This window comes from Zootoca vivipara, chromosome 16 (assembly GCF_965207765.1).
Source record: "Zootoca vivipara chromosome 16, rZooViv2.hap1.1, whole genome shotgun sequence".
Taxonomy (NCBI): Eukaryota; Metazoa; Chordata; class Lepidosauria; order Squamata; family Lacertidae; genus Zootoca; species Zootoca vivipara.
Window position 1 is genome coordinate 28,157,277 of NC_142599.1, and position 120,037 is coordinate 28,277,313.

At 47.8% G+C, this 120,037-nt stretch overlaps 5 protein-coding genes, 1 long non-coding RNA gene and 1 pseudogene across 22 annotated transcripts; 2 read left to right on the plus strand and 5 right to left on the minus strand.

Moving 5' to 3' along the window:
• Positions 1-290: 290 nt before the first annotated feature.
• On the minus strand, positions 291-6,711 carry LOC148683133 (uncharacterized). The gene is made up of 2 exons (XR_015947412.1): positions 6,614-6,711; positions 291-399 (listed from the first exon to the last, which is right to left on the minus strand). It is a non-coding gene; the product is annotated as an uncharacterized LOC148683133 (long non-coding RNA).
• Positions 6,712-7,139: 428 nt separating this feature from the next.
• Positions 7,140-20,817, plus strand: CDC42EP2 (CDC42 effector protein 2). 12 transcript variants are annotated; one of them, XM_088659801.1, is made up of 5 exons: positions 7,140-7,189; positions 7,609-7,626; positions 16,364-16,403; positions 16,923-17,028; positions 19,718-20,817. In XM_088659801.1, exons 3-5 carry the CDS (start codon positions 16,372-16,374, stop codon positions 20,453-20,455), a joined length of 876 nt encoding a protein of 291 aa, XP_088515927.1. In that variant the 5' UTR covers positions 7,140-7,189; positions 7,609-7,626; positions 16,364-16,371; the 3' UTR covers positions 20,456-20,817. The 12 variants fall into 12 exon arrangements, with proteins under 12 accessions (XP_088515927.1, XP_088515928.1, XP_034954478.1 ...); XM_088659802.1 differs by having other exon boundaries at positions 19,721-20,817; XM_035098587.3 differs by lacking the exon at positions 16,364-16,403.
• Positions 20,818-27,963: 7,146 nt separating this feature from the next.
• Positions 27,964-29,595, minus strand: LOC148683134 (endogenous retrovirus group 3 member 1 Env polyprotein-like; annotated as a pseudogene). Its single transcript, XR_015947522.1, has one exon. The product of XR_015947522.1 is annotated as an endogenous retrovirus group 3 member 1 Env polyprotein-like (transcript).
• A 1,947-nt stretch (positions 29,596-31,542) lies between these two features.
• On the minus strand, positions 31,543-37,090 carry LOC118075708 (uncharacterized). The gene is given in 1 exon segment (XM_060269920.2): positions 31,543-37,090. A coding segment is annotated over 1 exon segment (5,418 nt). The 3' UTR covers positions 31,543-31,672.
• Positions 37,091-41,347: 4,257 nt separating this feature from the next.
• On the plus strand, positions 41,348-68,758 carry DPF2 (double PHD fingers 2). 4 transcript variants are annotated; one of them, XM_035097878.3, is made up of 12 exons: positions 41,348-41,505; positions 44,930-45,090; positions 45,540-45,647; positions 47,750-47,913; positions 50,080-50,172; positions 52,085-52,163; positions 53,246-53,287; positions 58,990-59,127; positions 59,812-59,940; positions 62,068-62,180; positions 63,871-63,952; positions 65,442-68,758. In XM_035097878.3, exons 1-12 carry the CDS (start codon positions 41,474-41,476, stop codon positions 65,516-65,518), a joined length of 1,218 nt encoding a protein of 405 aa, XP_034953769.1. In that variant the 5' UTR covers positions 41,348-41,473; the 3' UTR covers positions 65,519-68,758. The 4 variants fall into 4 exon arrangements, with proteins under 4 accessions (XP_034953769.1, XP_034953770.1, XP_034953771.1 ...); XM_035097880.3 differs by lacking the exon at positions 41,348-41,505 and adding an exon at positions 43,627-43,871; XM_035097879.3 differs by lacking the exon at positions 53,246-53,287.
• A 1,378-nt stretch (positions 68,759-70,136) lies between these two features.
• Positions 70,137-93,549, minus strand: CHRM1 (cholinergic receptor muscarinic 1). The gene is made up of 2 exons (XM_035098555.3): positions 93,314-93,549; positions 70,137-73,842 (listed from the first exon to the last, which is right to left on the minus strand). The coding sequence occupies exon 2, from the start codon at positions 73,744-73,746 to the stop codon at positions 72,163-72,165; it is 1,584 nt and encodes a 527-aa protein (XP_034954446.2). The 5' UTR covers positions 73,747-73,842; positions 93,314-93,549; the 3' UTR covers positions 70,137-72,162.
• A 4,945-nt stretch (positions 93,550-98,494) lies between these two features.
• LOC118076334 (solute carrier family 22 member 6-A) lies at positions 98,495-116,068 on the minus strand. Of its 2 annotated transcripts, none has more exons than XM_060269469.2 (10): positions 115,327-116,068; positions 112,302-112,405; positions 111,558-111,712; positions 107,240-107,408; positions 106,868-106,991; positions 105,223-105,338; positions 103,361-103,575; positions 102,548-102,656; positions 100,285-100,488; positions 98,495-99,093 (listed from the first exon to the last, which is right to left on the minus strand). In XM_060269469.2, exons 1-10 carry the CDS (start codon positions 115,744-115,746, stop codon positions 98,997-98,999), a joined length of 1,713 nt encoding a protein of 570 aa, XP_060125452.1. In that variant the 5' UTR covers positions 115,747-116,068; the 3' UTR covers positions 98,495-98,996. The 2 variants fall into 2 exon arrangements, 1 of the variants encoding a protein (XP_060125452.1); XR_015947523.1 differs by having other exon boundaries at positions 98,528-99,093; positions 100,285-100,508.
• Positions 116,069-120,037: the final 3,969 nt, after the last annotated feature.

Sequence of the window (120,037 nt, forward strand, 5' to 3'; positions counted from 1 at the left end):
CTTGACATTGCACATAGAAGTGAAGATGATGTACAAAAATGTATCACATTGGGATAAACTGCTTTGCACAAATGTGTGCAATATGCAACACTGCATACAAAAAATGTGTATATCAGGAGAAATTTGAACCCAGCTGCTGATTAATTTTAAAAGAACTTAAAAAAAATATACTGTATATGTTGCAAACTGATGTGGAATTGTGGAGTATTGAATTTAAGAGTGGAAACAGAGAAACCGAAACTGACATACCTATTTGCCCATCCCGACTCAAAGAGCAGAGATTTAAAGTCCACAGTCCAAAATGCCAGTATTTTATTTGCCAGCTCATGCATCCAGGTTGCTTAAGTTTCCTCCTCAGGTGGTTTGGGTAGAGGCATCAATATAGTTTTTCTCTTTTCCCTTGGGGAAAAAAATACAGAGAAGGGGAGAAGCTCATTATCTGGATCAGTCAGAAAAATTATGCAGAGACAGAAATTTATTTAAGCAGTGGTTTCAATTCATATACAGTACACACTTACACGAGTGTAAGCCCCATTTAAGACAAGGAGACATAGTTCTGAGTAAGCATGCAAAGGTTTGCATCGCAAATTGATAATTCCTCCTTCCCCTTAGGTATTTCATTACAACTTAAATAGTATCATATTGTTTGTTGACTTTTCATGATATTCTCTGTGTTTTCGTCTGTTATTGTTAGCTGGTCTGGGCTGCCTTTTGGAAGGATAAGCTTAAGTGCAAACATTTAAATGAAATGGAATTTGATTCTGCGCTGGGTCTTTTAGTGACCACGATAGATAGTGTTCATTCTTTTGCCCCTGGGGATTAATAATCAAAGATGGACAATTCGGAACTGTAACAAAATGTTGCAGAGTGGAGTCCCCTTGTTCAGTGTTCCAGCCAGCTAGTTCCCCATGTCTCTTTACATGCTACTCCATTCCATTCCCCCTCCTCCCTTGTATTCTATACACCACCCAAAAAAATATGCTCTCACTAAGCATGCTTAGTCATCATTTGGGGTCCCCTGCACCACTTTAGGGTGGTTTTTTCTCTCCTTTAACAAAAATGTATTACAACTGTGGGATTACCCCATGCCTGCTGTTACCTTCCTCTTATGAATGGGAACTTCCATTTGGCTACATAAAAAGAGTGTTGCTGGATCATGCCAAAGGCCCATCTAGTCCAGTATCCTGTTCTCATAGTGGCCAGTTAGATGCCCCATATAGGAAGCCCACAGGCAGCCGCACTCTTCCCACTTATGATCCCCACTCTGACAGTGGAGGGAAAACATAACCATTGTGGCTAATAGCCACCGGTCGCCTAATATCCACCGTGAATTTGTGTAATCATCTTTTAAAGCCACTCAATTGATGGTCATCACTGCCTCTGGTGGGAGCAGATTCCCAAGTTCCATCATAAATAGAAGGAAAAACACAAACAAGACTAGCAAACCACACCTCCCTGTTATACAGAGCCTTCTCTTTAACCGTGGGAGCAAATTCCACAGTTGTGTGAAGAATGACTTTCTTTCGTCTGTCCTGATTCTGCAGGAGGACCCATGCTTAGAGGACTGAGTTCATGCAGTTAGTCAATAGGATATTGCCATCCTGCCTTGCTACGTCTCATCCAGTCTGTGTAGTTGCTGACCTAGACGGAGCGTGAGCTTGACCCAACAGAGTCATTTTAGATAGTTTAGGGAATTGTAATGAGGAAGGGAAATTTTGAAATGCAATTAAACATTGACCCTCCCTGCTGAAAAGGAAGAGAGCAGGAGAAACCACAGAGAGCAGGCAAGTTAGTGGAAATCCGCCTATTGCTCGTGGCTGGGCCTGTTTGTCAACATTCACATTGACTCCCTCTATTGTACTGACACACCAAGAAGAAGAGATGGCAGCGAACCAGCAGCAGGTCATTGCATTAACCACAGGTTTAAAACGTGTGGCATTTTAATTAGAACTCTCTCCCTTTCTCCTTTACTCCCTGTGAATATGTGCATTAACAGCCTCTTAATCGGTTTCAGGCGGCTGATTAAGCAGGCAAAAAGCAATTTTAATTCCACCTTCCCTCCTCCCGCCATCTGGGTAAACTGTGGGAAATATGCAAAGATTAGGGGCCCAATCCACTGAGCAGTTGCCCCATTGAAATGAATGAGGGGCTCAGGGATCTGCACTGGGATGCTGAACATGTATTTTGGTTCTGCCTAAAAATAATAACCGCCTGAATGACGGTTTGAGAAGTGGAGGAGGGTTACAGGGTATATATCCTGCCGGTTTTTAACTTTTAATCAGATTTTTAAATAAATTGTACTCTGCTCCCCTGGTTAACCAAAACCAAACCAGACATCACCGCTTTACTATATCTGCGTACAAAAGCATACAGACAATGCAAGTAAGTTGTCTGGAGGTGAAAAGTAGGTGCACAGTCCATTTAAGACTATGTACAGATAAATATATACTGTATATTATTATTATTATTGGTCCATTTTTGTTTTTCTTCCTTTAGGGTGCACAGAGATCTCATCCCTGGCTATTAGTCACGCTGGCTGGAGCTGATGAGAGCTGTAGCCCACAATATCTGGAAGAGACCATGTTGGCTACCCCTGGAAAGCGTAATGCTGGTGGTCAACAAAAGAGGTTTAAAGACTGTCTCAAGGCAAATCTTTAAAAATGTAGTACAAACACTGACAACTGGGAAACACTGGCCTGCGAGCGCTCCAGTTGGAGAACAGCCTTTACCAAAGGTGTCATGGGCTTTGAAGAAACTCGATCTCAGAACACAAGGGAGAAAGGCTAAGAGGAAGGCATGCTTGGCAAATCCACACCGTGATCAACTCCCACCTGGAAACCAATGTCCCCACTGTGGAAGGACGTGTGGATCCAGAATTGGCCTCCACACTCACTTACAGACCCATTGTTAAAATCGTGTTTATGGAAGACAATCTTACTCAGCTACGAGTAATCGCCAAAGAAGAGACCCCTGGCGTAGGCAGCATCACAGTAGATGAACCAGCGATCTGACCTGAGATGAGGTAGCTTTCTGGTGGCTTGGAGGTTCAGATGTTTAGTCTAGAAGTCTCAGAGGTCCATGTGTGGCTACTAGTCATGACAACAATGCTCTACCTCTAGTGTCAGAGGCTTCCGAATGCCAGTTGGGAATCGCAGGTGGGCAGAGTGCTGTTTCCCCACCTCTAGCTTGCAAGCTTCCCAGGGGCATCTGGCTGGCATTCGGTGAGAACAGGATGATGGACAAGATGGACCTTTGGCCTCATCCAGCAGGGCTCTTATGTTTTTAGGGTAGGGGAGGAAAAATAGGGTGGCATACGCTTTTGACAGCAAGCAACTGCGTTCCACTACATTACCAAAGTTAATAAACAGAAACCAAACTGATTCAAATGTGTTCTTTCCTGCCTGCAGGCCACCCTCAACTTTGGCATTACCCCCCCCCCCAAAAAGAGCAGCTTGCCCTATTATCTCATGCTATAGATCTAATGCCACCCCATGAAAATCCTTCCAGTGGGGAGCTGTGATGGTCCATGCTGCTTCCAATAAGTGACCCAGCAATTCTTTGTGGTTCAATTTTAAATCTAAACCTATATATAGTTTTAACAGTGCTCACTGTGAAGAGCGATGGAGCATATTCCCTGGATCACTCTCACCCCAAATGTTGGTGCACAAGAGCATTTCCACTACATATGTACCAATAAGTTGGCACCCTCTCCAAAAAGGAAGAAAATGTTCTAAGACACATAAAGAACAGTTTCCTCAGGGTGGTGTTGTATTACTTTTGCAATAGTTTTAAAGTTAGCTCCCTGACATTAGCAGATACAATTTTATGGGAATGCCTATTCCATATTTAGTTTCAATCATCCTCCTGTGTAATTAACCCATTAGCTTTCCTTTTTGTTGTTAAGGATTTGTTTTTATTGTAAGACAGACAACTGGTTTCACATTTATTAACATGGTAATTAGTTATAACGGGGGGGGGGGAATCCAATCGCCCAACAACTGGGGCATGGGAGGTTGTTCAAATGATAAATCTGACAAATTTAATCAGAGAAAAGAAAGACAACTTAATGATAAAAACATTTAAAAATGGAATATATTTATTATCTACTAGTGTAACAAAATAGGTACAAGACATTTAACCATATAGTCTATTAGGAATTTTGTATAGATAGTATAAGAAGTTTGCAAATTAATTATTAGTAATTACTCAATGTTTATTTCTTTTGTTCATAAGCACTGATTATGTATTTAAGCCAGACATCCCCAAACTTTGGCCCTCCAGATGTTTTGGACTACAATTCCCATCATCCCTGACCATTGGTCCTGTTAGCTAGGGATCATGGGAGTTGTAGGCCAAAACATCTGGAGGGCCGCAGTTTGGGGATGCCTGATTTAAGCAATATAATAGATTGTATTATTATTATATCCCTTCTTTATATATGTATGTACATATGTATATTATTAGAAGTTAATAAAAATAATTTCAAAAATGAAAGTTGAGAAGTTTGGATTTTAAAAAAATATTAAATGGTTTATAAATGCTTTTAACTAAATATGAATAAATAGAGGTTGAAAAAGCACCGCTGTTGTGTGCTATGCATGTTTACTTAGACGTGAGCCCCTTGGGGTTCAGTGGGATTTACTCCCATGTAAGTGTGTGTAGAATTGCAGGCTCAGCCTCTTAGATTCCATTATGCAGTAATTTTCCACCCTGTCCATTCTTAACTCGAAAGATTATAAGTTACCAACTCTAGATCCACAAAGCTGCAACTTCAGACACACCCAAATATTATTTACGGAGACAATCTTTCCACACCCAATATCCTGAGGGCTTTTAAAACATATCCCTTAATTGCATTTTATCTTCACAGCAGCCCTGTGAGGGTGGTCTAGCCCAGAAACGGACTTTCCCCCAAAGGCCACCCAGTGAGTTGCATAGCTATGGGGATCTGAATGCGAGTTTCCCACTTCTGAATCCAACAGTTCTACAGCATCGGGGCTTAAACTGATAACAACACAGTACTGAATCCAGGAACTCCAGATTAGTTCCCCCCCTTCTGCGAAATTTCAAGGTGCTTCTGTACCTGTGCTTCTGACAGTGGAAGGAGGATATAGCTGGGTGGCTTTATGTTGACCCAGCTGCGGGGTTTTCACTGCAAAATGTGGGGGCTTTGCTGCAAAACGCTTGCAAAACTCTGGCACAGGTTTGGAGCGGATCCCAGAGTTAGGGGTTCGTAGTTAATGGGGGCCCCAAGGCTGCCTCAAATGGGCTAGCGTGGGACTTCCTGGCCTTCATGTCAACCATGGGGCTCTCTCAGTACATCAGACAAACCTAGCTGCGCATATCATTAACCCTTTAGTGGAATGGGAATATACTCTGCTGATCGGCTCCTGTGAGTCTGTTGCCGTTCCCTGAATGTAGCTATTCCAATTCTGCAAGGACAGGGGACCCATTGACTGATGGAACCTGATGGATTCCTGAATGCTCCGGGGGATTTCCCGGCAGACATAGCTGGCACTCCTGCCGTCGCACTTGTGTCACTGTCGAATGAATGGTGAGCTGTGAGCCATTGACGCAGATCACCTTGGTGTTCCAGTAACCTGCCGTGTGATGAAACAGGGTCAGCGGCTAGAGCACAGGTTGCATAAGACTCAGGGTCCATCTACACTTCCGTTGGTCTTAGAATCATAGAATTGTGGAGTTGGAAGGGACCCTGAGGGTCATCTAGTCCAACCCCCTGCAATGCAGGAATCTTTTGCCCAATGTGGGGCTCAAACCCACAACCCTGAGATTAATACTCTCATGCTCTACCAGGTGAGCTATCCCAGTGTGATTTCAAGACATGGGTCCGAGAGGATTATTATTATTATTATTATTATTATTATTATTATTAAGATTTTCTTGGGTTAGGATTATTTTTTTGTCACACCGCTTTCCCCAGGAAAACTCGCTGTTTGCTGCAGAATCGGAACAAATGTCCATCGGGTTTTCTGCAGATTGATGTTTGTTCCAAATCTCAGCAGTAAACAATGGGTTTTCCTGGCAAAAGCAGTGGGACAAAAAAACACCAAAACCCAAACCTTCTTGGACAGACCTGTAACTTGACATCACGTGAAATCCTAGGAGAAGTGGAAGTGTGGAAGAGCCCCCAGTCTGAACCTGACTTAACATGGGTGAGGCTGCCTCATTGTATCTGCTGGGTTTTCAGAGCTCCCTTTCTGGAGAGGCAGTAGTTGTCTGGTGCAGGACATGTGTGTTACGGGAACGATTAGAAAGAGCAGTATCAGGGATGGCGTCTACCCAGAATAGTGCATTCTGATTGAACGCCGAATTTCATATTTGTGGGAGTTCATAGAATTGTAGAGCTGGAAGGGACTGCGAGGGTCATTCTAGTCCAACTCCCTACAATGCAGGAATCTTTTGCCCAACGTGGGGCTCAAACCAACAACCCAGGATGTGATTACTTGGGTGTGTGCCACGCTTTTTCAAGGGTCTTGTTTTGGTTCTTACTGCTTAACATATCACAGCCCCTGAGCATGTGCAGAGGAACTTTGACTTTGACTAGAGCTGAAGAAGGCAACTTAAAACCCCACGAAAGCAGGAAAATAAATACTTCCTCTTGAATTTCCAAGCTGCTGGTATTTCTACACACAGGAAGCTATATAGCTCAGGATTTTCCACTCTTTCTGGCTGCAGCTATCCAGGATCACAGGTCTTTCCCATCACAGGCTGCTTGATAATTTTCTATTTTGAGATTCCTGAGATTGAATTTGGGGTTTTCTGCAACCCAAAAAGCCCCTGCCGTCAGCGCTGAACTATCGTCCTTTCCTCTGAAGGAAAGTCTGGGATTGCAAGTAGTCTTCTTCGGCTCCAGTGAAAATCAAAAGTTCCTCTGCACACGCTCAGGGGCTCTTGGGTCACAACAAGCCCAGGGGGGTTCGCTTCCTTAAAAGACTGTTGCAATATGCAATTTAAAAAAAAGAGAAAAGCAGAAAAGCAACGAGGGGAGGAGTCTGAAAGAAGGGCGGGGCTTGCGCTTCAGAGCAGCCGCCTTGGATTGGCTGGTGGCCTCGGGGAGGCGGGGCTTTGTGGTGGGTGGCAATTGCAGGCTAGTGGAGCTCGCTCCTTCTTTGCTTGTCAGTTGCCGCAGGAAAAGGAGCGGCCGGCGCCGCCCAGCTGCGAGCCCGGGGTAAGTAAACGGCTTCGCATTGGGAAAGGGAAAGGAGGAAACTGCCTTCAAAAATATGGAGTGTTCGGGGGTGGAAGGGAGACCTGGTTAAAAGCTGCGTCCCTGACCCGCAAGATCTTTAGGGGTGCTCTGTATTTATTGTGAGGATCCAGATCATTATGGGCTCTTGGGTAAGGATATATCCCATTGACAACGCCCTGAAGAGATGCCGGGGTTCAGGTTTGCCCAACTTACGCTGCTGGTGTTGTAGGTAGAGGAGGATTTGCAGTGTTTGGGGAAGGCACTCTGCACATGTTCAGAGGCCCATGGGTTGCAGTTCCTGCCTGGTAAAAATCTAACCGGGGCATCTCTCTTTTCCTTCTATCCGACTGTGTTCACCCCCGACCCTTCTTCCGCGTTGATCGTTCCACATTCTACAGCACAGACCCCGTCGCAAAGTATGAACACCGTTTTTTAAAAGATATATACTCGGCGGGGTGGAAAGTTTTTTGGGGGGTGGGCGTGCTGTTTTGGGTTAGCTGCTCCTGAGTCGTTAGAGGTGCCTTCACTTCCTTGCTTCTTACCCCTTGGAGATGTAAACAGTTGGCGGGTTTGAGATCATTCTAGATTAATTAGAACGGGATGTGTGTGGGGTTTTTTTTGCGGCGGACGCGGCGCGCAATGGTTAGAGAGCCACGCGGCGGGGCGGGCGCGGGGTCTCTAAGGAGGATACAGAGCTTGGCTCCGGGATCTCCCAGCTTCCCCTCCGGGGATCCAACATTCAGCGTGTGCCATAATAACGAGAGTTTACTGGAAGGAGTGCGGAGAGCGGCTGGTGGGGTTTGCTTACTTCCTTGCCCCTCCCTGAGCAACCAGGGTGGGTGCGAAGCAGAGAACTTCACTTTGTATCCGGCAGCCTCTGCTCCTGTGTCTATAGCAGCAGCAGAAGCAACTGGATCTAAGGAGGGTCGCAGAAAACTTGCAAAAAGTTCCACCAGTGATACAATCCTGTACATATCTATCCGGAAGGAAGGCTGGTTTCAGTGTATCTGAAGAAGTGTGCATGCACACGAAAGCTCATACCTATGACAAACTTAGTTGGTCTCTAAGGTGCTACTGGAAGAATTTTTTGTTTTGTTTTGTTTTGACTACGTCAGACCAACACGGCTACCTACCTGTAACTGGTTGAGTCCAGCGGGCCTTATTTTTACGTGAGGACAACCCCAGTTTTATTCCTGACAGATTCTGGTCAGATCTCCCTGGTAATCCTGATAAGAGGATGCAAATTCAACAGCCCCCTTCCCGGTTTATTTATTCATTTCTTGCTATTTCTCTCTTAGCAGACGGGGAGGTTCTATTTAACAATCCTGACTCATAGCCTCTGATACCCCCCCCCCCACCCTGGAATTTATTGCATCTTCTCCACACCCCAGCCATTTTGGGCAGTGGTCCCTGCCATTGCAACATCTTGTGGCCGGAGTTTCTACGAAGTTAAACATGCTGTGCAAAGAAGTGTCTCATTCTCAATGCGCTGCCTGTCAAACTTTATTAGGTGACCCAAGATATATATCTCCCTCTCCCCTCTCTCTCCCTGTTGTCTCTTTCTAAGCTACGCAGCACTAAATTGAGGGTGGAGGCAGCCTGAGGGCCACATTTGGCCCTCGGTCTAATTTCATGCAGATGGCAGTGGGGAAAATTGGATGGATGGGGTGGTAAAAGGGAGAGAGGAAAGGAGACGGTGGAAAAAGAGAGAAAGGGGTATCCTTTTCATTTTTCTTGGTGCCAACTCAACCCTCATGTGCCCCTGGCAAGTTTTCTCCTTGCCCAGAATGTTGCCCTCATTAGAAATAAAAGTTTCTCTGCCTCTGTCAAAAATGCTTTAGTCCAACCTTTGTGAACTGTGTGCCCTCTAGATGTTTTGGACTAGTCCAAACCATCTGGGTGGCATCAGGCTGCCAAAAGCTGCTTTAGCTGTTCCTTGTATCCCTAGTGTGCTGACCCCATTTGATTCATTTCGTGCACCCTTACCTGCACTTAGATGCTCATCCAGCTCATGTGAACAATTTCCTCTCCTCATTTCTTCCTGTCCTTGACTGCCTTGCTTTCTTTTGTTGTTTTTTTACGATAGCGTACTGTTTTTAAATGTTTGGGACGCGGGTGGTGCTGTGGGTTAAACAGGGCTTGCCGATCAGAAGGTCGGCGGTTCGAATCCCCGCGACGGGGTGAGCTCCCGTTGCTCGGTCCCAGCTCCTGCCAACCTAGCAGTTCAAAAGCATGTCAAAGTGCAAGTGGATAAATAGGTACCGCTACAGCGGGAAAGTAAACGGCGTTTCCTTGTGCTGCTCTGGTTTGCCAGAAGCGGCTTTGTCATGCTGGCCACATGACCTGGAAGCTGTACGCTGGCTCCATCGGACAATAACACAAGATGAGCGCCGCAACCCCAGAGTCGGTCACGACTGGACCTAATGGTCAGGGGTCCCTTTACCTTTACTGTTTTGAATATTGGGTTGTGTTCAACTAAGTTCTTCCCAGAGAATCAAATGGGCCTAAGTTACTCATCCCCATTAATTTCAGTGGGCCTCCTCTGAGTAGGAATCGCATTGGATGCAGCCCATTGCCTTGTTTGCAAGTAGCCCAGGGGATATTTATTCTGGGATGGCCTTGGAAACAAATGAAGTACTGTAAGAGCATCCCAGGCTGGGCTTTGTTGGGTATGTTGGAAACCCTGGTACTTTTCATTTTAGAAAGGAACGCTTGATCATGTAATGTCAGCTGTTTCTGTTTTGTTTTGTTTTAACTGTGATAATTCTGGAATAATACAGGGGCAGAAGACAGGTTTCTTTTTTTAAAAGAAGAAAAGTGAAAAACAACAACCAATCTCTCTCTCTCTCTCTTAAATATAAATTAAAAATTGGCCAGATGGCAAGCAGACATGTCTGTTCCCATCTGTCTTGGCCCGGCTTTCCACACCTCTCTGTATTTAAGGAATGGAACCTGGCAGCTACATTTTGTGTGTGTGTGTGCGCGTGTGAAATAAAGCTTGGACCTTTTACAACAGGGGGGTGGTGGGCAGGAGGGCATCTCTGAGCTTCCAGGCCTGGCAGAGTAACTAAACTCTCAAGTTTAGAAGCTGGCGTCATTGTAGTGCCTCTCCCTCTCTCCCTCTCTCTTCCCCCCCCCAGACCCCCCCCAGAGATTCATCTTCTGGGCTATATAAAGCCCTCTGCAAATGTCCACCCTTCTTTCACCCCCTCCCCAAGTTGCCCCCAATATATAGCCCTTTCCATTGCCGCCCTGCTATTAAAGACCCCTCCGAATTGAATGGCATTGATTTCACAGAACAGGTGAGCACACGTGAAACTTGGATCAGGGTCTTAGATTGGACAATACCTTGGCGGGTTGCGGGGGGTGGGGGGTGGGGAGAGCTGCTTTGTAACTTTAGAACCCCACCCCACCCTGGCTCTGCTGGGGCTATCTTTGGATGCTCCTTGGGCTGTGGGAAGTCTGAAATGGATACAGAGGGATCGGCGGATGGGCTAACTGGGCACGGCGCATAAATGACATAGTGCCGGGGGAGGGGGGCAGAGGAAGCTGGATATATGCCTTCTCTTCTTCGTAAGGGTTTTCAGTTGCTAGGCAAGAGTACGGGAACAATTCTCGTTGGTTTTGTGAGGTGCTAGCCTGCTCTCTTCATTCAGTGTTTTACTCTGCCTGCATCCTTGCCAGGGGAAAATCCCCATGGGTTCCAATGCTTCTCTCCCTGTGCATATGTTTGTTTTTTGTACTCATAAGGGACGTGGGTGGTGCTGTGGTCTAAACCACAGAGCCTTGCCGATCAGAAGGTCAGCGGTTCGAATCCCTGCGACGGGGTGAGCTCTCGTTGCTCAGTCCCTGCTCCTGCCCACCTAGCAGTTCGAAAGCACGTCAGAGTGCAAGTAGATAAATAGGTACCGCTCCGGCGGGAAGGTAAACAGCGTTTCCGTGTGCTGCTCTGGTTTGCCAGAAGTGGCTTAGTCATGCTGGCCACATGACCTGGAAGCTGTACGCCGGCTCCCTTGGCCAGTAAAGCGAGATGAGCGCCACAACCCCAGAGTTGCCCGTGACTGGACCTAACGGTCAGGGGTCTCTTTACCTTTTACTCATATGGGAGTCCTCCTGTGCTTCGAATGGGGACAGTGGTAAAAGCAGGAAACATGGATGGTTGGCATGTTTGGCCCTGTGGGCACATTTGGACATTTGGAGGGAGTGTGCCCTGCTCCCCCCATCTCATTACCTGCTTACAGACAAACACACACACACACACACACACACACACACCCCAGTTTCCCAAGGGACCTGGATAAACATCAGGTGCGGTAAAATGAAAATGGAGCCTCTAGAATTTTTATATGGGATCTCCTGAAAAAACAAGCCCACTATCAAAGTTTTTACTGCACAGTAAAAATCACAGATCAGGTTGGTTTAAGGTGCTGGTCCTCATGGAACTTCAGGGTTGTTTTTTTCATTGGAGGAAGAAAAACAAATTGCAGGAGGACACATCCGTGTAAATGGAGGTGAGCTGTGATTTGATGGTGGTTTTTAACATTTGTGTTGTGCTTGCAAGTGTTCAGACTGCTTTGGCCACCCCCTGTTGTTCACCTCCCTAACACGTGGGTACTTGGAGATAGACTGCATCTGAGTATGGAGGTTCTCATTGATTGTTCCTGTTGGAATAGGCCACCCAATTCTCTTGGATGTCCAGTATCCTGTTTCTAACCCCTGGTTGGCCAAATGCCTCCAGGAGGTCCATCTAAGCAGAGCATGGAGACAGCAGCCCTCTGCCTTTCATGTGTCCCTTGGTCTCCGTTGGTATAAAGCCTCTGACCATGGGGGGGGGGTATTTAGCTGTTGTGACTGAGAGCAAGCAGAAAAATAGCTTGGATCTGAAAGAAACAGTCTGCAGGGAGGGAGTTGAGCACATTTTGCTGCACTTTCACAGCCTCCCCACATTGCTTTTCACAGACAGCAGCGTCCAAGTGAAGATACCTGGGTGCCAGGATCATGCCTGGGGACCCTCGGTTCTTGCCTGTTTTCACACACTAACAACACTACCTGTAAAATTCTATCCATGATATTTTATCTGCACAACCAGAGCGAATTTCAGAAATCAAAAAGTCGTATTAAAAAATATTACTTTTGAGCTGTCTGGTCCCAAAATGGCAACTAGACATTCCGTTTGGGTGACTGTAGCCTTAAACCCTACTTTAAGGAGCCATTTGGCTCCTTGCTTTTACGTATCTGAGTTTCTAACACTGATTCACAGGACCCTAAAGTTGAAGGAGGCCTCATCCAGCCCATTCCCCTGCTTGAGGCAGGAAATCCAGGCGAAGGGCATCCCATGAGAGCATGGTCAAGCCCAGGCATCCCCAGACTTTGGCCCTCCAGGTGTTTTGGACTACAATTCCCAACATCCCTGACCACTAGTCCTGTTAGCTAGGGATCATGGGAGTTGTAGGCCAAAACATCTGGAGGGCCGCAGTTTGGGGATGCCTGGTCAAGCCTCTGCTGAAAGACTTCCACTGACATAGCAGTCAGAAAGTAGATACACTGTATGGATTTCCTGGTAGATTTCTAGTAGTAGGACTAGGAAGCTACCATATTATTATTATTTATATTTGTCAGTGGCTTTTTACCTTCAAAAAAAGCCTAATAATAATTTTATTATTTATACCCAGCCCTTCTGGCTGGGTTCCCCCGGGCACTCTAGGCAGGATACGATACGATACGATACGATAATCTTTATTGTCATTGTCCCATGCAGAACAACGAAATTGAACATCTACATCAAACTTACAACAACCATCAGCATAATTAACCCCCTAAAAAAACTCTTAATACGCCTCCTGATTTACCCCCTAAAACTGAATACAGACCTTCCCTTCCTCACAGACTGCCTTTTGCTGCATTCAAAACTGAAATTGCTCTTGGATAGAAGCTATTTCTCAGGTCTTTATGACCCTATACCTCCTTCCAGAAGGCAGAAGCTGAAAGAGATCATTTCCGGGGTGCGCACTATCCTGCACAATATCTGCAGCTTTCTTATAGCACCAGGAGGCATAGATTTGATCCAAAGTGGGAAGAGTGCACCCAATTATCCTCTCCGCAGTCTTAACGACCCTGGATAGCGCTGTTTCCCCCCCAACTGTGTAACTCCCAAACCACACACACAGACCATAGGTTAAGACACTTTTCTACGGTACAGTGGTAAAATGCCCTCAGCAGGTCCTTTGAGAGATTGTTTTTCTGGACGATTCTCAGAAAGTATAGCCTCTGCTGTGCTCTCTTCATCAGATCTTTGCTATTTGCTCCCCATGTTACATCATCTCTCAACTCCATATAAAAACATAGTAAAGTGTCAAACATTAAAAACTTCCCGATACAGGGCTGCCTTTAGATGTCTTCTAAAAGCTGTGTAGTTCTTTATCTCCTTGACATCCGAAGACGTCTTGTAAATGTCTTCCTTGCAAGATACAACAAATGAAAAGACTAAAAGCAGAATTTTTTAAAATATTGTATAATACATATTGTATAATACATAGTAATATGTTATGTTTATGAGTGCATTGTGCAACATTTCATTGATGCAATGACAGTGGGCTTATACGGGTCACATCATTCCACTGTTGTCTGCAAGGGCACACTTTGAGCTATAGTGCAACAAGAAGGGGCTCATCTACACTGCCTCTCGTCCTGCTGCTTTCATCTTGGGGGAAAGTGCTCTTTGGCGCTCAATCAGAGCAAACAGCAATTCGAGTTTGCTCAGATTTAGCACTGAAGGTTTTCCCTAAGGAGTAGGGCAAGGGGGAAACCACTCAGAGCTATGACTAGAAAGGGGTGGGTCAAGCATGAAATGGCTTGGACTTTTGCCTCCTAGTCATGGACCCAGCGGACGTGCAGACCAGCCCCAAAGCGGGACAATGGGCCCCCTCCCCTCTGGTACATTTGCGGTATGAAAAGTTACAGAATTTCAGCAGAAAGTTGAGGGACATTCACCGATTAGAAAGCTGCTCTGCAACTTCGGCGGGCGCAAATTGTCCTGAAAGTGGAATCGCAGGTAACTTCCATCATGAGCACAGTAAAAAGGAGAGCCCCGCCCCCAAAGTTCAACCAAAATCTACTTTGTAACTACAGCCCATTTTAAATTTAGTCCTGCTGCACCCTGCGGAAGAAGTCTTTGCCTCCGTTTTGCATGGAAGCCTGTCAGGTCTTTGGAGAATGTCAGGCCATCATTTCTCTGGGCCAGGGTGGTGTAGTGGTTAGAGTGGTGGACTTGTAATCTGGTGAACCGGGTTCGATTCCCCGCTCCTCCACATGCTGGGTGACCTTGGGCTAGTCACACTTCTCTGAAGTCTCTCAGCTCACAGAGTGTTTGTTGTGGGGGAGGAAGGGAAAGGAGATGGTTAGCCGCTTTGAGACTCCTTAGGGTAGTGATAAAGCGGGATATCAAATCCAAACTCCTCCTCCTCCTCTTCTTCTTCTTCCCTGTAGCAAGTGTCTGCCCATCTCATTCTTGTTCTCCTTCTGTGCAGCTGCTCTCATACCCCAAGGCGCATCTTCAAATTGCTCAAAAAGTGCTTTCATGAAAAGTGCTGCTGTTGCCACCTGCTCTCGCTTCCTTTGTGCTGCGTTTATTCAGCACCATTAATTGGCACACAGCTCACTGCAGCATAAGCAGCAAAGGCGGGGTCCATGCCCTGAGCTGCTTACAATTCATAGGAGCTAACTCCTAGGGGTTGAGGTCCCTTCGCCCTCCCAATGTTGAAGAGCATTGCCATTAAAACGGTGTCTGTGCACTGCGTCATGTGATCGATTATGTAGTGTGCAGTTTACCCCCCCCCATAATTTATTCAATTTGGCACCCCGTTCCAATATTATTATTTTTTGTAATAAATTTTTATTAGTTTTCAATTACAGTCCAGTAATAGCCTCATTATAACAATACCAATTTATAATACAATTATTAATACCAATCATTCAATTAGTGAATTATATAATTTAGTTAGAATGGGCCCCCCCCCACGTGCTAGATTTGATTATTGTCTTTATTTCTGCGTTCCGAAATCTTATCAGTTTTAATTACATTCTGGTCATAATAATAATCCCTTATTCAACCACTGCAATATTAATAACTTCTGTTTGTGTTGGCACATTAAATGATTTATAAAACTTCAAGTGAGGAACTCAAACTATATCCTTGTTCTTCTTGTGGGTGGCAATTATCCTGTCCGTGGTGTTTCTTCCTGTCCTTGCAAGATGTTATATCTTTCTCCTGATTGTTGCCATTATCTGTCATGCCTTGGCCGGAGCTGATATCCCATGGGCAATTTTAGATTGGCTGATGTCGCAATCTAAAATTTATTGATGGGGAGAGAACCAAAGGAGGGAAGGATGGGGGGAAAGGCAAAAGTTTACAAGGGATGAAAGTACGTTTCCTTATGGGTGAAAATGTGGAACGTTCATCCTGATCTGTTTGCACGGAAGTTAATGGCGTGCGGCCTGTTTGCTGAGCATTCGTTCAAATTTGTGGGAAGGTTAGATGATGTTTCATCAAGCAAGCGTTAGTCCCGCACTTTCTGATGTATTTTCTCTGCAAAAAGTTGGATTTCTGTGGCGTGGGGGATGGACAGTGTGTTTGCTGTGCAAGAGCTCCAAATCGACTTGTGCAACCTGAATTTGGCGGTATATAATTGAACGCCATCTGGAAGCAGCACCCTCGTGAGTGCAATGCCCAAGTGCAAAATGTATCTTTTCCCTGCTAGTTCTCTGTTACTATATAAGTCCCAGTTTCCCCCATTCCCTGTGTTCTGGCTCTTACTTGTTCTTTGAAGTAAAGAGATGTTGTACCAAATCCTCGCCTCCTGCTTCTTATTTGCACTGAGCTGAAATCACTGAAGACCCACTACACAACAGCTTGGAATGGGAAGCCACGACTGCACCACCGTGTTAATCACAGTTCAATGTCCCAGTCTTGTGCATATCTAATCAGAAGTTAGTCTTTGGTCAGAGAGAACTGCAACTTGATAGGGATTCAGTTTCACAGAGAATCTTTGGAAGCAGTGCCAGTTAAGCTGATTGCAAACCAGTGTGGCCTGGGGGTTAGAGTGTATCTGAATAGGATTTGGAAAACCCAGGTTCAAATTGTACTGTCTCTTTCAGCCTCACCTATGGTTGTTGCAAGGATAAGAGGCAGATACCGGTAAGTTAGCCAGTATGCTGCCCTGATGCCTTTCGAGACGAGAGTGGGATATAGGTGTACTCTGTGCTTGGGATGAACTAGTTTGGTCTAATGAAGTTTGCTACATTTGTTAAAAAAAAAATCTCTGAACTACATCTGAAAGATCCCACAATTGCCAGGTGAAGTAAACATGAATTAAGTTCTTTTTTTTGGAGTAGAACTTGGGACAATTTCTAGTTCAAGTTCATTCTCCTAATGTGTTTTTCAGGTTGTAGTCTCTTTGAGCCTTTAAGCTGAAACGTCATAATTGTTGGCAAAAAATAAATAAAACAAGTGAAACGATTCACATTTCCACTACATGGATGTTTCCTTAGTCTTCAGTCCGTTTTACACTTTAGCTCAGCAACTTTTAGCATTATGAATGCTAGGGAGAAAATTGCCGAGAATGATTGGGATGAATTTGAGTTGAACTGTAAACCTGAAATGGTCCGTTTTCTAAAGGGACAAACATGAACATGTTCCTTGTCTCATGGTCTACAGACAGAGTTCCCATCTGCCGTGGACAACATGGGCAAAGATCAAGGAAGTTGGAAGCCCAACAGCATTGGGAAAGCCACAGGTTCCTTATCTCTGGTTTAAAGAATTGGTGAGTGGTTTGTGGTTGCTCTTGAGAGGAGCCAGAGTTGCTCCTTTGAGAAATGCGACTTACCTGGACTTACACAGCCACCTAGTGGAATCTTGGAAGAACCAAGAACATGGGGTCGGTTGCTCAGCTAGGGGATGCTTTAGAAATGTCTTGCAAATTCCCCGTACACTTTTGTGGGTTTGCAGAATTTAAATGGGAGGGGGAGAGATAAATTGGTAGCCTCGTTAGTCCCTGGATATTTTTGGCTTTTTAAAGGTGGATGTTCACATCCTCTGCCTGACCTGGGCCCCATCTGTACTATACATTTAAAGATTAATCATGGCTCTCCCCCCCAAAAAGCCCCCCCCCAAAACCAGTCATGACTTTCCCCTCAAAGAATCCTGGGAGTTGCAGTTTGTTAAGGGACCCGAGAGCTGTTAGGAGTCCCCCTTCATTTCCCTCACAGAGCTACAATTCCCAGAGTGGTTTAACAATCAATCCCTCTTCACAGGGGACTCTGCGCATTGTAGCTCTGCGAGGGGAGTCTCCTACCAACTCTCGGCATCTTCAACAAACTACAGTTCCCAGGGTTCTCTGGCAGAAGCCATGGCTGTTTAAAGTGGTATCATACAGCTTTAAATCTATGATGCGGATGAAGCCCTAGGTGTGTAGAAAATCACCTGATACCAAGCCCTGTGCTTGCCTTTCCCAACCTGGTGCCCCTCCGATGCTGTTGGTCTACATCTCCCATCATCCCGGTGGGCACCTGGTTGGAGAAGCCTGGCCCACGCCAACTGCCATCCGCTCTCCTGGATTTCAGTCAGGACTACCTGGAGATACCAGGAATTGAACCCGATACCTTCTGCCTGCAAAGCAGGTGCTCTAACCAATGAACTCTGACCCGTCTAACCTCTTTGGAGGAAGTCTGGAGGAAAACCTCAAATCTCCTGCCACTGCTGCTGCTTCAAACTGTGCTGCTTTTTTCTGGGGTGGTGCCCTCGGCAGTGGTGCTTTTGAGCCCAGAGGCATGGCTGTTTGTGTGTGGCATTTGGCGGGGCAAGAGAACAAGTGGCGATTGTCCAAAGCAGTGCATTGGAGCTGTGGGCCCGGCTTCTTTCAGCCGCTGGTGTATTGTTCTCTTAACTTGCAAAGAGAGAGAGAGAGAAAGCTGCCTGGATTGCTTTTCTGCGGTTGTTGCAAATGAGGCCCGTTTCCCCTTTTAAATCCTTCGCTTCCTGACTCGGCCGTTAAACAGTTGCTCGTGATAACCTGCTCTGTCAGCAGTGCGCCGAGCCAATGCTCTTGAGGCTTTGGCGTGCACCAGCGCCCTGCCAGGCACTCAGACAAAAGGCCGCTTTGTCCATCAGCCCACCCCTGACAGAGCAGCCACCTGTTTCGAGTCGGCCGCAGAACGCTCTCGCTTGTTCAAACCCGGCCAGGCCACATGGACTGGGTGTCGTTGCTTTTTTTTTAATGCCTCGGGGAGCAGAGCCCCTGCCAAATGGCGCTGGGATCAACTGTTTATTTATTTCAAAAACATGTATGCCGCTTAATTGCCGCCTCTGCCTCCGAGCGGTGCTCGAAAAGCTGAACAAACACAGTGAAGAGAAAATCCGTTTTAAAATGAGCAACGGAAGTATTGCTCTGAATACCAGTTACTGGGAATTCAGAACTGGGAGAGCACTGTTGGCCCTCAGGTCCTGTGTAGTGGGGCTCCCAATGTGGGCAGCTGGCTGGCCACTGTGAGAACGGGATGATGGATCCCCTTCCACAAACATCTAAAAGGGGTATAATGTGTTAATCAGGCAAAGGCCTGGTTGAAGAGGAATGTTTTCGCCTGGTGCCTAATGGTGTATGATGTTGTTGTTGTTGTTGGCGGCCTTTGGTCTGATCCAGAAGCCAGGCTTTTCATGGGAACATTGCTGCTCCTTTTCCTCGCTCTATGCCTGGGGAGGGGGTCAGATGAATAGGAAGTGTCTGCTGCCTGGTCACTCCAGCCCATCCTGAGGGCATTCTGGGATGGAGAAGGAGATGACTTTGATGGGGCCAAGGCAGCAAGAAATGCTTACAATCCCAAACAACACAGGTTTCAGATTATGAGGTGAGCAAAGAGAGCTCTTAGTTCAGGGACGAGGAACCTCAGGCTTAGAGAATGGATGTGGCCCTCCAAGCCCTCCTTATCTGGCCCTCGGGACTCTCCCCCAGCCACACTCCTCACCAGCTGTGTTTTTGCTTGGCCTGAATGTAGTCTGATAATGCTTGCCTGGATGGGGAGGGGTTGAGTATAAAATATATGTGGGGAACCTTCAGCCCCACAGAAACTACTAAAGTACAACTCCCATCATCCTTGGCCATTGGCCATTCTTGCAATGGCTGATGGGAATATTAGCTCAGCAACATCTGGAGGGCCAAAGATTCCCAACACCTGGTGTAGAAATTAGCCTGCTGCACAAAGGTAAAATGTGTGCTCATTGCCCCGCCCACTTTTGCTTCTGGCCCCACCTACCACCGAAATAGGGTTCTCAGAAGGGAATGCGGTCCTCTGGGTGAATAGGATTCCCCATCAGGGATTGAACCTGGGACATGCAAAGCAGATGCTCTACCCTTGAGCTGTAGTCCTTCCCTCTATGGTTGGGCTTAAATTCCAATTGGACGATTGTTAAAACTGAATTCTTAACTTAATTTCAACCACTCTTTTCTTCTTCCTTAGCAGCAGTCGACAAAGATGTCTACCACCAAAGTGCCCATCTACCTGAAAAGAGGAAGCAGAAGGGGCAAGAAGGAGAAACTGCGAGACATCCTCTCTTCAGACATGATCAGCCCACCACTAGGGGACTTCCGGCACACGATTCATATTGGCAGCGGTGGGGAGAACGACATGTTTGGTGACATCTCTTTTCTCCAAGGGAAGTTCCACCTCCTGCCCAGGACAGAGGGCAACGTGAGTCCAGGCGGCACTAGCCAGTACATGGTGCCCTTCGAGTTCTCGAGGACCGCTACCATCTCGGGTTACGAGCCGCCGCCTTCAGACATCCCCTCCCCTCTCCTCAAAAATGCCATCTCCCTGCCGGTCATTGGTGGCTTGCAGGCGCTGACCCTGCCTTCTGCTCAAGCCCCGCCCAAACCACCACGCCTGCACCTCGACGACAAAGTCCAAGCTGCTCCCCAGACGAATGACCCTGTGCTGAGTCCTCCCTGCGCTGTGTCTGCTAGGACTTCGGAACCCCTTGGCACCGCCAATGGCAAGTGCCCGGCCTCTGTGAATGGGTTCTCAGGGGAAGAAAATAAAGACAAGGCTTTCATGTCCCATGCAGGCTCCCTGCTCTCCCTTCACGTGGACTTGGGGCCGTCGATTTTGGATGATGTTCTGCAGGTGATGGAGAAGCACCAAACGGCAGATGTGGGTGCTCCGTTGCAGGATTCCGGCAGACAGGAAATCCTGACGTAATGAGAAAGGCCGCCGGCGGAGGGGGACCTGAGACTTTGAAAGTGCAGCCTTTTTGTACATAAGAGAGTGTTTTGCTGTTAAATTGGGTGACTGGGGGTGCGTGTGCAGGCGTGGATGTACGCACACACCTGTGTGAGATCCTTTGGTGCAGCTTCACTAGTAATATAATTCCTCCCAGCTTTCAAAGAGTATGTTGCAGAATGCAAGCTTTCCTCCTTACAACGCAGCCCTCCGTTTCGACAAAAGCTGAGATGGGTCCCTGTCTTGTGTGCTCTTGGCAGGCTCTACACACACAAACACACCCTGCTGCTGAAACCTGTATTGGAAGCAAAGCAATAAATTAATAAGCATCTGTTAAGTTACCCTCGTGAACCAATGTTATGGGTGTGGATTCCAAAAAGCTGATGGTTAATTGATGGGTTGGGGAAGAGAACCTCAACAGCAAAGAGGTGTGTGTTGTTGTACATTCTTTGTAGTGGGAGTGGTGGGTGCGATGTTGCGCTGCTCATTGATGGGAAGGGCGGCACAGCGCTCTGAGCAGTCGTCAGAGATTGTCCCATGCTGGAGGGAGGAGGAAGCTGTGTTTCGAGCGTTGGAATGTAAACAGGAGTCAGGATATCTCATTTAAGTTCTTAAGCTGGTAATATGGGGATGTTAATGAATAGTTAAGGGAGACATTCCTGTGCTGGAATTTCATGGGAAAAGATTCTGAGTCATACAGGTTGGCTGTGGCTGGTGCAATTTAGGGACCTGCCTTATAACACATCACACTATTTCTCTACCTAGATCAGAATCATCTGCTCTGATGGATGGCAGGGTCCTAAGCAGAGAAGGTGCCTTTCCCATCACTTGCTACCTGATCCTTTTAACTAGAAATGCCAAGATCTGAACCTTAGTCCATAGTTAATACCATTTCCATTTCCCCTGTGTGTGTTTCTCCTTCTCTGATGGAAGAAAGATTGGTTATTTTACCGGGCAACACTCCTCGGTGGTGACCCAGCAGCCAACACATAGAGAGGACTGTGGTTTAGCTATGGAACACCTATTTTGCATTCAGAAGATCCCAGGTCCAACACCTGGCATCTCCAGGTAGGCATGGGAAGGACCTGTGCTTGAAACTGCCGGGAGCCACTGCCCGTCCCTGAGCTAGTTAAACCCATGTTTTGATTCAGGAGAAGGCAGCTCCCTATGTCCCTATTGGAATCCACCCTTTATTCAGAATCATGAGGACTGGAATCTTACTTTCTTTTTAGCAGAAGGGCTGCAGTTCAGTGGCAGAGCACATGCTCTGCAAGCAAAAGATCCTTGGTTCAATCAATCCCTGGCATCTCCAGGTAGGACAGGAGAGAGAGACCATCGCCTGAACTTCAAGAAAGTTACTGCTTGTAAGTGTGGATAACAGTGAGTGAGATGGACCAATGGTATAAGGCAGCTTCCTGGATTCCTGTTACAGTAGATGGTTATACTGTTCAGAAGAGAGGGTTGCCTACTGGTTGCGGCTCTCCTCTTTTGGCCGTTCCTGTGCTTGGTTTTTCCTGCACCATCCTGGCTGCTTCTGTAGTCGGCTGTCCAGCAAAGCAGACAAAGCCCCATTTCAGCATCTTCAGCGGAAGAATAAATAGAGGCTTGTTAAGCTAACAAACCATGACCTGGCATTGTCCCCAGGCAACTGGCTGTTTGGCAGCCGTTTCTTATCCGGACCATCTGTCGCTGCAAAGGCCGCTTCGCAAGGGGACCCTGTCAGGATGCTAGGATGCTGTCAGTCCCACGGCACACGACAAAAGGTGGGGATGACTCTCGAATAGGGTCAGGCTCCGCCAAGAAAGCCATTTTCAGCGTCCCAAGCGACTTTTGGGCAGAGACTGTTGTTGCAGCTTCTTTGGAGCATCTTTGGCCTCAAGCCAAGCCTAAAAATCTCTCCTTGGTAGCATGGCTTCCTCGAGGACTGCTCTCCAGATGCGTGCTGGGTTTGTTCCAGGAATTGGATACTCCATTCTGTGGTGTTTCACTGCGGGTTGCCCAAAATTCACTAGAAAGCTGTGTTGGATTTAAACAAATTCAAAAGGGGCCCTGAATTCGAATATTGTGAATCTTTATTTTTATGTCCCCCAAAGCTATTTATGATACAGCACCAGCAACTTATGTCAGGGAGGGGTGGGGAGCCTTGGGCCCAGTGGCCAAATGTGGCCCTCAGAGTTCTCTGCCTGGCCCTCAGGGCCTTCCCAGGACTGGTGGTGCTTTGCACATTTCCTCTGTTTTTGCTTGACTGAAGTGTGTCTTCGAACACTGATGATGCTTCCCTCTTGCTTAGCCAGAGAACGTGGTGTAGAAACTGCAAAGTAACATTTCGATTAGTTGCTCTGGCCACTTTTGCTTCTGGCCCTGCACACCTCAAGCACGTGGCCCTTGGAAGGCTTCCCAGAAGGGGATGTGACCCTCAGGCTGAAATAAGGTTCCCCATCTGTGCGCTGCGTATGAACTGTTAAAAACAGGCATCCCCAAACTGCGGCCCTCCATATGTTTTGGCCTACAACTCCCATGATCCCTAGGTAACAGGACCAGTGGTTGGGGAAGATGGGAATTGTAGTCCAAAACATCTGGAGGGCTGAGGTTTGGGGATGCCTGGTTAAAAAGAAGGAAGCAGATGGGTGGTGGTGGGGTGGGGTGGGGGAGACAAACAGCATGAAGGGAGGAGGGAATCCTAGAACTGTAGAGCTGGAAGGGACCACAAATGTCATCCAGTCCAACCCCCTGCAATGCAGGAATCTTTCACCCAATGTGGAGCTTGAACCCATGACCCTGAGATTACCCATGACAACTGAGCAATCCACAGGGGAGAGGCAAGGCTGATGGGTAAAGCTAATACATACATGTGTGCTTAGTGGCTGCTTTCCAATGAATATTGGAGGATTCGGGACAGACAAAAGATGGTACTTCTTTATGCAGTGCATACCGGTAGTTAAACTATGGAACGCACTCCCACAGGAGACAGTGGTGGCAACCATCGCGAGTAACTTGGGAGGACTGGACCAATTCATCATGAGGTCAATGGCTTCTAGCCACAATGGCTGTGTTCCACCTCCACTGTTAGAGGCAGTGTGCTTCTGAATATCTAGTTGTCGGGAACTGGGCAAAAGATTCTAGCATAGCAGGGGGTTGGACTAGATGACCCCCGTGGTCCCTTCCAACTCTACAATTCTATGATTCTATGAATCACAAGTAGGGAGAGTGCTACTGCACTCAGGTCCTGCTGGGCAGCTTCCCACAAGTATCTGGCTGGCCACTGTGAGAGCAGGATGCTGGACTAGATGGGCCTTTGGCCCAATCCAAAAGGCTGTTCTTATGCTTTAGGGTGTGCTATGGGAGATCCAGGTTTGTTTGTTTCCCCCCAGTTTTACAGTGGGAGGGAGAAACCCTTTGGAAGCACAATTCTGGGGTTTGGGGAGCTTCAATTTCCCATTGCAAATGGCTCTCTTGAAGTATCTCTTTGCAGCTTTAGTGAAAAAGCATAGGTACCCATATGTGGGAGGAAATCGCCACAGGGATGAGAGTTAACGCCTCCTCTGCTCTGCCAGCACTGCAGTCCTGATCAGATTCGGGCTCCCCTGCAACTGATATTAAACTTATTTAAAAACAGCATGAAAGCCCATCGTGGATTATTTGACTCTCTCAACTCTCTCTCTCTCTCTCTCTCTCTCTCTCTCTCTCTCTCTCTCTCTCTCTCGCGTGTGTGTGTGTTTTGAGGGGGTGGGGTTCACAGAAAAATTGGGTTTTGAAGAAGTGAAGCAATGTGCGTGCCTTGGTGGTGATGGAAACATTGCAAACATGGCTTGTTTGCCAAATACAACCCAAGTGTAGTGTTTTGTTTTCTACCCTGAAAGCAGAGCGTTCTCTTTGACTTCTAACTGGGAGAGACTGGAGACAGAAGCTCTTTGCAGCTTTGATTCTATTCATTATATCCACACCCCCTCTCTCCAGCTCCCAGAGTGAAGCCCCCACCTTTTCTTTTTTTTAATCTTTTTGCAAAATTACTGCCTCTCACGCTTTCCGATTCCCTTTTTGCAAGCTTTTTGTTTGTTTTCCCCCAAACGGCCTGCAAGCCGATTGTTCGCGAGAACAAATGGGAGGCAAATTTCTGGAACCAGAAAGACTGCCTTGTGTGCAAAAGCCAGCCTGTTATAACCAGGCAGCATCTGTTGCTTTCTCCCTCTCTCCCTTTCCGTAACCCTTCTATGGTCTCCGTGGCCATGGAGATGGCAAAGCAGTCATGACGGACCAGTGCCTTCGTTGCCATGGGTTTTGCCTTCACCAAAGTCAAGCGCACAAATGGATTTGAACCCGAGGTGAACCCCAGATCTTCCATTCTCCTCGCCTCCTCCAGTTTCTCAGTATATCCTCTGAATGCAATAAATTGAGGGTTTTTGCAGTAGCGGGAGAGTAGGTACAGACGGGACTCTTTAGCACCGATGAAGAATATGGCAGAGAAATTTGATTCATCAAACTGCTTTTGATGGTTGATCTACCTAATTTTCACAGTTCTGAATTTTGCAATGTGATTCTCCAGCCCCAGTAACGTGTGCACAAATGCATATGCTAAAGTGTGCACATAAATGCATATCTCAGTGAAAATGACATAAGAACGTATTGTGCGTGGGGAAATTTGCAAAAAAATGTGTTTATTGCTCAAAATTGCAAACAAAAATTAATGTAAGCAGAAATCTGCGCAACAGTGCTGATGAAATTTCATGAGGACTTTGGGGAGGGGGGGAATCACAATTGGATGTGGAGAACTAAAGTTAAGTTTGGAAAAATGAGAAACTGATAGGTTTGCCCATCCCTAAAGGTGAATTAAGTTTATTGAAAGGCCGCTTTTGTCTCCAATATCCTGGAGAGCAACTAGGGCAGCCAAACACTGGATTGCAATGGACCAATTGCTCAACCTAGTCTAAAAACAACTGCTTGTGTTCATCTTCTACCACTTCCCTAGTAGATCAGTGGATCACTGTGGCAGAACACCTAGCTGTCAGCCAGATGCTTGTTAAGCATCCTGAGTTAAGCAAGAATCAGGTGGTGGGGAAAATCCATCTCTGCCTAAGGGCCCCTGCCAGTCAGAGAAGGCAGTACAGTAGGTGGGAATGTGGTCCTCCAGATAATCTCTACCCAGACCTCAGGACTCTCCAAGCCACACACTCCTCACCAGCTCTGCTCTGTGATTTAACCTCCCTGGGATAGAAACATAGGGTTGGAAGGGACCCTGAGGATCATCTAATTCCAACCCCCTGCAATGCAGGAATATGCAGCTGTCTCATATGGGGTTCAAACCTAGAACACTGGCATTAACAGTACCACACTCTAACCAGCTGAGCTATCCAGGCTGACATGTCCTTGAAGTGTGCTGATATCTCTTGCTTTCCTGCATGGGTTGGGGCATGTCAGGCCACACCCACCACTGGTACATGAGCTGAAAAACATCTTCCCACCTCACACAATACAGGGCTAGGTGGACAAATCATTTGCCCTAATCTAAGGCAGAGGCAAATGGGGGTGAAGCAACAAATGTATATTTTACCTTTCGTACGGTAGGCTAGCTTTTACATGCCCCTCGCTATCTTCCATACAGACAGGGGTGCCAACTTGGGGGAAAAAATTGGGTGGCAGGTAAGCCCCGCCCCACACAATCAATCATTTGATGATGTCACACACACTATTTGAATGGCAATGTCCATTATTTTTGCCCCCCCCAGCCCCCTGAAATATTTTGGGGGTGCAAAGGGACCTCATCCCCCTAGGAGTTGTCTCCTATGCATACAGGCAAGCTTGGGGGACCACATCCAGCTCCCAAGTCTGAGCTTCCCTACCCTTGCTCTTCAACACTGCGCCCAAGGGTGCCCCAGAGTTCTTTGCAATATGTTCCCTTCCCCAGACACACACATATATGTGTATATGGTCCCATCCGGGAAAGGGAAAGTCCTTGTGGAAAGGGTTCTGCTCCAAGATGGAAAGACTTGGGTTGAAGTCGTGCTCTTGAGCCTTTCAGTACTGGAGGAATATCCTTTGGAAGAAGTTCAGTTTGCAAGTGACTCCTCTTTCCCTTGTGTCTTCTCACCCTCTTCCTTCCTCTTTCCCCACTGCCCAGGAGCAGGAGTGACTCATTGGCAGAATTGTGGACCAGACCCTTGTCCCAGGTTCAGATGTTCTCCCAGCAGCTTGCTAGGACTTCCTTTGTTTGGTTCTGACTCCTTGGCAACCCTCGTGGCCCTGTCTAGAGCCCCTCCCTTCCAGCCCTTACTCCTCTCTCTCTCTCTCTTTCTGCATTCCCTTGCAAAATCAGCAGTGCCTGCCTGCCTGCAATGTCTTTTAACTTTCTCATATATTTCTGTAAATCAAGAAAATCTTTTTTTAAAAAAAGCAATAAAAAAAATGCAAAAGCATGATTTCCAACCCCCCAAGCTGTTGCGAAAGAAGGAACTGTGCACACGCAATGGGGGTGGTGGCGAGAGACGTTGCTTCATGGGGTGGAGCAAGGGTCAGCAGCAACGGGTGAGTTTTGGGGGGTGACAGAAAGTTGGAAGGGAGGTCATCCAGTCCAGGGCTGTGGAAACTTTTTCAGCCCATGGGGACATGCCAGTGGTGGGCAAGGCCAAAGGGGTTGGAACAACTACCGGTAATACATTTTCTCCTGGGTCAGAATAGGTAGCAATCAGGGATGATGGGATTCGGAGTCTGACCAGACCTGGAGGGACAGAAATTATGTTCCCCTTTCCTATTCTAGGCCAGTATCCTGAGATGTCACTCCTTTTGTAAGGTGCTGTTAAGCAAGTTCCAGGACTTCAGAGATTGACCAGAAATGAAAGCCAGGCAGCGATATTCTTTTAACAAGAAAGTTTATATAGATTCAAGTTGTTTTGTACAAAGCAAGTTGGATGCATTTAGAAATGGAAAAAATGCATGCTGTGACCAAAAATTGATCCATCTTTTATACTCTTAGCACAAGCAAGGCCCAACCCCTCTTCCAACCCAGTAACCTCCCCCCAACCAATGGCTAGCAAGTTCTTATACTTCCTGATGCATATTCATTAAAGCTCAACCAATGAAAATTGGTGGTTGCCTTGTTTGGTTCCAAGCTGCCCTATCCACTAGATGGTGCTGCAGGCTTATTATTGAGAGAAACTTCCTGACACTTAACTAATTCCGATAACCACGGCCCCCTTCTTAGAAATGTACGCAAGAGAGTTAGTGGTCTTGACAGCTCATAACAGTGTGTCGCACCTGGAGTCCTGTGGTGGGCACATCCTGGAGAAGCGAGAACTAACTAGTTTTGTGGGGAGCTGAACATCCTGCTCTTTGCTTGCTTATCGTGGTTCATCTAAGTTTTGAGGCAAATGTCAGGGGATCATTTCTCATAAATAGCTTAAAGCTTGCAAAATACCCTAACCGCAGTAGCTTGCTGCCGTTTGCAAAATTCTATTTTTGATACTGCTGTTGCAAGCCGGAGAAAGAGAAATAGATTTTAGCTTTTAGCTTGCTTTTATAAAATGGCTTTTCTGGCTATATAAAATGGCTCTTGCCTGGTCTTTACAGTGTTCCAAGATAGGTCACTGGCTTTCACTCCTTCATTCCCCCCTTTTCATCACGAAATGCTAACCATTTATGGTTCTGCATCTTCGCTTGATGAACCTCTAGGTACCAGATCATAGAGAGCCAGGACACGAGTACGTGTAGCTGCATTAACTGAGCGGCTTACCATTCGGCGTACAATCTGAATAAGGCAAGGCACAATGCATGATAAGGCTAAGACAATAATAAAGAAAACCAATACAACGAGCAGAATCTCTTTTAACCATGACCACCCTGGGAGCCAGGAAGTAAGCCAACTCCATACACTGGGGAGCCCTTCACCATCTAGGCTAACTTTGTGGTACAGATCAGCCTGTTTTTTTATGTTTTGAACATCACCCTGCACCCGGGTGCTCTGGTTGTACACATTTGCTAACTTCCTAATCCTTCCAATATCGGTGACCACCCGCTGGTCCTGATTGATGTACACACAACAGGAAGAGTTAAGGAGGGCACATACCCCTCCCTGGCTGGCCAGTAGGTAGTCTAAAGCCATCCTGTTCTGCAGAGAGGTTGTGGCCATCTGTCTGACCTCTAGCTGAAGGGCCAGTAAGGCATCAGCCGTAGAGTTGGCCATCAAGGCCATCTGTTCTACCTCCCCCTGAAGGGTGGTTAAAGCATCAGCAGTGGAATTGGCGAAGAGTTCCAGCGATGCTGAGACATTGACCAGTGCTCGTTCTAGTTCAGCAACCCCAAGCCAGGGTAGGAAGGCTCTAACGCCTGAGTGGAATTTGGTTTTCCTGACCACCAGGGGGTTACCTGTATAGGGGTTCCTTGCTCTACGAAAGCGAGTGCGTTCTCTTCCTGGGAGGGTGTCGTGGATTGTGAGCCCCGGGGCCAGGGTACCCAAGGTGCAGGTTCCATACCAATTAGCAGGCAATGTCTTGTAAGCAGTGTGGTCACACAGCCAAAACCAGCCCTCTCTCTTCCCCGGAACCGACCAGGCAAACGTCCATGGGTTTGTTACCCATGGGTTAGTCGACCCTGTCACTGGGTCTATGGGGGGGGTCTGGTGTAGTTGTGTAGACTGGTGCACCCCGAGTAGTTGCCCACAAATTTCCCTTCCGGGAGAGGATCTTGGGCATATGCATAGGTCCGTCTGGTCCATTCCGAGACGTACGAGAGGGGTGGAATCTCCCTATGGATGCAGGGGCCTCCCTCTTCGACCCTGTCAATACGCCAGATGTGGTGTTGGGGGACCACGTATCTGGTGTATCTGGTGCCCAGACGTTGGCGAGTGGCCATCAAATCATAAAACTGACTCTTGTTCATAAAAAGGGGAACTCCTATTAGTGGAATTCCCTGTCCTAGGTGCATAGGCACATGCACACATACCCAGCATTCTGACCGGTTCAGGGCTTTTGCTACAGCAGAGGTCAGATTCAGGAAGGTGTTCTCCCTCCACCCTGTGGCAGTCTGGGAGGTGAGAACAATCAGGAGGCAGGGTATGATCGGATTCCTCATCCTGATCAGAGGGATGTCTGATGCCCCAGAACAAATGGCTGTATCAGCAACACAGAAATAGCACAAACGAGGTAATACCACAACCCAGAGGGATGGGGGTCCACCAGGGCAAGGGCATGTGGGACTCTAACCTCCGGTCCTACTGGGGCGTGAACAGCGTCGACAAACGAATTGTTCCCACTTAATAAAGGGAAAAGTGACCATCCGTGGACACCACTGTTCGGCTCCCTCACTAAGTTGGGACTGATACACCGCAAAGCCTCGGTAGCTGTAGAGGTGGCAGTAAATTCTATACAGTTCAAATGCTGGACCTACTCTCCGGATGAGGATGAAGGGGCTATGAGCCCATCCCTGAGCCTCAGTGGCTCTGTAAACCAGCCACAAAGGAAGGCAGGGGTGTTGGAATAGGACGTAGCTATGGTGGCCACACCTTAAGCTTCCTGCGCAGAGGAAGACGCCCCTTCGGATCACTGGTCGGACAAACCACTTATAGCACTGCAGCTCCGACCAGTCCTCTTGGTAGGGGTCTGAGGGTGAAGGGCGCCTCTGCATAGGAGGAGGTCCCTGCCTCTAATTGCCTAGATACCACCGCCGGAGTCCAGCCTGGGCCTGAAGGTATGCAAGGTCCAGGATCTCCGCTATTTCGGGGCCGTCGGCATACCAGGGTCTGTACCAGGGTCTGGATTCTTCCGGAGCTAGGAGCCCTGTCTGTCTTCCTGCCGGACCCACTGGGTGGCGGTCACCTATGTGGCCCCTGACTAGGGCGTATGGGGGTTGAAACCCTGGGGTGGCCACTCTTATGCAGCCACAAGAATACCCTGCCACATCCAAGGGTATTAGGTGTGGAGTCACCAGGCCTACAAGCGCAGGTGTTGTTTTGGAATTCTGGGAGGTGCGAGCCACTACAACAGTCACAGGTGGAGCTGCCGGATTTACTGGCACCTGTTCAGCAATTTCAATGTGCACCTGATTCAAGCTCCCTCCCATGCAGCACCTGGACCAAGATTAGGGCCTGGTCTATTAAGTGGGGTTGGTACACAGCTCTACCCCCCGATGGACACCAGCCACAAAGGAAGGCAGGGGTGTTGGAATAGGACGTAGCTATGGTGGCCACACCTTAAGCTTCCTGCGCAGAGGAAGACGCCCCTTCGGATCACTGGTCGGACAAACCACTTATAGCACTGCAGCTCCGACCAGTCCTCTTGGTAGGGGTCTGAGGGTGAAGGGCGCCTCTGCATAGGAGGAGGTCCCTGCCTCTAATTGCCTAGATACCACCGCCGGAGTCCAGCCTGGGCCTGAAGGTATGCAAGGTCCAGGATCTCCGCTATTTCGGGGCCGTCGGCATACCAGGGTCTGTACCAGGGTCTGGATTCTTCCGGAGCTAGGAGCCCTGTCTGTCTTCCTGCCGGACCCACTGGGTGGCGGTCACCTATGTGGCCCCTGACTAGGGCGTATGGGGGTTGAAACCCTGGGGTGGCCACTCTTATGCAGCCACAAGAATACCCTGCCACATCCAAGGGTATTAGGTGTGGAGTCACCAGGCCTACAAGCGCAGGTGTTGTTTTGGAATTCTGGGAGGTGCGAGCCACTACAACAGTCACAGGTGGAGCTGCCGGATTTACTGGCACCTGTTCAGCAATTTCAATGTGCACCTGATTCAAGCTCCCTCCCATGCAGCACCTGGACCAAGATTAGGGCCTGGTCTATTAAGTGGGGTTGGTACACAGCTCTACCCCCCGATGGACAGTTGGTTACCCCCCCACAACAGCAAGAGCGGTCCAGAACTCGATAGATTTCGACCGTCTCTGCAACTTCCCGCAGGAGCAACACCCACGCACGCTGGGCAGTGTTGTGGTAGAGGAGCCACAGTGGGGACGTGGGGTGTTTTACTACCTTAGCTGCGTTAGATCCCTGTTCCCAATAGCCAATGAGCACGCCGTCCCTCACCACCGGCAAGACAAACCAGTCGTAGCAGAGGTCAGCAGGCCAGTGAGGTTGGTATGGCCCGGTGGGGGCAGACCAATAGGACATAGAACAAATCAATACAGAATAGAGGAAAAGTAGAAAGAGGAAAAGTCCTTGTGCTGATCAGCCGCAGGATCTCGGTGCCCGTGGCCCAACGCTCTCCCGGTAGCGTCAGACACAGGGGTTCTTGGAGAGAGTCAGTTTCAGAGGGTCAGCCGGGTTGCCTTTGCAAGTCCAAACACCCTCTGACTTCTTCAGACGCGTGTGATGCACCCAGGGAATCACCTCGGCCACTTTCACCGCAGTTGGAGTGGAGAGAAGGACGGTATATGGGCCTCGCCACTTGGGGATGAGGGGATCGTGCTTCCACTCCTTCACCCAAACGCTGTCGCCCGGCTGGAACTGGTGGACCGGCTCAGCGAGACTGCACGGTGTACGCTCGAGGGAGTACCTGGAAAGAGAAGCAAAAACACGGGACAGGGATTGCACTTGTTCCTGGGTGATGTGATCTCCCACCCGGCCCAAACTTGCGGGGATGTCACGGACGAAAGGGGGTGGTCGGCCATACAAGAGTTCAAAGGGTGAGAGCTTTAGTCTCTTGGTTGGAGCACACCGGATGCGGAACAAGGCAATAGGTAAGACATCTGGCCAGGCTAGGCCTGTCTCCTGGGTCAGCTTAGCCAAATGGTTCTTCAGGGTGCGATTCATTCTCTCAGTTTTTCCCGAACTTTGAGGTCTGTAGGCTGTGTGTAGCTTCCAGTCTATCTGCAGCGCCTTGCACACTTCTTGCACCACCTTATCAATGAAGGCTGGGCCGTTGTCACTGCCAATACTCCGGGGGAGGCCAAATCTGGGAATGAGTTCATGTAGCAGTTTCTTGGTCACCTCCCGGGCTTTCTCAGTCCTGGTGGGATAAGCTTCTGCCCAGCCAGTCAGCGTGCAGACGAACACAAGCAAGTATTTGATTCCCCTTGCCTGGGGTAATTCAGTAAAGTCCACAATCAAGCTTTCCATAGGTGTGTAGCCCACGTGTTGCACGCCTGGTGGAGGTAGAAGGCCTTGCCTGGGGTTGTTTTTGGCACACAGGATGCACCTCTGGGAGATAGCAGCAGTCAGTTGGGATAAATTGGGGATGTAGAGTATTCTCCCAAGGTGTTCCCTAGCTGCCGGACCTCCGAAATGGGTGGACTCATGATGATTTTTCACAATGATGCTGGCAAGTTGGTGGGGCACAAAAACACGGTTGTCTGGTAGAAGGAACCATCCCTTCTGGACTCTGGCTCCTTCCTGGCGTGCCCACTGCTCTTCATCTGGGGTGTAATGTGGTTCCACATCGTCTGGAGTGAGGTCTGGTATGAGGGCTGCGGTGACCGCTGGTAGAGGTTTCAGAGCTGCTGCACGGGCGGCGGCGTCTGCCTTTCGGTTGCCTCTGGTGACCATGTCCCGTCCTCTCCCATGGCCTTTGCAATGCATCACAGCAATCTCCTCGGGGCCCCATACGGCTTCCAGTAGCGTCTCAACTTCAGGCCCATATTTCAGGGGTTGCCCGTGGGCCCCAATCAGGCCTCGTTCTTTCCACAGGGCTCCATGCGCATGCAGGGTCAAGAAGGCGTATTTGGAATCTGTGTAGATGTTAGCCTTGCATCCAGCTGCCAATTGCAGGGCCCTGGTCAGTCCAATCAGCTCGGCTTTCTGGGCAGAGGTACCAGGGGACAATGGTTCAGCTTCCACTACTTCCTCATTAGTTACCACCGCATATCCTGCCTTTCGGATGCCGTCTAGGATGAAGCTGCTGCCATCCGTGTAATACACTACATCGGGATTCTTCATTGGCTCATCCTTCAAATCTGGTCTGCTGGAGTAAACCTCATCCATCACTTGGAGGCAATCATGGTGCTCCGTGTCCTCGGTGTCAGGCAATGGCAGTAGAGTGGCCGGGTTAAGGGTGTTGACAACCCTTAAATGTATCCTGGGATTTTCACACAAAAGTCCTTGGTACTTGGCCATGCGAGGGTTGGTCAGCCAATAGTTCCCTTTATATTCCATGAGGGTGAGAACTGCATGGGGAACATTCACATACATCTCCTGGCCGAAGGTGAACTTATCGGCTTCTGCCACCAGGGTTGCTGTTGCAGCAACAGCTCGCAGACAGGGTGGCCAGCCTTTGGCCGTGGGATCCAGTTGTTTGGAGAGGTAGGCGACAGGGCGATTCCAACTTCCTAACTTCTGTGTTAATACTCCGGCAGCGACGCCGCTTTGTTCATGCACATAAAGTTGGAATGCTTTCCCGGGATTGGGCAGACCCAGGGCTGGGGCCACCATCAGACATTGCTTAAGAGTTTCAAAAGCTGCTTGCTGGGCTGGTCCCCACTCGAAAGGGTCCCTTTCCCCGCCTCTGGTACTCTCGTTCAGGGGTTTTGCTAAGACACTGAAGCCTGGGATCCAGATTCTGCAAAAACCTGCCGCTCCGAGGAATCCCCGCAGCTGTTTTCTGGTGGTAGGTTCCTTCATGCAGCAAATAGCTTCCTTTCTTTCAGGTCGCAGTGACCTCTGCTGGTGTGACACATTAAAACCTAAATATTTGACTTCTTTTTGACACAATTGAGCCTTTTTCCGGGACACTTTGTAGCCAGCTTCCCACAGCAAGTGGAGAAGTTCCTCGGTACCCTCTGCGCAGGTCTCGTAGTCTACTGCCGCCAGGATTATATCATCAACGTACTGCAAGACAACCTTTTGGCCAGGTACTGAGGGGTACTTTGCTAAGTCCTGTGCCAATGCCGTTCCAAAAAGAGTGGGCGAGTTCTTAAAGCCTTGCGGAAGTCTCGTCCACGTAAGCTGTCCCTTCGTACCGGTCAGTGGGTCCTCCCACTGGAAGGCAAAGAGTGGCTGGCTTTGGGGAGCCAACCAACAACAGAAGAAGGCGTCCTTGAGGTCCAGCACGGTGAAGAAGGTAGCTTCAGGCGGGATGAGGCTTAGTAAAGTATATGGGTTGGGCACGTTGGGGTGGAGGGTCTCTGTGGCTTGGTTGACGACCCTCAAATCCTGTGCCGGACGATAGTCATTGGTCTGGGGCTTTTTGACCGGAAGTAAAGGGGTATTCCATTCAGATTGGCAAGGTTTGAGTAGCCCATAGTGGAGCAGGCGGTCTAGATGCTTCTGTATACCTTCCACTGCTTGGCGTGGTAGGGGATATTGTTTAACAGAGACGGGGGTTGCAAAAGGCTTCAATTTGACTATGATAGGTGGTATATTGATGGCTAATCCTGGGGGATTGTCCTCAGCCCAGACACCCGGTGGCGCTTGAAGATTTTTAGGGATCTGGTCATTGGGGACGGCTTGCTGGGTTTCGGTGGTTAAGGCTGCCAGAAGTTCCCATGAGTGCTCTCTGGGCACCGTGACCGACATTATGCCGCTTGCCTGTGGGGGCAACTTCAATTCTGGTCCTTTGGGGGTGAAGGTAATTTGAGCCTGTAGTTTGGAGAGGACATCTCTACCCAATAAGGGTACGGGACACTCAGGTATGTACAAGAACTGGTGGGTCAGGTGTCGCCCCCCGATCTGACAGTCCAAGGGTTGTAGAAAAGGTTTTCTTGAGTGGTTGCCAGTTGCTCCCACTATGCTCACTGTTCTGTGGCTTTCCCGTTGGAGGGGAGTGGTGACCACTGAATATTGAGCTCCGGTGTCTATCATAAAGTCCATGAGTCGGTTCCCTAATTTAATCTGGACCATGGGTTCCGATTGGGAACCTAAAAAGGCTTGCTGAGTGCCTACAAAGGAGGAACCCGGTCCGTCCTAGTCTTGGTATTCTCCCATGGCTGCCAGGCCCACAAGGTCTGTCCTGTCCGGTCCTCTGGCGTATCTTCCTTCCACTATTCTGCCACGGCGGTCTCGTCCTCTGTCTTCTCCCCTTCTTCCTGGCTGATTCTGGGGACATTCGGCCTTCCAGTGCCCTTCCCGCTTGCACACCGCACACTGGTTTCTTCCTAAGGCTTGACCTCTTCCGCCCCCTCGGCCACGGGTTTCTGAGTTGTTGCGGCGCACCTCCCGGGTCACTGGGGTGTGAGCCATTGCCGCGGCTATCACCGCTGCCTTTTCCTTCATCCACTGCTTTTTCTCTCTCTTCTCCACATCTCCCCTCTGTTCAAACACCTTTTGGGCAATGGCCATGATTTGGGATCTAGACATGCCTTGGAACCCGGCCTGTTTCTGGATCTTTGTTCTGATGTCCTTTGCACACTGTCCTATGAAGGAGGCGTTCACCATTAACTCATGTGCAGCGTCTTCAGGGTCGAAAGGGGTCCAAATTCTATAGGCTTCCATCAGGCGCTCAAGAAAATCACCGGGACTTTCATCTGGTTTCTGTGTTACAGTCGAGACTTTAGACAAGTCTGTTGGTTTTCTAGCTGCCCTACGAACGCCATGCAGGAGAGTTTCTCGGTAGGTTGTCAGGGCAGTGCGCTGGTCTGGGACATTTGGGTCCCAATGTGGGTCGGTCAGGGGATAGCGGCCAGGCCAGTCCCGTTCGGCCACCTGTTGATCTTTTAGATGTTCACATGCCTGTGAATTAATTCGTCTCCTCTCCTCTGAAGTAAAAAGGGTGCTCAGCAGCTGCTGACAGTCTGGCCAGGTAGGTTCATGGGCTGCAAATATGGAGGACAGCAAGTCCACCATTGCCTGGGGTTTCTCAGCAAATGCAGGGGTGTGGGTCTTCCAATTCATCAAATCGGTGGTGGTGAAGGGGACGTACTGGAGGGTGAATGTCCTACGTGGAGGGTCAACTTGTGCACCGCCTTGTCCTCCCTGAACTGCAGGGGGTGCCGGTGGTGGATTGTCCCAGACTACGCGAAGGGGTGTCAGGACTGCTGCTCCTGCCTCTGCGGTGGACCTGGACCGCTTTATGTAGTCCCCCAATACCTTATTTCGCCCGTTGCGATAAGCCTCTTCAGCCTTCCGATACATGGTGGTGGAGGACCGGCACCTACTCATTTTCTCCCTCAATTCTTTAAGATTGGGGTATAATTCCTCCAGAACCTGTTCAGTAGGCTCTGTCCCTTTGCTTTCTGGGCTGGCTGAGGGCACCCCGCCTCCTGCTTCGGCTCCTGGGGCCACATATTGGGGCAGCGGTGGAGCGTTGGGGACATGGGGTGCTTGTCCCTGGTCTCCCAGTGGGGCCACCACGGCACTTGGAACATATGGGGGTGGAGCGAGGACTTCTGCCTCTGGTCCCTGGTAGATGGGCTTCTTAAGACATTTTCCTACTTGTCCTCCTCTAATTTCATTCCCGAGGGCCATGACCTTGCATTGGTCAGTCTTGCATTTCTTCAGCCAAGGGGGGTCTTCTATTATGACGTTCAGCCAACTGTCCACAAACGGTATCTGATCGGGATGACCTCCCTTGTCCTTGATGATGTTGGCCCACAAACGTCCGACCAGGTACCTATCAAAACTCCCCTCTGAGGGCCACCCGGTGCCTTGCGTTGGCCAGTCTAATTCACACAAGTTCCGTAAGCGTTCTGGTGTCATTTCTATGCCATAGTCACCGGAGAAGCCCTTATCGAAGTTGTTCAGCATGCATTGAAGGGGGGTCATTGGACCCTTTGAGCCTCCCCCTCCCATATTTAGTATGGCCCTGTGCAGCGTTCACACACTCAAGCACTCACAGACTCAGTTCGCAACTTTCCCTGCCCAGACGCGGTCGCCCGGCTGAGAACCGAGGTACTGGTTGCTACTACCCCAGGGGAATGCCCTGGGGTTGTCAAGCACACATGCACACCAAAGGTGCCTCTTTTGCTGGACGCTGCACCACACTCTAACCTCCCGGTTCCCCCCCTTTCTCTTTCTTCCTTTTTCCTAAGCGTGGGTGCTTGTCAGGGGGACAATCCTTCCCCTGTTACCACCAACACGCTGGAGATGTGATCAGGATCTCCCTTCTCCTTAATTAAAAGGAGGTCTTCCTATTCCCCCTTAGGGCTTGTTTTACTCACCCCCCAGCCGGCTGGTTTCTGTCCTGTCCTCTCAACCTCGGTTCTTCAATCCGTTGCCTCTTTGGTGCAGGGCGCAGGGGGTCCAAGTGCCGTCCGCTCTCCTCCGAAGAAAGGTTTTCGGTGTGCGCTGGAGTAGCTGGTTAGCCGGTTGGCTGCCGCCCCGCCCTGCCCATAAAGGGCAAGGGAGCTGCCTTCTGGTCTTATTAAGGACTTAAGGTCCTTTTGATCCGAGTCACCTGGGGCACCAGAAATGTAAGGTGCTGTTAAGCAAGTTCCAGGACTTCAGAGATTGACCAGAAATGAAAGCCAGGCAGCGATATTCTTTTAACAAGAAAGTTTATATAGATTCAAGTTGTTTTGTACAAAGCAAGTTGGATGCATTTAGAAATGGAAAAAATGCATGCTGTGACCAAAAATTGATCCATCTTTTATACTCTTAGCACAAGCAAGGCCCAACCCCTCTTCCAACCCAGTAACCTCCCCCCAACCAATGGCTAGCAAGTTCTTATACTTCCTGATGCATATTCATTAAAGCTCAACCAATGAAAATTGGTGGTTGCCTTGTTTGGTTCCAAGCTGCCCTATCCACTAGATGGTGCTGCAGGCTTATTATTGAGAGAAACTTCCTGACACTTAACTAATTCCGATAACCACGGCCCCCTTCTTAGAAATGTACGCAAGAGAGTTAGTGGTCTTGACAGCTCATAACAGTGTGTCGCACCTGGAGTCCTGTGGTGGGCACATCCTGGAGAAGCGAGAACTAACTAGTTTTGTGGGGAGCTGAACATCCTGCTCTTTGCTTGCTTATCGTGGTTCATCTAAGTTTTGAGGCAAATGTCAGGGGATCATTTCTCATAAATAGCTTAAAGCTTGCAAAATACCCTAACCGCAGTAGCTTGCTGCCGTTTGCAAAATTCTATTTTTGATACTGCTGTTGCAAGCCGGAGAAAGAGAAATAGATTTTAGCTTTTAGCTTGCTTTTATAAAATGGCTTTTCTGGCTATATAAAATGGCTCTTGCCTGGTCTTTACAGTGTTCCAAGATAGGTCACTGGCTTTCACTCCTTCACTTTCCCTTAAGACCTTGATGCTAAAATCACTTCAGATTAAGCTGTGAGACCTGTCAAGCCTCTGTTGGGATCACTTGGGGGGGGGGGAACGGCACGGCGGCGATGTGACTTTATCCAGTAAGCTCCAGAGCAGCATTCACCAGCCTGGCTTGCTCCTGATGTTGGACTAAAACTCCCAACAGCTGGGGTCTAGTTTCTTTTGAATCTTCTCCCTCGCATTTTGGCCTGCTAAAGTTCTGCAAGAATTATTGCTGGAAAAGGGCAGTTACAAGGAGAGTTCCACAGCTGAGATGTCCCAGCTGCATCTGTTTCATCACTGGCAACTTCCTTCGTTTCTTTGCTCATCTCTAGATGTTTGTTTTTCTACAGCTTGATCCCAGATGTGTCTGCTCAAGACGAAAGTGCCAGACCACTGTGCCTATCAAGACCCTTTACTTGCTGGCAACTGGGCTCATGTGCATTAATTGAAAATGCATATTGGAAGCGAATGGGGGAAGTTTTCTTTTTCAGTCTTGAAGGCTGCATTTCTTTCCCGGCAACTTCCTGGCAGCCACATGCTGGCAAAAGAGGGCAGAGCAATGAATGTTAACATCCACCTTTGTGCAGTAGGCTAGTCCTCTATCCAGTCAAGCAAGAAGCATTATCAGAGTCCAAGGGCTCATTCCAGCCATCAAAAACACTAAATACAGTACTGTAAGAGTGTTGAGCAGGGCCCAACTCTAGGGAGAGTTTCGAGAATCAGATATAGAGACCTGGACCTGAGAATATAGAGCTCAGATATAGAGAACCCCAGGCCTGAGGTTCCCCACCCATATAGATAAATTAATAGTAGATCTGGCAGCAATGATTGGTCCTAATAGCTGAATGGAACCTCCAGTTCAGAACCAGTCTACCTCCAAATTTGAATTGGAGACAAGGGGCTGGACTAGATGAAGGTTTCCTAGAAGGGCTTTTAAGTTATTTGCAGTGACAACGGCTTGATTATGTCTAAAGGAAGTTTATAAGAAAAACAAAGCAGAATGTCAGAGGAGGGGGAAATGTTAATTTCTCATTCTTTTCCTATGAAATATGCCAAGAAAGTGTCTAGATGCAGCTGGCCAGCAGAAAGCCCATGGCACAAAATATATCCCTACTGGAGGAATCCACTCGTACCAAAAGAATGTTGTTTTTACCCAACAGACATGTCTCAGGAAACATTAAATGCTAGATTATGCACTTTGTTTCCTTTCTGAGTGCTTAGGCCTTTCCTTTAGTTAGCAGATAAACATTATTTATTAATTTATTATTATTATTATTAGTTGCTTGTTACACAAAAGGGATTGTATCCTTTTGAAATTAAGGGGCATGACTAAATGAAATTCCTTGATTGCTGTGGATCTACTCCAAGTATGACTAACATTGAATACAACCCAAGATCTCCCAGAGACTTGCAACATATTTAACAGCAGAAGTATACGTAAAAATGCAACATAATAAAATCACATTTACACAAAAACACATACCATTCATAAAAACTGCAACCCCCCAAAATAGCAGCAAAAAGCTTCTGTTTTCATCCTAGTCATTCCAAAGCCTGAGAAAAGGGTAATCATTCCAAAATATCAAGGCAATTTACAGCTATCTAAAATACATTCATTAAAATCAATGCAGTAAAACAAGGGTAGTCAACATGGTGCCCCCCAGATATTGCTGGACAACAGCTCCCACCATCCCTGACCACCATCCATGGTTGCTGGGGTTGCTGGGAGGTGTAGTCCAAAAATATATGGAGGGCACCATGTTGGCTATCCCTGAACCTTTTTTTTTTTTTTTTGCTGTTTTGTTATGTGTTTATGATGTTGTAGGGGACTGTTTTGCAGACTGAACTATTATTAAATAAATACCTTATTAACAAGAATCCTGGTCAACATGTCTCTCTCTCTTTTAAAATATTATTAACAAGCGTTAACGCATCAACATAAAAAAATTCCTTCCAGTAGCACCTTAGAGACCAACTAATTATGTGTGTCGACACATAATTTTAACAAATTGACCCTTATGCCAAGGTGGGGTTTATTGTTTTTGTTTGTTGCTATGTTATCTATTTATGAGTTTATATATTTTAAATATATCACACTGTAATCCTCTGATGAAAGGCAGTAAAGAAATTTGAAAAATGATAATAAAAAGTAATAATAATAATAATAATAATAATAATTTCTTATTTATACCCCACTCATTTGGCTGGGTTTCCTCAGCCACTCTGGGCGGCTTACAACAAAATATAAAAATACAATAATCTATTAAACATTAAAAGCTTCCCTAAACATATATGAACGATATGAACAAAACATTAAATGTAATTGTACAGATTAATATCTGGCCCAAGACAGCCACTATCTTGCATTTTTAGTTGAATTCATAGCTGCCAAGTTTTCCCGTTTCTCGCGAGGAAGCCTATTCAGCATAAGGGAAAATCCCTTAAAAAAAGGGATAACTTGGCAGCTATGGTTGAATTGTTTATTTTAGTTCCCTCGTCAACCAGCATGGTTTTCCCGCCAATTTTTTCCAGATTCAGGCATGCGTCGTCGACTGCTGACTCTTTGACCGCGAAATTTATTTCCCCTATGAGGGAGGGTTTTTCCATTGCGCCTGCGCAATATAGATAAATAGTCACCGTTGGTGGCGTCACTGGCAAGTCTTTCTTGTCTTCTCTACGCGTGCGCCTTCGTGATATTTGACAGCAGGGCCGGCGGGAAGAGCGTGGGAGGATTAAGTTTTTTTTAAAATTACGCATGCGCCAAAGATGGTGGCAGCGGGGCGCATGCGCCATGCCGTGGAACTGAGTGAGATGCTTATGGAAGTCGCCCTGGTGAGCTCGAACGGCCGGTGGTACATGCGCACTTAAGTACCCCGCGGCCCCAGGCGGCAGAGGGGAAGATGGCGGCGGTGGTACAGAATGTGGTGAAGCTGTGAGTGCAACTCTCGTTCTCCCCCCTCCCCTCCCCTGTTTGGTTCTAATGGTACAGCCCGAATCTCCGAGAAATGCTCGTAGGAGGGTCGTAGGAGAGACCATTCTGTTATCGGGGTGGACTTGGGGGCGGAATAGGAGGCGAGGGGGCAGCTGTTGGCTCTTTTTATTGTTCAGGGCTGAAGTTTTTATAAATAAAAAAATTAACTCCCTTTCTATGGGTGGAGGCCGGATGAGGAGAGGGGAGAGTGCCTTCGTCTCAGATTTTTAAAAGTGGGTGGAAAAGAGGACACCCGGCCTTGAAATATCCCAAATTTTGGGGTGGGGGATTGGAATGAGAAAAATAAAAGGCTGCTCAAAAAATAAAAATAAAAAGAGGGAGGTGAAGTACAGCCGCCACGGGGGAGGAGAAAAGAGCAGGGAACCCCCCCCCACTTTCCATAAAGTCCCAAAGAAAATGGGGAATGATGAGAAAAATGGTCCTTTTACCGCATGCTTCCCCCCCATTACACAAACAGTAATTGTGAAAGAAAAACGGGGTGTGGGGAAAAGGGGGGGAAATACACCAGGTGGTCCCTCAAAAAAGTGTGTGTGGGGTGGAGGTGGAGTGGATTTTTAAGAGGTGTCAAGAGAGACTATCTCATACTCTTAAAAAAAGTCTTTAAAATGGAGTGGGGGGGGGAGTAGGAAAAAATCACTCTTGAAAAGTAGGATTCCAGTCCTGGGGGTAAGAATGAGTTCCTCCCCACTTTCTATCAGAATCCAGAAGAAAATTGGGGTGGGGGAGTGAAATGGATTTAAGACGAGAACATAATATATAGATCTACCACCCACTCAATTCAGATCTCCAGAAATAAAATGTGATGGGGGCACAGTTTAAACACAACACAGCCTTCTCTTCCTCTTCTTTATATGGGAGATGAAGGGTGGCAAGAGATTCTAGCTAGCAAAGAGGTAGGGTGGCTAGAGAAGCTAGGGCAGGGATGGGCAACCTGTGACCCTGCCGGACTACGACTCCCATCATCCCTGACCATGCTTGGCTGGGGCTGATGTGTCCAATAACATCTGGATGGCAAAAGGTACCTCGTCCTTGTGCTAGAGAGAAACAGATTCCCCCCTCGCAATGTCAGGGGCAAGTTCCAGGGGTTGGAATAACAAGTGAAGAGATGAAAGTTGCTTGCCCAGTACGTTAGGAGGAGAGGCTGGAGTGAAGAGCACAAAGACCCACCTCCGTGCAAGAGTTTAAAAGAAGTTTTTGGGTGGGGGAGAGAATGAATTGAATTCCTGCCCCAAAGAGGCAGGATGGAAAGAGGAAGCATGACCCATAATGGTCAGGACTGCTAATGGGAGGTGGGCAGAAGTCCAAATGGATGGGCCATTGCTCTGTTGCTCTTGAATGGAGAAAAAGTGATGGGCCTGCTTTTCACATAAGAAAAGCTAAGCTTCTGAGCTGTTGTAGAATTTTAAGATGGCATCTTTGGCTATACTTGACTGGTATTGGATATCAAGAAGTAATGGCTGTAGGGTGGACCCAGGTTCCAGGTGTGGTGCCCTCTGGATGTTGCTCTGGACTCCAGCTCTCATCAGCCCTAGCCAGCATAGCCAATGGTCAGGGGTGGTAGGAATTGTCCCCAGAGGGGCACCATGTTGGCAACCCCTGGCATACGAGATGCTGGTACCTGAAGATTCTACATGATACATTCTTGCAATTATGTTGTTGTTGGCATCCATCTATCTCGAGAGACAAAGGAGTGCGCCTCTGAGAGTAAAGTCAGACTGCTGCATTGGCAGCTCTAAAGTGACCTCTCTTGGCACTAGCCTGGACAGTGTGTATGGAGGTCCTGGGCTGCCCAGATGACAACCCTCTCCCCTCCATGGCCTCGCTGATGTGGTCCAAAGGAAAGCAGAGCAATTTGTTTGGCACCGGCTTGGCTGCAGGAGCTGCTGGAAGGAGGCATAGAAAGTGCCATCCAACAGTCTTAGGTACTCCACTCCTTAGCCTTTTCTTGCCCTGAAGATACCCCACAAGGCAGCGGAGGTTTTGGATCAGAGTTTTCCTTCTCCTAGGTGGGCTACCTTTCCAGGTTGATGAGCCCCAACTGCTCCTCACTTCCCTCTACAGCTCCTGCAGAAACCACCTTCTTGACCACTGGGCCCACTATTGGTCTTGTTGACTTAATCCGCCAGAGCCTGTCTTCGCATGAAGGGGACGTTCCCATCGGCTACCCTCACATAGTTCAGCTGGCCAGTTGAAGCTGTTTCCTGGGTTGTGGCAATTTTCTGTCCTGATTTGCATCCTCTAAATTTCACAAAGCTGCTTCAACTGATGATAGAGCGCCAAGAGGATTATAAAACATTGTAAACAAGGTGGACTTGCAATTTAATTACCTAATTTTCTCTTTCATCCCTCCACTCCCCCCAACAAACTGCTTTTCCTCCGGCAGCAAAGATATTAAATCCCCCCCGCCCAAGCAAGCTGATGCCCACCAGTTTCTATTCCCTTCCCTCAGCTACTTTATGTGGCGAGATTGAAACACTAAAATTACTGTAATTATAGGCTGCTCAATTAAGGAAACTTCATTGCTGCCACACCACAGATTTTTAAAGAACAAGAATATAATTGCAAACGATGTATTCCCCCCCCCTTTCTGCTTCGCTCTGAGAACTCTTCATCTGAGTCTTCGCTAATGGGATTATTGAATAGAATTGGGCATTTTCTTTCTTCTATGATTGTAATAGATTGAAAATGAGATGTGGTAATATAAAAAGCTAGCTCTACAGATGCCTCTTTTTTGTTCCAAGAAGGGAAGCTTAAATTCAGCTTTGTAATCAGAATTTTGATCCTGACACCTTAAAATTAAAGTATAACAAAAGTGAAGTACTTTCTGCACCCCCAGTTCAACATTGTTGCAATTATTAGCTGTGGTTACAGGTAGGTAGCCTGACGTAGTCGAAACAAATACCTGAAGAAGTATGCATGCACACAAAAGCTCATACCAATGACAAACTTAGTTGGTCTCTAAGGTGCTACTGGAAGGAATTAGCTGTGGTGTTTAGCCTGAGGATCCTCACTCTCGTGTGCACTTCAGCTTTCCAAAGAGATCCCTGTGGGAAGATCCAGCTTCCTAGATTTCTCTTTGTGTGATGCAGTCAATCAGTTGGTAGAGCACGAGACTCTTAATCTCAGGGTTGTGTTTTTACTTATGTTCCTCTCATCAGTTTAATCCTCTTTTAAATTCGCCCAGGAGTGGATCAGTTCTGGTCCTGAAAGCAAATTTATGCGCTGAGTATATGTTTAAGAGGCACCTTGCTCCTTAATTGCAAATGGCTGGTTTGTGCATCCACTTTAAGAACAAAGTGGATCTATCAAGCCTGAAGTTGGCACACCCATGTTCTAACGCATGCTTGCTTTTGCCTCCCACCAGCCTTGGCGAACAATATTATAAGGACGCGATGGAGCAGTGCCACAACTACAATGCCCGACTGTGTGCTGAGAGAAGTGTCCGATTGCCATTTCTGGACTCGCAGACTGGAGTGGCGCAGAGTAACTGCTACATCTGGATGGAGAAGCGGCACAGGGGGCCAGGTTGGATACACATATGATGTTGTGAAAACTTGAAGTTTAGGGGCACGGTGTGGTTTTCTTCTTTGGGCTGCAGTTTGTAACACTTTGGAGTCGGCAGCATATTTGCTTGTTTTTGATAAGGCACTGCACCTGTTATTTGACAGCTCACCTGAGGAGTGGGTGGGTGGGGAGAGGTAGGTCTCTTCTTTTTCCTTCATGGAAATATCTTTACTCATTTCAGGGAGCCTATCTGCATATACTGCATAGTCCTTTATTTATTGGTCCATATCAACTGTGCGGATTAGCGGCAAACTAGGATGGATTGTAAGGAATGGTTGTGCTGTGTTAATTCCTGAAGTGAGGGTTGTTGGGGAAGTGCTCAAGGCTAGAGCTTTGAAAAGGCTGCATTGCACTGATAATCTTACGCTTTTTCCTCCTTTCCTGTCCTGGTTTGCTTTTTTTATTGGAAGGTTTGGCATCTGGCCAGCTCTATTCCTACCCGGCTCGGCGCTGGCGGAAAAAACGTCGTGCTCACCCTCCTGAGGATCCAAGGCTTTCCTTCCCTTCCATTAAGCCAGGTACATATTTTCCTTTCTTTCTGAGCTGCTGCTGGGACTTCATTTGGGGTCAAATTAGTTTTTCCTAGGGATTGGGGATGGGTCTGTACCCCATAGCAAATTGATTAGGGAGAACCTCTCCTGCCAGGGTGAGTTGCACCACCGACACAACTGTGCTTTCAGGAGCATCATTATCAGCATCTCTAACTTTCCAGGTAAATTCCTGTTTTGATTTTAGTAACCATTGGAAGTCTTTGAGTCTTATATTATTCAAAGGCTACCCCTTTCCCCATTTATCCCATCACATTTCTAATGCAGGGGTGGCTAACGAGTGGCCCACCAGAACTTGTGGAACTAAACCTTTAATCAGCCCCAGTCAGCATGGCCAATGGCCACAGATGATGGAAGCTGTAGTTCAGTGGTCATCTGGAGGACCACAGGGTACCCACCGCTGTTCTATTACCACATGAGAACTTATTAAAGTCTTGATATACTGTCTTGATGAACTGTTTTGGCTTGCATTCTGTTGTTGGACTCCAACATTTCTCAGCTGCATTGAGCATAGCCTATGGTCAGGGGTGATGGGAGTTATAGTTCAGGAACACCTGAAGAGCCACAAGTTCCACATCCCAAATCAAGGCAAATATTAAAGTTCTTTTAACGGGTCAGGAATAAGAATTGCAATTACACTCCTGACATGCTGACTTTTCATGAGATTCACACTTGGTAGCACATTTACATCGGATTTTAGGTTTCTCCAGGAATGCTCACATTTTGGCAAAACACAGGAGAAGAGGAAATTTTTCCTAAGCTGGAAGGCAGAGCAATGGAGCCCCTCCAGCTTGGGAATTTCTTCCCTTCCCTTCCTTCTGCTGTGGCTGGTTCTAAGATTCCACTTCTGGAGGGCCACAGGTGATAACAGTTGTTTGTATTGGCTGTTAAGTTTTCTGCTTGGGCCAAGTATCTTGTGGCCAGGGACAGGAGGGCCTTTACATGCATGAATCAAGGTTTTTGTCTAGCCTTGCTGGCCAAGCCAGAAATTGTAGTTGCTGCTACCCCTGCCCACCCCACCAAAAGCTGGCCTGAGGTTGTTGGGGATGCGATGAGAGACTGAGCATTTGGCGGCCACTTTCCAAAAGTGCACAGAGTGCCTTTGAGCAGCAGAGCCCAATACTCCACTTCCTGCCCCATCCTTTCCAATGCATATGTACACAGTTCTGACTAGTCGGACCAATGGGATCACTTGGTCTTTGATCTTCATGAAAAAGACACACCAATCACATAGCCTGAAGCAAGCCCAATTCTATGTGAGGCATCTACATAGTGAGTTGTGTCCTCTCATTTGCCTAAGGGGTGGTGGTAGCAGCGGCATGTGACTATATTGTTCGCTATAGCATCCTCCCTTTTGATTTCTCTTTCAGTTTCAGGCCCTGCCTTCACCCAAATATGTTCTTTCATCTCTCTGCCTTATGCTTGTTCTTTTTTTTTGCTTTAAAAAACCCCTCTGTATCCACCTCCCTGACACACATAATTTTATATTTTTCTACCATGTTGCCTCTTATTCACCTTGTTGGTCAACTAAAGTTGGTCAACGAAATGTTGCAACCTTTCCTCACAGGGGAGATGTTTCAGAGGCTTTGTTCCGCAGTGGGCTCTGCTTCCTTAACTTGAGGTTCACAATCCCTCGTCCAGTGCGTTCTTTCCTTCCACCATGTATTGGAACCTCCAGTCCTTCTCTTTTGGTGATGTGGGTGGCAGTTTTAGCAATGGCCAGCAGAGGCCCTTAGTCAGCTCTTGGTTTGGAGAATTCTCTACCTGGTGTGATTGAGTGTGTCTTGCTCCTTACTGACTTCCTGGAGAAATTTAAAGTCATTCCTATTTACCCAAGTATTTGATGGCTGACAGATATTGACCATGGCAACCTTGAAATTAGTGACTGTGAGCATATGTGATTGCTTTAAAATGTTTTTAGATGTTTTAACATTGTTTTAAATGTGTTCTTTTATTTTAAATAGTATAGTTTAAACATTTGGTGTTTATCACCCTGGGCTTCTCTGGGAGGAGGGACAGGATACAAATTTAAGTACATAACACAGCCAACCCTCTGGATGTTACTTCTGTAGACACTGAGCAGACCCTAAAGAAAGAGGGTTTGATCTCTCAGGATGGCAGCAGCCTGGAGGCCCTTTTGAGGACGGACTCTCTTGAGAAGCGCAGTCTGCCTGATCCTCGTACTGACGAAGACAGCCTCGGCGAGTTTCCTGTTGCCAATAGTCGCGCGCGGAAGGTAATGGCAGGCAGAGGGTAGCATCGACTCTGTTTCGAAAGGGGGCTCCATGGTAACATATGAACGGCTCCTTGCAGCTTCTTTCTACCTCTCCTCTGCTGTCCTTGCCTTTAACTACAGAACGGATAGAAATCTTGCACCATGGAGACCTGGTTTTTGTACCCAGAAAAACAGAAGTTTGCTACATGAATAAATTGTTCATATTTTTAACAAGTGCACAAATGGTTGGTGAGGTTTGAGCACTTAAATCCAGCTTACACCAGAACAAGGAGCTGTGTGGAGCTTTAGCTCCTAGCCCATGACTTCTGGAAGTACTGCTGATCCCACCACCCCTTGCTGTTTCACCAGCTTCTCCCCACAGACATAAGGGCTCAAAACCTGCTTCAAATGCAGAAGATGGAGAGAGCTGAGAGTCTCTTTTTTTGCGTCTGTGTAGTAGCTGAGGAGTGCACAGCCGTACCCCTGCTGGTAGTGTCCTTTCAGCTTGTCAGACTGCTTCTGTCTCAAAGATCCTCATTGCCAGAAAAATCATTTCATGGACCAGTGTTTTGTTCTACTGTGGTGCTAGGCATGCTTCTCTCAGCCCAGCCCAAGGTCTCATCTGTTGTTCCCTTGCTCCAGTTTCTTCAGCTTTATTTGTTCCCAATTCCACCCTTTTACTCCAAACTATTGGTTTGGATTGCAAGAGCTTCCTTTAAAAATAAAATAAAAATGAACCAGAGTGGAATTTAGTGTGAAATGAAAGCCAGTCTTATTTTGCAAAAGCCATGCTGGCGTGGGGGTGGGGGTGGAGCGAACAGGGAGGAGGAGGTGGTGCAATGACACTTTCTGGTTTTCATCAAGTTTTTTGGCTTGCTGAGATACTGAATGTCATAATACACACTGGCTGCTTCCCAGGATCAACTCTAATAGCCTAGTAAGGCAGCTGAAGATGGAATGCTGTAGCTTGTCTTCCAGCATCCAGGAAGACAGGATGTGTGTGTGAGAGAGAGCAATAGAGAAAAAGAGAGAGAGAAAAGGGAGAAAGAGCACTTACTGATGTGGGCATGAAATGCGCTTTTTTGAGCCCAGGCGTTTTCATAGAATCAAAGAACTGTATAATTGGAAGGGATCCCCAAGGATCATCTAGTGAAGTCCAACCCCATGCAATGCAGGAATCACAGCTAAAGAATCCCTGACAGAGAGGTAGGATATAAATGTAGCGACAAATAAAATTATATATGACGTGAAGAAAGCAGATATAGAAGACTTGTTAATGCCATGACCCAGGGTCATCTGATAAAGCTGAAAGGTAGAATTGTGGAGTTGGATGGGACCCTGATGGATCATCTAGTCCAACCCCCTGCAGTGCAGGAGTATATAGCAGCTGCATACAGGGATCGGACCTGCAACCTTGGTGTTATCAGCACCATGCTCTAACCAACTGGAAGATTCAGGACAGAGAGCAGGAAGTGCTTCTTTACAGAAATCCTATGAAATCTGCCTGTGCAAGATGTGTAGGTGGCCCTAAATGGATAGTTTAGGAGATTCAACAAATTACTAAAAGATGAGTCTGTCACTAACTACTTGTCATGATGGCTGTATGTGTTGATAATGAAGGGAGAACCTGTGGCCCTACAGCTGTTGTTGGACTACAGCTCCCATAATCCTCCTTGTTCGGGGCTCATCTGAGTTGGAGTCCAGTGACATTTGAAGGACCACAGGTTTTCAGTCGCTGGTTAGGCTCAGAGGCATCATGCCTCCTTAGTATCGTGCTAGGGAACAACAGTAAGAGTCCATGCCCAGCTTCTCAGTTCCCCATAGATATCTGGTTGAAACAATGTGCTGGACTCATAGGATGTTTGCCCTCCAGATGTTGCTGAAATATAACTCGTGGGGATGAGAGTTGTAGTTCAGCAACATCTGGAGGGCCAGAGGTTCCCCACATCTGGGAATAGGCTTTTGCTCTGATCCAACAGGGCTTCTCTTATGTCCTTAAGACAGTTTTTAATGTTACCTGAAAGCTCTGCAGTGCAAATGAAACTATTAGGTGGTCACTGCCATTGGTCTAACTAGAATGCATTTGAGGGGGTGCTTCTTAGCCAGACTTTCAAGTTTTCTGTCCACCCCTCTTGTCTTTTTGAATATGTTTGTTTTCTCTACAGTAGTCTTGCTTCTCTGTTCTAGCGGATCCTGGAACCTGATGATTTCTTGGATGATCTAGATGATGAGGACTACGAAGAAGACACGCCAAAACGCCGGGGCAAAGGCAAGGCCAAGGTACAACTCACATACTGGGGCTCAGTAATGCTTGCTCAGTCTTGATTCAGTGTACGCTTTGAGCCTGCATGGAGTTGAAAGGAGCACGGGCTCTATGGCAGTGGCAGGCAAGAAAATTCTATGGATGTCCCAAAATATGGTGGGTGCTGGAAAGGAATGAACACTCCATGATTGTAAAGACTAGTGAGAACGGCATGGGGAAAACATGTGGTCTTCCAGATGTCTTTGTGCTATAGTATCCATCATCCCATCCTTTCTGTGGCTGATGGGAACTGAAGTCCAGAAACATCTGGAAGGCCACAGCTTCTCCATCCCTGTCCAAGTATTTCTCAGTCTGCCTTTCTGTAGTTTTAAAAACCTTGATGTCCCTGGGAAAAACATGCATGGACACTCTCTCCTGCCCCCATTCCCCAAGGCTAAAAGGTTGAAATTGCTAGAACACCAAAAACACAAGGTAATTGTAAGTACTAAAGGAAAGGGATGATTTATCCTTGCGGGGGAAGGGGGGATTCTGGGGCTATAATTGCTTGGCACAATATTGGCTGTCATATGAATAATAATGAAATGGAAGAAGAAATTTGAAAATAAAATCATTCAAAGCATGTGCCACTGTGGGGCAGTAGTGGACTGTCTTTTAAAATATTGCCAGATGAGCTCATCGACTGCAGCACTTCATTAGCATGACTGCCTTCCTCTGCTTGGCTTTTTGATTTACTGAAAGAACTGTCCTACCCTATTCTAGTGGTGAAAACATATTGAAAGACAATATGTTTTAAAGGTTAAGACTTCAGCCCTGAAAAGGACAATTGCAACTGTTCCCTTAAAGGATCTTGGTGATGGCTGTGTTACTTGAGAAAGAGAATACGTGTGATTTCCCCCCTCTGAAGGTCATTATACTGTATGTACATAATGATGCATCACATAAATGCATGGTGTACACCAGGCATCCCCAAACTGCGGCCCTCCAGATGTTTTGGCCTACAACTCCCATGATCCCTAGCTAATGGTCGGGGAAGATGGGAATTGTAGTCCAAAACATCTGGAGGGGCCGAAGTCTGGGGATGCCTGGTGTACACCATGGCTGCAATCTAGAGAAAACATTTAGCAGTCGTGGTGGGAACCACATATGTTTTTCTTCATGACGGATCTAACAGTTGAGCTGTTGGGAGTGGGGGAAGAGTTCAGTGTGGCATCTGTGATTATCCCCTGTCTCATAGACCTAAATAATGGTGGGGTCACTGTCTTCAGATCATACTATAATACTGTTCTTGCCCATGGATAAATCAGCTAATTTAATAGTCTTATAAAGGGCTTGAAAGTGTTTTTGAATTCCTTGGACCCACAAGAACTGTCCAGCAGTAGTACTAGTAGTAGTTGTTGTTATTATTATTAATATTAATATTATTATTATTATTCCTTGCTAGATTATATGTTCATTGGTCTTCCTGCAGCGTGGTGCCCTCCAGATATTCTGGACTATATTTTCTATCACACCCGGTCTTCCCCAATGTACAGTCTCTAGATGTAGACTACAACTCCCAACACCCATTGGGAGTTTCAGTCCAGGATATGTGGTCTGAAGGGTGATAGGTTGGGGAAGGCTGGCATAGACCACCTAGTCTGTATCATGTTTCCCAGTGTGGCCAGGCATCTCTCTCTCTCTCCTCCAACCCCAGCAACTGGCATTACTCAGATCCTTTTATGAATAACAGCTCATTTGCCATGAATTTGTTAATTGCCCTTGCCTCATCTTGTGGCACTGAATCTGCTTAACTTTCCTGCAGGCCTCCTTAACAGCTACTTGATGGGTTTCAGCTCCCACTTTATGTCACGTCAATGTTCTTTCGGTGAGGGATTGTTGGGTGAGGCATTCTTTCCCATGCTCATGACATCCTCCTCTCTGGGTTCCTAGGGCAAAGGAGTTGGGAGCGCCCGGAAAAAGCTGGATGCAGCCATTTTGGAAGACCGAGACAAACCGTATGCCTGTGACAGTGAGTAAGAAGGCGAGCCGTGCTGTGGGACGCAGCTGCCGTGAGCAGAACACCTTTGCTTTTCCTAGATAGGAGGACGGTGTGGTGGGGAGGGTGGGTGAACGGAGGATGCAGAGGTCAAAGCTTCTTTGAAAGAGGGGCTGCGTCAGCTTCCTACTTGTCCTTGGTCCCTTGCTTTTTATTCAAGCTTCTTGGAGGCTGTTATATTACTTGTCTAGTTTGGGAGCGTTGGAGGTCTGGCACTATCCGAAGTCTCCTGTGGGTATGGGCAGTTGCCTCTGATGAGATCTTAGGCTGATAAAATGATGCTTTTTATTTGCCCGGTGTGCAAATTTTCCTGTTTCACAGCGCGTTTCATTCTGGCTGGTGAAGAGTTCTGTGAAAGCGCACAAAATTACATACTTCTGCACCAGCTCAAGTTGGACCAATAGGAGATAACTTTACCAATGTTCTCATCTCCTTTGGGACAGACTTGGCAGACTAACCCAGTCTCGTCCATGCAGGGTCTTAGCCCTGCCACCATTGGTCCTCTAAACTGGAGACATTGGGGATTGAGCCAGGGCTTCATGGATGCAAAGCAGGTGCTCAGCCGCAGTGCTCCAGCCCTGCCTTCCTCTGGCAGATCCCAAGACTTGTATAGACCTTGGTATTGCTTTACCGGTCCATTGGGGGCTGTGTTTGTGTGCAGACTCCCAAGCTAGGGGACCAGCCCTGCTGCGTGTGGCTGCCTTTGCCAGTTCCATATTGCATGACTTTTCTGTTCTTTAGAGCTGCTCCCTGTGTGCCAATCTGGAAATGAACGCCCGTGCAAACCTGGTTATTAACGTAAAAGGTGGGGGGCAATTGGCCAGAATTTTCAAAATTGCAAACAATGAGTTTTTGAAATTACTTTTCTTTCTCTTCTCCTTTTACTGTCCTGTAAGAATTTTATACTCCCCCTTTTTACTTTAAAATAACACCAGTAAACATTTTTCTTTTTCTCCCTTTTAATTGTTGTATATAGCTTTACTGTGTGCATGTTATGTGTGTGACCTATAGAGTGTTTTCACCTTTTCTCTCATTATTCTCTTTCTGTATTTCAGATAGTTACAAACAAAAGCATACCTCGAAACCTCCTGACCGAGGTAGTCCATTCTCTCTGTCTTGCTATTTATTTCCTCCTGACTTTGTTCTTCTGAAATGTTAGTTTTAAAAACTCTTCTTTTTTAAAAAGCAGGTCTTTTGATGCAGGGCACAAAAAACCCCTTCCCTCATATGATAATGCAGTTCAGGTTTATATTTAGTGTGTGTCCTAATAGGGTTAGCACCCAGCTTTTTGGCCTGAGTCTCTCCAAGTTGCTGTGGGAAAGGTGATAATTTTTTGTCTGGAAATTTGTATAAATAGATATTTCCCTCAGTAGCTCATAGCAATTAAAATTCAATAAGCATTGTTATTGTAAGGTCCTGTGCATTGAGTTGGGAAGAAAGTACATCAGGATGTTTTGCAGTAGATTGGAAAAGGGTTCTTACTTCCTATTGTCTAGCAGTAACAAATGAAAAAGCTTTCCCCTCCCCTCCAGCCCCAAATTAGGTTGCTGAAAAAGATACGGGGAGCAGGTTTTTATATCAATGGACTTGTGAGCTTAGCTGTGCTACTGACCACACATTCCTGGACTCATCGTGTGCTCATAAGCGGCACCCTGTTCTTTAAATCTTGAGAGTGTGTCTGCCCAGCTACTGTGCAGGTGTTCTGATTGGTGGACCTAGTAAAACCACCACCACCACCACCAAGTATATTCCTCAAGCCTGTCTGCTCACCCCTGGCATACATGAACAAAAATAAATCTGTCTTTGCACTCAGGCTTATTTAATAGCACAATCCTATCCATGTCCACTTAGAAGCAAGACCAGTTGATTCATTACTACTTCCTCCTAGAGAAGTAGGGTTAGGATTGTGCCTAAAAGGACAAGAGACTCAAGGGGAAATGGGTAGAAGGGAGATGGATTTGCCTGACCTAGAATGAAGTAGTGAGTTGCTACCAGGAATTTAAATTCTTGTGGGACTGGGATGATGTTCCCTGCCTGATATTTTTTTACTGAAAAGGAAGTGATGCAGTTATCTAGTAGCCCTTAGGCTGGTGATGGGCCAGGATGTCCTTCATCTTTGCCTTTGTAGTCATTCCAGATGTTTGGAGGAGGAAAGCAAGTGTCTTGAAATTGCTTCTTCTCTGGTGGATCTTCTCTTTGTCCGATCCCCTTCTTGGAAAAGTGGGGGGAGACTTATACATGGCCCTGATGTCTGGCTAGTGACAAAGGCTAGAGTAGCCTTCTCTTCACTCCTGCAGTCACAGAAATTTGTCCTTTGGTTCTGACCCACTGAGGTCAGAAAGAGAGGTGTTTGTTGTTGTTTTTTAACCTCTGTATGTGACTTTGAGTGCTTGCTTCCTGTTGCTCCCAGGGCAACAGGATCTGCCACATCAGGAGTATAGCCTTAAAGGCCACAAAAATAAGCAGCTCACAAATACCCCCACATGCCCACACATGCCCATGGCTGTTATTTCTGGCCTGAAAGGGTAGGTGGGTAGAAATAAGAGCCTTTTTTGTAAACTTGGCATGCTCTGATTTTCCCTGGGTGACCAGGCTATTTACAACTTTGCACTGCAGGATGTTGTTGAGTGCTGCAGAGTTGTGTCTAATATCTAGTTTCCTTGAGAAGATGCTGGATTTTGCTTGGGGGAATGGATGTTGGCTAGTGAAACTGTTGTGTATTTTTGCTTTCTCCTGTGACTTCTGGTTTGACTCGCTTGCATGAGTCACCTGACAGTTTTGGAACTGCAGGCCACCTTTTTGCAATCTTTGCTAGCAGCACTCTGTGGTTGATCTGCAAGGGCTTTGGTGTATAGCAGGGATGAGGAACCTCTGTCCCTCAATATATGCTGGACTCCAACTCCCATCCACCCCAGCCAGCAAGGTCAGTGGCCAGGGATAATGGGAGTTGGAGCCTTGCAACACCTGGAGGCCCTGTCAGGTTCCCCTATCCCTGGCACATAGGCTGAGTTCTTCCCATCCTGGATAGCTGTTGATAGACGTGCTAGGCAGCCAAGTTGTTCCTTCCAGATCTAGGTAATGTATTAACACAGTCCCAGGGTCCAAAAGGCCTTGGAATTTTATAAGCTCTGTTAATGATAGGCTAAGCCCTGAGTCTTCAGTTTTCTCTGCCCTTTGGACTCTTGCTCCTTCTTATAGCCACCTGAACCAAGGGCCAATGCCACCTTTGGCCACAACCCCAACCAGTTATGTTTCAGTTTAATGTTTCATTCTGGTTTTTAAAGCATTTAAGCATCATGGGGGAAAGGTACCTCAAGTATTGCTGCAGGCTTCTGAGAATGATTTTATATTTATATTTTGCGTTGATTTATTGGGTTTTTTTAAAATAAATCTAGAGTAATTTTTAAAATAAATCTAGAGTAATTTTTGTGGTATTAAAGAAGCCTGTACCCAATAATCGGCTTCATACCATCATTTTTTCTCTAGTTGTATTTTGACACAGTGCAAATACACAAAAACCTGCATGATCTACTATGTCATTCTTCCTCAGCTTTGGGTCTCTAGGTGTTGTTTGACTATTACTCCTTCCACCCCTGTGATCCTTAGATTAAGGGCAGTATATAATTAATTATTATTATTATTAATAATAATACCAGGTCCTGTAACTGTTATCATAGAATTGTAGAGTGGGAAGGGACCCCAAGGGGTTTTTACCACCTTCCAAGGGAGTCTATTCTCCTCTCAAACAGCTCTTACTGCCAGGAAGTTCTTCCTAATGTTTAGTCAGAATCTCCTTGTAATTTAAATCCATTGGTTCGATGTTCCTGAACTACGCCCCCTCCCCCCATCATCCATGGTCATTGGTCATTCTTCCTGGGGCTGATGGGAAGGCTCTTACATTTGTTAGCCTTTGAATTGTTAAGCAGAGCAGCCTGATTTTACCCCTCCCTTCCCTTGGAATTAGCCAACCAGAGGAGGAAAGGGCTCCGGGCAAAGGCAGGGCAGCAGCTCAAACTGCTAACCTCAGGCACAACCCTCATGTGGCAGAGCCCTCCAAGCTTGCTGAAGAAGTTGTGGAATGGCAGGATTGTGCTATTCTGGGAATGTTTGCTCACAACTCTGAGCAGAAAAGACCCACTAGGGCAGGGGTGTCTAAACTCAAATTCATCGGGGGCCGCATCAGCAGTTTGGTCACCCTCAAAGGGCCTGTTGTATCTGTAGGACTATGTGTCCACTCTTTATTATCATAAATTATTGTCACTGCATTCAATTATTACTTTTTTTTTGTAATAATGTAAGTAATAACTAGCTCTGAAAGCAGAAACATAGTCAGAATAAAGTGGCGCTGCTGGGTGCTTTGTCTGTGCTTCAGCAGCAGCAGCAGCAGCCGTTTCCAGGCGCCGAGCCGTGGCAGGAGGAGGATTCAAAGTGCTACAGAGCACTGCTGCGTCGCAGAGGCTCGGGACTCTCCGTGCGGCGCTGCTCCGGCCGCCTTTCTACCCCCCCCCGGGCCCCAGCTGTTTGTCGGCGCTTTGTCGGCGCGGCGCTTCAGCAGCAAGGTCCCGCTGCTGGGTCCCGTTGGCTGGGGCGCTCGGCGGGCCACATGACGAGGTCTGGCGGGCCAGATTTGGCCCCCGGGCCTTGTGTTTGACACCTGTGCACTAGGGTAACCGCTGTCCCCTGGCAATCCTGCCCAGCCCTTCATTTGAATCCTATAGAGTGATCTTTCTTTTTCTTAAAGCGCTGAAACTCAGGAGCATCCGATGAAGCTGAATATTTGATTTTAAGGCCAGACAAAGGAAGTCCTTCACACAGGGCATAGTTGAACTACGGAATTTGCTCCCACCAGAGGCAGTGATGGCCACCAACTTAAGATGACTTTATAAGAGGATTAGATCAATTCATGGAAGGTCAGACTATTAGTGGCTATTAGCCACAATGAATATGTTCTCCTTCCTCTGTTGGAGGCAGTGTATGCCTCTGAATCCCATTTGCTGGGAATCGCGAGGAAAACGTGGGTGCAGTCGGGCCCTGCTTAAAGGCTTCCCATAGGGATCTGGCTGGTCCCTGTTGGCTTGAATGGGCCTTTGGCCTGTCGCCAGGTTCCTATGTTCTTACATTTATGCAAGTCTTAAGAACTAACTTATTTTAATTTTATTGTTTTTATTAACGAAAACCAAGAGTCGGTTCTGCAAAGGAAAACATCGGAATGAAGCAAATTTGCAGAGTATATTCAGCCTTGCCTCCATTTTCTGGTGCCATGAGCAAGTGGGCTGCAGGATTGAACTTGGGACTTATTTATTTTTAACTGAGATTTGTTGGCTATCTCAAGTATCCCGATCCTTAATCCCAGATACGTGGCTCTGGGCTGTTGGTGGTGAGAGAAAAGCACGCAATGGGTTGTATCCATCTAAGTTCTCCTTAGAGAAGACGCAATTGGAAATTAATGGCTCAGCTACTGTTGAGCATGACTAATATGGATACAACCCAGTATTTCATGAACATTGCACTGTGTGTGTGTGTGTGTGTGTGTGTGTGTGTGAGAGAGAGAGAGAGAGAGAGAGAGAGAGAGAGAGAGAGAGAGAGAGAGAGAGAGAGAGAGAGAGAGAGAGACTACTTTGGAACCACAGCCCAAGGAAAGAGGACGGAGGTTGTTTTTTCTCCTCCTGCAACTGCTCCACAAAGTGGGCTTTTTTTTGTAAGCTATGTTGAGCCTCCTTGGAAGCAGCATATAGCAACCACTGCCTCTGTGGAGGGAGCCTGCCAGCACAGGCTCCCTACTTAATCAGCTGTGTTTACACAGCCCTTAAGAGAGCCATTACTTTTCCCCTGCAAATTGGCTTTCCAGTCGCTGTGCAAAAGACTTGCTGGACTTAATGCGTTTTAGAAAACATTTGTCTCCCTCCCCCAAATCAGAACTTGATTAGACCTGGAGTGTTTATGGGAGATTGTGAGTTTGTGTATGTCCAGCCCCAGCGTGTCCCCCCCCCCAAAGCAGTGTTCCTTGATATATATGGCTCACTTCCTTGTTTCTGTGTCTTAGCTACTTCCAAATCTGGAGCACGCTGTTTTGGTGGTTCAGCCTAGGTTGCTGAGCTGCGGGTATTAATCCCTGCTCTCCTTTATATATCCATAATGCAATTCTGAATTAGAGCCAGATCTTCAAACAAATTGCTCTTTTCTCTTTGCCAAGGACTTGAGGGTGGAAGGTGGAGGAATGGTGGGGTGGCAATTGGGGAAGAGTGGACTTGCAGCAAGGCTGAAGAGCCGTGCAGGGCAACTAAAAGCTGGCCACTAGAAATCTGCTCTTAGCTTTTCCCTTTCTGAAACCAGACAAACAGGGTTTCAGGTTGTTCTTTCATGAGGGCCAGAAACATGTGCTGTGCATGTTAAGAGTCTTCAATTACTTGGAGTGCTAGACATACACAATTGTGTGCTATCACCTCTACTGTTTGGTTGCGGGGTGGGGTGGAGATTCTTTGAGAGCATTCTGAGTGCTGGTCGCAAAGGGTGCTACAACATGAACTTACCACTGTGTTTAGAAAACTGGTTCTGGTGCTGAGCAACAGCAAATATTTCCCCCTCCCTTGTTTTGAGATTTGTGCAGGTTGACACAGTAGCCCATTTAGGGGATGGGCGGTGTGGGCTTTTTGGAGTGGGGGGGGAGAGAGAAGGGGATAAAGATTGTCTGAGAATGGGATAATTTTGTTGCGAAAGGAAGGGGGAGGAAGACAGCCCCTCTGGGGATGGGAAGCTCAAACCTGTGTCTTGTCTGCCTTAAAATTTTCTTCCTGTTCAGTCTGTGGGAAGCGTTACAAGAACCGTCCTGGGCTGAGTTACCACTATGCGCACTCCCACCTGGCTGAGGAAGAGGGGGAAGACAAGGAAGACTCGCAGCCCCCCACGCCTGTATCACAGAGATCTGAGGAGCAGAAATGTAAGTGTCTTCTTCCTCCTTCTGGGGCTTTTCTAAACTTTAAGATCTCTTTATGTAACAGTTCTCCTCTACCTCAGCTTAAATTGGATCTCAAGATTTGCCCTGGAAAAAAGGATAGACCTAGTGCGAGTCCCACACTTAACTGTCTTGTTGTGATGTTGGGATTTCTATGAGCCAATTGAAGGGCTAAGGGAGTCAGTTTCAGCCAGAATGGTGGCATGTGCTAGCAAGTGACCAAGCCTGCTGTGCTTTGAGCAGCTGCATATGGAACCATCACAACCAGGACTGAAGGGATGGACCTACGTACTGTATGTCCGAGCCATAGGTATGAGCCAGCTGTTCTCTTTAAGTAGGCTGTGAATACAGGGTGAGCATAAAATGATCAGCAGGATGAAATCATAGAATCATAGAATTGGAAGAGACCACAAGGGCCATCCAGTCCAACCCCCTGCCAAGCAGGAAACACCGTAATGCTATAGCCTGTATCCTGTAATGGCAATGGGACAGTGCTTTTGAGAATGCACACAAGAAGCTTTTCTCTTGTGGTCACCCCTTCCCTTTCCTTTGAGAGAAGCTGGGCTGCAGTTTAAAAATAATAAACTCCCCCTAGGTCTGGGTGGAGTGAGGGGAGGCGGGCTCTGTTTTGACTGTCTTGTCATTGATTAAAACACCCTTTTCCAATAGCCAAGAAAGGTCCGGATGGCTTGGCCTTGCCCAACAATTACTGCGACTTCTGCCTTGGAGACTCCAAGATCAATAAGAAAACAGGGCAACCCGAAGAGCTGGTTTCATGTTCTGACTGTGGACGATCAGGTATATGAACTAGGGGGAGCAGTGGGGCCAGATCCTGCCAAGAACATGGGTGTCCTACGTAGGTTTTGTGGGTTTGCTTTGCATCCCACTCCTGATCCTTCCCACCTGCACCTTCCCGTGCTTGTTGGTTTTGGTCCCAAGAACAACCTTTTCAAAAAGAATCTAAACAAGAGAAATGAAGTAGGCTCAGGAGGCATGCTCTTACAGCTGCCTCCTGAAGCTGCATTTATTTTTAAAAAACAACACCAATTTTTTAAAAACAATTTCATGGTACAGAAGATACATTTAGAGAAAACAGTTGTTGCAACAGTAAACAACAAGCAACTTGTCCGGATAAAATTACAGACTTTTGTCATAGTATGTAATAAAGTTTCATTTGATTACTCTAAAAGATCACACCACATTTTCCCATGAGTGTTGGAACTGATTCCTGCTGCAATCTGAACAGTTTATGTGTTCAATGAACATTTGCCATACGTTATAAAATAAATAGGGATTGTGTTTGCCCCATGCCCCAATGCTATTGACCACATTGGTGTACCAATGGTGTGCCAATCAATGTTAAGCCTAACACCAGTTTCTGAAGCTTCAAGACTGGCATCTTTGTCAAGGAGCTTGTGCGTTTCCCATCTGTCAGTGCCCCAACAGAGGCTTTGACTGCCCCTCATTGGCTCATTTGGCCATCTTCTGCTGCTAGGGGGAGTACATCTTCCTCATGGATTAAGACAGCTACCAAGGGTTGTATCCAGCTAAGTCCTATGCAGGGTAGAGCCCTTGGAATCAATGATCATGAGTTTTGACTAAAAGTCATCATTTCAGTGGGTTTACTCTTGAGTTGCACACAGATATATAAGACTAACATAAGATTGAAGTGTTGGAATCTTGGCTTAGCCACTCCTGAATCCCCTTGTTAAAAGGGGGTTGGACACAGTCATGAAACAGGAGAGACCTGCCAGTGGCCATTAGCCTTTTTGTGTTGGACCAAACCCAGAACTACCGTATTTTTCCATGTATTGGACGAAGTTGTCCAATACACGGATAGTGGCATTTTTTTTGGGGGGGGGGTAGTCTGTTGTTTTTTGTTTTTTATATTTTTTTTTACTGATTTTCCACATTTTTTACATCTTTACAATAATAATTTTTCATCTCTATTTATTAGGCTCTTTTGACCTCTTGGACTTCCCTCCATGTCCCATAATTAATTGCATCGTTTACGTTTTCCAAATAATTATATAAATAACAAGTAATTTTACATTAAAGTATCTTCACATTCCTGTCAGTGACTTTAAAATTTTAGAGTGATCTTTTAAATAAAGTAAGAATTTATTCCAGACCTTTAAAAATACTTGATCTTCCTGGTTTCAGATCTTTCCTGTCAATTTCGCATAGTCCATCAGTTTCACCTGCCATTCCTCTTTCAATGGCACTTCTTTTTGCTTCCATTTCTGGGCTAGTAGTACTCTCGCTGCTGTTGTTGCATACAGAAATAATTGCTTATCTCCTCTCAGTATCTCTTTACCTATAATACCTAATAAAAAGCCTTCTGTTTTTTTTTTAAATGTATTCTTAAACATTTTCTTTAACTCATTGTAAATCATCTCCCAGAAGTCTTTAACTTTATCACATAACCACCACATATGGTAAAAAGTAACCTCTATTCCCTTACATTTCCAACATAAATTTGAGCTCGTTTTATACATTTTTGCAGTTTTACTCAGCGTCAAATACCAACGATACATCAGTTTCATAATACTTTCTTTCAACAAGTAGCATGCAGTAAATTTAATTTCTTCCTTCCATAATTTTTCCCAATATGACATTTGAATATTATATCTAAAGTCTCTAGCCCAGTGTATCATAATAACTGCCTTAACCTCTTCATTCTTTGTTTGCCATTCCAAAAGTAATTACAATATTCTGTTGTTTGGTCTTATGTGAACATTGTGAGATTAAAATTCAGTAGCGCTTTCCCTCTTCCTGTCAAAACGCTTGCCAACCTGGTTTTCTTTGGAGAAAAGACAAGCGGCAAATGTGATGAAGAGGTGCGATGTCTTTGTTTATTCAATTGCTGAGGTGCCCACACAACATTCCTGTCTTAATGCCTGCCCCACTGTCTCTCCCCACCAGGGCACCCTTCATGCCTTCAGTTCACACCAGTTATGATGGCGGCGGTGAAGACCTACCGCTGGCAGTGTATTGAGTGCAAGTGCTGTAACATCTGTGGCACCTCTGAGAACGATGTGAGTACCCCTTCTCTCTCCTGCCCCTGCCCTTTGCATGACTGAATCCCTTCTCCCTGTGTCCTTTCATCATGAATGTCCCTCCTTGTCGCTATCAACATCTCCCTCTCTCCTTGCCACCTTCATTGCTGTTCCTCTTCCTGGGCTGCTCTAATAACCTTTGAGGCAACCCCAAACCTCTATCCCACCCTTTGTCACGTGACCCCAGGCAGGCTGCCACAAATCCATAAAACAAGGTATTTATTTATTTATTGGATCAGGCATCGACAACCTCTGGCCCATGGAGGCCGTTTATCCGGCCCACGGGCCACCCGTGAACCATAGCTGCCAAGTTCTCCCTTTTTCTAAGGGAAATTCCCTTATGCTGAATAGGCTTCCTCGCGAGAAAAGGGGAAACTTGGCAGCTATGCCGTGAACCGAGCCACCTGCTTGGCAAGTCCCCTGCACGTGGCGGTAAACCGGCGCAGTGTGGCACGGGAACTCGCCGAGCAGCGCCGGAAATCGCGTCTACACAGCCGCAGAAGCGATTTCTGGCGCTGCGGACATTTTGGAAATGGGCATCCAGCACCGGAAATCGCTACTGCGCGGCCGTGGACACGCGCAGAAGCGATTTCTGATGCTGCGCTGCCAATTTCCAAAATGTCCGCAGCGCCAGAAATCGCTTCTGCGCATGTCTGCGGCTGCATAGAAGCGATTTTCGGTGCTGGCTGCCCATTTCCAAAATGTCCGCAGCACCACCGGAAATGGCTTCTGTGCCTGTGCGGCCTATGTCCAGCCCACGGACGATAGTCCGTGGGAATCCTCCGGGCCACGGGCAGGAAAGGTTGCCGACGCCTGTATTAGATTTAGATTTTAAATTGTCTCTAAACAATTTGCATCTGGAAATTTAAACATATTACAGTGGTACCTTGGGTTACAAACACTTTAGGTTACAAACTCCGCTAACCCAGAAATAGTACCTCAGATTAAGAACTTTGCTTCAGGATGAGAACAGAAATCGTGCTCCGGCAGCGCGGCGGTGGCAGGAGGCCCCATTAGCTAAAGTGGTGCTTCAGGTTAAGAACAGTTTCAGGTTAAGAACGGACCTCCGGAACGAATTAAGTTCTTAACCAGAGGTACCACACTACACCAATTCGTGCAGAACTGTAACATTCTCATAGGACCCCCCCCCCCAGTTACAGTCTCAGGAAGCACACTTCCAGCAGAACAAAATCATCTCATTAAAAGCCTGGTGGCAGGTGGGGTCATAGGCCAAAGTGGTTGGAGCAAACAATGTAACCTTTTTGGAAAAAAAAACAGTAGACTGCTTTCTACACGCGCCCCTCATTTCAAGGGTACCTCCCAGCCAGGAAAAAGATTGCAAGGAAGGTGCAAAGCAAAGTCATTTAGGGGCTTCGTCTGGGGGAGAGTGCTGAGGGCCAGATAGTACGACCTGGAGGGCCACATCCATTCCCCAGGCCTATAGTTCCCCATCTCTATTTCCCATGGTTGTCATGAGGCTGAAGGGTGGCAGCGGCAGGCATTCCTCTCTAAGTTCCTTGGAGCAAAGGTGGGATATAAATTTGATAGATTAAACTGTAACGGCTTGATTTTTAGGGGCAGAGGGCAGATTTTCTCCCTTTCTGAAAAGAAGTGGAATAATTTGCGTTCTCCTTTTTTCTGGCTTTTCCTCATTCTCCATCCTGCTTAGGACCAGCTGCTCTTCTGTGATGATTGTGACCGTGGCTACCATATGTACTGCCTCACTCCGCCCATGTCAGAACCACCGGAAGGTGAGTACTTCTCTGCTTCCCCGTTTGCCTCTTCCCACCTTTGTGCGAATTTGAGTTTCTCCTGGTTTTTGCAGTGGTAATCCTGGAGGCCATAGTTCAGTGATAAAGAGTGACTGCTTTGTAGACAAAAAGCCCTGGTTCAATTTCTGGTGTCTCCAGGTAAGGCTGGGAGAGAGAAACCCCTGCCTGAAACCCTGGAGAGCTGCTGCCGGTCAGTGTAGATATTGCTGAGCTCGGTGGACTCTGTATAAGGCAACATCCTATTTGGGGGCATAGAATAAAAGGATGCTCTGCACTGCTTGCTTACCTGTTTTGTAATTAACTGGCCTGCAATTTAAATTGAGTAAAAGAAGAAGAAGAAAATTTCCTTCTGGGCCTCATTCTGCATAACAAATCAAATAGGATTTTTCTTTTTTTATGCTTTGGGATTTTAAACCTACCTTAGCGTGCCAATTATATAAAAGAAAAAGTTTGCATGTAGCATGACATGGCAAAACGCTGGTGACTTGTAGCAGGCAGTTTGCTGACTCATTTCCTGAGCAGGCGCTGACTTGGGATTTTGAAAAGATGCTTCCGGCAACAGGCCCACAGCCAAAGGTAGCCTGTGTTAATCTTAAATCGCCTGTTTAATCTTTACATCACTTCTTTTGAGTCGCAGGTCACAGCTCAGCCTTTTCCGAGGCCTAGTTGGTCAAGGCCCACAGACTGCCTGTCTACTGTAAGACCAGTAGAAGGAGCTGTAGGTTTGGGGCGGAGCACACATTTCACTCATGGAAGATTCTGGTTCTCATCCCTGACACCTCTGATGTGGCGTCAAGTTCTGCTGGTGTACAGTGTGTGTGTCTAGTGTAGCTATAATGCATCCCACATACTCCAGAGAGGACAAGTCACATACCTGTAAACAAGGAGGTGGACAAAATGACACTCTTGTGTGCACCACTGTCTGCTATGCTTAAGTTTAGTTTGCTTATATGTTGCTTTTCCACTGTGACCTTGGTGGCTCACAATAAACATTAACTTATTATCAGAACATACACCATTTGGAACAACTTCGTGTTTCAAAACATATCATTAAATTCAAAAAGGGCAAAATCAGCAATTAATAAGCACAGGATAAATTCGATATTACGCTAAAATAACCAAGTACTTAATGGAGCCCCTTTCTCAGTATGTCCCATCTTGTAGTTTACGATCAGGGAGAGCGGCCCTTCTCAGAGTATCACTGAGTGAACTTTTGAACAAAGCGTATCACTTTTGGAGTGAACAAGACTTGCTTGTGCAGCATCTCTCACCCAAATTTAACAGCAGCTCAAAGATAGGTCACCTGGCACCTCCCAGATGTTGCTGGGCTACAACTCCAGTTCATCATAATGATTGGCCATGCTGGTTGGGGTTGTTGGGAGTTCATGTCCAACGTCCTCCAGAGAGCCACTGGTTCTCCCACTGCTGCAATACATGTCTTATCCCTCCCCCCTCTTTTCTGTTGCAGGAAGCTGGAGCTGTCACCTGTGTCTGGACTTGCTGAAGGAGAAAGCCTCCATCTATCAGAACCAGAACTCCTCCTGATGGGCGCTGGGGCAGCAGAGAAGAAAGGGAGCTTGAAAGAGGAACCGCCAGTTGTCCACTACCTTGCCGGGCTCTTTTTCCCTTTCTTGGTTTAGTCTTTTTCCTATGCTGCCTCCCACTCTTGGTCAGTGTCTCCTTCACCAGTCGGATCCAGCCCCTGCCAGCTCTCTCCGTTTTCCTCTGCACAGCGGTTTTTGGGTTTAGAACTTCTCTTTCTCTCTCTCTCTCCCTGCTCTCATGGGAGGGAGGACTCTCCATGCCCTTTCCTCACTTGCCTCCAGGCTGGCTGAGAAGCACCAAACAGATCATCATATCTACGGCCTTAATACTCAAGGACAAATATATATATATAGAAATATATCCTGACCGAACTGGGCTTGCTGGGAGGAGGCGACTCCTTCTCATCTCACTAACATTGTGCTATTGAATCAACAGCTGATCTGCAGGCTTCTATGTCTCCGAAAGCAGAGCCAGCAATTTTAAAAACTTTTTTAAAACGCAAAACCACCATGAGGACTCTTGATACTACTCACAGGGCTTATAAGCTCCCTCCCAGTCCTTGGTCACCCTCTCCATTAGAAAGTGGTTTTGTCCCTGATATAATTACAAGTGGATCTGGTTCTGGTCTGGAGCAGCCTCCTAGACCCGAGAGAACCCTGGGAAGGCACTGTCCAATGGAAAACCTACCTTTGGCCTTCAACAGTGTGGACCAGGACTTGGCTCAGGCAGGTGCGAAAACAAAGTGACTTCGTTTACCTCAGTCAGGGAAGATCTTTTGAGGCTTCCCCTTGTCCTGATGGAGGCTGGATCCTGACCCAAAGAACCCTCCCATTGTTAACACGAAACACCATTGCCTCCTTCCTTGTTTTCACGTACACAAGGCTATATAAATATATTTTTAACCAGGGGTTGTGTCGGGGTGGGGAATTGGGATTGGGGGAAAAGTCTTCTTTAGAGCAGAGAGAGGGTTCCAGCACTTCCCCCCACCTCTCTTTTGCAAGCCCTTAACCCATGGGGTGTTGACAGCATTTCTGTGCCATGGTGGGTTTTAGTATGTTTTTAATTCTCGGGGGAACGTTTCCAGTCCTGGCACCATTTTACATTTCCCCTCGTATCTTCCTCCCACCATATGGGCCTCTACAGGAATAGGTGAGTTGCTCGGAGGTGGATGAATGGAGGGCCAGCAGCTCCTTCTTCCCCGGAGCAGGGCTTGTTGGCAGGAGTTAATCCTCCCAAAGTTGCCTGGTCTCCCCCCTGTGCTACGTGCCTCTCTGGGGACGTTGGCCACAGATCTCTGGGGTTGCCTGTGCGGGTCACTTCTTTGTTTCCTTTCCCTAGCCTCACTTGATGCCTATTTGCTGAGTCCTGATTTCCCACATTCTCTGTGTGCGTGTCTGCAGGTGGAGGGCGAGCCCTTATACCTTTGGGCTGCTCTCCAAGGAGAAGTAAACAAGCATGCGGAAGCCTCCTCCCTTTCAAGAACGGAAGCTCTCTTCTGCATCCGTCCTGCCTTCCCCTTTGGCTGCCTTCTTCACCTCCCCACCCCCCACTCTCTGGAGGAATCGGTCCTTAATAAGAAGTGACATTTTGAAAATCTTCCTTGGAAATTTCCACCTGTCTTCCCCCTAACCCCCTTTGTTTTGTATGGCACCCCATTTGGGGAGGAGAGGTGTTTTTCTCTGGAATAGGGTTCTGTGTAATATACTAATGATGTGCCTGTTTTTTTAAAAAATTGACTTCATACCTACCTCCAAAGCCCCTTACCCCAGTCATACATCCTCTTGCACTCCCCCAAAATGCACTCCCCCTTCTCTGCCCGCATCTTTGCAGAGGCAATACATGAAGACTCAGGGGGACTGGCAAAGCAGAGGGGGCTGGTTCTTTTTAGAATAGCTTGCCTCACCGAGTTAACATCCATCCTGTGAGTGGGCACTGCAGCCTCTTGCCTCGCCTTTCCCTAAGGCAGGGGTGGGGAACTGATCCCCCCCCCAAAATATGTTGTTGGGCTATGGCACCCATCATAATCTCTGACCCATTGGCCTTGCTGGCTGCCGGAGCTGCTGGAAGTTGGACGCCACACCCCCAGCCAAACCGCAGGAAGGGTGCCATCCTTGCCTTTGTTCTCACTACCCTGCTAGCTAAGGTGGGTCTTGGTGGGGCCGTATTTGGCCTCTGGAAGGGGAAAGAGGCACTTTGGGAACCAAAACGGAAGCTTTCACCCACCCACCCCTGCCCTCATTCGCTATGCCATGTGGACTAGAGGCTTTCAGGATTAAAAAGGTCCACAGACTCCCCGTTGAGTCTGTAAGGGATGTCAAGAGAGGTGGAGTCATTGTGCACTTACAGCCCTGGATCCCCTTGGGGGGCCGCAACCCCACACAGGGAAGCCATTTTGGCTTCTTTAAGCTTGCACTTGATTTCTCTCCCATAGCTGGTTGGGATTGGGTAGGAGGGAACAGGTAGAGGCGGCCTGTTAATGAAGGGGTGGGGGGGGGCAAACCTTGCGTTGGGGGGGGAGTTGCTGTCCCAACCCCAGATGGGGGCATGCCCTTGTTCAAAGCATCACACCCGTGTCTTAAAACTCACAACCCGAATAAACACCAAAATGGCTTGTTTGGACTAATTACTTTATTGCAGTCTTTTGTCTGTGGGGGTGGGTTGAAAGTTGCTTTTGGGGGGGGGGGGGCTTTTTTTAAAAAACCACGAAGCACTGTTGCATTATGGGTATTTTATGCTCAGGTTAGATCTGTTGGTTTGAGGGAAGGGGAATTGGGAAGGGTATATAAGAACATGGTCCATGTTCTTTTTTTTCTTTTTAAAGCAGGCTTTGATTCAGTGCTCTCTGCATCTTGGGGAGGGGTGGGCCTTAGGTTTTCAAACCCACATCCCTTCTATTCCTTGAGCACTCAGAAGCTGGTCAGAATACCTCACACCCCCCCCCATTTTTGGGGGGCCACAAGTTGATTCTGCAGCTCCTTGCACCTGGATGCTGTCCTGCCCAGCTGTTGCCAGTTTTACAATGAATTGGTGGCTATGTTTCTCCCTCTCCCCAGGCAATTAATTAATTATGCTGATAATTTTATTTTTTAGGTTTGGAATTCGTTATGGTATGCTGAGGCTCTTCACCCCCCCACACATTTTTTTAAAATTGCAGCTGAAGCTAAAGTGTGTTTTAGCTTTTCTGTTTTATTTTAAGGTATTGTAATAAGCATTAGCGAATAAATCATTTTTACACAGAAAGCGCTCTCCGGTTTCTCTGTCCAACAATCATCTGGCTCTCTGGGATTTTTCTGGGTTTGATGCAATTAGGGGAGTTTGCTTTCAGGAAGCCAAAGGGTAGGAATAAATGAGCAGTTCTCCAAATGGAGAGAAGTATTGAATCTGAATCAGAATGGTAGAGTTGGAAGGGACCAGAAAGTGGAGTCCCCCAAGGATTGGTATTGGGACCTGTGCTTTTTTAACTTGTTCATAAACGATCTAAAGCTAGGAGTGAGCAGTCAGGTGGTCAACTTTGCTAATGACACTAACTTGTTCAGAGTTGTTAAAAAGATTTCAGAGCTCCAAAAGGACCACCCACCCCCCACACTGTGAAAAAATGGCAAATGCAATTCAAGGATAAAGTGATGAATTTTGGGTGAAACCCCCCCCTTAAATTCACATCTACTTCCATGGGGTCTGAACTGGCAGTGACAGACCAGGAATGAGAGACCTAGGTGCATAATGAAGGTGTCAACCCAGTGTTCAGCAGCCGTGAAAAAGGCAAATTCTATTCTAAGGGATCCTTAGGAAAGGAATTGAAAATAAAACTCTTGATATCATAATGCCGTTATACGAATCAGTGGTGCAGCCACATTTGGAATGCTGTGCTTAGTTCTGGGTGCCTCACCAGCTGAAAAAGTTTCAGAAAAGGGCAACCAAAATGATCGTGGGGATGGAGCAACTATGTTACGAAGACTGCAGTTACCACCATCCCTGACCACTGGTCCTGCTGGCTAGGGCTGATGGGAGTTGTAGTCCCAAAGCACCTGGAGACCCAAGTTTGGGAAACGCCGATCTAGAGGTTCCCAGAAATGGAAACCAATTTGCCCATGTGGGTGAAAATCTGTCCAGGAATTGAACCTGGGACACTTAGCTTGCAGGCTGCTTTCACTGCAGCAACACTACAGCCCTTTCCATTTGCCATGGGTGCCTGTGCTCTTTCAGCTTTAAAAATAGAAACCTCAAGGGAAGGGGAACCTGCGCTGATGTGCCTTGCAGGGAAAATGAGCATGGCCTACAGCAGGCATCCCCAAACTGCGGCCCTCCAGATGTTGTGGCCTACAACTCCCATGATCAGGGATGATGGGAATTGTAGTCCAAAACATCTGGAGGGCCGCAGTTTGGGGATGCCTGGCCTACAGGCTCAGCTTGGGGTTCCCCTCTGCAAAATCCTGTGTGTTTCCTGAATGTTGCAAGGCTTTCCTGCAGCCACCAAGGGGCAGTGTAAGCCTTTCCCCCAGTGTGTTGTCCAAACACTGTCTCCTTAATCCAGGAGTAGCTAAACTGCTCTCCTCCAGCTTTGCCAGAGGTGGACCATCAACTAAAAAAAGGCATCCCAGATTAATTTGGCAGCACCATCTTTAACAAAAATATGTTTTATTTTTAATATTACTTTTTAATACAGCGCAGAAGGCAGACAGCACAATAAAACACGCCTTCCCCATCATGCTGGCACAGGAAGGAAGACATTTTCTAGGACAGTGAGTGTTGCAAAATGTACATGCATAATCTCGAGGCTTGCCAACACTTTTAGGCCCATGGGCACATTTGGATTTTTCAGGGAGTGCCATGGGTGCCACCTCCAATGGTCCGTTCTCTCCCTGCTTCCTGGATCAGCCCGTTCCTGAGACATAGAAGGAAAGAATACACACTCCTTATATTTCCCAGTCATCTGGGTGAAGGTTAGACACAATAGAATTAATCTGAGCCTTGAAAAGTTCAAAGAGTTGAAAGAGGAAGCAGAAACGAATGTTGCTTTTTCAACTTCCTCCTTCAGCTCTATGTACTTTCCATGGGAGCTTCCCTACCTCTTGACTAAGGGGGTACTGGGAGGGGGAGGGGGCAGAGGCACCCCAAGCACCAGGAGAAGATCTCAAAGTTATCCTTGCGCCCATAGGTGCCACGTTGCAGATCCCTGCGTTATCTGAAGCCCACGAAGCTCGCGTTCCCTTCAAAATCACTGTACATTTATGCAGATTTAATGGATGCCCGGTGGATTAAGTAACTCAAACTTCTTTCATTGGGCCACTGCCTTATTTGTAATCATGGATGACATTAAGATTGCATGCTTTTTCGGTTTTGTCTTGAAAAGGTGAAGCAAGTTCATAGAATCGTTAAATAAAATCGTTAGATGTTTCCTTCACAGAGCTCAAGGTAGCATACACAATTCCCCCCCCCCCCATTTTAATCCTCACAACAACCCTGTGAGGTAGGTTAGACTGAGAGTGAGTACCTGTCCCAAGGTGAACCCGTGCACTGAAATGAATGAGTGGGGATTTGCACCCTGGTCTCTCAGGTCTTAGTCCAGCACCCTAACCACTATACTACACTGTTGTTGGATGCAGCTAAAACGCCCCCTGAAATATAACTCTCCAGGCTCTGCTCAGATGTCCTCAGCAAAGGAGAGCCTGCCATCTTCCTGGGCAGCCTGTTCTGTTCCTCTGCTGCATACCTCTTTCCATTACTGTAAAATTTCTCCTAATCTTTAGTTCAAAACAGCTTCCCTGCAATTTCCACCCATTGCTCCCAGTTCTGCCTTCTGGAGAGGCAAACAACAGTAAGTCTGTTCCATTCTCTGCATGACACGGACTTGCTGAAGACTATTGTTGTCTCCCCTTCTCTTTTCCAGGCTATATACACCCAACAACTTTCACCGTTCTGCAAAGGATTTGTAAAGCACTCGTTTTATTGTCCTTGTTACAACAGAAACAGTGAGCAAGGCAAACAGGAATCATGTGCATAGGGTTGTAGCTAGTGTTAGTGTAGCTTACATCCATTCATTCCATTGGGTCTGGCCTGAGAACTTAGTTGGATACACCTATGGTTTTCCCTCTCTCATAAAGTCTCTGCCAACAAGCCTATAAATTTCAAAATCTGAGGAACGAAGGGACACTGATTCGCTCTGCACCTTCCCTACAGCTTACTCATTTATTCCTTTTGCAAAGAATTTGTGGTGGCCTAGAAGTTGACAGAGGAACACTTTATTTTCTGGAATAAATTTATTCACAGGCAGCCTACTTCTGAATACCAGATTTTGGGGGTCTAGGTGGTTGAAGCCTTCATGTCCTGGTCTAGGATGGAGTATCCCAGTGGTTCTTATGTTCTTAGGAGCAAAATGTCTTCTGAGCTTAAAAGTATATATATATATTTAAGCATCCATTAAGGGGCAGACCACCTCTGTGCCTCTGCAGTGCTGAATTCTGTAAACATACCCAGGCATATCATGGTTATCCTTCCAAAATATAAATACCTAGCCCTAAAACTGGGAAGGATTTCTGTTCCATCCCGCTCTCCGTTTGCCCTTCCTTATTTTATGCACCACGCCGAGGTCTTTGTGCCCCCTGCTCAATGGACTGGCGCCACCTGGGAGTTGCTCCCTTCTCCCTCTAGCGTCGCCGGCCCCCACGGCACTGCAGCAGCATCCGGAAGGTGGTCCGGAACGACCTATTGCAGAGGGCGTAGCACATGGGGTTGATGGTGCTGTTGACATAGCAAAGCCAGTACCCCAGTTTCCAAAGGCCTTTGGGGATGCATCCCTGGCAGAAAGTCGACACCAGCACCATGATGTTGTAGGGGGTCCAGGTGATGATGAAGGCCAAAAGGATGGCGCTGAGCGTCCGGGCTGCTTTCCTCTCCTTCATCAGCGAGAGTGTTTTCCTTTTGGAGACACGATTCTTCCTCCTCTTCCTCCTGAAGGCTTGGCTCTTGGCCGCTGCTGGAGTCTTCTCCATCAGTGGTGGCATTGCTGCTTTCTTGAGCTTGTTCTCCATGACCGGAGGTTGCCTTGGGATCCCGACGAGGACCTTTCCGCCCGCCCAGTTCCTACCAGGCGCTGCCTTGGGATCTCGGCACTGACCTGGACGCGGTGGCTGCAGGACGGTGCTGATCATGGGCAGGTGTATGACTGCTGAGCAGATGGTGTGGACTTCGAAGGGCTGTTCCTCGCCCTCGGATGACGTCAAGGAGTCAGCAGAGGCCTCCTCCACTTCCTCGTCCTCCGTGTTGTTCCAGCTGCCATTGCTGCTTTGGTCTATGAACAGGCCCTTGGCCCTCTGCCCAGCGGGAAAGCAGCATGTCTGCAGAGGAAGGACAGCCACGGCCGAGGAAGCTGCAACAGCGTGGGATGGCTCCGAGCTGCTGCTGCTGCTGCCCCCACTGCCACTGTTTAGGGGTATTCTGGAGGCAGCTTGGGGTTTGTACCCAAACTCTGAGCCCTGTAGTCCAGACAGTTCCTTGGCTCTCTTCTGGATCTCCTGGAAGATCTTCCAGTAGAGAGCCACCATTATGATGACGGGGAGGTAGAAGGCCGCTATGGCCGTTCCGAAGGTGATGATCGGCACAGAGAAAAACTGGATGTAGCAGTCGTCCTCGGGGACCGTCCGCTTGCCGACAAAGTTCTGCCAGAACAAGATGGCGGGTGCCCACAGGATAATGGAGATCAGCCACGCCAAGCCTATCATAACAGCCGCCCTCTTGGGTGTCCGCTTGGCCCTGTAGGTGAGCGGGCGGGTGATGGAGAAGTAGCGGTCAAAGCTGATGACCAACAGGTTCATGACAGACGCGTTGCTGGCAACGTAGTCCAGGGCCAGCCACAAATCGCAGGCCACACTGCCCATCGCCCACCGCCCCATGACAATGTAGGTGGTGTACAAGTTCATGGAGATGACTCCAATGATGAGGTCGGCACCAGCTAAGCTGAGCAAGAAGTAATTGTTGACTGTCTTCAGCTCCCGGTTGACCTTGAAAGAGACCATCACTAGAAGGTTCCCCACCACAGTGACAAAGGAGATGATCCCCGTCGTCAAAATGATCAAGACCACCTCCCAAAGAGAGTGCCCATCTTCTGACGAAGGCTTGGTGGGTTCCAGGGTGTCGTTTGGAGATAGTGGGTTGATTGAGATGTTCATGGTGTCGCTGTGAAGTCCCTCCTGGCCACCATCTAGGAAAGGGTTCCAGGAAGACAACCACATTGGTTTGTGGGACAAGGTCCTTTTTTTCTTCTGATGGCCACCTTAGATTAAAAGGAAGTGGCAGTTGCAGACTGTCCTTCAGCCCAAGGACTTCACCTGGAAGGAGAGGAATGGAGACAGAAGTAAGCAACATGACCAGATAGACCCCCGCTCCAACTCTGAGCCTTCAAAAAAAAGTAAGTCTCTAGTCCCCGTAGAAAAACAGTTGCGAAGCAAAATGTGCAGATATCTGTGAAATGAGACAACCTGCCTGTTCCACTTGTCAGACATTTTAGCCAATGAGTGAAGTCAGAGCTGTGCTTGATGCAATTCCTGTTTGGACACCAGGCGATATAAATCCCTGACTTCCTAAAGAGCTCCTGTTTCAACTTCCCCCTTCAATGCACTTTTCTTGCTTCTGTCTTATTTTCTAAGTGGAAGTTCAACAGGTTAAGCCTTTTCTCATACAATTTTAGGAAAAGCTTCACCGTGATAGCTCGGTCAGTAGAGCATGAGGCTCTTGACCTGGCCCCCCCCCACATTTTTCAGGGGGAAATCACACTGCAAAATTGTGCGAGATCGCAGCATCCAAAATGGCGACTATTCTCTCGTGATTAAAAAAGGATGTCCCGGTTTTTTCGGGACACTTGTGGGGTATGCATTTGTCTCAATTTGCCTGCACAGTGCCTATGTGGAGATTAGGCAATGCCCTGTCTTTACTGAGCATTCGTAAGACCATAAGAGCCTGACTGCTGGATCAGGCCGAAGCCCCATCTTGCTCTGCATCCTGTTCTCTGTTTCCAACCGGATGCCTCTGGGAAGCTTGCAAGGAGGACCTGAGCATAACAGAGAAATCTCCACTTGTGATTCTGAGCAACTGGCACACTGCCTCCAATAACAGAGGTAGTGTATAGCCACTGTGGCTAATAGCCATTCATTCTGTTTGGCTTGTGGGAAGATTGCTTGCACATCTGCTTACACATCTTACCAATCATTCGCTCATCCATCCATTCATCTCCCCATCACATTTCCAACTCCAAAAAAATCTGGTGTGTGTGTGTGTGTGTGTGTGTGTGTGTGTAAAGTAGATTCATTGCATCAAAGCACTTAAATGTATTTTAATTGTACAAACCTTAAATTCCTCCTGCAAAACATTTATTAATTTCTACTTTCATAAAAACATATCAAGGCAGCATTACAATATCTAAGAATAAAACCAGCAAGAAGCATCCACTGTTAAATGCCGATGAGCTAAAAAAATGAGAAAATTAATATTGCAAAGGAAGCCTACGTTGAAAAGGGTGACGTTCCAGACCCTCCAACTGTCCCTATTTTCCAGGAACAGTCCTGAATTTGCAGAAGCTGTCCTGGTTTCTGATTTGATCCTGGAATGTCCCACTTTTCCTTAGGGCATCCCTATTTTCATCAGGTAAATGGGGCTTTGAAGACACTCGATCTTAGGACGGAAGGGAGAAACATTCTAAGAGGAAGGCACGCTTGGCAAATCCACACCGTGATCAACTCCCACCCGGAAACCAATGTCCCCACTGTGAAAGGACGTGCGGATCCAGAATTGGCCTCCACAGTCACTTATGGACTCATTGTTAAAACTGTGTTTATGGAAGACAGTCTTACTTGGCTATGAGTGATCGCAGAAGAAGAAGAAGAGGAAGAGGAAGAGGAAGAGGAAGAAGAAGAAGAAGAAGAAGAAGAAGAAGAAGAAGAAGAAGAAGAAGAAGAAGGGTATGGAGTTATTGGACCCCCGAACCAAGGAGATAAGTACTGTAACTATACAACCTTTAGAGGACATCTGAAGCACACCCACCCACTGTATAGGGAAGTTTTTCAATGTTTTATTATGTGGGTGGGGCATAAATAATAAAATTGTTGTTGTTGTTATCGTTGAATACGATATCCCTATTTTCATCAGAGAAATGTTGGAGGGTGTGCCATTCTCAGAAGGCATCTGAAGGAAGAAAGGGATGGTTTCTGCCAAATCGTCTATGTTATGTACTGAGCTGAATCCTAGAACAATAGGATTCAGAATCAGCGGGAGCTACCCAATCCAACTCCAGGTGGAAGTGAATCCGCAACCTGATTGGCCTGCTGGAGCAGCCAATCAGGCGGCTGGCAGAAGTGAATCTGCTACCTGATTGGCCTGTAGGAGCAGCCAATCAGGCTGCAGGCAGAAGTCAATCCATAATATAATTGGCCCACAGGTGTAGCCCTGAAGTAGCCAATCACGCAAGGCCCATTGTGTAAATAATGTATATAAGCAGATGGTTTGGGGAAAAGAGCCATTCGTCTTCTCTTCTCCTCCTTGATGACTATGAGCTGAATAAAGAGCATGAAATTCACTCTTGACTCTGAGTATATTTCACTGGCGACGAAGGTGGGATCCTGCTGAGCTGACCGCCACCACGCACTGCACCGCAGCACCGCCACCTGCTGCACCGCTGCATCGCACCGTGCATCCAGGCTTCAGCTCCAGGACCCAAGGAACCCAGAATGGCAACCGACAGCAGCTTCTCGCCATTCAAACCAGCATCAGGAGACTGGGAAGGGTACGCCGCCCGTTTCAACTTCCTCCTGCAAGCGAAAGAAGTCACCAACGATGCCATGAAGAGGGCGACATTCTTCAGCGTCTGTGGAGAGGAGACGTTTGAAATCGCCCGGGCTCTCCTTGCACCTAGAGATGTCGCTACCGTCTCTTACAAAACAATAATGGAACGGCTGAAGGAGCACTTCTCACCACAGCCCTCGGTGGTAGCTTGACGAAATGCCTTCTACGCAAAGCGGCAAGCCCCGGGGGAAACCATAACTGGGTTTGTGACCTCCCTCCGCCAAGCCGCCCGGTTATGCAACTTCTCAGAATTGGAGAACATGCTTCGTGACCGCCTCGTCGGTGGCCTGAGGGACGAGATGTTGCAACGACGCCTCTACGCCAAAAAAGACCTCACGTTCCAGATTGCTCTGGAGGAAGCCCTGGCAACCGAAGCCGCCGAGAGGTCAACGCAAGAGGCACGACCGGCCCCGCCATCCCAACCGAGGGTCTACCACGAAGACCTCACCGACGAATCCGAATCTGACAGGGAGGAAGTACACCGAGTACAGCGGCGCACTCAAGCAGCACACACACCACAGCAGCCTCGACGAGAAGGAGGGAACTGTGCAAGCTGCGGGGAGAACCACGAGAGGAGGACCTGTCGTTTCCGCAACGCAGAGTGCAGGCAGTGCAGAAAATTGGGACACATCGCCCGGGTGTGTCGGGCTCGACTCACCCGTCGACAAGCATCAGATGACCGACCCAGGAGCCCCAGGTCACACGGCACCATGCACCAAGGCAACTCGACGGAGATCACGGACTACCAGGTATTCCAGTTGCCCCATCCCAGCACAGAGAAAATTTATATAGAGGTACAGATAGAGGGAGCCCCATGCCGCATGGAGCTGGACACGGGTTCAACTCTATCCATAATCTCAGCCCGAACATTAAGGGAACTGTGCCCTAATGGGGGTCCCAAACTAAGGCCGGCCCCATTCACCCTCCGGGACTTCCAGAAACGTAAGGTCCCTACTATGGGGGTGGGGACCTTCAGGGTGCAATATCGAGGGCAAAAGCAACAATTGGACTTGCTGGTAGTTAAGGGCCCCTACGTTAGCTTACTGGGACTGGCATGGTTTGGACCTCTGGGGCTAGCCGTTACCGGGGTGAACCGCACTAGCTTACAAGTGGACGTGGACGCCATATGCAAAGAGTTTCCAGGGGTTTTCAATGGGGCATTGGGACGATATACAGGACCCCCCATTGCCCTACAGCTGGACCCCGCTGTACGACCCATCAGGCACAAGGCCCGCCGGGTCCCGTTCGCCCTGAAACCCCGCATAGACGAGGAATTGGACCGGCTCGTGGAGCAAGGAGTGCTGGAGCCGGTGCCCAACGCCCCCTGGGAAACTCCAATTGTCACACCCGTCAAGCCTAACGGTTCGGTCCGCATCTGTGCAGACTACAAATGCACCATAAACAAGGCTCTCACGGCCCATGCATACCCAGTGCCAGTGGTCAGCCATGTCCTCGCCACCCTGGCTGGGTCAAAAATCTTTGGCAAACTGGACTTGGCCCAAGCGTATCAACAGTTGCCTGTGGACGAAGCCACAGCAGAGGCTCAGACGATTGTGACGCACAGAGGGGCATTCAGAGTTAAGCGGCTGCAATTTGGCGTTAGCGTGGCACCAGGCATATTCCAGAATCTAATGGACTCTCTCCTTAAAGGGATTCCTGGCGTCACCCCCTTCTTCGATGATGTACTGATCGCCGGGCCCACACCAGAGGAATTTGAGGACCGCCTCCGCTCCGTCCTGCACCGTTTCCAGACGGCGGGCCTCAAGGTGAAGCGGGAAAAGTGTTTACTGGGAGTGCCGCAGGTGGACTTTCTGGGATTTAAGGTGGACGCAGAAGGGGTCCATCCAACCGGTGACAAGGTACGGGCCATTTGTGAGGCCCCAGCGCCCAAGAGCAAGCCCGAACTTCAGTCATTCTTGGGACTATTGAACTTTTACCATGCCTTCCTTCCCCATAAGGCAGCGGTAGCGGAGCCCCTACACAGACTCCTAGATAAAAGGGCCCCTTGGGTGTGGGGCCAGCGACAAAGGGCCGCATTCCAGGCAGTCAAGGACTTGCTCGTCTCGAACTCGGTCTTAGCACACTTTGACGAGAGGCTGCCAGTGGTGCTGGCATGCGACGCCTCTCCCTATGGCATCGGCGCTGTCCTGGGACACCAACTCCCGGATGGAAGAGAGGTGCCGGTGGCATACTTCTCCCAGACGCTTGCTGCAGCCGAACGAAACTACTCACAGATTGACAAGGAGGGTCTGGCAATCGTGAAGGGCGTAAAAAAATTCCATGATTTCTTGTACGGGCGGCCCTTTACCATAGTGACTGACCACAAGCCGTTGCTTGGCCTGTTTGCCCCTGAGAAGCAGACCCCCCAAGTGTTGTCTCCACGTGTCCTCAGGTGGTCAATTTTCCTTGCCGGCTACCAGTATGCACTAATCCACCGCCCTGGGAAGGCGATGGGCCACGCAGACGCCCTCAGCAGGCTACCACTACCAGAAACAGGCCCCGACCCAGCGCCTGCGCAAGAGGTTATGACCCTGGAGCTGCTTCCCGACCGACCCATTCAGGCACAAGAAGTTGCGCACCATTCCACAAAAGATAGGGTCATCTCCCGGGTCCTGGACTGGGTGTGGCGAGGATGGCCCAGCAGCAGCCCCGGGCCAGAATTCGCTGGCTACACAAACCGCAAACATGAACTGTCGGCCCACAAGGGGTGCCTGTTATGGGGAAGCAGGGTCGTTGTTCCCCAGCCCCTCCGCAAAAGGGTCCTCACAGCCCTACACGAGACACACCCAGGGGTAGTGAGGATGAAGGCCCTTGCCAGGAGTTATGTGTGGTGGCCGGGGATTGACAGAGAGATAGAGGCCTGGGTCCAACACTGCCAGACCTGCCAAGAATCCCGCCCGGATCCCCCAAGGGCCCCAGTCCAGCCCTGGGAGTCCGCCCGACATCCATGGTCACGCTTGCACGTGGACTTCGCTGGCCCCTTCCAGGGAAAAACATTCTTCATAGTGGTGGATTCCTACACCAAATGGCTGGAGGTCGCACTGGTACCATCCACTTCTACGGCGGCAGCCATCCGGGTACTACGTAAGCTGTTTGCGACCCACGGGCTCCCTGACACCCTCGTCTCGGACAATGGAACCGCATTCACGTCAGAGGAGTTCCAGACCTTCACAGCGCAGAACGCCATCTGCCACATCCGCTCAGCACCATTCCACCCTGCCACCAATGGCCAAGCGGAGCGCATGGTGCGGACCACCAAGGACAGCCTCCGCCGCATGACACAAGGGGACTGGGAATACCGCCTTGCCGCATTTCTTCTAGCACAGCACAGCACCCCAAGCACAACGACGGGCCGGAGCCCAGCTGAATTACTAATGGGCCGGCGCCTTGCAAATAGACTGGACCGACTTCACCCCGACAGAGCTCAGGATGAGGTAGTGGTGGGGAAAGGCAGGAACCCCCGGACATTTGTGGCCCAGGACCCAGTGTATGCAAAGAATTTTGGGGCAGGCCCAGCATGGGTACCCGCAACAGTCACCAAGGTGACCGGTCCCGTGTCGTACGAGGTACTAACGGAAGGGGGGCAATGTTGGCGCCGCCACTGCGACCAGCTACGGCGACGATTCCCAGGAGGAACCCGGGAGGAGAGTGGGACAGAGGGCTCCCAAGGGGACAGCAGGGCAGTGAGGCCTGTAGAGCGAGAGGGGTGGGCAGGGGAAGCAGAAGCAGTAGGCACAGAGGGGCGCCCCGAGGCTGGAAGGACACCGGAACCAGAGCTACAACCTAGTGGTTCAGTGGCGCCAGACCAGACAGCCCTGGCACAGCCAGCAGCCTCGGAACACGAGCCAGAACCAGAACCCCTGACCAAGGAACACCCCAGGCCACAACGCACACGGAGGCGGCCAGCAGACCTTGGGGACTGCGAATGCAACTTCCCGGGCAGGACTGGAACTTAGAGGGGAGGGGTGTTATGTACTGAGCTGAATCCTAGAACAATAGGATTCAGAATCAGCGGGAGCTACCCAATCCAACTCCAGGTGGAAGTGAATCCGCAACCTGATTGGCCTGCTGGAGCAGCCAATCAGGCGGCTGGCAGAAGTGAATCTGCTACCTGATTGGCCTGTAGGAGCAGCCAATCAGGCTGCAGGCAGAAGTCAATCCATAATATAATTGGCCCACAGGTGTAGCCCTGAAGTAGCCAATCACGCAAGGCCCATTGTGTAAATAATGTATATAAGCAGATGGTTTGGGGAAAAGAGCCATTCGTCTTCTCTTCTCCTCCTTGATGACTATGAGCTGAATAAAGAGCATGAAATTCACTCTTGACTCTGAGTATATTTCAGTCTACTAGCAGTGAGTTCCACAGGACAAGGCTTACCACCTTAAGGCTCTGGACCCTTGCAAAGGTGAGCCAAACCTCAGTGGTGTGGGGAAACCTCTGGAAATGCCCCAGCAGAGGATCTCAAGGCTTGCAGTGGAGCATAAGGAACCAGGAAGGATTTTTAAGGTCTTTCGAGCCCCAGTTGCTTAGGGCTTTGTGAATTAACCCAAGTACCTTGACCCAGTGGCAAATGGCGACAGTCTGCAGGTGATCCAAGAAAATAAATCTAGCATACCTGAAGGCCTGCCATATGGGGGAAACAACTGCCTTGGTCTACAACGTCCTCACTTCGCCTCCTGTCCCTCCCTGGGCAGGTTGGAAGGTCTCCTTTGGTCTTTCTTCTTCTTCTTCTTCTTCTTCTTCTTCTTCTTCTTCTTCTTCTTCTTCTTCTTCTTCTTCTTCTTCTTCTTCTTCTTCTTCTTCTTCTTCTTCTTCTTCTTCTTCTTCTTCTTCTTCTTCTTCTTCTCCTCCTCCTCCTCCTCCTCCTCCTCCTCCTCCTCCTTTCTCCTTTCTCCTTTCTCCTTTCTCCTTTCTCCTTTTTCTCCCTCCTGCCCACCAAGGGGCAGCTCAGGGTGAGGGGTTTCTCAAGCAGAAAGAGCCGGCTGTTGTTCCTTTCAAAACTGCTCCTTGTGGGGCTTCCCCCACTTCTTCTCTGTCTTCCCCTTGTGTCAATATTCCATAGTCACGAGTTCAAACAGAACCTCCTGGCACCACAGAGGCACCTTGGGAGAGAAGGAAGCTGAGCCCTGGTTAAAAATAGGGAGGCTTGTGGCTCAGTGGCAGGACCTGCTGGGTATGCAGGAGGTTCCAAGTTCAAGTTAAAAAAGAAGAAGAAGAGAAGAAGAGTTTGGATTTGATATCCCGCTTTATCACTACCCAAAGGAGTCTCAAAGCGGCTAACATTCTCCTTTCCCTTCCTCCCCCACAACAAACACTCTGTGAGGTGAGTGGGGCTGAGATATTTCAGAGAAGTGTGACTAGCCCAAGGTCACCCAGCAGCTGCATGTGGAGGAGTGGAGACACGAACCTGGTCCCCCAGATTACAAGTCTATCGCTCTTAACCACTACACCAGGCTGGCTCTCTCGGGTAAGTGATAGAACAGACCCATCTCCCATTGAGATCTTGGTGGAGCTGCTGCCATGCAATAGAACAGGAACGGGAAACCCTCAAGAATGGGGGGTAGCCCTCCAACCCTCTCCATCTGGTCCTAAGGATTCTCCCCAGGCTGCAGTCTCACTGGTCTTGCTTTGAACCCCCAGTGTCTGTGCTTGGCTGGAATGTGCCCTTAAAGTCTGATAATGCTTCTCGCTTGCATGGATGGAAGATGGAGAGAGGGGTGCAAGTGTGTGGAAACTAGCTCACTGCACAGAGGTAAAATCCAGATGTACTGCTTCACCCAGTTTTGCTTTAACACTTTGCACCCACTCTGCTGTGGTCCTAATCTGAATTACCCCAAGCATGCAGTGGAAAGTATTATTATTACCACTACTATTCCATCTTTCCTCCAAGGAGCTCAAGGTCGAGTACATGTTATCCTCACAACAACCCTGTGAGGAAGGTTAGGCGGAGAGAGGCAGTGACTGGCCCACAGTCACCCAGCCAGCAGGGTTACATGCCACCCCAATATCCAAGCGGTGTGAAATCCCAGGGGCTTTCTCAGAGTTTGTCCCCTCCTCTCCAGGGTTTTCCCCATGCAATTGGAGACGGCGCCTGTGTGGAGCCTATTCCTCCTCTGCTCTTCATGCCTTTCCTGGTTCTGGGAGACCAGCAGGGATGGGAGTTTGTCGCAGCAGGAGGGAGAGACACCCGTGACTCATTCCTGCTATTTGACCTCCCTCCTTGCTCTCACCTGGTTCAGTTTCTTTTTTTTCTTTTTTTCTTTTAACATAATTTTTATTAATTTTACAAATTACAAAAAATGGTATATACATTAACCCTTTTTCCACCATCTTCCCACCCCCCTCCATGGGTCCTCCCCTGCCACAGAAGCATCCCACGCAGGTGAGCATTCAGAGGTGGTCCATTTTATGGTTGGGTTTCTGTCCTCCCCTCCCTCCCCTGCCCCCAAAGCCCCCCCCCCTGCCACCAGAGGGCTCCATCACCTGGTTCAGTTTCTGCCTCCGATTCTGGACTTCTCTCTGCCACAGACTCTCCCTGCTCCCTAATCCCTGTTTCTTCTTCAGCTTCAGTCCCTCGCTCTCCTCTCTCTGACCTCTCCTTGCTGTCCCACCACCACTCCCCAGGCCCTCAGCCTTCTTCCCTCGGGGGTTCCCCAGCTGGTTCCCCTCCCACCATTCCTCTGCACCCAAGCAGTCCTTGAGACATTCACATTATTGCAATTTCGCCTAAAAAAAATGCACCATTCTATGTTATCTTCACCAATGCACACGTTTCTGTGCCCATTTCTCTCCACTACATGCATTTTTTTGGTACACATTTTTTGCTTGCAGAACTGCATCACAAAATTTGAAGCAGTGCTGTCTTCGAAGGATTGCTGCCCTTGGAACATGCCTTGTTTTGGGAAGGGCAAAGCAGGGAGGCTTCCTTTTATTAAACATGAACCAATCTGAATTCCACCCCCCCCCCTGCCCCCAATTCTCTAGACCCAGGTGCCAGGCTTACGGCACCAGCCTGCTCCATCCTCGTATTTTCGGACGGCAATTTCTCTTGCCTGCTCCAAACGGTTTCTAAACCTCTACCAAGGCAGAGAGGAGAGGGGCTTGCCAAGTGAGGAGGCCAGGTGCGTGTGTCTTGCGGATCGGGCCAAGAGAGGAGCGTGGCCGAGAACGCTGCCTCTCTTAGGCATCCGTCTGTTGGCGGAAAATATTTACATTAGCTTTTGATGAATGGAGCTCTGGATGTCATCATGGAGGTGCTGATGGGGGAAAGAGCTGCTCTTGCCACCCTCCTCCTTGGTCTGTACATCTTTGGGCGACGAGGCTCAAGAGTACTAAGCCATCTGAAATATCCTGTGCCTATGTAGGCGCTCCAAACCAGAGTAGGCCTGCCTTCTATTTGTCAACAAGAGGCAATCTCTCGGGTGCCAGAATTGGGCGACGGAGGAATTTGACCCAGGGAGAGGGGGTAAAACACCAGCATGTTCTCCTGCCCAAACATTAGTTCTCTGGGACATTAGAAGGACAAAATGGACCCCGACAAACAGAATCGAAGCTCCAGGAAATTTGGGAATTGTAGACACAAGCAGTGGAAACCTGCCTTAAGCTGCTACTGCTGTTGCAATTGGGAAAAGGAAACAGAAAGGCTGGAGAAGGAAAGACAGTTGAAAGGAGAATCAGGGGGCCTTTCCTGTGACTTGTCCAGGGGCATAGCGTGGGTTGCCGGTGCCCAGGGCGGGGCAAGTGTTGTGCCCTTGTAGTGAAATTGGGCAGCAGCTAGTCCCCTTGCTGGTCATTGTCTAATTAAGGGAGTCTCTCCTTGCAAACTGGCCCCAGCCTGGGAGTAGAGATAATGTAGAGAAACACAGATCCAGGAATATTTTTGTCCCCATCTTCTGGAGTTCTACATGATGGGCTCATCCACCCTTGCCTTTGTCCCGCATTTTTTAGGCATGGGTACGAGACGTTTTTCTTTTGCCCCATGGCTCGCCCTGCGGGAAAGCAAATGTTTTGCTTGCTTGCTTGCTTGTTTTTAATTTAGTTTTTATTAAAGACTTTTTTGTGATACAAAACAAACAAATAAGCAAGGAAAAGTACATGTAGCGTCTCCACTTTCAGTTCATAGAATCTTTTTCACAGTTCATTTACATTCGGTGTGAGACACTGGACTCAGCTATACAGCTGCAAATAAAATGTTTTAAGTGTGTTGTAAAGTGCATTATACAAATGTGACACTAGATGGAGATGGTGAGCTATGGCAAATTCAATATATAGTTCAAAACGTTTTTTAAAAAAACATTTTCACAATGTTTTTTATATCTGTCTAGATTCTGCCACTATTGTCATAGACTTTTGGGGGGGCAGAGGGGGGGAGAGGGAGGGAGGGAGAGGGAGGGGTTGTGGGGGTATTGTTGACATTTTCATTCTATTGCATAGTGTTTGTGCAGGGTTTTTTTGTCTACCACGCAGAGTGGTTGGGGAAACCCAGTCAGGTGGGCGGGGTACAAATAATAAAGTTTATTATTATTATTATTATTATTATTATTATTATTATTATTATTATTACTGCTGAATAGGAACGACGCCAATCTGTAGCAAACCTGATTGACTTTTGTTCCGATTTAGTGGTAAATAGAATAAGGTAAAGGTAAAGGGACCCCTGACCATTAGGTCCAGTTGTGACCGACTCTGGGGTTGCGCGCTCATCTTGCATTATTGGGCGAGGGAGACGGCGTATAGCTTCCAGGTCATGTGGCCAGCATGACAAAGCCGCTTCTGGCAAACCAGAGCAGCACATGGAAACGCCGTTTACCTTCCCACTGCAGCGGTTCCTATTTATCTACTTGCATTTTGACGTGCTTTCGAACTGCTAGGTTGGCAGGAGCTGGGACCAAGCAACGGGAGCTCACCCCGTCCCAGGGATTCGAACCGCCGACCTTCTGATCAGCAAGCCCTAGGCTCAGTGGTTTAACCCACAGCGCCACCTGGGTCCCTGGTAAATAGAATAGAATAGAATAATTTATTATTGGCCAAGTACATTTTCCAACATACTTGGAATTTGTTTCGGCTACATTGCAATGTAAACATACACACACTGTTCCACTCACAATACAAATAAGCAAAGAAACCCACCCGTAATTGACCTCCCCTTCAGCTACACATCTACAAATTTAACAATTTAATGGCACATGGGAAAAAACTGTTCCTGTGCCTGGCCGATTTTGTATATGAAGACCTATAGCGACGTGCAGATGGGAGTAAATCTAGCAGATGATGACCGGGATGTAAAGGATCTGCTGCAATTCTCTCTGCTCTCTTCTTAACTCTGGTAGCATAGATTGTCTCTATTGTAGGCAAGCTAGCACCAATGGGCTTTCCTGGGGAAAGCAGTGGGACAAAAGGGAAAAAAACCTCTCGGACCCATGCCTAGGAATCATGGAAGCATGGATGAGCCTTGCGGCTAAAGAACCACCGGCGTAGCTAGCTGCATGGGTGCCCAGTGTAGCGCACGCATCCTGCAGCCGGGGGTGGGGCTCGCTGCGTGGAGCCTCTCCGCAGCCTCCCCCTCAGCTGTAGGGCAGATGAGGGAGAGGTGATGGGCAGACGCAAGCTCCACACTGCTGTTTCAGGTAGCGCCAAGTCTGCAGGCACCCAAGCCACTATGTCACTCCCAGGAGAGATGCGTGGCTTGGGCATGCCGCAGGCCCTGCGGTAAGTGCCCCCCCCCGTGGTGTGGCACCCAGTGCCAGCCACGTTTCGTTGTGTTTCTTGACTGAACTAAAAAGTTCTGTGAGCCCATTTTTATATAAAAAAAACCCCTCATATTTTTGTCATTTTGTCACCCCCCCCATCAGTGATGACACTTGGGGCGGCCTGCACCCGCCGCACCCCCTTCCTCCGCCACTGTAAAGAACAAGAAGCTGAGAGGGAGTGCTACCCCCTGGATTGGATGTAAATTCAAAAGCGGGCAGGTGGGTAGCTGGGTGGGGGCTGGCTAAGGGTAGAGGGAGGTTTGTTGGGCAGCGAGCGCCCCCTTTGCCCTAATAGAACAGCCTCAACTGATGTGTGACTCACAATATCGGCGTGCATTTGTGGGAACGTTTCACGTCTCCCTTTCTGGAACCCTCTGGAATCTGCCAAAGCGTGTTCTTACTCACACAGTGTTTATGGAATAAAATCACAGAGTGACACCTCCGCGCTGCCTGCCTTCCTCTCTTTCTCTGCCGCTGCTGTTAAGTCAGCGTGCTGTTCTATTTTGGGGATTATTGGTGCATGGAAAGGGCGGTACATTGCCTGGATGCTCGTGGGAGAGCGGGGAATGTGGCACCCGATTGGCTGTGGCCAGAGGTGGTGGCATTCCACAGCTCCACGGGCAGGGCGCTAATCATTACTTTAAGCGTCACGAAGGTTCGTAATGTACATCAAAGCTGTGTGATATATTGCTCCAGAACAGTTCCAAGAGTTGCTATTTTCAGGTGCGATTCAGTCACAAATTCCAGTTAGTGCAGGTTGTACGATGATTCAAGTTGGTTTGGAGGTCTCGCGCAACAAACCAGAATACCCTCCAACATTTTTCCGGTGAAAATCGGGACGCACTAAGGAAAACATTCCGGAATCAAATCAGAAACCAGGATGGCTTCTGTAAATTCGGGACTGTTTCTGGAAAATAGGGAGGGTCTGAGCTACCTCCCATTGGGCATTTTGTGATAAGGGAAGTGCACACCCTCCAACATTTCTCTGATGAAAATAGGGATGCCCTAAGGAAAAATGAGACATTCCAGGATCATATCAGAAATCGGGACAGCTTCTGTAAATGCAGGACTGTCCCTGGAAAATAGGGACATTTGGAGGGTCTGGAATGGCACTCTTTTCAACTTAGGCCTCCTTTGCAATATGATTTTTCTTTTTTTAGCCCATTGGCATTTAACAATGCTTTTATGGATGCTTCTCGCTGGTTTTATTCTCAGATATTGTAATGCTGCCTTGATATGTTTTTACAAAAGTAAAATTTAAGAAATGTTTTTGCAGGAGGAATTTAAGGTTTGTACAATTAAAGTATACAGTGGTCCCTCGACTTACGAATTACTCGGCAGCCGATGTTTTCGACTTAAGAATGGGACAAATGGCCTCACGCTTACGAATTTTTCTACATCCGAACGGAAACCATTGGCGCTTTTTAATGCGGTTTCCTCGACTTATGAATTTTTCAGAATATTTTTTTCCCTATGGGAATCCACTTTTCGACTTACGAAATTTTCGACCTACGAATGTGCATTCGGAACGGATTAAGTTCGTAAGTCGAGGGACCACTGTATTAAAGTACATCCAAGCATCAGGAATACACACGGGAAAGCGTAGGATAAATGATGGCTTGATGCAACCTCACCTGACCTCTCTGCAAAAATGGACAGTAAATAGCCGATGACGTCTAACCACCCCCACAGGCATTGCCTGCAAACAAATTAGGAGGAATGCTCAATAAACAGGTCACCTGACGTGACCTACGTCTGAGCAGGAGCAGAGACGCTTTGCCGTAAAAGAGGAAGCTTTGTCCGTCTTTATTTTTGCAGGTGGATGACATAAATTGCTCCCTCCAGCACCAATTAACAAAAACCTTCATGTTGAGACACAGTGTGATGTCGTGGTTAGAGGGTTGGACTATGACCTGGAAGACTCAGATTCAAACACCTGCTCTGCCATGAAGCTCACTGGGTCGGTCACCTGTCTCTCAGCTTAACCTTAGTTGTGGGGATAAATGGGGAGGGGGAAGAATAATGTCTGCCATATTGAGCTCCTTGGGGGAAGGGTGGGATGCAAATAAACCCTTAAAAAGGTAAAGGACCTCTGGCAGTTAAGTCCAGTTGCAGATGACTCTGGGGTTGCGGCACCCATCTCGTGTACAGGCCAAAGGAGCTGGCGTTTGTCTGCAAACAGTTTTTCCGGGTCATGTGGCCAGCATGACTAAGCCGCTTCTGGCACAACGGAACACCGAAACCAGAGCAGTGCACAGAAACGCTGTTTACCTTCCCGACGGAGTGGTACCTATTTATCTACTTGCACTTTGAGGTGCTTTCAAACTGCTAGGTTGACAGGAGTTGTCAACGGGAGCTCACCCCGTCGTGGGATTTGAACCGGCGACCTTCTGATGGGCAAGCCCAAGAGGCCAGTGGCGGAGCTTCATGCTCTGGCACCGGGGGGCGGAGAGCAGGTGGGGATGGGGCTGGCGTGCGTCCCGGGGGTGTGGCGTGCCACCCGCAGGGGCGTGGCACCCAATGTGGGCGGGGGGGCAGCTGCGATTGCACCCCACCGGGATAGTGCTGCCAGGGGTGGTGCGCTCCCCCCGCACTCCTCTTCCTCCACCAGTGCAAGAGGCTCAGTGGTTTAGACCACAGCGCCACCCGCATCCCTTAGCGTGACCTTAACTCCCATTCTGTTCTTGCAGTAGATGAATGAACTTGAATGGTTTGTTTGAGTTTTGTAATTTTGACTATAGTATTAATAAACATGATCTGTTCTGTGCACATTGATGTTCAAAGGTTGTTGCTGTCTCAGCCTAACCTACCTTGCAAGGTCGTTGTGAGGGTAGGATGTGAAGGGGGAGGACCATGTCTGCCACCTTGGAGGAAAGGTGGACACTGAGGTCCAGCGCCAAGGGTCTTCTGGCGGTTCCCTCGCTACGAGAAGCCAAGTTACAGGGAACCAGGCAGAGGGCCTTCTCGGTAGTGGCACCCGCCCTGTGGAATGCCCTCCCACCAGAGGTCAAAGAGAACAACAATTACCAGACCTTTAGAAGGCATCTCAAGGCAGCCCTGTTTAGGGAAGCTTTTAATGTTTGATTTCTGTATTTTAATGTTTTGTTGGAAGCCGCCCAGAGTGGCTGGGGGAACCCGGCCAGATGGGCGGGGTATAAATAATAAATTATTATTATTATATTATCAGTGTAAGTACAAATGTAAAGTACTACACTTGGGCAAAAAAATGAAAGGCACAAATACAGGATGGGAGACACCTGGCTTGAGAGGAGTACATGTGAAAAGGAACTAGGAGTCTTGTTAGACCACAAACTTGACACGAGTCAACAGTGTGATGCAGCATCTAAAAATGCCAATGCAATTCTGGGCTGCATCAATAGGAGTATATCGTCTAGATCAAGGGAAGTAATAGTACCACTGTATTCTGCTCTGGTCAGACCTCACCTGGAGTACTGTGTCCAGTGCTGGGCACCACAGTTCAAGAAGGATACTGACAAACTGGAACGTGTCCAGAGGAGGGCAACGAAAATGGTCAAAGGCCTGGAAACGATGCCTTATGAGGAACGCCTTAGGGAGCTGGGTATGTTTAGCCTGGAGAAGAGAAGGTTAAGGGGTGATATGATAGCCATGTTCAAATATATAAAAGGATGTCATATAGAGGAGGGAGAAAGGTTGTTTTCTGCTGCTCCAGAGAAGCGGACACGGAGCAATGGATTCAAACTACAAGAAAGAAGATTCCACCTAAACATTAGGAAGAACTTCTTGACAGTAAGAGATGTTTGGCAGTGGAATTTGCTGCCAAGGAGTGTGGTGGAGTCTCCTTCTTTGGAGGTCTTTAAGCAGAGGCTTGACAGCCATCTGTCAGGAATGCTTTGATGGTGTTTCCTGCTTGGCAGGGGGTTGGACTGGATGGTCCTTGTGGTCTCTTCCAACTCTATGATGATTCTATGAATCTATGAATCTATGATTCTATGTCTGCCACCTTGGGGGAAAGGTGGGCGTATCATTATAAGTACAAATGTCCAGTTTCATAGCCTGCATCTGACCTTCCAAAAGCACCAGCCTGGCAGCAGTTAGAAACAAGTGGCGGTGCAGATAGATCTAGGATCTGATGCATTACATAATGATGTCTTTTATATCTGCAGACGCATCCATTCTCAATTGATGCCCAGAGTCGGGGACCGTCTGCCTGCTTACCCTTATTTAATTTCTCTCCTTCTAAAAGCCTTAATTTGAAACAGAAGGCAGTTGTTTACAACCTTGCCGGGGGTCCAGCAAGGCCCCTGAAGGGAATCTAACATAGGGACATAAGGAGAGCCTGGCTGCTTCTGCTGGACCACGCCAAAGGCCCCTCTAGTTCAGCATCCTTTCCTCCCAGTGGCTAAGCAGATGCTCTGACGGGAAGCTGGGAAGCAGAGCCAATGATCAAGGGGAGGGGAGGGTTGCCATGTTTCTAGAAGTAAAATTCAGGACACAAAAGTTGTTAAGCTTTTTTGGGGTGTGTGTGTGTGTGTGTGAAAAATCGCACTAAAATGCTGATGGAATTTCATGAAGACTTAAAAACCAAAAATCCCAAACTGATGTAAAAAAATGTGGAGAGGTGAAATTAAGGCTGGAAAATTGAGAAACAGGAAAATCAAAAGGGATGGATTCGCCCATCCCTTCCGTGGGGTGGGGTGTCTTGACTTTTCCCACTTTTTTTGCTGTGGGAAAGAGAAACCAGATCTTCCAAAAGCTATGTGAAGAGAATAAAATGTAGCACACGTGCATTGTAAAGCTTGCAGGAAACTTTTGAGGCTGCCTTCGCTGGCAGGTGGTTAATGTTACTGTTGGGGGTGGGGGTGGTGGCAGACTGGGGAAGTGAGCCCCCACTCAGCTCTCTCCAGAGAAGTGGAACATTTGTGTCATATCTTCCCCATATAAGCTCTCCCCGTCTGCTTAAGCCACGTGCTTGCAATTCCACAGAACTTGCGAGTGCTTCTAAACACTGAAGTGTTTAGAACTTTTCATTCGAGCGCGCAGGATTGAGCCCCTGAACCTCTTTCCAGTGCCACGGCTTGGCCCAGAAAGTCATTCGATTTGATTGATTATCTGTACGCTGCTCCCCCAACAATGACACCGAGGTCGACACGGCTCTGGGTAATTACAAAGCACTGAAAATTGGCAAGCAACCTTTCTATCAGAGTAACCGTACTGAGCACAATAGCACAGAATTAAAGCGGTTCAGTTAACATGGAATGTCTCTTGGGGTGGTATATGGGGACGAATTGTTATATGCATTTTCAGAAAACGAAAACTCAATGCTCCCTCGCAAGCAGCAGCACATCGTTACAGAAAGTAATGGTGACAGTGCCTCTGAGCATATAGACACCATGCTTTGGGGAGAGGGGTGGGTCCCATGCTTCTCTGTTCTGAGAATCCTTTACATTATAATGACATTTGCACCCCACTTTTCCTTCTTGGACCGCAAGGGGGCGTACATGGTTCTCTTCCCCTCTCCCAATTTTATCCTCACAACAACCCTGAGCGGTAGGCTTAGGCTGAGAGATACTGGTGGGACCAAGGTCCCCAGTGGTCTTCCAGGTCTCAGGCCAGGGATGCCGAGTTGCGCCCAACATTGGAGGGGCCCATTGCGCATGCATGACGTCACACGTACAATGTCCCCCTATCCTACTTGAGCAGGGGGCAATGGTTCCCCTTAACCTGGAAAAGGTGAGGTACACATAAAACAGTCCTCTTGGTACTAATTCTGGGTTCTCTGTTCAAATGAGAACAGCACTGCTTTCTCATTCCAAGCAAAACCAATTTGCTTGGAAGTAAATCCTTCTGAAATGAATTGGAAATGCTTCTGAGTTAGCACAGTTAGCAAACAGGCTTTCTCTTGCCCGAGGTTCCTCATTGTAGCCCATAACTGTTTCTCTTCTGCCATCTGACCTACGTTCAGGATGCAAACCATCCCCTTACAACCTCCAAGGGCACAGGTTGGGCACGAAGCATTTCTGTGTGTCTGTTGGGGAAACTCTTTCTGTTGTTAAACGGCAAGCAAAATTCTTTTCCACAATTTTTCATTTGATGGGTGAATCTCTGTTTTGGTTTCCCTCTGTTTCTCGTTTTCCCAGTCTGATGTTCAGCACTCCACATTTCCACAGCGGTTTGTGAATGTTGTTTTTAAAGGCCTTGTGAAAATTCAATTTAGCATGAATTTCTCCTGCTATGCAAAATTTTTTTTGCTCTGCAATTTTGCCCATCATACACATTTTTCACAAAGCAATTTCCTCTAATATAGTGCAATTTTTTTTGCATGCTAATTTTTGGCTTTATATGCATAGGCAGACATTTTACCCCAGTGCCTCTATTTTGGCACATGTCACTCAGCCCGAGAACTACATTGCCATATTCTGAGAACAGTCAAGGTTTGCTGGGTTTGGGTTCGTGAAAGTGTGAATGAGGTAGGCTTGCCTTCAAAGGCAAACGGAATCAATTTTGTATTTCATTCCTAGGTGAAATGTGTTTATGTCTAATGAGCATCTAGTCTACATTAAATCGAAAGCTATGTTCCAGAGAGGCAGCTGTGCTAGCCTATTCAGGCAAACAAACACAGAAAGAGCCTTGTGGCACGATAAAACTAGACTCTTTATTGCGGCTGAAAGATTTATGCCACAGAATAACTGTGGATGTTTAGGTCTACAATCCACTGACCATCAATGATTTGACTCAGACAGATAATATCAAAAAAGCTTAAGGGGTAATGAGGCTGTTTTTTAGGCCTGAGAGTCACTGTCCTGGGTCAGTTCACCAGGATTTGTCCCCTTCCGTTGAACAAAAGCATTTTCCAGGCAGTCAACAGTTTTGGCAGGATTCAGCCACATGCCAGCAAATTCAGGTTGCACAATTCAGGCTGATTTGGAGCATTTGCACAATAGACCCCCCCAAGCCCCCCCCAGACTTCTTTTTATAAGGAAAACGATAGGCAATGCACAATAAATTGTGGGATAGCCGTTGCTTTGATGCTACACCATCTAACATGCCCACAGACAAATCAGAACAAGTGCTAGACAAATTGCCATGGTTGTCTTAGCCTCCCCGCAAACTTTGTGCAAACAAGGCAGGACGAATGCTCATGAAAACAGATTGCCTGGAAATGGCTTCAGTTGTGCCTTAAATCGTGCCGATCTCTAAAGGCTACAAGGCAGTTGACATGGATGCCTCACTTACCTTCTTGAGCCCTGGCTCAGATTCTCGGATCATAGCCCATCCAGGTGAGATGCTTGCTGGCCTCTCTGGTTCCTTTGAGACCCGCTGAAGCACTTGCCTGGTCTCTAGCCGAGGGCTTTCGCTCTTTCTGGGAAGTCTGGTAGTGGGAGCAAACAGCAGACTGGAAGAAGGAAAAAAACACCCACCCAGCACTCCAATAAACCATCCTCCTCTCCTTCGCTCCCTCTGCTGGATACGAGACCAAGAGTGAGACTCCTGGCTTTGTGGGAGGATTTTAGAAGGTTGTTATGGAATTGACAGATACGAAATGGATTGGTAGCATAGGAAGTTGCCTTCGACTGAGTCAGACCACTGGCCCATCTAGCTCCATATCGTCTGCACTGACTGGCAGCAGGTCTCGTCCGGGTTTCAGGCAGAGAATCTGACCCTAACCCTATCTGGAGATGTTGGGGGTTGAACCTGGGACATTCTTCCCAGCTTTTAAAAGAAATCCTTAGTTTAAAAAGGGAAATCACAAATATACCTCTGCTTTGGTAAGTGGAAGCAGAAATGCTGATTTTTGTTTAGAAGGCTGGATGTGAGAAGGAGTGTAGACATGGGCTTAGTGTATTTTAATTTATTTACTTGATTTGGGGGGGGGGCAGCTGCCCCCCCTGGCTACACCCAGGGTTGTAGCTTTGCGGCTGAGCATCAGCCGGAACTGACACAGATGCTAACTTGAAGAACTAGACCTTGAAGAAATTGTGCTTGAGCTTGCTTTTCATAGAATCATAGAATTGTAGAGTCGGAAGGGACTCTGACAATCATCTAGTCCAACCCCAAGCAATGCACGAATATGCAGCTGTCCCATACTGGGATCGAACCTGCAACCCTGGAGCCATGAGCACCACGCTCCAACCAGCCCATTCCTTTCCCCTCAAGTGCCATGTTTATTTTTAGTTGTGAACAGTCTTAATGCTATCCCCCCCACCCCACCCTCCAACCCTCTCTGAGAGCCTTTGGCTAAAGGGGCTATTGATTTAAATAAATTTAATAAATATGGTTAGGCCTTAGTAGGAATCATTACAGTCAAACCTCGGTTGTCGAACGCAATCCGTTCCAGAATACCTTTTGACTTCCGAAACGTTCGACAACCGAGGCACGGCTTCCGATTGGTTGCAAGAGCTTCTTGGACTCAAGCGGAAGCCGTGTTGGATGTTCAGCTTCCGAAAAACATTCAAAATCCAGAGCATTTACTTCTGGGTTTTCAGCCGAAACATAGGATAATGGAGGCATTTGGGAACCGAGATTTAACTGTATCAGATTGCTTCATCTTATTAATAGGAAGTGTTTGTTCAGTCTAGTGATATTTGTCTGGCTATTTACTTTTTGTTACGTTTTGTAACTGCCGGTGTGTTATTCTGGAATGTTGCTGCCTAACATTTTATGGTGCAGAATTTATTTGATGTTGTGAGCTGCTTTGAGCATAGCTTGCCATGGAGAAGCAGCATTCAATTAAAATGATGCTTCTGGGGAATTCCTTGTAAACTAATATGCCTGCCTTGGCCTAGGCTAGTCTTCCCCTATGTCGTACCCTCCAGCTGCACTGGGGCTGATGGAAGTTGTAGTCCAAAATATCTGGAGAGCACCAGGTCGGCACAAGCCAGGATCTTACCTTCCAAGTCCCGGACTGCAGAATCCGGGACCGGCAGCCGTGTGACACCGGAAGTTGCGTTGACGTAACTTCCGGTGTCGCTTTGCCCTTCTATGGGCACCAAAAATGGCTGCCGCCGGCTTCAAAAGTAGTTTCTACGCATGACCGGAAGTGCGTCAACGCAACTTCCAGTGTCACCCCGCCCATCTATGGGCAGCAAAAATGGCTGCCGCTGACACCGGAAGTCACGTCTACGCACTTCCGGTCATGCGTAGATGCGACTTTTGAAGCCGCCGGCGGCCATTTTTGATGCCCATAGAAGGGCAAATCAGAAAAAAAATGGCCGCCGGCAGGAGAAAATAACGGAGAAAAACGGGAGACGAAGTGATATGGGGGACCACCGGGAAAAGGTAAGTAAAAACGGGGGTTTCCCAGGGAAAATGGGGTACTTGGCAGCTATGGCCAGGATATGCTGAACAGGTGCGACAGAATATGTGATTTATCCGGTCTTTAACAGTTGTGTCAGTGGAAATTTCAGCCCACGTTAGTTGCACTTCCTAAAACAGTACACAAACCAAAACTTGGACTTCTTCAGGTTTCATGATCCAAGGACTGTGTACAAAAATATTTAGTTTTGTTTTTAAGGAAATGCTTTTAAAGAAACAAACACAGGTAAGGCTGGAACAATGGGAAACTGAGAGAAACCAAAACCGGCAGACTTATCAGTAATGTGCCAAATTGAACTGAAAACTGAAAAAATAAGAAACAGAGCGAAATTGAAGTGGACATATCTGTCCATTCCTGAGGACAAATGGATCTGGCTTGAGCTTCTTGGGGGCAGACCTTAGCTTGGCAAAGCAAACCATGGTGCCCTGTGCCTTTCCGATCTTCCAAACCATGGTTAGCTTAAGCGTACGGTGAGGTGTAGCATCGGTGCCACTGAGACAGAGGAACAACAATAAAAAGTTAGGTGAGTGGATCAGCAAGCCAGAAGCCCATTTCCATAGTCCCTGTGCAAAGCAGAGCAGACAGGAAACAGCTGTGAGATTTAAAACGTCTCTCCTTTGTACAGAGTAGTGCTGTATGTGGGAACTTGCTGGAACATGGGCCTAGATTAATGGGGTGTGCTTGCCATAGAACACAGCTGGGCCTTTCATGGGGAGAAAAAGGTCTTAGCCGTAGAGAAGTGCTGCAGAAAACAGCGGAGATGAGAGTGTTTTATTTTCTCCTACATTTCTTTGCTCATTTCCCATTGGCAAGGCCTGTGTGCTCTATTCATGTCCAGGAGCCTGGCTGGATGGAACCCCCAATTTGGCCGGCAGAAAAGCTCCGCTTTCTTTTATTTTCACCAAAGCAATTTTTCCTAGCCTTTCTGCCTTTGTAGAAAGTTATTGGTGGAAGAGAGAAAGGAGTTTTAAGGTTTGATTTCTCATGGTTAGGAATGGGGCAGGGTGTGTGTGGCAGTTTGATTTTGCTTGCATTTTAATGAGGAACTATGCAATTCACACATTTCTGACCTGAAAGCACAACTATACTTCAAATTCCACACTTCTCTGAATTTTGCAACACATTTCTCCAACCATGTGTGCAAAAAAGCACGTATTAGGGGGACTGTGTGCATTAAAAAAAATGCACACACGGGTGAAAAATCACACCCCAAAAGGTATTATGTTAGGAGAGAAGATTGCTTGGGATAAAAGTGCATATTAGTCAAAACTACACACAGAAACATTATCGGGAGAAATTTGCACTAAAATGGTGACGAATCTTCATGAGCATTAAAAACAAAAATTGCAAATCACTGCAGCAATGTGAAGAACAGAATTTGAGATGGGGGGTGGGGGGAGGGGATGAGATACTGAGAAAACCTGCAATTGATTGATCCATCCGTTCCCTACTCGTGGTCCAGAGTAAAATAATGTATCTGAATGTTGCAGCACTTCCAGTCTCCTCCTCTGTGGCTGAGAGATTTAGCCAATGGTTGGTGGAGACGTTTGAGAATGTAGTTTGATCTTCATTTTTCAGCAAACCAGCCTGATTATTGGGCTACTAGATTGGACTAGCCCAGTAGTCCAATAGTAGTCTTTTGCTCCCTCCAGCCCCAGCATTGCCGGTGTTCAGGGGTGATGGGAGTTGTAGAGTCTTAGAATTGTAGATTTGGGAGAGACCCAAAGGGCCAGCTGGTTCAACCCCCTGCAATGCAGAAATCACCGCTAGCCCTGAATCTCCCAACATTCAGGGGCACCAAATGATCCAGCTGTGGTTTAGTATTATGAGGGTGTGAGGAAATTGGTGGTTGTAGTCCAACAGAAAGTGGAGGTCACAGGTTAAGAACGTAAGCACAACTGTTTCTGATCATTGCAGTTTAGGAATTGGTAATGAATGTCCACTGTGGGGAGCTGGACGGCCTGCCAGTTTTTATGCATCTGTGTTTCCCTGGTAGAGAGGATGGTGGCAGAGGTCCTGAGTGGCACTGCCCAACCCCCTCTGGGTCCTGAGATATGCCCAATCCTGCCCACTGCTGGTGTCAGCTTTGAGATTAAAAAAAATTTTTTTTAAGTGGCTGCCCAGTTAAACTGCATGCCCTTTTAATCTCTGAACAGGTTTCCTTTGGTTCTGCTAATTAATTGACTCAAATTTACAGCTCTGGAAATTAGGGTCCTGCCTCCATACCACAAGCTTCAATCCCTTGCGTTCCCCCTTCAACCTTGCAGGTTTGTTGAGACAGCTTAGGTTTTTCTGTTTGCAGACCTTGACCACCTTTGCAGGACTACAAGTCTGCAAAGTTTGTGACGTTGACATGCCCACCACCTGTTTGACCAGCCCCCTCCACGCAATGGAGCAGGTGGAAGCCCTGATCTCTCAAACTGTGCGTGGAGGTGGCATGCCTTCACAGAGAAATGACAAAAAAGAGACACCAAATAGCATCCCTTTCCCCCCAGGGCAGGCCCGGCTCGTCGTAGACCCCCGGTGGCGCAGTGCACCATGGCGCGGGGCTGGTAAGCTGGGCGCCGGCCTGGGAAGGAGGGCGCCGCGCGGCAAAGCCGCGTGGAAACAAATTGCGCCCTGCGAGGGCGGGGCGGGCAGCGGAGCGATCTCCGCCCCTCAGCACCAGGGCGCGCGATCTGCTCAAGACGGCCCTGCCCCTGGGTCACTTTTAGGAGCACCAAGCATTGCCCCCAGGTACCTGAACTCCCTGCCTTCCATAGAGGGACTAGGAACTTGCTGCTTTTCTGTTTAATACGAAAGCCAAGAACCCACGGGTGCCGTGTCTTTGAACCTACCACAAAAAAGGCCCTGCTCCTCTGTCTTGCTCAGCCATGCACGACTTGTACTATAGAGCGGTCATTCAGTACCTTGCAGATAGTAAATACCTGTCTAAGGTCAATGATGGCAAGGGATATGTGCTTTCTGAGCGTGCACAGAAAAACTGCATTGGGAAAAAGGAGGGATTAGAGAAGGAAGTGCTGGAAAGGTTTTCAGCAAATCCAAGAAAACTTGTTCTAGTTTAATTTTTTAAAAATAAGATGGAAAAAGGCATGTTCTTTGTAATTTTGCAAAATATACTCGACAACGACATGAAAGCTACTCCCTGATGTTAATTTTTTTATTTAGCTTCCCAGTTTTCAAATGACTGAATATTTTTACAGATTATTATTTTTTCTGAGCACTTGGGGTGAAAAGAAAGTAATTTAAAACAACTGTTGTTGAGACGTTTCATTCCGAATCTGCTAGACAGAGCCAGAGAGAGGGTGATGACAGGTGGGTGTCCTGCCCCCCCTAACATAAATGCCGGCAATGCCCATGCAAGAACATCTGGAATTTTGCACCCCAAATGCTGGTTTCTGCATCGTTTTGCCACAAGCAAAAAGGCTCGGCCTGATCTTCTGCCTGGGCCCAGAGAGAGATGTGCTGCAATTGATTTCTTTGTTTTATTTGGTCCATTCATGTCAATTTCTGACGCTCCCTCTTCCCTCCTCCCTCCCTCCAGAGGATGCTCAAGGCATGGCGATTCCCAGCAGATGGCCACCGGTTTCCTCTGCCCCCATCTTAGCACAGTCCAGGTTCTTGGGGCATCTCCTGGCCCACCTTCTGCAGCAAAACCTGCTCATGGTCCTTGGTAGGGAGATGTTGCTCTGGCATCTGCCTGTTGGGGGATAAAAAGGCAAGACATTGTCAGAACATCTCAAGGCAGCTGCAGACTGCAGGGGCCATAGCTTTGGACCAGGATCTCCTGCTCCTCCCCACCCCCTCCCTTTAAACTCAATTTTATTTTTGTTTCACTTTCCTTACATGGCAGCTTTCCCTCTGAAAGTCAGCCTAAATTTTCATCACTCCACATAAATGAGCAAATGTGAATTTTCTGCAAAGTTGTGTCAAATGGGTCTGCAGCCAGAATCAAAGGGGCCGTTTTTGCCCCTTTTCATGCCACTTCTGGGTATGCGGCGATGCGTGCTGTCATGGTCACGCATGCCTTGACCGTGCAAAAATGGGGAGTTTGCATTTCTGTGTCAGTTTGCATTCCTTAGTGCAGAAAGTATTTTGATCTGATGCGTGGAGATCTTTCCTATTCCGATTAATACAAGAGGATTCTCGAAGCTACTAGAAGCTTCTGCGTGTGAGAGAAACAGGAGGGAGAAGGGTCGTGATTGTTTGGGTTATACCTTCTGGGAAGCTGGTTTGAACTGGTTCTCTTATCTCTTTCAATTAAGGTCATGATGACTATAAATATAGGCCAGAAGGAGCCTGGGTTTACTTTCTCATTCAATCTCTCTTCCTTCTGGTGTGGTGTTCTGTACATAGTATGCTTAGTGTTAAGTTTCAGTCTTGTAATAAGTTTTTGTAAGTGCTGCAACTGAGTTTCTTATGGACAGTGCCAATCTTGAATGTACTGGATTAGTGACCATGACACTCAATTGCCTTCAGTAGCAGTAAAGCTCTGCTGGATGAAATACAATTGCCTCTGGTCTATTTTTTGGAATCTCTGCAACGTGTGAAAGTTTTCCTCCACACGTATGACAGCCTGTGCATGGCATGGTTTACTCCCTTCTGTAAGCTGCTTGGAGGCGTATAAAGAATTTTTTTAAACAAAATTCGAATGTATTAGGAAATGTCCACTTCGGAATAAAGTATATATTTTAGAAATGCATAAAATTTTGTGAGGAAACAGGCTCAAAAACATGCATCGATAAATACAAATTGTGCTTTTCGTTATTTTATGTTTTAGTGGAGGAGAAATGCAAAGATGGGATGTGCTGTGGACTCATGAGTGGAGACTTGTGAAAGCTTCCTGACCCCTTGGCCATGCCTTTCCTGGAGGCCACAAACAGAGACTCACCCACTCTCAACTTCTTCGACGGTATCCGAGAGCGGCCTGTTGCGTGTCTCTGGCAGGAAGAAAGCGGCAATTCCAGACAGAATTGGGGCTGTCCCGTATATGAGAGGTGGGAGGTATGGGAAATATTCCCCGGTCATTTTTACCATCGGCGCCACTATGCCCCCCACACGAGCCAGGGTGCTTCCTAGCCCCATCCCGGTCTGTCTGCAAGTGTAGAAAACAACCTTTAAAGGAGAAACCATAAAATGGTAAAAAACAAAAGGTTGGTTTATCCTGGTTCTTTAAACAAGTAAGCAAACCAGAACAAAAGGAACCAAGATCTGGGTGTCTTTTTTTGGGGGGGGGTATTTTTTGTGGGACTTTATGATTCAGAAAAGCTGCTTTGGGGGCTGAGCCACAAGTTGCTTGGTGCTGCTTCTTTGGGCTGAATGTCTGAACAGGCATCAATGAGCATTGAAGGCTGCAGTTTAGCAGCAGAACACCTGCTTTGTATGCAGAAGGTCTCAAGTTCAATCCCTGACATCTCCAAGGAGGGCTAGGAGTGAGAGAGAGACTCCTGCCTGAAACCCTAGAGCAGGCATTGTTTTGGACTACAATTCCCATCATCCCTGGCCACTGGTCCTGTTGGCTAGGGATCATGGGAGTTGTAGGCCAAAATATCTGGAGGGTCGCAGTTTGGGGATGCCTGCCCTAGAGAGATGTTTCTGGTCAGCATAAAGCAATGCTGAGCTAGCTGGACCAATAGGCAGCGGCGTAGCATGGGGGACACAGGGGCGGTTGCCCCAGGCGCAAAATTGTTAGGGGTGTAAAATGTCAACACCCAGTGCTGCCTCAATACAGCTGCACACTTCCGTTGCTGGGCTTTGTTGCAAACGGCTTCTCCATGCAAACCAGGAAGTGACCTCTCCAGACAATGGAGCGACTCTTCTTACGGCAACTTGGGCTTTCAGAGGATCTCCTAGGTGCCGTGGCTTTCCCAATCGCCGAAGCCATGTTAAAAACTAGGTTATGGGACATAGAGCGCCAGGAACTAATTTCAGCTGCAGAAAAAACATGCTCCCCCTTTTTCCCCCCGACTCTCTTGGGCGCAGGAATTTAACCCCAATTATTTACAATATTTGTTTAAGCCGCAAGAAAGAAGGGCTTTTTCGCTGGCTGGGTTCAATTCTAATCCCTCTAACCTCCTCTGGGGTAGGTTTGGGGGGATGGCAGAAGGAGATAGGATCTGCCCATGTGATGCCCACCTAGTGGAAACTGTAGCTCACATGGTCCTCAAATGTAAAACGTATCATGATCTTCACCAACAATTCCTAGACCAACTATGTATCCCAATATGGGAACCGGAGACAGAGGTTATACGCTTCCTATTACAGGGGAGAGATCAGGAGCTCAAGACAGTAGCTAAATTCCTCTATTAGATCTTTTGCCGCTGAAGTAAATTACAGGACCCTGCCCTTGTTGGAGACCCACAGAGGTGAAATAAATTGTTGGCCCCTCTTCCCTTTGGCAAGTGACTGTACTGATGATATGGTGACGAGATCGTACTGGGCCTATTTACTTTGAATGTTTGTAAGTGATGCCAATAAAGGTTTTGATACTGATACTGATACTTTTCTTATCTTGGCAGCTGTGATCTCCTGGGTGACGTGGATGCCATTGGGCAGTTGCATCCGCAAGCGTACTTCGTCTGTTTCCCTCCCTTCCATCCAGCCCTTTGGCGTGGCCCTGATCGCTGGCAACCCATGCTACGCCACTGCCTATAAGTTGTGCCATTTTAGGGGGGGTGAAGCTTAATTCTTGCAAATTTCTTCAGTGAGGGGCTTTGGAAATATGTTTTTGGGTGTGAAGAAGTCAAATCTGCTATGATTTTTGTGGCTGGACATTTAGTCCCTATGGGACTAACTCCCTGTAAGACAGCCTCCTGTGCTCCTAAGTCATATGAGACGGCATTGAGCGAATGGTTGTGGTCTTTGATATCTCTGACCTCTCTTTCTCACGTGCAAATGTGGCATCCTTGCTCATGTGGCACCCAAGTAACAAGCGTATTCTTAATGAGCTTTGCTACTGCCCAGGCAATTATTTCTGTGACACATTGGGAATGGCTTTGTGCTGCTAAGGCAGGAGCCTGGATTCAGCACTTGTTCGGATGATAAAAGAGACATCATACTCTAGCGATAAGACCACTGGCTCCGATTTTTCTCAGTTTTTGCCAGTTGTTCCATATAATCTAAAGGGGAGGGGACAGTCAGAGGTGCAGACATACCTGATCACGGTTGGGTAGAGCTCGCCTGTGTAGAGATAGAGGCAATTAAAGGATGAAGCCAAGCATCCTTTTCCAAGCACTGCCAGGGTGGTCCTCAAGGTGTATAGATCTTGGGTAGAAAAGAGGGTCAGGAGACACATATGGGTTATGGTGAGTTTTCCATCCCTTATACCTTGATGGTTATTTTATTTTCCCTAGCTACCAACAAGTCCAGGGAACTGCAGGAGGAGTGCAAGTAGATAAATAGGTACCACTACAGCGGGAAGGTAAACGGCATTTCCGTGTGCTGCTCTGGTTCGCCAGAAGCGGCTTTGTCATGCTGGCCACATGCCCTGGAAGCTGTACGCCGGCTCCCTCGGCCAATAATGCGAGATGAGCGCCGCAACCCCAGAGTCGGTCACGACTGGAGCTCATGGTCAGGGGTCCCTTTACCTTTACCTATTGACATTTTTAACATTTAAGGATTATTGCCTGCCTGTTTTTCATCATGCTACCTGTTGGATCTTGGCAAGACTTCAATGTGAGTAAACCTCACATTTTAAGTATTCCAGAAAGCTCTCCCATCCAATTGCTCCCATCAAGGAAGCATCTACCAGAGTCATTCTGATGCATTAACCAACAAGCACCCCTAACAAAGGAAAGCTATCTGGTGACTGTAGCAATATAAAAGAAGAGAGACGATTTGCCAACTAAGTGCCATCAGCCGCCAAACCACCTCATGGGACCGATTTTCAGAGCAACGGGTGCAAGTGGCGGCTATGCACAGTGCCAAGCAGCGATGACGTTCACCACTTCTGCTTGACGTCAGCTTACCTTGGGGCACAAATATATTGGCCAGGATGGCTAAGCCAGCCATGATGACGGAAGACGCCTGTGTGGTTCTCCGACCGATGTAGCTCATCCCAATAGCAGCACACAGCTTGGCCGGGATGTCGATGCAGCCAAATGCCACCTGGATCAGGTAGATGCTGAAGCCAAAGTTCTGGAGGTCCATGACGAGGCCGTAGTAAGCGAAACTAGTGGCAAACCTGGAAACGGGGTGTGAAAAGGAGATGGCACAGAAAGAAAGGCAAGGGGTATGCAGGTTCTGGTTGTGGTGGGTAGCAGTGTCAGAAATAATGGCCATTGGAGCTGAGAGCTGTGTGGATTTTGCTTGTTTCCAATTTGACAGAATGTAACGAGATTCCAGCAGGACATAATCTTGTGTCACTCACACTGCTGAGCACTCCATAGCTCTAAGGTACAACCAGCCCTGGAAAAGATGCTACAAACACCAAATACAGTGGTACCTCAGTTTAAGTACACAATTGGTTCCGGAAGTCTGTAGTTAACCTGAAGCGAACTTTCCCATTGAAAGTAATGGAAAGTGGATCAATCTGTTCCAGATGGGTCCGTGGAGTACTCAACCTGAAGCGTACTTAACCCAAGGTATGACTGTAATTGGTTCCGGAAGTCCGTACTCAACCTGAAGCGTACTTAACCTGAAGCAAACTTTCCCATTGAAAGTAATGGAAAGTGGATTAATCCGTTCCAGATGGGTCCGCAGAGTTCTTAAACTGAAAGTACTCAAACCGAAGCGTACTTAAACTGAGGTATGACTGTACAGTGGTACCTTGGTTGTCAAACTTAATCCATTCCAGGAATCCATTCTGTTTGACTCCTGAAACGGTTCAAAACCAATGCATGGCTTCCAATTGGCTGCAGGAGCTTCCTGCACTCAACTGGAAGTAGCGGAAGCCATGTCGGACGTTCGGCTTCTGAAAAACGTTCACAAACCGGAACACTCACTTCCGGGTTTCCACTGTTCGGGAGCCAAAACGTCCAAGTATCAAGGCATTTGACAACCAAGGTAAAACTGTACCTTATTTCTAAACTCTTCTTTTTTATATATGTGGCACAAATATATAATCTGATTTGGGGATAAACTTGTCTTCTAAATGTTCACAGGATCAGAGTGTTGTCTAATTAACTCTATGAGGTGTAACATTTAATCCATTAAATCTACATAATTTTTCATAGGGGTAAAGCAACTGTTCTGGAGCGGGGGAGGAGATAATTTGTTTTGGTTTTAGACAATGTACACTTATGTCACAGTGGATATGAAACTGGAGAGAAAGTTTTGAAATTTAATGCAGTAGAAAAAGGGGTTGAACAAAAACACTCTGGAGGTGGAGGTGGTAAGTCAATACATGAAACAATGTAACTATATTTAATTTGAAATTAGTTTTTTGGGGAAACTGGAAATTAAAAAAAAGTTATATTGGGGGAAAAGAAACTGGAGCAAGTGTATGACAGCCATAGGTTTGTAAGCAGTTAATTTAAAAATAATGTAAATATTATTATTATTATTATTATTATTAATAATAATAATAATAAATCTGCTCCCCATCTAATCAGGAGCATCTTTCATTCATCCAAATGTCATAGCTATCAAGTTATCCCTTTTTTAAGGGACATTCCCTTATGCTGAATAGGCTTCCTCGTGAGAAAAGGGAAAACTTGACAGCTTTGCCAAATGTTTAAGCATCACCCAAAATATTGCAGTCCTATAATTTAGTAATTAGAACTCAACCTCTTGATAATTTTAGTGTTGCATTTTAAAAAGAAACTGAAAACCAAGTTTCTAGCCCTGGTGAGAGTATTTGAATTTTAGGAGCGGAGGGATGAAAGCGTACCAGACACTGGAAATACAACAGGAGATCCTGCGCACGGTGGGTGTACGAACTAAGCTGACGGCTGTGTAGGATGATCGTGACAGAGACAACTCTTTCTGCATGCTAGATTTTAAGACCTACAAGAAGAAAAGGAGAACAAATGGTTGATCTTACTCATCACCGAGGCAGAAGCTTTCCTGGAATGCCCCGATCTAAGGGAAGAATGAAGGCAAAGGTTGGCAGAGGCACTGGCGGCAGAGCCTTAAGGACCTCAGGAAGTCTGCCATTGGCCTTGAGTGACTGTCAACCTTCACCAATCCTATCTCTTGAGTTTCTTAAGGGTCACAAAACCTGCTTGGGATTGTCCGTGTGTCACATAGTGCAATACTCCCTAAGCAGCGGCACGTAACCCCCAAACACTAGGAGTACAAGGAATGATTCCTCTTTCCAAAGATGGATAATGTTGGGTTCACAGTTTTTGAAAATATGTTCACTCCAGTAAATACACATGTGCTGAGCTGAAAAGGAGAGAAAGACAGAGTTGAGGACATGGCCCAGAAATCCTGTGCTAAAGGCATTTAAGTAGAATGTTGGATGGCCTATCTGCTAGGGTTGTTGCAAAGCTGGGGGGGCTAGGAATGCGTGGACCAATTTGAGCAGTGGGCCAAGCTGTGCGCCCATCTGTCACCTGGCATCATATGACATCAGGTTCCCACCTTGAACTGCAAAGGAATGCTCCTTTCCTTTTTAAATTGGCACCTTTCCCTGCTGAATTAGAGATGCAGCTGCAAAGGAATGCTCCATTGCCATTGCAGCATGCATTTGGTGCTATTTGAAACGGTTGCTTTACCTGTCCTGTGAGTGACATCATGCGATGTCAGGTGATGGACAGGTGAGTTTGTAAGCTCATTGGCATATGCCCTGCGTGCAAAATGTCCCAGGTTCCTTCTCTGGCATTTCCAGGAAGGACTGTGAGAGACCTCGTCTCTGAAACCCTGGAAAGAGGCTGCCAATCAGTGTAGACAATATTGGCCTAGCTGGACCACTGAGCGTTTTCTATTGTTCGTTGTTTAATTTCTTTCTGGTTCTAACTTGCTTTTATTTGTTGTATTTTATTTTGTCAGGTCACTTGGAGACTTTATCTCTTGTATAAAGTGACAGATAGATGTAATATATAAATAATGCTAACATTGGCAAGAAAGTGTTTTCACACGATGCCCCCCCCCCCATATGTTAATACTGTACAGTCGTACCTTGGAAGTCAAATGGAATCCGTTCGACTTCCAAAACATTCGGAAACCAAAGCGTGGCTTCCAATTGGCTGCGGGAAGCTCCTGCAGCCAATCAGAAGTCGTGGAAGCTCTGTCGGACTTTTGGCTTCCAAAAGAACGTTAGAAAACCAGAACACTCACTTCCGGGTTTTGATCGTTCAGGAGCCAATTTTTTCTGGAGCCAAGGCGTTTGAGATCCTAGGTACGACTGTATAGTGTTTCTCCTAAAGGCGCCCTCCAAATTGAGTCACATTGGGATATTTCAAAATTCAAAATTCAAAGATTCACATTTTAAAAAACAAATCCAGCCAACATAATAGACACAGATTCACAGAATGTGTGCACCCCTTGCTTGTGAATTTGGTTGCATCAACAACCTTAATTCGTCTTTGTACCTCTGTGCTGAGTTTCTCGCCCTCTTCCATTTTCCTGTTGATCTGCGCTACCCTCTTGAGAACTTTCACAGCCTGTTCCAGTCGGTTCGAGAGTATTAACCACCGTGCGGATTCTGCAAACCACCTAGGCAGGGTTACAAAAAAAAGTCAAATCTCAAACTGTTGGAGACACAAGGACCAGCACCCCTGGGCAACTTCTGCCTTATGGGTGGGCCAGCCCTGCTTGTAGCAAGACTGACGTGAGACTGAGCCATTTGGCCAAATGCTCGCATGGCAAAAGTCACAGGAGCTGTTGGGTGAGACCCTGGCTGCTCTATAGGGTTTAAGTATTTAATTAAGGGCGTTTTCTGCAAAGGGATGACGTGTGCTCACCAGGAGTAGACAAAGAAGGCGAGAAAGGGCACTGAAACAGCAAACTGGAGCCAGCGCCAGTCTGGGAGGGCGTAGGCCAGTCCAGGGAGGATGATTTGCCCGGTGGTTGCAGAATATCCCACCACAGTCCCAGCAATCGTGCGCACTTTGGTTGGTACCCACTCGAGGACTAAAGGAAACACACAGAGAGCAAGAGCACATAGAGAAGATAAGAGATGCAGCCAATCAATCATCATATAGTAGGCTGCATCTACACAGCTATTAAAAAAACGCTCTGAAAATGATCTGGGGAAAAAAAACGTTTTATAGCTCACAATGGAAAAATTCATTCAGTTCTCTTTTCAACTCTACAGCGCCCTCTGGTGTCACAGTATTACAACACACCATAGCTGCCAAGTTTTCCCTTTTCTCGTGAGGAAGCCTATTCAGCATAAGGGAAAATCCCTTAAAAAAAAGGGATAACTTGGCAGCTATGCAACACACACATATACAGTATTCCACTGGAATCCATACATCTCAGTGCTGTCTACATTGACTGGCAGAGTTTGCCCAGGGTTTCAGACAGGGAGCCTCTCCCACCTCTACCTGGAGATGCCATCAGCGAATGAACTTGGGGCCTTCTGCATGTGGAGATGCTCTGCCACGGAGCTATGGTCCTTCCCATAAAAATAAAGTAAGATTCTAGCCTTCGTGTTTCTGGATAAAGGGCTGATCTAACTGGGAAGATAGGAATCATAGAATTATATGATTATTCTTTGCAGAAGTGCAGGTTTATTAAAGCAGGGGGGCAGCAAGGGTTGCCAACTCTCTTCCTGCCTTCTGCTCCCCTGCTTTTAACAGTGACTGGTTCTGCAGATATTAGAAGCCGAGAATGCTACTTTTTCCTTCATCCCTCCTCTGCTCCTCTGCTCCCTTCTGCACATTGTCGAGCTGCTGTTAAGGAGCAGAAGAGCAGGCCAGGTTGTGTGTTTTTCCGGTCAGTTGGCAAATCTAGCACAGGACAGATCAAATGAGATATTGTTTTGCATTAATTATTCCCATATGACCAAACAAGCCTGGCATTTCTCTCCCCCCACAATCTGTCTCCAATGTTTCCACATCATGTGACCCAGCCACCCTTTGCGCCTCTCCTCTCTGCGTGTGATAAAGCAAATGAGAGCCAGGTATGCCAAACCAGGGGGATAAATATTTGTACAGCTCAGCAACATGCTGAGGGCAAAACACAGCTAATGGAGTCAGGAATGCAAGAAAATGCAAACACGAAAACACTCTTCCACACGCCACCATGCAAAAGCAAGCTCTCCCCTGCAACTCCCGCAGCTGCTTGGCAGGCAGAAATCCAGCAGGTCTAGCTTCAGCCACTGCTCCATTTCCACACTGGAGTAAAAGCTGCACCCGTTACATAGCGACCTGTCTTGCAGGTGTTATATCACCAGCCTCTAAGACTGTGGGCGGAAATGTTTGGAATTACAGAGTGAGGGGTAGTGTGATTCAGTGGGTAGAGACATCCATGAGACTCAATGGGTGAGCCTGATTCAGTCTCCTCTGTCTTCAACATTGTCACTGGAGGACCAGTGGCTTTGATGGCTAGGAGTCCTAGGACCACCATTCATGAGCTTTGCTTGATTTGCCACCGATGGCTGTTCCTGAACATCTGGCCACAGTGATAATCTCCAAGATAGACTACTGTAATGCATTCTGTGTGGACCCTCCCTTGAAGACACCCAGAAGCTGCAGATTTTGCAAAATGCAGAAGCTTGATTACTAGCACTTAGAGACATATAACACCAGCTGCAATAACAGCTAATAATACTAATAATAATTTATTATTTATACCCCGCCCATCTGGCTGGATTTCCTCAGCCACTCTGGGCAGCTTCCAACAGAATATAAAATATACTTTATTAAACATTAAAAGCTTTCCTATACAGGGCTGCCTTCAGATGTCTTCTAAAAGTCTGGTAGTTGTTTTTTCTCTTTGACATCTGGTGGCAGGGCATTCCACAGGGCAGGTGCCACTACTGAAAAGGCCCTCTGCCTGGTTCCCTGTAACTTGGCTTCTCGCAGCGAGGGAACCGCCAGAAGGCCCTCGGCACTGGACCTCAGTGTCTGGGCAGAACGATGGGGGTGGAGACGCTCCTTCAGCATAGCTGCCAAGTCTCCCACTGAAAAATGCGAGATGAGCAGCGGCACAGCACCAGAAGTTGCTTCTACGCGACTTCCAGTGCCGCGCTACCCATGTCTGGGCACCGGAAATCGGGTGGCGCCGGCACCCAAAATGGAGCCTCCCTGGCAGGTAGGAAATCCTGGGGATTTACGGGATTTTTTCCAATCTGGGCTGCCAGCGGGAAACGGTTTAAAATACGGGGGTTTCCTGCGAAAAACAGGAGATTTGGCAGCTATGTCCTTCAGGTATACTGGACCAGATTCCAGATTCAAGGTTCTTCCCAAACACATCAGGTGATTCTAAGGAAGTCTGCAGAGTTCCCTGATTCTCCTTCCTAGCGGCTTGGATGAGGATCTAAGCAGGTGTGGGAAACCTTTGGCCCTCCAGATCTGCTGAACTACAACTCCCATCAGCCCCTGCAAGTATGGCCAGTGCCTGAGGATGATGGCAGTTTCTCATTTTTCCACGTTTATGCTCGGTTCTCCACATTTCCATATCAGTTTCTCTCTCTCTCTCTCTCTCTCTCTCTCTCTCTCTCTCTCTCTCTCTCTCTCTCTCTCTCTCTCTCTGTGTGTGTGTGTGTGTGTTTACATTTCAAGCCCTCGTGAAAATTCAGCAGCATTTTTGTATTAATTTCTCTTAACAGACACTGTTTCGTACACACTTTTGACCGATACACATAATTTCGGAATAAATTTCCCTGTTTAGGGTACATTGTTGTTCACGTTGGTTGGAGAACTACACCACAAAATTCGGAAGAGTGCTTGTTTAGGATACTTTGGTTCATGTATTTGATTTTTTTTAAAATGAGGATTTGGTAGATTTTTTCATAATTAAAATAGAAACAAAATTGAATTTCTCCCCTTCTGTAGTTGTGACCCATATTCACTGAGTCTATGATCCAGTGATTAAAGCTAATAGCATAGTGGGCTGGGGAATTTTAAGCCTGGGGCAAAATGTGACCCTCCAGGCCTCTCTATCTTACCCTCAGTCCTCTAGGCCACACCCCTCGCTGTTTCTGCTTTGCACCCTGCATGAATTTTTTTGCCTGGCTGAATTGTGCCCTCGAACTCTGGTAATGCCTCTTTGCTTGCCTGGGTGAAGGATAGAGACAGGGGTGTTTGTGTGTAGAAACCTCTGGTTTTTGTGTGGCTGGGATGCAATCTGTTGTGCAAAGGTAAGAGACTCACCTGTTGCTTCACTGGTCCTCTGGTCCCTGGTCCCACACTGGCAGGCAGCCCCTGGTAGGTGGCTGATGGAAGAACGAGACCCTCCGGCAGAATAAGGTTCCCTACCTCTGGTGTGGAGGAATCGAATTTACCTAGCTGATGCTGAACATCATAGCCTTAAAATCATGAAACAAGATTGAAAGGGCCCAATCCAACGATGTTGCTGCACTAGTGGAAACCTCTGCAACTGGACTCCCCTCCCCAAATCTGCCCGGGAGGATCAGGAGAACCCCAAGATCAGCACATTGGCAGAACAGGGTTGAGATTGTTCCACCTGGCAAGCAGAAATGCTTTCTTTGATGGAGCTAGCACAAAGTTGAATTCCATCCAAAGTGGCCTTAAAGTTGTATTTAAAAATGGAGGGTTGCATTCAATGGAAGTCCTACTCAGAGTTCACCCACTGAAATGAATGGACATGACTAACTTAGGACCATTAATAGTAACGTGTCTACTCTGAATGAAACTTAATTGGTATCAACCCACAAATCTGAACAAAATTTGCAAGGTCCACAATCAAATTCTGAAATCTTATGAAATTTCTAATTTGTACCATTCCATCTAGTACCCTGTCCCAGCTAGGGAATGGATGAATCTGGCTGTTTCCATTCTGTGTGAGTTTGCATACATGCAATCACTTCCACTCTGGATTTGTGTGCGTGTTTTAATAAATGCATTTACTCTTTCTTTTCTTTTTGGCGCATTTCCTGTAAAATGCGCATTTTTTAGAACCGAAAATTCCTTTGCAAAATTTGGAAAGGTGCACCATTGAATGGATAGATGCTTTCCAATCCAGGCATCCAAGAGCTTCGAATTGGAATGGTTTGCTTAAAAATGCAGGCCAACCCCGTTTCTCTGCCATCCCTGGGACCCTGAGCTAATGGGGCTCTACTGGCCTCATCGGACTGGGCCTTGCGACTCTTACCTAAGGACATGCAGTTCAGGATGATCCCAGAGTACGACATGCCGACCAGGAAGCGGAAGACGCAGTAGGCTGTGAGATTCGGGGAGAAAGCGGTGCAGAGTCCTGCAACGCCCATCTGCAGGTAGGACCAGCTTAAAACTGGCTTACGCCCAAATCTGCAACACAGGAAACTGCATGAATATATTGCCATCGCTACAGCACCAACGATCTGAATACTAACAGCAGGACTGGCCCCAGATTCTTTTTTATGGGGAGGGGGGGCAGAGTCTAGCAAGGTGCCTCTCAAGTTGCAGGTTTCCCTGGTGCTAGCAACTAGGGTTGCCAGATTCAGTAGTGGACAGGACTTCTGTGCCTTTAATGGCCCTGCTCTCTTTTGAGTCTGGAAACCTTAAAGAGAAACCAGCAGACCCTTTGCTTGGAAATTAAACAAAGGGTCTGCTGGTTTCTCTTTAAGGTTATCCAGACTCAAAAGAGAGCAGGGCCATTAAAGGCACAGAAGTCCTGTCCTCTGTTGAGTCTGGCAACCCTACTAGCAACTGATTTGGTAAAAGGCCTGCCAGTTCGATTTCCCACAATGCCCCTTGGGCGGAACAGTGCTGATGAGGCCAGCATTTTGTCAAGCCTAACTGAGATGGCAGTTCATGTCTTCGTCTTTTCCCCCCACCCTCCACCTGAATTGTTTCACCACCAGGCCTGAGTTTCTCCACCCCTGAGCTGATATATTGAACAACCGCAGATACGCACCTGTCAGCTAAGCTCCCAAACAGGAGAGCACCCACCAGGACTCCCCCCATGTAAATGGACTGTGCCATCTGTCTCCGGGTCCGCAGGTTACACACCAGATCCCACTGCGTGGATGGAATGGAAGAGGGTTAAAGTGCAGGCAAAGCAACCCTTTCGCACAAAAAGAGGAATCGCAACCCACCTGCGCCAGCCGGTTAACATCCCACCACTAGGGGGAGGTGTGGTTCAGTGTGCCGCCCCCTAGAGGAGAAGCTGGGTGCTGGGAGGTCTAAAGCAGGTCTGGGGGATCTGATGTCATCCATGATATTGTTGGACTCCCAACTCCCATTAGCCCCAGCCAGCATGGTCAATGGCCAGGGATTATGGGAACTGTAGTCCACCCAGACCTAGAGGGCCTGACAAGCTTCCCACACCTGATCTAAGCTACTACACAACTTTTAGAAGACATCCGAAGGCAGCCCTTTATCCGGAGGTTTTTAATGTTTGATGATACGTTTTTACGTGTTGGAAGCCACCCTGAGTGTGGAGGCATGCCTCAGCACACGCACCACTGCCCATCTGGATGCGGTCTGTGTGAGCGCAAAAGAATATGATGCGGGTATTGTCAAATGAAGAGCTAGCAGTGACAGTGCCAATCATCTGGTGGGTGGGGCAGGTGGGACTGATGCAGAGACCCCCCCCCCAACAACTGATAAGACCTAATAGCACTGAGATTCTGTTGGAAGTTGAAAGAGTGACGCTCTTTCTCACTTGCTCTTTCAGCTCTATGTGTTTTTCAAAGCTCTGGTCAATTCTGCTGGATGGGACTTTTGCCCAGATCATTTGGAAAAGCAAAGTAGGCAGGTGTTGATTCGGTGGAGGAGGGGGGGGGGAAGCAGTGATGAGAGCAACCGATGCCTGTGGCACTTGCTCAAAAATCCAAATGTGCCCGAAGGCCTAAAAAGGTTGTCAACCTCTGACCTCCCATGCTTCCCCCTCCTCGGTGGAATTTTCTGCCTGCTGTTCCCTGATATCATATCCCCTTCCTCTTGCCCGCTGAATTAAGCTGTGAGAAAAATGGTGAACTGAAGCACAGGTTTGCTGCTGCTTTAGTACATTTTACCTTTTTGCCACATTAACTATATATATATATATATATATATATATATATATATATATATATACACTACATGAAAAATAGGGACCCAGGTGGCGCTGTGGGTTAAACCACAGAGTCTAGGGCTTGCTGATCAGAAGGTCGGCGGTTCGAATCCCTGCAACGGGGTGAGCTCCCGTTGCTTGGTCCCAGCTCCTGCCCACCTAGCAGTTCGAAAGCACATCAAAGTGCAAGTAGATAAATAGGGACCGCTCCGGCGGGAAGGTAAACGGCGTTTCCGTGCGCTGCTCTGGTTCGCCAGAAGCAGCTTTGTCATGCTGGCCACATGACCCGGAAACTGTCTGTGGACAAACGCCGGCTCCCTTGGCCTATAGAGCGAGATGAGCGCCACAACCCCAGAGTCGGACATGACTGGACCTGATGGTCAGGGGCGCCTTTACCTTTACTACATGAAAAACAGGCAGGTGGCATGCAGTGTGCATCAAATCAGTTGAAACATTAATCTTCCTATACTGTGGCAGTATACTTCCTATACTGTGTATCTTCCTATACTGTGGCTGTTCCTGGCAGCATGAAAGCAAGTGTCCTGCTGAAAGAGAGCAGTAGCACACATCTGGCCTAGTAATCTACTTCCAACGCTGGACAGCCAAAGTGCCTATGGAAAGTCCACAAGCCAAACATGCAGGCAATAGCCCTCTTCCGCTGTTATTTCCTGGCCTCTGGTGATCGGAGGTAGACTGCTACTGACTGTGGCAGTTTCACTTTGCTCTTGTAGTTAGGAACTGATGGTGGAATTCTCTTCCACAGCTACCTCTCGCCAGCATTGGCAAAAGTATATTACATTATTTTACAAGATTCCTAATTTAGGGGGATGGCAAGATTTCAGTAGCCAAGCAAAATAAGATATAAAGCATGATGGTGATTTTATTTGCTGCCTATACCGAATATCCCCCTCCCCTTTTTAAAAGCAGCCTAGCCCTCAGCCTTCCAATCTTAAGTACAGTTCTCCGTATTTCCACTCCAGGTCGCAATTTTTTTAAAAGAATAGTCCTCCTGAATATTCATCAGCAATTTGGTGCGAATTTCTCCCAATATTATTGATTCGGGTATACAAATCTTTCTGTGAAATTTTGCCTAATATACACATGTTTGCAAAACAATGTTCCCTAATATAACACATTTTTATATGCAATCTTCACAGGTATGTATAATTTTACATGCAACTTACTCCAGTATATAGGTGTTTGTGTGCAGGCTTCCTGCCTGGAGAACTTCACTGTAAAATTCAGAGAAGTGCGCCTTTCAAAGGATGGCGGCTGTCATTCAGTTTGCATGTTGCTTTGGGATGTGCAAAGTAGGCAGGCTCACTTATAAATATGAACAGAATCGGCTTTCTCCCCAGTGCCTACATTGGGGTCCCTGTGGGGGCCAGTTGCTGCTCCAAGCCCTTGCCACGCCCTGTCTGCTTGGGCCCAGGCTGATGAGGAACAGGCTTGCAGCCTTGAACCGGGGAAGAGAGAAGAGAGGTCTGTTCTGAGGTTTGGCACACTCCCCAAAAAGGCCACTTTCAGCACCCAAATTTTCCTTGCCAGTGCAACGGGCTAGGAGATGGTTAAATTCTCCCTTCCATGGATCTTGATAATCAGCAGCTAGAAAAAACCTGGCCATTAAATGCAAAGACACATTCAACACCATGTCCGCTTTGGCCCTCGGATGCCTCCGATTAGCAGAAACTGAGCTGGAGGGAGCCCTGTGGCCCTCAGGACTAAAATCCCCACCATTCCCAGACATCATGGGGCTGCAGGAGGACATGGTGCAAGTCATTTATTAGACAAGGCTATCCCCTGCGAAACATCCCTGCACGTGGAACCCATGTGGAATGCCGTGGCAGCCTGACCACCACCCCACCTGCCGCCCAGGCCCTCTCACCTCCATGATGATAGTGTTGACAAAAACGCTGTTGTCATAGATCCACCCGTCATAGCACGGCTCGGTGTCCATCTGTGTCACATTGTGGCTGTCGTCGGCGCTGGAATTGAAGAGGTGCCAGCGGGGGGTAACAAACCGGCGGCACTTCTCCGGTTTCCCGGCCACATCTCTGGGGATGTAGATCCACAGGAAGTCCTCCTCCTCCGTCCCTGGCTTTTGAGTAGTTCTGTTTGCATGGCCAGGGTTGGTGGCGTTGCCGGTCAGCCGGATCCGGCAGTGGTGGTCCGGGATGGCCGCAGAGAAGTTCTGCAGCAGGTTGTGGCTGGCGACCAGCAAGACAGGCGTGACCAGCAAGGCCACCTGCAGGACCTGGAAGCGGCCCATGCCCCCGATCTTCTCAAGCAGGTCAGCAAACGCCATGGTGGAAGAGGGAGGAAAGTTTGGAGGGGGACGACCGAGTGGCTGGGCTCAGGAGCGATCTTTTGTGGCCGGGATCTCTGGAACGCATGCCAGCCCCAGGCAAACCCTTCCCACCCTCGCTGGAAGAAGTTTCCTCTCGCTAATTCAGGGTCAGGCTCTTTCTCAAGGCAAAGCTGTGACGGCCCCCATCTTGGCCGCAGCTGAAAACATCGCAGGCCGGCCTGGCGGGGGAAATAAAAAACACATTTCCAGCAACCTGTTTTGTGAACTCAAGTCATCCCTGCAAGACTGTTCCCCACACAGGCTGTAAACTGCATGGGGTGTTTATGAGTCCCTTCCCTCCCCCCCCATGTGTGTGTGTGTTTGTGTGTGCCATAGCCTTGAGGGGGGAACCAATGGGGCTAGGTTTCAGAAAAGGGGGGATGTTCTCTTCTCTGTGGGATTATGCAAGCCCTAATCACTGTACTTGGGTCAAAGTTCTAATGAGGCTTTGAAGGATTAGTCCAAAAGGGATAGGAAGGAGGAGAAAATGCAGGCATTCAGTAAATGTGGGGCAGGGTGTTGCATGGAACAAGTATTAGTTTTTTTGTTTTTTGTTTTGGGTGGTGGGGGGGAGGCGTGTGGAGAAAGGAAAGAGGGGGAGCTGGCTGTGTTCTCTTGGCTACAGGAAGCATCGTTTTTTGTTCCTTGTTCCGTGCTCATAATCTTAAAAAGCGGACCGCTGGAAATCGCCTGCCTTGGAATGACAAAGGCAGGAGATGGCACAGCGCTGGAAAGAATGATTGTTCTCATTGGGCAGTGGGAAGTGGCTCTGTGGTAGAGCATCTCTGTTGCAGCAGGCAGAAGGTCCGTAGTTCGATCCCCAGCATCTCTGGGTAGCACTGGGTGAGATTCCCTGCCCCAAAACCCGGAGGACAGCTGCCAGTCAGTATGGACAGTAGTGAGCTCCATTCGACCATTGGCTCTGACTCAGCAGAAGGATATTTCCTATATTCCCCCATCAGGCTCTGATTGGTGTGTGTGTGTGTGCAAGCTTTTGAGCCACACAGGGCGCTTTATGATTTTGCCCCTTTCTGCCTGGGAAAGAGCTGTGTGAGGCTGAAAAGCTGCCAAGAGGCAAACCAGGTGAGGCAGCTGCCTGCACCAGTGTCACAAAGGGCCCACGTGGGGAACAGTGCCAAATTATTCTCGTGCGTGACTCAGTTAAATAAAGGGGAGCTGCACAAATAAGGGGAGTTCATTAGCATGTGAGGCCTTCAAATTTGGTGTGGCCTTATCAATTTAAGAGGTGTGTGTGTGTGTGTGTGTGTGTGTGTGTGTGTGTGTGTGTGTAGAAACCAGCCAGAAACTAGCCCAGGGGGTCATGTAGCCCCCAGTCTAAAAATGTTCCTGCAACCTTGATTTAATCCCTATTTTTTTATTTGCTGGCTGAAGAGACTGTACAAAGAACAGTGTTGCGATTATTAACAATCTGTCCACTTTTTTGAAGGGGGGGGGGAGTTTCTAGCTTTCGTGGCCGAGATGCTAATGTGTGAAAAATGTGACTGTCGTCTTCTTGACAGATGCAACCCAAAGCAGTCAAATAGTGTGGTAAAATTACGCAGCGGGGCAGTGCGCTTCATAATTTCTGCCTTCGGGGAACACCAGCCACATTGACTTCACCCCAAGTGTTGAAGCGTAGTGTTCCACTGTGTGCGGCAAAGGATTCTGGGACGTGTTCTGGGGTGTCCACTCAACACAAAGGGTACCCTGCCCAGGCTGGTTGAAGCTTCCTGTTGACTCAAGTGAGTGAAAAACAACACACACACACACCCCAGTACCTTTAAGGCTGCCTTGCAATGTGTGCTGCAGGGCAAGATTGCCCTGTCCAATGAACCTTGTTCACCATTTCCAGTCATCGTCTAGAGCAGGGCCACTGGTGGAGCAAGCTGATCGGGCACCTGGGACAGCGAACATGCCCTGCACCCAGGGGCGAGGCGAGCTGAGGCAGGGCGCTCTGCAGGGTCTCCGAGGAGTCTGCCTGCCTCCTCCCACTCAGCTGCCCTACAGCTGAGGGAGAAGCGGCGGGCGGACCGTTTGGGGCAAAGGGGAGCCTGCAGGCACCCAAGCCACCAGCCCCACAGTGAGTGCCGCCCAGCATTTTGTCACCTCCCTCAGTGGTGACACATGGGGCAGCCTGCCTCCACCCCTGAGCAGGGCTGTGGGCCCTCGAGGCCAGAGGTCAAATGTGGCCCCCAGGAATTCTCTGCCCGGCCCTTGGGACTCCTCCCAGGTCACACCCTCTCACTGGCCCTCCTTCAGGGCTTTTGCTTGCCAGGATGTGTCCTTCAAGTCTGCTTGTCTGGATGGGGAAAGGGAGAGGGATGTGCAAAACCTTCTGGTTTCTCCCTGGCTGGGAAGTTGCCCATTGTAACATATTATTTTTGCCTCCCTCATATGCCTGCTGTGATTATAAAAAGGAACACCCCCCACCCCATTTATTTCACCTCAAGCTCCTTGGAGGAGAGTTAAATCAGAGAGGAATCATAGAAGTGTGGAGTTGGAGGGGACCACCGTGGTTCATCTAGTCTGACCCTCTGCAATGCAGGAATCTTTTACCCAACGTGGGGCTCGAACTCACGACCATGAGATTAAGAGTCTCATGCTCTACCAACTGAGCCATCCATCAGGATGTGGGCTGAGTCTGAAATTGCCCTCACTTGCACTCAGTGATGTCATTATCAAGTCAGATTTGACAGGCTGAGCAGAGTTGCGATGTCATTCTAAGCTAGGGTTGCCATATTTCAAAAAGTGTAAATACGGACACAAAAGTTGTTGAAGCCGTCACGGGGAGCTCCACGTGCCCCTTTCCCCACACCCCTCCTTTCCCTTCTTCCCTCTTCTCCAGCCCTTCACACACATACCCCACTGAAGCCTCTCTCTGAAGCTTTCCGCCAAATGTGTCCGGAGAAACGGAGGAGGCGATTGTTAGGCTGGAACCGGGAGCTGCCTCCATGGCTGACCAAACCTCAACAGAGCCGCTAGCTGCATTGTGGCAGCAGAAGCCCCATGAGGAAGCTGAGGCCGCAGTAGGCTGAGAGTAGTGGCAGGGCGGGAAGATGGTGTGAAGCTTTACTTTTTGAGCTATTTTTATAGGAAATTGGCAAAAATGACACTGCTGATATGGGCTGCCATATGTCCAGATTTTCCCGGATTTTTTTTTGCCGATTTCCACCTGGACACTGCTTCCAACCGCAGTATTCCGAGCATGTCTGGGCAATTCCAGACGTATGGCAGCCCTATCAAAGCAGTACACAAGGAAGAAGAGGACCTTGATGGAGGGTGAGGTGCTTCAGTTGGAGCTGGCAGTGGAGGCTGGTCCATAGGGACAAATGGGGCACTGCTCTGAGTCTGCCCTCTGCCAGCCCCCACCTGCCTGCCTTTTTTACTTACAAGCAGCCAAAGGGGTGGCCGTCTTCCAGAGCTCAGAAGGCAGGCGGAGGAGGGGGAGGAGGAGGAGGATGGGGACGAGGGATGGAAGGATTCCAGTTCTCCCAGTTTCTCATTATTAAATCCAGTTCCCCACATTTTGCAGCGACTTGAAATTAATTGATTAAAGAAAATTCCCCGTGAAAATTCACCAGCGTTTTTAGTACGAATTTCTCCTAATAGACACATTTTCATATGCAGTTTTGGCAAATGTACACATTTTTTGCAAGCGACTTCCCCTAATGCAATGCATTTTTGTGTCTTTTTTATTTTATTTTACAAAGTTCTTTGTTTGTTTTTTTAAATGCATGCTTTCCCTTAAAACGTGCATTTAAAAAATGCTTGGGAAACTGTAACCCGAAATTGGAAAAAGTGTGAATTTTGAAGGCTAGCTCTGTTTCGGTTGGCACGTGGTTTCAGAAAGCACATGGTTTTGAATGCATACTGAATTGAATTCTTCCTCCATCCCGAATGGGGCAGAAACAAGAGCTCCTGCCATTGGCTGTGGCTCCAGCTGTCCTTGACTCTGGCTCCGCCTACTTTGCCCTCCCTGCTTTCTGCTCCACCAGCCCCAATTGGCACCAGCCGCCCCTGGGAGCAGGCATGGGCAACCAATGGCCCTCCACAAGACTGTGAATATGTTTGTATAGTTCAAGTATTTCCCGGCAGGAATGAGCACCCTGCTGAAAGTCCTTGTTTGACCCCAAAGTAAAAACTGGACACTATTCCACGCTAACCTGACAATAATTGAGCGTTGGCGCTCTGTGTGCTGCTGCATTTCTTTGATGGCTTCCAAATAAGTCCTGTTGTTTTGCTGAGCCTC

What these genes read in the sequence shown, in the direction of transcription:
- CDC42EP2 (XM_088659801.1), top strand. Translation starts at nt 16,372, where the DNA reads ATGGTTGTTGCAAGGATAAGAGGCAGATACCG. An exon ending in AGGATAAGAGGCAGATACCG is followed by an intron (nt 16,404 to 16,922) that starts GTAAGTTAGCCA and finishes CATGGTCTACAG; the next exon opens with ACAGAGTTCCCATCTGCCGT. An exon ending in ATCTCTGGTTTAAAGAATTG is followed by an intron (nt 17,029 to 19,717) that starts GTGAGTGGTTTG and finishes CTTCTTCCTTAG; the next exon opens with CAGCAGTCGACAAAGATGTC.
- DPF2 (XM_035097878.3), top strand. Translation starts at nt 41,474, where the DNA reads ATGGCGGCGGTGGTACAGAATGTGGTGAAGCT. An exon ending in CTTCCCTTCCATTAAGCCAG is followed by an intron (nt 45,648 to 47,749) that starts GTACATATTTTC and finishes TTACTTCTGTAG; the next exon opens with ACACTGAGCAGACCCTAAAG. An exon ending in GTGGCACCTCTGAGAACGAT is followed by an intron (nt 62,181 to 63,870) that starts GTGAGTACCCCT and finishes CATCCTGCTTAG; the next exon opens with GACCAGCTGCTCTTCTGTGA.
- CHRM1 (XM_035098555.3), bottom strand. Translation starts at nt 73,746, where the DNA reads ATGTGGTTGTCTTCCTGGAACCCTTTCCTAGATGGTGGCCAGGAGGGA.
- LOC118076334 (XM_060269469.2), bottom strand. Translation starts at nt 115,746, where the DNA reads ATGGCGTTTGCTGACCTGCTTGAGAAGATCGGGGGCATGGGCCGCTTC. An exon ending in TTTGGGAGCTTAGCTGACAG is followed by an intron (nt 111,713 to 112,301) that starts GTGCGTATCTGC and finishes CCTGTGTTGCAG; the next exon opens with ATTTGGGCGTAAGCCAGTTT. An exon ending in CCTGAACTGCATGTCCTTAG is followed by an intron (nt 107,409 to 111,557) that starts GTAAGAGTCGCA and finishes TGTTTCCTTTAG; the next exon opens with TCCTCGAGTGGGTACCAACC.